The sequence below is a fragment of the Cupressus sempervirens genome, chromosome 11 (assembly GCF_028749045.1).
Source record: "Cupressus sempervirens isolate cs-2001-9-10 chromosome 11, ASM2874904v1, whole genome shotgun sequence".
NCBI classification, from domain to species: domain Eukaryota; kingdom Viridiplantae; phylum Streptophyta; class Pinopsida; order Cupressales; family Cupressaceae; genus Cupressus; species Cupressus sempervirens.
In genome coordinates, this window is record NC_143128.1 from 54,890,962 (window position 1) to 55,035,140 (window position 144,179).

Consider the following 144,179-nt stretch of genomic DNA (forward strand, 5'->3'; position numbering starts at 1 on the left):
AGTCATGATGGAGGCATTGTCAGAGTTGGAAACAATGCAACATGCCAAGTTAAAGGTATTGGATCTATAACTCTTGATGGTAACACTAACACTGAGGATGTATATTTTGTTGATAGTTTGAAGCACAATCTTTTGAATGTTGGATAACTAGTGGATAAAGGTTATCGATTGTAGTTCACAGAGGAGACATGCATGATTAGAGACAAAGATGAAAAGGTAGTTGGAATAGGAACTAGATCTAGAGGTAATATATTTTAGTTCAATCCTACTAAAATGACATGTTTGGTTGCAAAGGTAGATGACAATTGGTTATGGTATAAGAAATTTGGTCATATAAACTTTGATAGCATTATGAAGACTAGTAGTATGTTTACAGTTAGAGATTTGCCTAAGATTGTAAAGTCAACTAACACAATTTGCAAGGAATGTGTGTTGGAAAAGCATAACAAAATTTCTTTTCCTAGCAAGAAGTTTACTACTACAAAAAAATTGGAGATTATAAATATAGATCTTAGTGGTCCTACGAAGACTAAAGGATTCTATAGTGAAAGATATTTCATGATTTTAGTTGATGACTTTTCTAGAATGATGTGGGTTGCATTTCTTAAAGAAAAATATGAGGCATTTGATAAGTTCAAGATATTCAAGAATAGAGTTGAGGAGGAATCAGTTATGAAGATTAAATGTTTAAGATCAGATAGAGGAGTAGAATTTACTTCAAATGAGTTTAACATCATTTGTGAAGCTAATGGAATCAAAAGGCAGTTATCAGCTTTGAGAACCCCTAATCAAAATGGCATTGCAAAGAGAAGAAACAAATTAGTAACAGAAGCATCAAGAGCTATGTTAGCTAAGAATGATGTATCCAAGATGTTTTGGAGAGAAGTTGTGAATACAACAATCTACACTATGAACAGAGTGCAAGTTAGGAAAGACACAAACAAGACCCCTTATGAACTATGGTTTGGTCACTCACCTATATTCAAGTATTTTAGAATTTTTGGTATTAAGTGCTATATCAAAAGAGATGATTATATTGGTAAGTTTGATGCTAGAAGTGATGAACGTATGTTTCTTGGTTATTCATTGAAAATCAAGGCTTATAGATGTTATAATCTAAGAACTAAGACTATTATGGAAAGTATAAATGTAAGAGTTGATGAGAAACTTAGGATACACAAAATAATAGTTGACTACAATTTAGAATACCATTAATTTTATTTTTGAAATGTTGGATAATTGACGAATAAAGATAGTCAAGTTGATTTAGTGCAATACCCAATTCGCGAAAGTGAGAAAAAGATTCCAATGCTGGGTGAATAGGGTGAAAAGTGATATAAATGCACCTAAGGAGGGTTAAATAGGTCAAAAGGTCTTTTACCCTTGTCATTTTCACTCTCTTTTGACATTTGGTATTTTGGAGCTTTGAGCTAGCGAGGATGGTTGTCCCTTTATGACAACACAGATTTGAGAGGGGTCATTGGTACAAGCGTCTAGTGGACTATGGTGCCCTGGTAAGTCATCAAGATCCTCCATTTTATGATTTTTTGCATTTGTACTTGGATTTTTGGGGATTTTCGTGTGAATTTTGGTAGGAAATTGGCTTTTTATATGTTTTAGCACATTTAGCATTTCTTTTAGTGCTTCTAATTTATTTTAGCACATTTGATAAATCTATTAATGCATACATGGGGTGGAATAATGCCTTTAAAAACCTAGTTTTTAGGAAAATTTGTGCATATAGGGAAATTATAGTACATTTAGTGGTTTTAGTAGTGTATTGGCATGATTTAGTGCTTCACGTGTAATATTTAAACATATTTGTTTCTAATGGTGCTTTTGCCCTATGGAATAATGCATATAGGCATTATAATAGTGCTTAGCCATGGTTAAGCACATCAATGGATGAAAAAGTGCTTTTGAATGGTTAAGTAGTGCATCTTCCTGTTTTAATGCATTTGAGTGATTTGGTAGTGCGTATGTCCTAGAAAATAGTGCAAATGGTTACTGAAGAGCAAAAATTGAGTGTAGGGCCTCAGTTGAGTGTAAGATAATGCAAAAGGCTAGATTCTAGGTTTGTCAGCCAAGGACCGTCATGACAAGTGAACCATAGGGATCAGGTATTCGTGAAGTGATGTTGTAGGATTAGTCTTGATGATAGATAGGTAAAGAGTGATGCCTCAGCTCAGAATATAGAGTAGGAAAATAAATTGGTCTAACTTAGGATAAAGAGGGATGAGTAACAGGTCCAAGATAGAATCAATGGCTGAGTAGTTAGATATAGATAGTAGACTGATGTATGCTGATCACTTGAGATGAAAAATGGCATTATTGTTTGTTTGATAAAAAATAGCTATGTGGGTGAAATCTCATGGTACGAGGGTTATATCCATGGCCCCTAGAGGTAGTAGGTACATTATCAGTAGAGGAGCAATAGGTGATTGATAGATGCAGATTTACTTATTTTCTATAGATGCCCCGGTTCCAAGTGAATAGGGGGCTATTGATAGCTATGGTTGAGCGGTGGCACTCAGACCACAACACTTTTCATGTGCCAATGGGGGAGATGACAGTGACTCTAGAGCATGTCTATTGGATATTTTAGATCCTGATAGTAGGGGATTTGGTATACTGTGATCAGACTACCAACAACACCCCTTTCTAAGATTTTTTCAGAGATGACTTTATTGAGGATGACAGCGCATCATGGTTTCAGATGCTACAGCATGAGGCATTGCCGGTAGTTTTGGCTAGATTGATAGGATGATTTTTGTTGCTAAATCACCGAGGGTGAGGGTGTCCAGTTGGATGGGACTAGTTAATACAGGATGATTGATCAACCAAAAAGATTTGCATGGGGTAGTTGCATTTTGGCCCACTTATATTATGACTTACATCAGGTTGTGTATTTTGGAGCCTCGTCGCTATCAGCAGGGGTGATTTTGGTATAGCTATGGACATGGGAGCATTTGCCCATTACTTTTTCAGTGTGTGTGTGGCAGTGATTGTAGGGTATGCCTTACATGTATACTTATTCTGGTGTGATCATGCAACCCCATTTGGGAAAGACAGAGTATTGGTGGCACATATTGGACAACATTGATGAGGTTGTGTGGAGACCTTACAAGTTTATAGAGCCATAGGCCAAGGACAGTGATGAGATGGTATATTTCTTTGGTCTGATGTATTTTCTTGGTCGGGTACTTGTAGTGATAGAGAGGTTTTGTTTCAAGTGGGTGGTGAGACAGTTTGGTTGGCAGTAGGGCATGCCACAAGGATTATCACATTATGCCCGGGTGCAGTCAAAGAGAGCAATGTGGGGGCTGACTTTGGAGTACGAGGCTTGCCTAGATGCTTTTTTGTAGATGATAGACACACCAAAGCCATGGGCATTATGGGATGGAGTGGCAGATGTAGGGATGGAGGTGGATTATGCATGATGGTTTCAAGAGCATCCCTTTGTGAGATATATAGATCTAGTAGAGCCTATTCCTAGGATTGATGAGCCATCGAGTGGGGGAGAGGATGAGGATGATGAGGGTAGTCTAGGAAGAGGTAGAGGGAGACAATAGGCAAGATTTAGGGTGAGAGGTGTGGTTAGAGCATGGGGGGGGAGAGGCCGAGTAGTCATGGTGCAACCACAGAGGGGTGTGGCATGAGGTCCAGTGTAGGGACTAGTAGGTGCAGGGAGGGATAGAGGGATCCGAGGCCATGGTGGTGTGAGGGTAAGGGGAGGGATGGTTGGTGGGGTGGGAGTTGGGCAAAGGGACAAAGGTGTTGAGCAAGGTAGGGCAGAGAAGGTGAGGACTAGGTAACTTGAGAATGTATAGTTTATCTAGCAATAGAGGCTGTGGGTAGAGGGTCCTACCAGAGATCCACAAGACGTACAGCCATAGGTACAACAATAGGTGCCACCAGATGCATAACCACCACTAGAGAGGCTAGGGAGATCCATTGATTTGGAGGCTTGGATGAGTGTTGTGGAGGTTCAAGTGGGTGATTTGATGAGTACCCTACATGCATTTATAGCTGAGATGATATAAGGGCCACCACCACCACTGAGGATAGATGGGGTGTCGACTGGTCAGATGGCCATAGTTGGACAGGTTGCATGGACAACAAATGAGATGGAGCAGGCACCACAGGTGGATATGAGTGCCCCCAGTGACCGGGGACCTTCAGGTCAGCCACCTATGTAAGGATGAGTATACATTATGTGTTATGGCATTACTTCTCATTATGTATGATTATTCTTTTGATGTTCATTTTGATATTCAATTTGATGTACTTGGTTGATCTTTGGATGTTCACGTGGATAGACATTGTGATCTATTGATGTTCGCGTTATTTGATCATATGGATATTCTTGTTGATGCAGTCTATCTTATATCTATATTGGTTTTGTCCTCTTGATGTATTGTTCAATCTTTTGCTTTATGAGATATCCAAGCTGGTTGATTTTTAGACGCGTGTATTTGTTATATCATGGACTCATGGATGCATGTGATGATTTGATTTGATGGATATGATAGGAGTGTGTGTGCACGCCCGCATGTGTGCATGATTAGTGTAGCATGACATAGGGATAATTAATGAAAATAAATGAAATAGAAATAATAATATAATGGATGAAAATGTGATGTGATGGTGTGAATGTAATGAAATGTGGTAAAAATTAAATTGGATGTAATGCAATGTGATAAATGAAAAATAATGAAATAACAATGGGTATAATGTAATGATATGAGATGTGATGTGATGTAGTAAATGTAATGTGATGTAAGGAAACAAACTGTGAAAAATGGATTGTGAAAAATGAAACGTAATGGAACAAATTCTATGATAATGCAATGTAATGGAATGAAAATAGATAAAATGAAATGAAATGCAAGGTATGACGAAATAGGATTAAACGTAATAGAATAAAATTTAATGTAATGCAACGTAATGTAATGCAATGATGTGTGATATGTAGTGAAATGGATTTGTTGTGATGCGAAATGAAAAAGATGTATGAATGAAAAAGAAAAATGTAAATGAATGGATGCATCACAAAGTGTCATGGAAGGAAATATGATAAAATGAGAATAAAAGAAAAGAAAATGTGAAGATGGAATGTGATGACATGAAATGATAAATGATAATGTGACAAAATGTAATGTGATGACATATAAGGGGAACATAATACAATAAAATGTGATAAAATGTAATGTGACAAATGGAATGTGAAAGAAAGTGAAAAATGGAAGGAAATGAAATGGTTTGAGATAAGAAATCTATGGGATGGGATGTCAACTTTTGAGATTCAAAAGCCATGAAATGCATGAATTAAAGGTAATGTGATGAAGAACACAAATGCAAGTCACAAATGTAGAAAAAATAGGGAAAGTGAAATATGATAAAATGTAACGAACTACGAGATGTAAGGAAATGAAAAGGGGAGGAATGATGTGTGATATAGTGAATTATGATAACTGAAATGGGATGTGACGAAATGAAATTGTTTGAGATTCAAAAGCCACGTAATGCAGTAGGTGATGCAATGAAATGTGATAGTGACTAGAATTGTTTGAGATTCAAAAGCTATGTAATGCAATAGATGATGTGGTGAAATGTGATAGCATGGTGGTGATATTGTGAGGAGACAAAGTTGATGATAGTTGAGTGCTAAAATATCACCTTGATATTGATGTTTTTGTCTGTTATTGGATAACCAATCGTGAACTTGTTGAATGATGTCGTGAAGGCCTCCTTGTGTAATCCTGATTTATGTGCCAACTGTTTGTTTTTTAAAGAACACAAGATGAAAATGCAAACTAAATCAATGCAACTAACTGTCACTTTGTAAAGAGATGCAAAATTAATTTTCATCATAGAGTGTTTAATAAAAAAGTGATTAAGTAAAATCACCACTAGCTTAGCTATGGTGATATGAATAATATGTCACATTGAGGAGTACCAATAAACATGAACAATGTACATGAAAAATATGACAATTATTAGAAAACAAAGTTATATCTGTAGAAGAATAAAAATAGGCACACAAATAGTCACATGTCAGATGAAAAACCAATAAAATATCATGACTTCTTCCTAGTACCTCTAGTCAAACACATCATCGAGGCACTAGAAGTACATAATAGTGCAAAAAACCATTATTTGCAAACAAAGTGTGCTACCAATTATGGGTAATAATGTCAAGTTTGTTCAGTTCTGCCTAGGAGCAACTGTTGTACTAGTTAGATAACAAAGTGCGAGATGTGTCAGTGGTAATTTAGCAGCGGATTCTATCTGGCGATGTGCGTAACCAGGAATTAGGGTGTCTGAGTGTCAGAGCTAAGGGTCAAGTGTACCTAGCACCAATGTGGCAGGATGTAGAGAGTGCATACATGGTAAGACCAATGAAAAACAAGTCTCAGGTGAGTGGTAGCTATAAGTAAGCAAATATCATGGGAATGGAACAAGGTGAGGTGGAGAGTAGAACGTGACTAGTGGATATATTAAGAAGTTGTAGGAAGTGTGCAAGTGGAAGTATGTCAGGCTCGCCAAATCAGTCATAGTAGGAGGGTGATGCTAGCTAGGGAAGGTGGATGAGGCAAGGGCAAAAAGCGAAGCGCATTTGGTGAACCTCTAAGGAATTGGTGTATCAGTCAGAACTACAAGTGTTAATTCTAGAGCTAGGTGAAGCAAGTCATGCGAGACAAGGGTTAGCACAACCCAAAGAGGTGGGGAGCAGGGCAGAAGAAATGCCCTTGTTAGCGTTAATGATGTTTTTAGGGACTATAGCACAATAGGCATTGCAAGTGGTATTGGATGATAAGCCAATGACACAGGTGGAAAATAGTCTACCTGTGATGACAAAGAGTATGTCAAGAGTGGAGGAGGAGATGGGGGAGATAAAATCTCCTAAAAAGTCCATGGGAGAAGCTCTGAAGGATGTGGGAGGCATTAGTGGAGTGAGGAGTGGATCATGTGGGTTGCTTAGCCTTGGAATTCTGGGACAAGGGTCAACAAAAGGGGAAGTGAGTGGTGTTAATGTGGAGGAGCTTGGGCTAGAAGTGGGGGGTGGAGATCAAGCATCAAGTGATGTGGACAAATTATGGAGAATGTTGGCCACAGAAAGAGTCTGAGCTAAGAATGTGGAATAGGAAGTTGCATTTTTTTTGGGATTGATGGAGAAGGTGCAGGAAGATGGAGCACAAACAGAGGCAAGACAATTGCAAATGGTGGTGGATGTAGAGCAGATGCAGGTGTAATCACTAGAAGTGGAGCTACGTGTGGAGCAATCACGCATGGAGGGAAATGACATAGGAATGTGGGTAGAGTGGTTGCGGGCTTAGAGGTTGCAAGAATCTCTAAAGATGGTGCAAGTGAGTTTAGAGAGTGCTCATAACAAGCTAGTGTTATTGCAGTCATAGCCTAAGTCATTTAGGGAGGCGATTGTAAAAGAAAACACCTTATCATTGAAGCTACAAGAGCAGTTAGCATTAAGTGATGGGAAGGTTAGGCAGTTGCAGTAGTGTTTGGGCGAGGAAAAAGCAGACATAGAGCGCTAGTGAATGGTGATTGATCAAATGCAGCAGGAGCGGGATGTGGCCCAACGAGTGATCACTACACTGGAAGTAAACAAGTTGGTGGAGAATGTGTTCATTGAAATGCACCAGGTGGAAAAGGTACACTAAGAAGCCACTTATTATATGGGATGTTATCATTAGGCATTCTCGAATGAGGACCGGTGAGAGACGTAGTTCGTGGATAGGGAATTAACAACTGTTAAATGCGATATTACGTCGTGGGAGGTTTCCAATTCCCATGGATGCAGTGTGGGTACGTTGAGGACTGACGCCAAGAGCTTCCTCTTCTAGAGCTAGGTTGAAAGAAACACCATTGGTTGGACACCTTGTCTTGCCACCTTCTCCAGGGAGGCCAGAATAAATAATCTGTCGGATGTTTATTGAATGTAAACTTGTCGATGTTGTTGTAGTAGAATAAAAGTTTGTGCTTGTTGTTGTGGCAAGCAAAGGGACAACTGATGTTGATTGTAATATATTGTCATGTTTGTTTTTGGTATTTTTGGAATATATTTTGATGTTTTTAGTGTTTTGAGGAATATGTGAATGTTTTTGGGATTTTTGATAGATATTTGAATGTTTTTTGTGATTTTTGAAAAAAATGTTGGAAAGGTTTTAATCTCCATAAAAGTGGGAACAATACGATCTGTAGAGGAAGGAAAACCTTTACTTATATATGGGGAACTAAATGTATGTGTGGGCTCGTAATGAAGGATGAGTAGAGATTTGCATAACATTTCAAGAGTCGTAATATGTAAAGCATAATTCTGTGTATATTAATAGCTTTTATAGATGATTACAAGCCCAACATTGGGATGTTTCTCTAGGTGTGTGCTGAGACGGATACTCTCAAGGCCTATGAAAAGGTGTTTGGGGACCCAAAAGGACATTTGGGCCCCAAGAAAGGCAAAATAGGGCCTTGAAAAAGGTGCTTTGACCCAAAAAGGTGTTCTAGGGGCCTGAGAAAGGTGCTTGGGCCTTAAAAGGGCCTGAAAAAGGTGTTTGGGTCTAAAAAGGCACTTGAGGGGCCTAGAAAAGGCATTTGGGCCTAAGAAGGCACTAGAGCGGACTGAGAAAGGCATTTGGGCCACAAAAGGCACTTGAGGGGCCTAAAAAAGGCATTTGGGGCCTAAAAAGGTGCTAGAGGGGCTTGAAAAAGGTATTTGGGCTGGAAAAGACGTTGTAGGGGGCCCAAGCTCTCATGCTTACACTTACTTTTTCTATGCCCTTGACTAAGTGAGGATGAAAGAGTCTGACAGATATCTGGGCTTTTGGGATAGCATTGATATATTTGTCGAAGGGAGCTAGACTAATCGTCGCCACTGCAACATAATAAGACCAATGATCTGGTGGGAATTGTTGTTCTTAACAAGAGGAAGGAAAAGATGACACCTCTTGTGCTATTTGTGTTGTGCTAGATTTTCCAAAGTCCAGCAAAATGTTTCAGGACATAACTACACTACTTCTTAATACCAACGAGGTACATTGTATTCAAGTATTTTATGTCCTGTTGTATAGCCTATTTGAGCTAAAGTGAGCTACGTTTGACAAGAATTTTGAGGTGTTGTTAATTTTTCGAGCTTTCACAGCTATGTTTGGCAATTATTACCCCCCTTTTAAATGTTTTTGGCAATTGTTGACAATTTTTTGATTATTTTTGACAATTTTTGGATTTTTTTGGTAATTTTTGAACTTTTTTGATAATTTTGGACAAATTTTTATTTTTTTGATAAGTTTTGATGATTTTTGAATTTTTTTAATAATTTTGGACAATTTTTGAATTTTTTTTTATAATTTTTGATGATTTTTGAATTTTTTGATAATTTTGGACAATTTTTGAATTTTTTTGATAATTTTTGAATTTTTTGATAATTTTGGACAATTTTTGAATTTTTTAAATAATTTTTTATTCTTTTTGAATTTTTTGATAATTTTATATTTTTTTTTGATAATTTTTTATGATTTCTAAATTTTTTTGATAATTTTGGACAATTTTAAAATTTTTTAAATAATTTTTGATGATTTTTTTTTTTGATAATTTTGGACAATTTTTTAATTTTTGGGAGCGAAAGGAGATGTGAGTGTCATTTGTTGGAATATGGGGGTAATCAAGACCGTGTGAGGCACCTAAAGAGGCAAGGATACCAAGAGTGGGCAAAAAGGTGAAAAGTGGGCGTGGATAGCTATATTTGGGATGTGGGGGGCAATGAAAGGAGTTTGGGTCATCAAAGGTGTCGACGAAGGGCTAAAAAAAAATGGGGGATCGTTCATCAAGGTGTATAACTGAGACGTGCATTTGTTTTCCTACAATTCATGTCAATGGTGTCTCAATACATAATCTAACTCCCTATTTCTCCCACTTTGTTGTTCTTCCCTTTGGTGCTATTATATTGGCTATCTCTGTTGTAGTGAACTACATCTAAGGCCAAAGAACCATTGGACTGTAACTCACAAGTGTTTCTCAATTGGGTATGTATGAAATTAACTTGATTGTGCTAGATAGCCCTTAAACAAGCAAAATTTGTCATAGAGATAGTTGGTTGAGTACTGTCTTGATTTTTTTCAACATTGAAGGACTTGTGTTTTTTAGGAAATTCCAAAGGTGCTAACTCTCGCTCCTTTTCAAACCAAAGGTGGCATTCTTGCTTCTTTTGTACCATTTTTTGGGGGGGGGAATTTTTTGAATTTTTTGGATAATTTTTTATTTTTTTGGTATTTTTGATGTGTTTCTCAAGGCTCTAGACATAAAATCTCTTGAGATGGATGCTATTGATGGGTTCTGCTAGGTCTGTGCCATCACAATCTGAAATTATGTAAGTACTACTCCCAAAGGACTCTGTGATATTGTAAGGACCAATCCAATTGGCTTCCCACTTTCCTTTCTTTTCTCTAGCCGCTTAGTTCTTAGGGTTTTCTTAGAGCACTAGGTCACCAATATGAAAAATACAGTGTTTGACCTTTTTGTTGTAATGTCTTGATAACCTATTCTGATACACTTTTTAAGATGTTCATGTGTTGCGCGTTGATGTTCTTCTAACAACTCTAGTTGCTCTAGACGAGCCACTCTATAATCCTCATCTGATAGGATGTCCCGAAGAGTAACTCTCAAGGATGGGATCTCAACTTCTAATGGAAGAATGACTTCACAACCATAAACCAAGGAGAAGGGTGTCGCACCTGTAGGTGTCCTTATACTCGTCCTGTAGGCCCAAAGAGCAGGGTTTAACTGTAAATGCCAATCTCTACCAATATCATTAACAATTCTTTTGAGGATGTTGATAATGGTTTTGTTGGTGGCCTCTGCTTGGCCATTTCCTTGGGGATAATAAATTGATGAGGAGTTGTGTATAATGTGAAAATTTTCACATAGTTCATCAATTATTTGATTTCTAAAGTACAAGGCATGAGAATGGTATGGGGTATGCCAAACCAACAAATGATATGTTTTAGAATAAAGGAAGATATTTGTTTTCTCATAGAGTTAGTAAGTGTCACTGCTTCAACCCACTTTGTAAAGTATTATGTGGCAGCGATAATTCATTTATGTCCACCGGAGGAAGGTGGATGGATGGCTCCAATCAAATCAAAGCCCCATTGATAAAAAGGCCATGGTGTGGCCAAAGGGTTGAGCTCTTGTGCTAGTGCATGAACAAGGATACCATGGATTTGGAATTTTTTGCAAGTTTTGACATAGTCAATATAATCCTTTTCAATGGTTGGCCAAAAATAGCCCATCCTAAGAATCTTCTTTATTAGTGTAAACCCACTAGAGTGTGACACACAAATCCCTACATGGGTAATGGGAAAATGCTCCCATGTCCATAGTTGTACCAAAATCACCCCTACTAATAGTGACGAGGCTCTAGAATACACAACCTGATGTAAGTCATGATATAAGTGGGCCAAAATGCAGTTGTCCCATGCAAATTTTTGTGGTTGATCAATCATATCATATATCAACTAGCCTCATCCAACTGGACACCCTCACCCTTGGTGATTTGGCAACAAAAATCCTCCTATCAATCCAGCCAAAACTGTTAGCAATGCCTCATACTGTAGCATCTGAAACCTTGATACGTTGTCATCCCCAATACTGTCATCCCTAAATAAATCTCAAAAAGCAATGTCATCGGCAGTCTGATCATAGTATACCAAATCCCCTTTTATCAAGATCCAAAATATCTGATATACATCCTTAGGCATCATTGTTATTTACCCCATTGGTAAATGAAAGGTGTTGTGATTTGAGTGCCACTGCTTGGCCATAATTGTCAATAGCCCCTTGTTCACTTGGAACTGGGGCATCTATAGCAAATAAGTAAATCCACATTTATCAATCACCTACTGCTCCTTTGTCGATAATCTACTTATTTCCTCTAGGGGCCATGGACATAACCCTCGTACCATGAGCTTTCGCCCACGTACTTGTTCTTCATCAAACAAACAATAACACCAGTTTTTATCCCAAGTGATCATCATACATCAGTCTACTATCTATATCTAGCTACTCAGCTATTGGTTCTATCTTGGACCTGTTACTTGTCCCTCTTTATCTTGAGTCAGACTAGTTTATTTTCCCTACTCTATATCTTGAGTTGGGGCATCACTCTTTACCTATCTATCATCAAGACTGATCCTACAACATCCTTTCGTGAATACCTAATCCCTATGGTTCACTCGTCATGATAGTCCCTAGCTGACAGACCTAGAATCTAGCCTTTTGCATTATCTTATGCTCAACTAAGGCTCTACACTCAGTTTTTACTCTTTAGTAACCATTTGTGCTATTTCCTAGTACATACGCGCTACCAAATCACTCAAATGCGTTAAAATAGAAAGATGCACTACTTAACCATTCAAAAGCGCTATTTCATCCATCAATGTGCTTAATCGTGGTTAAGCGCTATTATAATGCCTATATGCGCTATTCCACCAGGCAAAAATGCCATTAGAAACAAATGCATTTAAATATTACACATATGCACTCTAGGACTAATTGGAAGCGCTAAATCATGCAAATATGCTACTAAAACCTCTAAATGGGCTATAATTTCCCTATATGCACTAATTTGCCTAAAAACTAGGTTTTTAAAAGCACTCTTCTACCCCACATATGTGCTAACAAATTCATCAAATGCGCTAAAATAAATTAGAAGCACTAAAAGAAATGCTAAATGCGCTAAAACATATAAAAAGCCAATTTCCTACCAAAATTTGCATGAAATTCACCAAAAATCTAGGTGCAAATGTAAAAAAATCATAAAATGGAGGATCTCGATGACTTACCAGGGCACTGTAGTCCGCTAGATGCTTGTACTGATGACCCCTCTTGAATTTGTGCTCTTGTAAAGGGACAACCATCCTCACTAGCTCAAAGCTCCAAAATGCCAAATGTCAAAAGAGAGAGTAAAAATGACAAGGTTAAAAGGCCTTTTGACCTATTTAACCCTCCTTAGGGGCATTTATATCACTTTTCACCTTGTTCACCCAATATTGGAATCTTTTCCTCACTTTTGCGAATTGGGTATTGTACTAAATCAACTTGACTATCTTTATCTGTCAATTATCCAACATTTTAGAAATAAAATTGGAACCTCCTAAATTTTCACACTTTCATTTTTTTTTCCAATTCCATTTCTGAGGGGGCAATATATCCATATCAAACCAGGGCATCCAAGCTAGGAAATCAAAATTTTCTATAAAAATAAAATAAAAAACATTCTACCCCAGCCAAAATGTCAAACATCAAACTAACCAAAACCAGGGTATCCAAGTAAAAACATCACAACATCAATCAACAAAATCAACGACAATTAAGACATCAAACCATTGACGATTAGACATCAAGTCATCAACAGTCAGACATCATATCAACCTTGAAACATCAAAACATCATCAATTAGACATCATTCAATCATCAAAATTTGACCTAAAATTAGAAAATCAAGACAGTCTTTGAACTAATATGCTTCACATATTAGCTCAAACTGGGGCATTTGTAGACACCCAAAAATTGGACAAGACTTGAATTACACAATTTCAATCAATCAATACAAATTAAGGAGGAAATTAGAAGAACACAACAAACTTTCAAATCAAAATCACATCAGGTCATTAATTATCTATCAAATCGACAAGACCTAAATCAACTTTAAAAGAGGAGAAAAATAATTCAAATTCATAAAATGAAATTCAAAAAGGGAGGAAGTAAAGGACAAAATGTTAAAAATAAATAAGACATTTATTTATTCAATAAAGTCATTATCCTCACAAAAGAGAAAATCTCCTTTTTTCATTTAAAAGAATTAGAAATATCTCCATTTATCCTCAAAACCAAGTCTATTGGATTCTTCCTCCTAGTCTCTTATGAGATATTTTCAATTTCACTTTCGTCCACCAGTCAAAGGTGAAAATTTTAATTCTTACCCCAACCCCTTCCAAAATCCTATAAATAGGAGGGAAATCCAAGAGCCAAAGGACCAAAGTTTTAGGTATCTGCACTGTAGGCACACTCTAAGTTATCATTTTAGCATTATCATTCTAACAAATTCATAGCATTTTAGCATTGTTTTTATGTTATTTAGCATCAATATTACATGTTAGCTCATTGTATGTCCATTTTCATAGCATTCTAAGAGTTTTTATCCTCATATAATCTGCATTATAGTCATAGATCTTGCATGCATTCTTGTAGATTTGCATTCTAAGCATACTCCCATTCTAGAACTATCACTCGGATGTTGGTTTGAGAGCTTTCTTAGCGATTGTAGTTAGGGAAACATGAGACATTCTTAGAATTTACATTTTGATAATGATTTCTTGGGTTTAGTCTAGCTTGTTGTCAGTCTATCTACGTTTTACATTAAAGTTTCATGAATATGCAATTATATTGTGTACAAACTCCTACTTCGGGTAAGAGTGTAACAAAGAATCATCCACTTAAGTAGATCATTAGAAGTAGAGATAAAGATGTGATGACAAGAAGCATAATCAATGAAGAACTTTGTTTAATATCCCAAGTTGAACGAAACAATGTAGTTGAAGCATGTAAAGACGACTATTGCAAACAAGCTATGAAAGAGGAATTGGATTAGATAGTAAAGGACACGAAATAGGAATTGGTCCCTAGACTAGTAGACAAGATTGTGATAGGAACAAAATGGGTATTCAAGAACAAGATGAATGAACAAGGCAAAGTTGTAAGAAACAAAGCAAGAATGGTATGTAAAGGATACTCATAGTAAGAAGGAATAAACTATGATGAGACCTATGCTCTTGTGGCAAGAATAGAAGTAGTAAGGCTAGTCTTAGCATATGCAACATATAGGAAATTCAAAGTATATTAGATGGATGTCAAGTCAGCATTTGTGAATGAAGAACTTGAAGAAGAGGTATACATAGAATAACCTAAAGGTTGTCCTTTGACATATGACAATGACATAGTATGCAAATTGAAGAAAGCATTGTATGGCTTGAAGCAAGCACCCAAAACCTAGTATGCAAGGTTGGACGAGCATTTGAAAAAGCTTGGATATAACAAAGGTATGCAATATAATAATCTATATTGAAAAGAAATTGATGATGGATTGATGATCTTGGTAATATTTGTTGATGATATCATATTTGGAGGAAATGATGATGAAAGTGACAAGTCTGCAGAAGAAATGAAGAAGGAATTTGAAATGAGCATGATAGGAGAAATGAAATATTTTCTACGATTATAAATTGTGTAGGACAAAGAAGGAATCTTTATTTCTCAAACTAAGTATTTGGAAGATTACTGAAAAGGTTTGGTTTGGAAACATGTAAACCCATTGGAACATCTATGGTAACTAGACGCAAGTTACCTACAAAGGATGAGACACCTATTGTTGAACATAAAAAGTACAAATCTATGATCAGAGGATTGCAATATCTAACTCACACAAGGGTGAATATAGAAAATGCAATTGGAATTGTTGCAAGATTTCAAGCTGACCCCAAAGATGCACATTATGCAATAGTGAAAAGGATATTTAGATATTTGAAAGGAACACTAGAGTTCGGATTGTGGTATGATAGATCTAATAATTTCACTCTATATGCTTATATTGATGTGTAATGTCCCCTTTCTAGCATTCATAGCATGATGTTGTCGTTAGCCTATTTTCCCTCAGTCCCGTAGGCTAACTAGGACATTAAAGGGGCTTAGAGGCCATTTGGCCTAGACAGTTTCAGTTGCAGGTCTTTCTGAGGGGTTCTGAGGCAACTTTGGGCATACTTACTATTTATAGTAAGTCATCTTGGACATGGCTGGACATTCAGTCACAGTGGTATGTCGATGGTAATTGTTTAAAATCGACAGGAAGACTTATTTATCATTGATAAGATTTGTTATGCATTGATAAAGCCATTTTATAAAGTTAAATTTAAATATTTAACTTTATTAATGCATAGACTATAGTTTGTGGGAAATATTTAAATTAAAAGAGTTCCCTTTATTTTTATAACACATTGGAGACATAAGGTACATAAAGGGAGTTATGTTTTATCCCACATTGAGAAAACGTAGGATTGAGCTCTTGTGAGAACACTATAAAAGAAATGGAAGAGCTTTTTTTTTGTATGCTTGGATGAAGATTAATGTTATGTTGCTAGATATCTGATTATCGGGCTTGGAGGACAGAATCCCTCTTTGCTAGCATTCTCTTCACTGTTGGAAGACACAGTCAGGAGGATCAAGGGTGTTTTCACTTCAGGAAACACATTGGGTTTCATTTGGGGCATTTGCATAAAGAAATTTACAAGGGTTTGAGGTGCAGATCTGAAGTTAGTTATTGCTATAGTGCCGCATGAACAGTATTTTGCTACAGTTGGCATGAATAGTATTTTGCTACAGTACGACGTGAACAGTATTGGTATCAAGTTTACTTGTTTTTCTGGCTGATTAGAAGTTTGGAGGGCTGCCCCACTACATCTGCAAAATACTACGGCAACTAATTCAAGGTTTCTTCTGTCAAATTTTGATATTTTACATAATAATTGTTGAATACAAGTCTGAATAGTTGTTGCAGCCTTTAAGGCAGCTGTAAGTGCACATCTACATTTATAAATCACCCTTTATTAGTAGATTGAAAGAGTTTCCGGATTTTTCATATACTATTGAATGTGTGCCAAGTGTTTGTGAAAATGTTATGATGTGTATTATGAATTTTAATGTCACTTCATAGTTGTTCGTAAATCTACTCATTGGAAAGCAATTTATTGAGGAAATCAGCTTTATGAGTTTGCATATAAAGTGTTTGACAATATTCCTTAAGTTAAATTTCTGCAAGTCAAAGTTCAAATCAGGGGAGGATATTTCATGTGGTATCAGAGACACAGTCAGGAGGATCAATGGTGTTTTCACTTCAGGAAACACACTGGGTTTCATTTGGGGCGTTCGCATAAAGAAATTTACAAGGGTTTGAGGTGCAGATCTGAAGTTAGTTATTGCTATAGTGCCGCATGAATAGTATTTTGCTACAGTACGGCGTAAACAGTGTTGGTATCAAGTTTACTTGTTTTTCTGGCTGATTAGAAGTTTGGAAGGCTACCGACTACATCTACAAAATACTACGGCAACTAATTCCAGGTTTCTTCTGTCAAATTTTGATACTTTGCATAATAATTGTTGAATACAAGTCTGAATAGTTGTTGCAGCCTTTAAGGCAGCTGTAAGTGCACATCTACATTTAAAAATCACCCTTTATTAGCAGATTGAAAGAGTTTCCAGATTTTTCATATATTGTTGAATGTGTGCCAAGTGTTTGTGAAAATGTTATGATGTGTATTATGCATTTTAATGTCACTTCATAGTTGTTCGTAAATCTACTCATTGGAAAGCAATTTATTGAGGAAATCAGCTTTATGAGTTTGCATACAAAGTGTTTGACAATATTCCTTAAGTTAAATTTCTACAAGTCAAAGTTCAAATCAGGGGAGGATATTACAGTGGTATCAGAGCTATAAGTCTTGCCATCCTTCAAGGATCGCATAATGTTCGCATCATAACCAAACATACTAAGGTGTTTGGTGAGATACCTCCAGGCAGACCCCCGGATAGGGGAATCGAGCATGTTATTGAATTAGAGGAAGGGGCTAAGCTAGTTATCATCACACCTTACCGCCATCCGAAGAGATATAAGGATGAAAAGGCAATGAAGGAGTTGATTGACATGGGGCACATACGACCAAGCAAAAGTCCTTTCGCTTCTTCAGTAGTATTGGTGAAGAAGAAGGATGGTACAATGAGGATGTGCATTGATTATAGGGAGCTAAGCAAGAAGACAATCAAGAATTGATACCCTATCCCGCGCATCGATGAGCTTATTGATGAATTGCATGGTGCATGCTACTTCTCCAAGATTGATTTTAGATTTGGCTACCATCAGATACGGGTTAGAGAGGTGGATGTGGAGAAGACAGCTTTTAGATGCCACTATGGACATTTTGAGTTCTTAGTCATGCCCTTTGGGTTGACAAATGCCCCTGCCACTTTCCAGTCCTGTATGAATAGAGTGTTCAGAGATCAGTTGAGGAAGTTTGTGTTGATATTTTTTGATGATATACTAATATACAACCGTACTTGGGAGGAACATTTGAAGCATATTGATACAGTGCTCAGTATTCTAGAGAGGGAGTCATTATATGCCAAGATGAGTAAATGTGAGTTTGGGATGACAAAGTTGTTCTATCTAGGGCATATTATTAGTGCAGGAAGTGTTCGGGTTGACCCAGACAAGATCAGGGCCATTCTGGATTGGCCACCACCGAGGAACACTTCACAACTCAAGGGATTTCTCGAGCTTTGTGGGTTCTACCGCAGATTTGTGAAGGGATTTTCACAGATAGCAACACCACTTACAGATTTGACACGGAAAGATAGTTTCAAGTGGTCAAAGAGGGCTCAGGATTGTTTTGACAGGTTTAAGGAGCTGATGAGTACATGTCTTGTTTTAGCCATTCCAGATTTCACCAGGCCTTTTGAGCTGCAGTGTGATGCCTCGGGAGAGGGCATAGGAGCTGTTCTCATGCAAGACAAACATCCCATCACATATGAGAGTAGAAAATTATGAGGTGTGGAGAGAACCTACAACATCTATGACAAAGAGATGCTAGCAATCATGCACGCGCTAGCTAAGTTCAGGCAGTACTTAGTGGGAAGTCGATTCACAGTAAAAACAAATCATAATAGCTTGAAACATTTCCTTGGACAGAAGGACGTTAATAATAGGCAACAGAAATGGGTGAGTAAATTACAGGCCTATGATTTTGACATAGCCTATGTTAAAGGGAAGAAAAATATTGTTGCAGATGCTTTATCTAGAAGGTCTCATTTGCTTGTTGTTGGGATAGTCATGGATGATTGGAGAGAGATGATCTTGGCAGAATATGCTAAGGATAGTTGGGCATCTAGCATTATTGAGGGAGCTATTCAAGATAATCGATACACTGTCGTAAATGATCTGATCATCTACAAGGAAAGGATTTATTTAGTACTCGGGTCTGCCATGAAGCAGAAGATTTTGAGGGCGTTTCATGATTCACCAATGGAAGGACATCCCAAATTCTTTAAGACATATCAACAGGTGAGAGAGCGCTTCACTTGGAAAGGACTCAAATCAAAGGTGCTTCAGTTTGTTAGGGAATGCCCTGTGTGTCAGCAGAACAAATAGGAACATTCTTTTCCGAGTGGTTTACTACAGCCCCTACCCATACCAGAGAAGAAGTGGGATAACATTTCCATGGATTTTATCACAGGCCTCCCCAAGGCATAGGGTCGGGATTGTATCTTTGTTGTGGTAGACAGATTGACAAAATTTGCACATTTCTTTGCAATTTTGTCTACATATTCAGCAACACAAACAATAGAACTATTTTTTTGAGAGGTATTCAGACTACATGGGATACCACGGAGCATAGTCAGTGACAGAGACAACAGATTTATGAGCCACTTTTGGCAGGAGTTGTTCAGGTTATGTGGAACAGAGCTCACTCCGAGTACCAGCTACCACCCCCAAACTGATGGGCAGACAGAGATAGTGAACAAATGGGTTGAGGGGTACCTTCGAAACTACATTTCAGGAGAGCAGAAGGCTTGGGTGAAGTGGCTACATCTAGGGGAGTACTGCTATAATACCTCTTTCCATATGTCTATTCAAATGTCCCCTTTTATGGCACTGTACAGGTATGATGCTCCTAATTTTTTGGATTTGTTATTTGGGGACAGCAGGGTGCCTAAGGCCAAGGATACTTTGCAGGAGTGTCAGGACATTATGCGATCCCTAAAGGAAAATTTGCAAAAAGCACAAAATCAGCAGAAGCAATATGCTTATCAGCACAGGGTTGAGAGGTCTTTTGAGGTGGGAGATATGGTGTACCTCATGTTACAGCCGTATAGACAGCCCTCTCTCAAGAAGAGTGGAGCAAAGAAATTGAAACCACGCTACTATGGACCATTCAAAGTAATCAGGAGATTTTGTGCCTTTTGCAAATTTTCCTTCAAGGATCGCATAATGTCCTGACACTCATCCAAATAACAAATCCAAAAAATAACAAATCCAAATAGCATTCATAACAGTTCTCTCTCAAGGGTGTTTTCACTTCAGGAAACACACTGGGTTTCATTTGGGGCGTTCGGATAAAGAAATTTACAAGGGTTTGAGGTGCAGATCTGAAGTTAGTTATTGCTATAGTGCCGCATGAACAGTATTTTGCTACAGTACGACGTGAATAGTGTTGGTATCAAGTTTACTTGTTTTTTCGGCTGATTAGAAGTTTGGAAGGTTGCCGACTACATCTGCAAAATACTACGACAACTAATTCCAGGTTTCTTCTGTCAAATTTTGATACTTTGCATAATAATTGTTGAATACAAGTCTGAATAGTTGTTGCAGCCTTTAAGGCAACTGTAAGTGCACATCTACATTTAAAAATCACCCTTTATCAGCAGATTGAAAGAGTTTCCAGATTGTTCATATATTGTTGAATGTGTGCCAAGTGTTTGTGAAAATGTTATGATGTGTATTATGCATTTTAATGTCACTTCATAGTTGTTCGTAAATCTACTCATTGGAAAGCAATTTATTGAGGAAATCAGCTTTATGAGTTTGCATACAAAGTGTTTGACAATATTCCTTAAGTTAAATTTCTACAAGTCAAAGTTCAAATCAGGGGAGGATATTACATGATGTTGGTTGGGTAGGTAGTATGGATGACAAAAAGACCACTAGTGGTGGAGCCTTCTTTCTTAAAGGAAGATTGGTCTCTTGGCTAAGCAAGAAGTAGGATTGTACCTCACAAAGTATAGCAGAAGCAAAATATGTTGTAGCAATAAACAATTGCAATCAAGTTATTTGGATGAAGCAGATGTTGAAGGATATAAGGATGGAATTCAATGAACTTGTTGTCATACATTGTGACAACACAAACACAATAAACATGTCTAAGAATCTAGTGTTGCATTCTAAGACTAAGCATATTTCTATCAATTATCACATGTTGAGAGAAAAAAAGTTACAAAAAAGGAAATTAGATTGGAGTATGTAAGTACTAAAATGCAAATTGCAAATATTTTCACTAAGCCTCTTCCCAAAGAGAATTTTAAGTATTTGCAAGGTATGTTAGGGGTTATGCCCCTTCCTACATCAAAGTAGATAATACAAGAGTACATCAGTCCAGTGTAATAGAGCACTATTGTTTGTTTGTACTAAATGCTAATGCTTCCTATATGGGGGAGTATCTGTGATGAACAAAGTCATCTAGGACTCTTGTTGGATGTTATTTTAAAAGTGTCTTTGGACACTTAAGCAGGTCAGAGACAGTTTTTGCAGAGATTGTTGGTTGTTGAAACCTTTGACATTGATGTCAATGGGGGAGAAGTTTAGCATGAAAAATAGTTCAGAAATAGTAAAACAATTCAAAAATAGTTTAGTAGAAGAGAAACAATTGAGGAAAAGTACAATAGGAGAAGTACAACATGAAAGACAATTTAGCATGGAAAATAGTTCAGGAGAAGTACAAAATGGAAGAATGATTGATGAAGAGGATTTGAAAAGAAAGGTTAACAATCTTTTGCAGTTGATATTCTTAGAACTAGATGTTTTTCATTTATGTTGCCATCAATGCCAAAGGAGGAAATTTTTGGAAGCATGAATGCTAATGATATTCCTATGGGGGAGTATTATAGAAACATTATTAGATTATTATCATGATGACATGTTACAATCATGACTATGTTTGTCATTGATGTCAACATATCATTTTTCTGTGGTATTTGATAGAAGAACAACGAAAAGATCAAGTTGGTATGGATAGATAGTCGAGCATTTTCACTAAGCGAGGTTAAAGGGAGATACTACTAAGTGTCTAGAATATGCATCTAACCTCGGAAGCACAATTGGAAGAAGTTATGCAAGTTTCGGTGAAGACTATTTTGAGATAGAGTTTATAGAGGCATGTTCTAGTAAAATTGTTATTTCTATTATCAGATTTGTTATTCTAAGAAGCCAAAGTTAAAGATGTGAAGAAGAAATTTTGAAGATGATGAAGCTAAGCTCGCTTGTCATAATGATAGGTGTATGGAAATTTATTCAAGATGCAAGGCAGAAGATTAATGTTATTGCTAAGTGTAATGTGTTCTTAATATGGTCCTATAATAATTAATTGAGGTGTAATAGTCAACTCAAGAAATTATTTTATGGATTTGATACAAAGGAAGGACATTTTCCTTTATCATGGAATAAGGAAGTGAATGATTGGAAGTAGCACAAAGAGTGGAATATGAAGATAAGTAGAGTAGAGAAAAGGTGAAGGAAACTTCGTTGCTAAGGTTTTATTGTCTAATCCAAAGTTGGATACTTGGATCCAAGGTTTGTGATATGGTCTACAAGGTTAGATAGTGATTGGTCCGGTTGACATGACAGAAGAAAGAAGTTAAAGGATAGAAAATACCATTATTCTACAAGGAATAGTTGAGAGATTAGTTAGACAGTGAGTTTGGTGATCTTGCCCCAAAAGTTGTTTGGACAGTGGGTTCTTCTATCTTCTACAACTCCTAATAGGGTTGGAATCTTGTAATAAGGATTCAAAGTCTCCTAATAGGGACTCGTATGTACTAAATGTTATAATAGACTCCTAAAAAGGTCCATCCTCTGACAAGGAATATTTCTATTAGTACATCATCTCATGAGCATCATTCCCACCAAGGTTTTCCCTCTGATCAAGGGTTTCCCTAGTTGACATATATGGTGTAATTGTGTATGTGCATCTTTGTATGGTTTTTGTTTACTTTCGTTGAATGGTTAAGATCATTTATGGTGGATAAATGTTTTAATTATTAGATAACTGATTCATCCCCCACCCCTCTCTGTTATCTTGGTGGACTATTGTTTCTAACACCCCATACTCCACTTAACACAATCTTTAGAGACTTGAACTTTTGATTTTTAACTTGCTTTTGATGTAGCATTTCTAATTTTTTCATTCCATTTTGTTTGTTTAATGTATTGCTAGGTGAAAATTCACACCTAGAGTAATACCAAAAGTATAAAAGTTCCAAAAAGAGTTTAGATGATTTCTAATTCATATTTTTTCCTCCTACCTCCCTCCCTCCCTACACGTGTTTACACATACACATATTTGAAGAGCAAATAAAAGTTCTAATTTTTCTACTCCTAACTTAAGTTGTTGTTGAAGTCAATCCCAAAATATTTGTACTCCATAATTTCTTTAAGAATATTTCTTAAAAAGTATAACATATGTTGGTTCCACTTTCTTTTATTAGATAAAATAATGATATTATGATAAGTCTTCATGCAAATGTTTAACTTATTTCTAACAATTAGTCCTCAAATTTTTTATGAATTATTTATATATAACTAAGGAAAAAATTGAAAATGCAATCAAATGCAGATTGATGGATAACATAATCAATAGGGTAGGGATCTTATTGCTTTTGCCCTTAAACCCGTTAGGATCCTCAGAATGGATTCGATGCTCCTACCTAGAAATGGATTAAAAAGTATTTTGAAAGGACATTGGTTGGCCATTAATTTTTATCCTCTGCTTTGAGATTGATCCACTCTTCTTCAATGAGTGGGTTTAGGGCTGGAACCTTAGCTATGTCCAAATGAAGAATATCACAATGGCAGGATCAAAGACAATTCAAACATAGATGGATGGGTGAAAACCCTCCTCTCCACAATCATGCCAAGGTATCAAATAATAACATTTCAAGGAATGGCCCGAATTTTGTCAGTGGCTATAGGGGCTAATGTGGCCCCTCTTGGATCAGGATTTGGGAGCAGTAATCTCTTAGCCCCCAATTGGAGGAAAAAAGAAAAAAATCCTAATGAAACCAGATGGAAAATCACTCACAAGAAATCTAATCAAAACCCTCTGGAGAACCCTAGGGAGGAGTATCAAACCATCATTATCATCAATCCACACTCAGAGGAATTATGGAAAACTTGTAATCTATGGGGCATCTTTGTGAAATGGTGTGGCTCTAACCCTAACCCATCTTATTTCCTTGAAAGCATGGCTTTGATATTGAAGCATTAGGTAAGTATCACTAACCTTCTTACTAATACATTATTTCTAGATTGTAAGTCATTAGAATTTAAAGATAAATTAATAGTTGGAAAACCATTTTTCCTTCTGGGTCAATATGTTAAATTCATGGAACGGAAACCTAATTTCAATCTAGAAACTATTAACAATCAAACCATTCCTAAATGGGTATCCTTTAATTTTTCTCCTATGGAACTCCTTAATGTGAAAATCCTAAAACAAATTGGAGATTCACTAGGTGGATTTCAGGGGTGTTTGAGTGATTTTGCCTCTTCATCAAACATCAAAGTCTTAGTTGATGTAAAGATAGGCAAGACCACTTTGAAGCCCACCTGAAGTATAACTAATCAATCCATATATTACCTTAACCTGATAATCTTTCAGGGGTCTTTGCATGGAAGTTTTCTATGGCAACAATCGACAGAAATCTTGATCTTAGATATGGAAATAATTAACTTCTTTGAGCAGTGTTGGCATAAGGTAGGGCATCCATCTCCTTTGGAAACCTCCACAAACAATCCCAAGTGAAACATGTTATGGACACACAATCACATCCTCTTCTTCCAATTTTTCCAACCCCTCCTTAGATTAATGATCACAATACATCTCTTCATGTTTCCCTTAATCTAGGTCAAGGAGGCTTTACTATTCTGGATGGATTAACTTCACCTATAGGAGATATGTCAACAAATAACCCTAAGCTACTGAAGGAGGACATTGCTAAGGATACGAGTCTTTGGGAAATTAACTATAATGATAATTTGGATGTTGCTCCTGAAGGCTCTCTAATCTCCCATCCTATGAGATTAAGGTATTTTGTTATACCTCTGAGTTTTATGGAGGAGGAAGCTCCATCCCAAGGTAGCAAAGCTTCCTTTTCATCTAGATAGAGTGAGCATGAAAAGGATGATTTTTATGATAAGCTTACTGAATAACTTATTAATATGTGCATTGAAGAGGCAGTCCTTAAAGACTTAACTATGGGAAAAATATATATTAATGAACTCTTAGCTTTAAGGGTCGAAGGCTATAAACATAAAGATATCAAGAATGATCTCTTAAGGGTGGAATAAGAGGATAACCTAAGGGGACTAGAACAATCCAAAAAACCAAGGTCTTCTCCTAATCTATATAAGCTCTCAAAAAAGAGATGAAGAAAATCATTGAACAAATTGAGGTCTCATGATGATAAGGCTAATGGTCAAACTAAATTAACCACTCTTATTGATGCAGGGAAAGGGAAGGTCCTTCCCACGGACAAATAAAGGTCATTACTTGGAATGTTAGGGGCTTGAATGCCCCTAACAAGCAATGCCTAGTTAAGTGTTGCATCTCTAACTATAAACTTGACATTCTAATGATCCAAGAAACTAAAATGAATCAGGATGAGCTAAGTTCCTTTGGAATGAAATTAGGCCCTACAAATTTTTTTGGGAGCCTAACTATAGGAGCCTCAAGGGGTCTGGCTATAATTTGGAACCCTCGGCTTATTGACCTAGACCTAGTTAAAATTGAAAGGCATTAGATGTGGGTACTTATCAAATTTCATAGTATGCAATTCTCTTTATTTAACATTAATGGGCCAATCCCAACAATTGACAAAAGGACACTATGGAAGGAACTAGACATAGCTATGAGCCATTCAACTTTCTCCTACATTCTTGGGGGAGGCTTCAATGTCATCTATTCTCTAACTGAAAAAAGAGGGGGCTTTTCAAAACTCTCTCAAGCTTTAATGGATTTCAATAACTGGTTATTCCAAGTTGCTCTTCTCAAAGTAAAATCCAAGGACAACGCTTTTACTTGGAACAATAGAAGACTTGATTTTAGTTAGATAGCAAAAAAATTATATAGATTCTTACTATTGGAAGATATACTTAAAACAATCTCATATGTGATATCTAAAACTCTCCCATCCTTAGGGTTAGATCGTTGTCCAGTCCTTGTATCAATTGAGTCAGAATGCTCTCCTACCCGTAATCCTTTCAAGTTTGAACTAATGTGTTTTAAGGATGCATTACTACTTCCAACCTTAGAATATTGGTGGATTAATGCCAAAATAGAGGGGTTAAGACTCTATAAGATAGTCCAAAAACTCAAGTTCATTAAGCATAACCTCATCATATGGAATAAGCAGAAGTTTGGCAACATCTTTGACTCAAAAAGGTCAATAGAGGCAAGATTAGCCCCAATCAACTTAGAGGTGATGTCCAAAGGAATCGACATTGATCTTCATACCAAAGAAAGAGATCTTTGTCTTCAATTAGAAAATATTCTCGCCAAAGAGGAAATATGTTGGAAACAAAAATCTAGGGAAATGTGGTTCAAGGCAGGGGACAAGAACAAAAAGTTATTTTATAACAACACCAAGCATAAAAGAGCTTTTAATAAAATCTCTAGAATTACTAATAACTTCAATAAATCCTATGAACAACCAACAAAAATTGCACAAGGAGCTATAAATTACTTTGAGGACATGTTAAATAATCTAGAAGGGTCCTCTCTCCAACATCAAAAATTGCTTTTAAGTCACAAACCTAAAATCATTTTAGAGGAGCAAAACAACATTATTCTTCACAGTTTCTCTGAGGAGGAGGTTACAAAAGCCCTCTTCCAAATGACCCATAAACTTTTCAGGGTCCTTATGGTTTTCTAGCTAGCTTCTTTCAAAAATGTTGGCATTTTATGGGGGATGAAATCATTGATACCTTAGATATTTTTAGAGCCTCTAGTGGTCTCTTGAGAGAAGTCAATCATACATTCTTGACCCCTATTCCTTAAAAAGATACCCCAAAGAGCTTTAAGGATTTTAGGCCCATTTCAGTTTGCAACACCCTTTATAAGTTATTGTCTAAAACTTTGGCTCGTCACCTAACTGGTATCCTCCTCAGCTAAATTAATGAAGCTCAATTGAGGTTTATTATGGGCAAATCTATCTATGTGTTGAGATATGATTGAAAAGATCATTTTTAAGAGGGAGATTGTTAAAGAAGAATGTATGTTTCAATCATTGTTTTGTCATTGATGTCAAACTTGCTATTTTCTAGTAAGACAACTACTTATAAGATTCAATATTATCACTTAGTTGACTGATGAAGAGGATTTGATCAATAAGAGGTAACAATAGCACCTATAGGAAAGGTTGAGTTCTGATTATGTAATGAAGTACAAGGATCACTTGAGATCATGATGACATGATGTATTGATGATCTACTTAAGGTTACAAAATGCTGGCTACACTTATAAAGTTTAGAAGAACAGGTTAAACAAAGTTTGTCTGCTAAGCTTGACCAAGTGGATAGTAGGTGCCGAGCAAAGTCAGTGCAAGCCGAGTAGAAAGTCAGTTGGAGCTGAGTGGAAGCAAACTTTAGTGGATGCCAAGAAAAATAGTTGATGTCAAGTAAAGTTTAGTTGATGCCGAGCATCAGTAAACTTTATTTGATGTTGAGTGATTTCATAGTTGATGTCGAGCAACGTAGTATGTGTCAAGCATAAGAGTATTGATAATGTTGAGCTGCTGCATTATGTTAAAGATCAAAGATTCACCGAATCTGAGCTAACAAATTTGTTTTTTTGAAACTTGCGAACCAAGAGGAAGATAAGGTTGATGAGTTGGTGGCATAGAATTTGATGTAAACTATTTTTAGGTGAATTCAAATGGATTCTAGAAGAAGTTTCTAGAGAAGACAAGATATGGGGTAGATACATTGTATCCTACCTAATCCATCCAAAGACCCTAATTTGGATGATGGATAATGAGCGGAAAAATATTCTAATTTCCTATTTGGGAATGTCTAGTCATGAAGCAAAAGTTGTTGGTTTCATGTGTGAGAACCTAAGGAGGAGAAGGAATTGAAGTTTTTGCTTCATTAAGTGACCCAAGAGAAGAGTCTGCAATGACATTTTAAGTAAGAAGGCTTAAGAAGATGAATGCTTGAAGGGTGAATGAGTTGTCAGAGTTGCAAAGTATGAAGGCCAAGTAGAATTGAGGACTAAATAGAGATTTGTAATCTACAAGGGAAGTTGTAAGTTGTGTCAAATCAAATCTCTATTGTTACTCTCTAACAATTGTATCAGTATAGGGTAAATCCTTTGGATTAAGGTTGACCTATCAATCATTTGAAAATCTTTTAACCGGGTGGCATTCCAAGTGAATGGCCTAAAGTCCTCTAACAAGGCTCACTTTTAACAAGGTGATTGAAATCCCTTAACCGGGTCACATTTAACAATGTGTATTGTAACCTTTAATAGGGTTGGCCTTTCATTGGGCATCACATCAAAAGAGTGAAAAGGAGTAGCATGTTACTGGTGATTTTTCCCAAATTAGGTTTCCATGTAAATCCTTGTGTCAAGTGTGATGATGAATGTGTTGTGTTTAATGCTTTACATTTTTGCAAGTTGATTTGATAGTAACATACAAGTTTTAGTATTTACCTAATGAATGCATGCATGGGTATGAATGTTTTATGGGTTCACTAAGCTGTGAAAAGTTTTATTTATACATCTGGACCTTGGATAATTGATTCACCCCCCCGCCCTAATTATTCTAAAGTATTCCAACACTATGATGGCATAATAATAGCTCGGGAAGCTATTCATACATTTTCTAAGAGTAATATACCTGGCATGATGATTAAAATGGACATAAGCAAAGCTTGTGATAAAGTAGACTGGTGATTTTTTTGTAGATGCCTCTTTGCATTTCTCTTTTCCAAGTGATGGATAAACCTATTTTTTGAATGCATTTAAACTCCCAAATTTTTGGTTTTGGTCAATGGAACTTCGAAGGGCTTCTTATCATCATCTAGGGGCCTTAGATAAGGGGATCCAATCTCACCTTTTCTTTTCATTATCATTTATGAAGCTCTAGGCATAATGGTGAACAATTTCAAGCTTAATAATTCCCTTAAGGGAATTTGTATTTCACAAAATTCGGAGGCAATGACTCATCAACAATTTTTTGATGAACACCATGTTGTATAGGGAGACATCCTTCAAAGAAGCCAATACTCTTAAAGTAATCCTTGAATCTTACTTGAAGGCTTCAGGTCAAGATATCAATATAACAAAATTAGAGACTTTCTTCTTTAACACTTGCCCTGCCCAAGAATAGGGGATCATGACGATTTTGCGCATCGAACAGGGGGCCTTCCCCTATAAATACTTAGGAGTTATTCTAGAAATAGGAAAGAAAAGTACTCATAGTTGGGAGACCTTAGTATGTAAGATGAGATCTAGGATACATACATGGAAAGGTAAATGCTTATCACTTGTAGTGAGAATCATTATGCTTAAGTTTTCTCTCTCTAGCATTCCCAGCTACCAACTATTAATCCTGGAGCTACCAACCTTTTAGAGAGATTGTCTCAACACGATTCTGAGGGATTACCTTTGGCAAGGCTTTGAAGATAAGAAGAAATACTCCCTTTTAGCTTGGGATAAGGTTTGTAGACCTAGACAGGAAGGGGGCTTGGGTATAACAAATTTAAAGGACAATGCTATGGCCTTGGGGGCCAAATTAATATGGAAAATGTCATGGTACCCAAATTTAAGATGGGTAATAATTCTTTTGAACAAATATTTAAACCCTAATGACCCCCTTAGTGTTATTAGAACCAAAAACCCTCCAAGAGGGTCCAATTTTTGGAACTTCCTTCTCTCATGCAGGGCAATCATCTCTAAAAAAGTGACTTGGAAAATTGGACAAGGTGATCAAGTACGATTCTGGACAGACTCTTGGGAAGGCTTTCCAATTTTATGTAAATTCTTCAATTTACAAACCTCAAGATCTATTCTTGAAGCCAGTTTGGGTCCCTAACTTATTAACTATGTGAACTTAGATAAGGGATCCCCCTCAAGCTGGAAATGGAAATCTCTTTCCATCTATCAGTTGCCTAAGGATGAGGAGGTTGTACTCGTGTACATATTGGGGCTGAGAAATTTCTCTTTCTCAGGCCAAGATGATATTCTCATTTGAGATGGATCTAAAATAGGGGAATATAATACCAAGGATGGCTATTCCTACCTCTCTTCTCTTAAGTTGCATCCAAAGGTAGAGATACCCTACTCCTTGTGTTGGGATGCTTTATGTCTTCCTAAAGCAAGAGCCTTCTCTTGGCTTGCTCTTCAAAATCATATTTTGATAGTTGATAGAATTAGGAAATTTGGATTCATAGGGCCTACATGGTGCTCTCTTTGCTATTCTATACAGGAAAACATGGACCATCTCTTCCTCTTTTGCCTATATGCCTCCAACATATGGTATTGGATATTTAAGAAATTGCACTATAAGATAACCCTACCTAATTTAGTCTTGAATTTGATGTTATCTTGGCCAAAGTTGTACTCTAGCAACAATTTTTATGATCTTTGGATTATTTCTCCATCCATCATTATTTGAGAACTATGGAAGGAATGTAACAAAAGGACACTCATAAATTCTAGTATGAGTTGTGAGCAACTCACTCTTAAAATTGAATCTCTTATTATGGAAACAATTAATTGTAAAAGCTCAAGAACCAATGAAACTTCCAAACTGATTTCGATCTGTGACTAACCAATGAGATTTTCATGGCCATGTTTAAAACTTTCGTTCTTTCTGGGTCAAGGGGGTATGGTCAGTAAATTAAGTAATGGACCCCCTGTGGAAAATTACGTCAAACTAAATTTTGATGGGGCCTCTCATGGAAACCTTGGGACCATTGGGATTGGTTGCTTATATCCAATCATAAAGCTTTATAATGATCATAATGATCATTGGGATTGGTCAAATGTATGAAACCCATTGACAGGGCTACCAATAATGAAGGAGAACTCAGAGCTCTAATTGAAGGGCTATGGATTTGTCAAAAAAAAATCTTAGTCAAGTTGCAATAGAGGGGTATTCTACTATTGTGGTCAATGCTTAAATAGAAATAAGTCCACACCCAAGTGGAGGTCAAACTCTCTCTCGTCTAGGGCCCTTGACTTGGCCTCGAGCATTAAGTACTCCACCATTAACCACATCTATCAAGAAGGGAATGGGGTGGTGGATAAAATTGCCAATGAAGGGGTAGATGGTAGAAATGAAATAATTTTTTTATCTACACTGGCGTTCAACTTAAGTATATTTCTATTTTAATCATTAATCTCTTAACTAGTTTATTTTAATATTTATTTACTTAAAGCACTTTACCTTTCCCGAGGCAAAAATTATCTCATGTACCAATTGGCAGTTAACTCCACTTATTGCTATATTTTGTTGTGTCTTTCGCATGAATGCTCTCTGCCCAATACTCGTGCTTTTAATGATTGTGCTCTTTGCTAGGTTGGAAGGCATTTTTTCTACATATTTACTGAGGATGGTTTTTTCATTCTTATTATTATCAGCATAGATACCCCTATTAAGCTTTCATGCTTATCTTGATAAGCTGATAAGGATTGAGAGAATTATGTAGTATGTCAAGATTCATTATAGAGTGGTATGGAGGGATGTCCTTCACTACCTTGGACCCCAATTCATCAATTGCCCTAACAGGTATCAAACTAACTTGGATATCATTGCCATGTTTATTGCCATTTTTGGTCATTTCTATTCAGACCATGAGGTTATTGGTAGTCTTTTTTAGGAACTTTTTGTTGAGGCTCTTCTTGAGATTTGAACATTGCCCTCCTTAATATTAGGGATGTTTAACCATCCTCTTGGCAAAAAATTACAATATGCTCTATGTAAGGGGTGAGCCAGTTCAAACTTACCCAATATCTTTACAAAAGACCCAATAGGCTTTTGGGCGGAAAGGGATGTTTATAGGAGGAATTTACACTTTCTCCTTCATTTTTGCTCAATCTTTGACCCTGTGGAGGACAATTGGATGAAATGTACTTTGAGGAGGAGGATATTTTGTAGGATAGACCCCTGTAGGTAGCCATGGAAGACCTCCAAGATGCCTTTATGGTTGAATAATGTTTTAAATTAAGGACTTCCTAAATAAGACTTATTTATGTATATAAAAACTAACGTTAGATAAGATGTGCGTTGACTTGCTTTTTGCTTTGGTTAAAATCTACAGCTGACATGAGAAACCTACGATAGACCTAAAATTTTGTTTAATATTTACCAAAGTAAAGCTTCATTATCTTAATATTTTAAGTACTCTTTGTTTTAAGGTTTTATATGTTTATTAACCAATTTAATGCAACCCGTCGTCTCACTAGCAATTCAAGGTAGAGTTTTTGTTTCTCTTTGCAATTACTTAATTGGTTTGTAACCAATTAAACTTTATGCTAGAGCGTTCTTGCATTCTTCTGTTATGGAATGATGGGATTGTTTAATCTAACCATCATCTTTAGCTTCAGTTTGGTTTTTATGGGTCAATTTTTTGGAAATTTGTTTAACACTCCCCTCGGGATTCGTGAAAAGGGCTTAACCACCTCCTATGTACTATAAGTTGAGTGGTTGTATCAGACATTAACAGATTGATCTTTTGGTGTAAAGACAACCCCACTCTAACAAGTGGTATTAGAGCTTGGTAACAGGTTCAAATTATTAGACCCTCAAGTAACGCTAAAGGGGAGATTGTTGAAAATTTGTTCAATGCTCCCCTCAAGATTTGTGACAAGGGCTTAATCGCCTCCTGTGTACTATAAGTTGAGTGGTTGTATCAAACATTGACAGATCTATCTTTTGATGTAATGACAACCCCACTCTAATACAAACATAGCAAAATCATGGCTTTAGTCATGGGATTTTTGAGCTAAAATGGGTTCTTTCTCTTGAAGAACCCTCTTTGGGTCCTACTATGGTTTTGTTTCTCTTTACTACCAAGTTTTTGCAGGATGTTGCATTTCTTTTGGGTTTCTTACAATGTTGCTTGGTTTTAGATGGTTGTTTTGACTACCATTGGAGGCTATCTCTCCTCTATTTTGTAGGTTCATTTGTGGAGAGTCTTCAATTTTTGTTTTCTGCCTCTGCATTCTCCATCTTCACTGAATCTTGATATGTCATCCTTCTTATGTAATTTAGTAAATTTGAGTTATAAAGCTCTTTTTCAACAATCAATATGTAATTATGGGGGTTTATCATCCTCTCTGTAATCTAAGAGAATTTCCTCTTTGAAGCTTTTAAAGGGCATCTGTAAGTATACAAGACTTCAATCCCAGACAATACCAAGGGTTTTCTTTACCTCATTCCTTTTCCTCCAATGCTTGCACTTGAATGAGGTTTTGTACATATTCTGATATTAATAAAATATAAGCATTTACCTTTTATTGACTAAAAAATAAATAAATAAATTCATAATAAAAATAATAAAAATTAGAAACAACCTTTATGCTAGAGCGTTCTTGCATTCTTTTGTTTACTAACCAGTTTAATGCAACTCATCGTCTCACTGGCAATTCAAGGCAGAATTTTTGTTTCTCTTTGTAATTATTTACTTAACCAGTTTGTAACCAATTAAACTTTATGCTAGAGCGTTCTTGCATTCTTTTGTTATGGAATGATGGGATTGTTTAATCTAACTGTAATCTTTAGCTTCAGTTTGGTTTTTATGGGTCAATCTGTTAGAAATTTGTTCAATGCTCCCCTCAAGATTCATGATAAGGGCTTAACCGCCCCCCATGCACTATAAGTTGAGTAGTTGTATTGGATATTGACAGATCAATCTTTTGGTGTAATGACAACCCCACTCTAACAAGTGGTATTAGAGCTTGGTCACAGGTTCAAATCATTAGACTCTCGAATAACATTAAAGGGGAGATTGTCAGAAATTTGTTTAGCGCTCGCCTTAGGATTCGTGACAAGGGCTTACCACTTGCTGTGTACTATAAGTTGAGTGGTTGTATCAGACATTGACAGATTTGTCTTTTGGTGTAATGACAACCCCACTCTAACACAATCATAGCAAAATCATGGCTTTAGTCATGGGCTTTTTTGAGCTAAAATGGGTTCTTTCTCTTCAAGACCCCTCTTTGGGTCCTACTATGGTTTGGTTTCTCCTTACTACCAAGTTTTTGCAAGATGTTGCATTTCTTTTGTGTTTCTTACAATGTTGCTTGGTTTCAAATGATTGCTTTGGCTCCTGTTAGAGGTTGTCCCTCCTCTATTTTGTAGGTTCATCTCTGGAGAGTCTTCGACTTCTGTCTTTTGCCTCTACATTCTCCATCTTCACTGAATCTCATTATGTCATCCTTCTTACGTAATGTAGTAAATTTGAGTTATAAAGCTCTTTTCTGCAATCAATATGTAATTACGGGGGTTTATCCTCCTCTCTGTAATCTAAGGGAATTTCCTCTTTGAAGCTCCTAAAGGGCATCTATAAGTATACAAGACTTCGACCCTAGACAATATTGGGGGTTTTCTTTAATCCCCCGATGCCTATACTTGAACGAGGTTTTGTACATATTTTGATATTAATAAAATACAAGCATTTACCTTTTATTGATATAAAAAATAAAAAATAAAAAATAAAAAATAATTTTCGTAAATGAAATATAAAAATAATAAAAATTAGAAACAACCTTTAAAAATAGAAATAAATTAATTCTTAACCTAGGTTATACTTATGATAACATCAAAATTCAACCTCCCTTTTTGTATCCTCAATTCCTCTCTATAAACATATGAAAAATTTATAAATTATCTTTTTCCGATGGTTATGTAGGAAAACTCCCAACATATGTTGTGATTTTGATTTTAATGGTAAAACATCTGCACAAGTTACAACATCTACCGAAGCTTGACCCAATATGTAAAATATATTAATAATAAAATCCCGAAATCTTTCTCCATTTATAAAAGTATACCACTCTTTGTCCGCTAAGGAGACTCGCTTCCAGTAAAACCGAAAGACGCTCCTCTGCGATAAAAACCTGTTCTTTTTTGTTCTCAATAGACATCGAAATTTCTGGGTTTCACTGATCGTATGGCAGATAAAAATCTAATCTCCAAACATATTAAATCGCAAGATTTGTGAACAAGTTTCAGTTCAATCTGTACAGTGCAATGGGAGATTATGCGACTTCTACTCATCGAGAGCACTGGCTTTTCACTTCTGAAGATTTGGTACATTATTCTTTGGGATACTTTCCTCAGTTGTAATTAGTTTTGTGTCGGGGAAGCCTGTTTTTGGGGAACACCGGTTTGAACCCGGTTCGCTATGAAATTCTGCTATTTTGTCTCTTGAGTTTGTTCCATCTGATGCCACGGCAGATTTTTTTTCCGCAATAGTGTACCATAATTTGAATTTGTTAGCTCGTTTATAAGCTAGAATATTGTTATTACAGAAGAAGAAAATGCACGAAATAATCTGAAACTATTAGTCTAGGTTTATATGTCTCAAGTTATCATATTAAAAAACGACAAAGCAAATGTGCCAGAATCTCAACACATTTAGTATTATCGAACCTTTAAAAATATCTGTAAAAGGATTATGTTATGGGTGCTGCAAGTCGTGTCCGAAGAAGAACCATTCTCAAAGGCAAGAGAAGTGGCTCCCTGGAGAACAGTTCTCTAGTCTGTGTTATTGCTACGTACACGAATAAGAAAGGATAATATCCTCACTGATAATTATGCAAAGATCAGTACAGATTTGGATGATCTCCTGAGAGGAATGGCCTAGACTTACGAAGGCAAATTTTTTCTTTTCACTGGGATTTCTGCACTCAATGACGTGGATGTCGTGTTTTACCCAATCTGAACACTTTATCATATCTTCTGGAATTTGAACCCGGGTAACTATTGTGAAAATCCCATCACTTACAATGCTAGAGGTTATAGAGAGTTTTTTGTTTGCAATAGTGTAAGCATAATTTGAATTGTCTCCTTATTTTGAATTTTGGAGTTTGAATATTGTAATCACAGAAGCGCACCAATAGTAAACTGCAACGTATATTTATCGGAATCATTAAACATAGATTTGTATTTCGAGGTATTGATGAAAGACATGAAAATTAGATGTGCCAGAATTCCAAAAAATGAGAAAGTTCCTGCCCTTCTAAAACATTTGTTAGGGAACTGTCCATCAATTGTTGCGTAGTATCTTTGGTGTTAACAGTATCCACCCTCATGGCCAGGAGAAGAGGTTTCATGGAAAATAATGCTATAGTTGGGTTGTAGGCACAAACACAAGAAAAGATTGTGTCGTCACCAATCACCATGAAAAGGTTAATGCAGATTCTAATAATCCCTTCAGGAGAATGGGCTAAGATAATAAGATTCGACTAAGAAATCCTTATTGGAAACAGCTCACCCCTTTCCGTGTCTCTTCTATTTAACATTAGCGACCAGGAGACATCTTATACAGTTACAGGGACAGAAATGTCTTTTTAACGGTCATCTAGATGATGTCTGAAAATGGTGACCATTACTTGCTTCTGTTATATCTTGAATTGGGAGAGAGTAATTGCTGACCCTCTATATTCTATGCCACTATAAGATGTCTGAGATATACTGTGATTACTTATCAATGAAGGCAAAAAAGTGAAACAAACGTTTCAGCTCTTTGTGAGTAAAATTACACTAATTGCACATACATGCAAGGTGCTAGCGCTAAAAACTATAAATTAGACCAGTCTAATTCAAAACTTAAAATAAATTATAATTTTCTAATTCCAGTTATTATCAACTTTTTGGATTTTGTAGTTTAATAAAGCTAGCATTGTCTTGCTTCCCTAGTATATTCAGAATCTGTAACTTAACAAGAAACAACTAGTAGTAACATTGCATATTGTCAATCTGGCAAGCTTGAAATTAATGGTGTCTTCTTTGCCAACCCTTAGGTTCAAATGTCTGAAACTTGGAAGGCCTGTTTATGTGTAAAGTTGATTAATGTATAGTCACGTCCCCTTTCAAATTTCCAGTAAAAAGAGAAGTTCACAACATAAAAAACAATCTTCAGCAAGCTATATCCAAACAGCAGCAATGAGTCGTACTCAAATATGCCAATAACTAGCTAGATAACATGTAAACTTGCACAAATCAAATTAAACTCTTGTAGCAACCTATATTGATTATAATTTGATTACTACAGCTAAAGGACTGTTATGACAGTCAGTACAACAACCACACAACAATTGCTTGAGTGAGGAAGTCCTCAAGAAACTTAAGGATTTTTGACCACTGGTTATTTTCTCCAATGGGGTTTCCTTCACAGAAGAAATTATAAATACAAAGTACCCCAGAAGTGAAAATAATACTCACTTTGATCATCTCAAAATACAATGTTTTCCTAGTTTTGTATGCTGCAACCTGAATGACAAAACTGGCTTGCGTAAAACTAAATTGGCACCAAGGCCCAATTTGAAATCTACACACAACATCATGGGTTGCCTTACTGGGCATTTGCATATTACATCGTCGGTTGGCCTTACAGGCCTCACATACTTTTTTGTTGGAGGTTTGAAGTTCTTCCTTCCATCTGACTTGGCATTGGTTGGGTGGTAGCTCCCAAATTCAATCCATGATAACTCCTCAACACTAGTCACACAACAATCCCAATTTCTGACCTTTGATAACTCCTTGGCATGCATTGGGCCGCATTGCTGGTTCTCTATCACCAACAAGTCCTTGGCATGCATTGGGCAGGGGCCTCAATCCCCAATCTCCAACAAGTGCTTAACTTGCATTGGGCAGCAATTTCAATCCCCAGCCTCTGACAAGTACCTGGGATGGTCCAACAATAGCTGCAGTAAATTCAATGACTTCTTGAGCAACAGTTTTTCATCATATTTTGGAAAAGGGATATAACATGCAGCGATTCCAGTTCCTAAGTGTTCTATCTCATCTGATAATTCCGTTTGCAAGTCTGGAGTGATAGTAATTGGCAAAGAAATTAAATTCACGTGGCTTCAATTCTGTCAATAGGGTGAACTGAAAATAATTGGCTCTTAAATCAGAGTCCTATGTCCAAATGCTTGTAGAGACATCTTCATAAGTAAAACTAATTCATTCATTAGGTGTGCATTCCTTGCAAGATAAGTTCAGGGGGAAATCCTCGATGAACTTAAAGGAATAGATATCCTTCATCGTGACAATTAAAGCCAAGGTTTCCCCTCAAGTGGCATTTTAAAGTGATGTGGCAAGGTCCAAATTGTTCTTGAGATTGAAACCAAAGGGTGCAAAAATAAAACAAAATATAAGACAAACAAAAAGAAGAAATTTTGTTGGCTTTCGAATGAATGATTCATACATTGAAAATTAAAATGGAAGCTAGTTTTGCTAAGACCTAAAAAACTACTTTCTTTTTATAATGGTTGTGAGTCTGTGACTAAGACAAGGCTAGATCCCTTTCTTAAAGGACTCTATCTCTTGGTTCTGTGTATAATTCTTACTAATTTCTTATTTCCCGATTTGTATTATAGGATATATGGTTGCTATTTTCACTAGATCGTTTAGGTTTTACCAGTTAGAATTGTCTTTCCTAGTTTTGGTTTAGATACTTAACTTTTGGTCATCAAAGTTGTTTCTAGTACTCTTGATTATTGCTATACTTTGATTTCTATCAATTTATTTTGATCATTAATATGCATTAATATAAATTCTTTCTTTCTCGCTATTTCTACCGTTTCATCCACTTTGTTGAATGTGTGACCAGTGTTAATTGCACTACCCATAGATCCTTGCAGTCATGGTTTGAAATTTTATATATATTATTTAGTATGAAGATGTCAGCCTGAGTACAAGATGTCACTGATTTTGGCTTGCAATATTGCATATAAGCTATCTCTTACACCTGATTAGTTCATATTGCACTTGTACCTCAGGCTTACACTAATCTTGGATAAGTGGGCTGATTGTGGAGGTAAGGGTAGGTTAATGATATGGGAAGTGCTGCCTTATTCAGTGATGCTATGGTTGTAGTTTTGTATGGGTTGGTAGAAAACTTGAAGCTCTTTACATTAAAAGACCTTCTTGGATTTAAAAATCAAATGAGGCAGGAGAAGATTAAATGTGTGAGCTCCTGTAAAGTGATCACAAAAATGTTAAGCAATAGGGTTAATCTTTCTATTCGACTGCTCTGAACATTCATATTTTGTGTCAAAATAGTTGCAGTAAGAAGTAGATAGGCTAACAACAATGCTGAGTGATATTGGCTTGATCGTGTGCACAAACATTAGTGGGACACGTTTGTAAAATACCTTATGATATGAAACATGAGCAAAAGGTGCATGCAGTATGTTTTTTGTTGTATCAGTAGTCCAGACTTTTTGTTATTTTTGCAGTCTTTTTGGCCCTTTTCAAAGCTATATATATTGTTTAAATACCATTTTAATCTGTTTAGGTGGCTATTTTATTGAGGTTTAACTGTAAAATATTGCTTGAACTTATAGGTAATGTATTTGTTGTTCTCCCAAGCATTGGTACACTGATCAGTGGCTATCTTTTCCCAGAGCTTGGCTGGACTTTATGAAAGGCTGTGGTAATATATTTTGTTCAAGGTTTACCCCTGAAAAGTTCAATTGCATGCAACACATTCTTTGTCTTCACAAGTGTTGTTACATTGGAAGGTACACTGATGGTTGACAATCTGTGCAATTTATACACGTTTGGTGTGGTATTTGTAACACCATGTTTTCTGTTTAAGCATTTACAACAACGTGACATAGAGAACTTGAAACGTCAACTATGAAATGATGTTTCAGTATAACATACCAACTTGAAATACTTGAACATTGGAAAATTGCAACACGAATCAAAAACCATTGAAAATCCAACATGGTAACATACTACATATCCAATTGAAACATTCAAAATAAAAAAACTCAAATAGAAATTCAAGTAGCCGTCCAAGTGGCGGCATGGTTGTGTAATGGCGGAGGTGGGTGTACTTGGGTAGCAAGGACGGTACTTCAAGGTTTGGGGGGGGGTGTGAGTCCCCTGGTTTCATTGCAAACATGTGTCTGGAAGTTTCAAACATCAAAATAAATATGCTACAAACTAAGCCTCATTCTAGCTATCAATATCCAAAGGCTCAGAATCATCTGAGTCACTATCTCCCTCTAGTAGAAGTGGATCATCCAATGGTAGCCTGACCAGTTTTGGTTGCACCTCCTTCATTTGGGTCTATTGTCTGCGGACACAAATTCAAACCTTTGGGACCCCCCACCACCATTGCTGCTTTGGCAAAAAGACTTAAAAAAAGAAGTTTTTATTAGTTTTCTAATGCCAAAAATATCCAAATATGTAGGGGGACAATTGAGACTATTTTTGTGTTTGCTAGGCATTTTGGGGATGGCTAGCCATCCCCAAATGTTAGGAGCTGTTTCGTGCGGTATTGGCTAAATCGCCAACTAAACTGTCAAGTATATCAGAAGAGTTTGAAAAGAAAAACTAAGGGTCTCTCTCGGTAAGATACACTTTTTAGTTTGCTGTTTAGACATTGCCCTGCAGTTTTTTAAAATCGGGGATGGCTGGGGGACGTCCCCTTTTCATCCCACTGTCCTTGAAACATTTCAATGATGAAAACAAGTCCCTTGATGATAGGGAACACATCCCTGTGTAACATAGTTTTCCACTTGCTGGCATACAGAGATGGGTGCATTTAGGTATTTTCTCTGGTAAAAAACAAAAGGAAACTGTTTGATCAGAAAATATTATGAAAATTCATTTTAAGTTGAAAAGGTGTATATTTTTAATAATTTAGATGTGGTGTATGGTTCCATGCCTTTTAAAGACCATGCTTATAAAAATGCTTATTACCATTTTAAATCAATACAAATCAGACACCTAGCTTTGTCACATGCTAGGGTTGCAGCTAACCTTTTTGCTTCTTGCCACATGATCTCATACCCATTTGAGAGGATACTGTTATCTCTAACGCCCTTTCTTTAACATCCACTATAGCTTTCTCAACTGAACACAAATCTTGTCTCAACATCACTTCCAATGTAATATACCCTATTGGAATATTCCTAAATTTTGCCCTAAAACCACAATTTCACTTACATTTATGAAATTGTAACAAGCTAAACCGAACAACTAGATTATAATAACAAATAATGAACAAATCGTAGGAAATTAAGTCATGCTAGGGTTGCAGCTAACCTTTTTGCTTCTTGCCACATGATCTCATACCCATTTGAGAGGATACTGTTATCTCTAACGCCCTTTCTTTAACATCCACTGTAGCTTTCTCAAGTGAACACAAATCTTGTCTCAACATCACTTCCAATGTAATATACCCTATTGGAATATTCCTAAATTTTGCCCTAAAACCACAATTTCACTTACATTTATGAAATTGTAACAAGCTAAACCTAACAACTAGATTATAATAACAAATAATGAACAAATCGTAGGAAATTAAGTTTTTCTTTTAGATCATATTAACATAAAGAAACTACTTCCACATGAACATGATGATTGCAAAGTTCATGCAACTAATTGAAGTAAAAGGTATCACTATATATATTCACCTAACAAACTTCACATGAAAATAAATTAACTAGCAATTCCATTTTAACCATTAGAAAGAATTTAATAACTGAATTAACTAACAAAACTTGAATCATGGAACCTAATGTAAGTGTTTGCTCTTTTTCTCTCTCTAGAAGTTCTCATAAACATTCAGGAGGGATACTATTATCAGAGGCCTTTCCTCCCAACCATGGACTTTTTGGTCTAAACCTTATGGTCTCCCACATAAATTTCTTTCAAAGGTGGCTTGTATTAAAATAACCTTCATATTTCTTTTTAATGCTCACTATTGTATCTTATTATATCTCTGTAAATATTAGAATGTTTCTAATATTTAGGTGTAATCTAGAATAGAATGTTTCTATTCTATTTGGCTCTCCTCTTTGTATATATAGATCAGTTTGATCTCTGATTAATTCATTCAAGTATTCCGCCATTTACATTTGTAACATGGTATCAGAGCTAGGGCTTAAACCCTTTGTGCAAATCGACTGAAAATTTGTGTCTTTAGCTACTGGCATTCTTGGAAAATCGTGGATTTGTTTTCTGCAATTTTTTTCTTGGAAACCCACGCATGGCTTAGTCTGTAAATCACAAATCTGAAGGTTGTTTTTTCAAATCTGGAGGTTGTTTTTTCAAATCTGCTCACACCCAGATCTCAAAAAGTGGGATTTTTTGGTTTTTTTTCAAAAACGGGTTTGTCTAACCTTGTTGGATATTCTGCTCGCGTTTTTGCTGCTGGGTTGTGTTTTTTTTTTACCTGCAAACATCATTTTTCTGCCTTTTTGACCTCTTTGGCCACCGACTGTTATTTTGCTCAGAACCCTAGTTTTTTGAAATCTCAAATGGGTCTTCATCCGATTTTTGTGGGTGCCTCATTTTTTTTGCCTCAATTTTCGAGCCAGTGGATCCGGATTCCGACAACATTTTATTTCTCGGTTTTTCGAGCTCTTTTCTGGGTACTTCTCCAATTTTTTTGAGTCTTCATTTTCTCACCTCGAAGTTTGTGCCATTTGAAATATTCACATATTATAAGCATCTGTATCAGTAGCATCAGAAGTCAGACTCAATCAAACAACAAACCAATGCTGCCCAACACTCAGAGCAAAAAGAATCTATTTACCATGCCTTTATGGCCAGCATACCTGCAAATCATGTGAAATCTTCTACCTGGTACATCGATTCTGGTGCCTCCTGACATTTCACTCATAGGTGTGATTGGTTTGTTGAATTCACTCCCTATTCTGATTCAGTAATCTTTGGAGGCGGCGAAGAATACAATATTGTCGGCAAGGGCAATGTTCAGATTCAGTCTGGAGGAAGAAAACTCATGTTTCTCAATGTATGTTATGTTCCTGGCATGAAACATAATCTTCTGTCTGTTAGTCAGATTATGAAGCACTCTCCTCAGTTGGATGTCGTTTTTAGTGGAAATAAGTGTTCGATTATTGATCGTGCTTCTCGCACTACCCTTGCCTTTGGTCTTGAGGATCATGGTATTTATAGGCTTGTAGATTCAGGCGATTCCCTTGAGCATGCCTTCATCGCCGAATCATCCGCTCTCAGCAGTCTTTGGCATCAGCGATATGGTCATCTGAACATTCAATATCTAGCACAACTTGCTTGGGATAATTTAGTCCATGGCCTACCTAATATTCAGACCCAGAACCATCGCGTTTGCGGAGCTTGCCAAGCAGGGAAGCAACATAGGACACCATTTAAGAATGGTGAATCATGGCGGGCATCCAGAGTACTCCAACTGGTCCATGCTGATGTATGTGGTCCTATGAATACTCCTATTACTGGGAACAGGTATTTTTTACTCTTTGTGGATGATTTCAGTCGCAAAATGTGGGTATATTTTCTTAAGCAAAAATCAGATGCCTTTCTTGTATTTCAGCAGTTTAAAGCTCTAGTAGAAAAAGAGTCTGGTTCCTCCATCCGTACTCTTAGGATCGATAATGGGGGAGAATTCTGTTCTTCTTCTTTTTTTGCCTTTTGTACTACTCATGGCATTAGACGTCAGTTCACCACACCTCACACCCCTCAGCAAAATGGTGTTGTAGAGTGTCGAAATCGTACCATCACAAAAATGGCTAGGGCTATGCTAGAACATAGAAATGTTCCTAGAAAATATTGGGCAGAAGCAGTATCCACAACTCTTTACCTTCTTAACCGGTCACCCACCCTTGCAGTTAATCATAAGACTCTTGAGGAAGCCTGGTTTGGTCGCAAACCTAGGATCAACCATTTGAAAGTTTTTGACTCTCTGGCATATGTATGGATTCCTGATGTCAAACGCACTAAGTTGGATTCCAAAAGCCAGATTCTTATGTTTACAGGATATAGTCACACACATAAGGCCTACAGACTGATTGATGTAAATACTGATCATTTAATCTTCAGTCGTGATGTTGTGTTTGATGAGGAACTCGGACCATTTCCACTCTCCGACTCCCCACCACATTCTGAGATTCAGTCTTCAGCAATCTCTGACTTGGGTTCTTCTATTTTATATGAGTCATCTGATGCTACTGATACACCACCTCAATCACTTCCAGATAATACAACTCTTGCTCCCGCTTCTCATCCAGCTATTCCGACAGCATCTGATATTGGCTCCTCGACTCTTCGGCCAAAATGGTGGGCTCAAACAATTAGTGATCTTCGTCTTGATGAACTCATTGAGGGTAGAACCTCTAGAAATAAGAGCCTTCAGCACAACACAGTTAATATAGCTCTTATGGCCAACATCCACAGTATCCTTGAGCCCCAGATATATGCAGAGGCCAAAGGAATTCCAGAATGGGAACAAGCAATGGATGCTGAGCTTCAGAGTCTTCAAAAGAACCACACCTGGGTTCTTTCAGATCTCCCTCCTGGGAAGAAACCCATTAGCTGTAAATGGGTCTATAAGGTCAAGTACCATGCAGATGGTACCTTGGACAAATACAAAGCCAGACTTGTTGCTCAAGGATTCACCCAGCGCGAAGGCATTGATTATGAGGAGACATTTGCTCCGACAGCCAAGATGAGCACTATTCGCATTCTTCTTGCAATTGCAGCTCAGTATGGTAGGAAAGTTCATCAGATGGATGTGAAGAACGCCTTTCTCAATGGTGAATTACAAGAAGAAGTCTACATAACGCAGCCCCCAGGTTTTAAGGTTGCCGGTTCAGAACACAAAGTATGTAGACTCCAGAAGGCCCTCTATGGGCTTAAACAGGCCCCTAGGGCTTGGTATATAAAGATTGATCATTACTTGGTTGCTCAAGGATTTCAGCGTAGTCCGTCAGACTGTAATCTGTATATTAAATACTTTGGTAATGATATTCTTTTTCTTGTTGTCTATGTGGATGATTTGATCATTACTGGAAATTCAGAACATTTGATTTCAGAAATCAAATAGGATCTATGCAGAACTTTTGATATGACAGATCTCGGATTGCTTCATTATTGTTTAGGTATTGAGGTTTGGCAGACTGACAACAGTATTTTTTCGTCTCAGTCCAAGTATGCCAGAAGTTTGCTTGATAGGTTTCGAATGCAGGATTGCAAATTTGCCTCCACTCCTATGGAGACTGGTATGAAATTGTCTGCACAATCTGTTTCTCCTCCTGTAGATGAAACACTCTTCAGGCAGCTAGTAGGTAGTCTCATCTACCTTACTACTACTAGACCTGATCTTAGTTTTGCAGTCAGCTACATCTCACGGTTCATGACAAACCCCAAGACTGATCATTGGATTGCAGCGAAACGTGTGTTACGCTATGTACATGGTACTTCAGATTATGGTCTTCTTTACACAAGGAGTACTACTCCTCAGCTCAGTGGATTCACCGATTCCGATTGGGCTGGCTCAGTTGATGATAGGAAATTTACTTTTGGCTATGTGTTTAGTATCGGATCTACAACAGTTACTTGGACTAGTAAGAAGCAACAGGCACATGCACTCTCCTCTACAGAAGCAGAATATAGAGGAGCTGTCAAGGCAGCTTGTGAAGCAGTTTGGCTCCGACAGATGCTTGCAGATATGCATATTCCTCAAGCAGGTCCGACTTCTTTGTTTTCAGACAATCGGGGCGTACTCAAACTTGCCAAGAACCTAGTGTTTCATGAACGAACCAAGCACATAGAGCTTCATTGCCATTACATCCGACAATTAGTAGAAGATGGATCTATTCAGTTACGCTATGTCCCTACCTCAGAGCAATCAGTAGATATTTTCACAAAATCCCTTGGTCTTAACAAGTTTGTTAAATTCAGGGTATCTATTGGTGTAGTAACTAGATTGAGCATTAAGGGGGGTATTAAAATAATCTTCATATTTCTTTTTAATGCTCACTATTGTATCTTATTATATCTCTGTAAATATTAGAATGTTTCTAATATTTAGGTGTAGTCTAGAATAGAATGTTTCTATTCTATTCGACTCTCGTCTTTGTATATATAGATCATTTTGATCTTTGATTAATTCATTCAAGTATTCCGCCATTTACATTTGTAACAGCTTGACCTTGCACAAGAGGTGCCCTCTAAGACTTGGATCCAACCTGAGATTATAAATGGGATTAAATCTTTCTTGCCATCCGAGACTTGGTGTTTAGAGCCCATAACTCTACTTTGTTTCCTGTGAGAATGACCTTCCTCACTAGACATGCCCTATTGGTTCAACTGTCTGTTACTACACCATTGCATAGCACCACCTTGGCCAAGGTTTCTGTTTTGCAAGCACTATACTTTGTGTTGTTAATGTCACCACAAATGATGGTGTTTAGCATCTTTCTAGCATGATGCTTTGCCATGAGATTTTGTTTTAGTCTTTAACAGTTGAATGCCATATGGCTCATTTTATAGAACCTGCAACATTGGAATCTGAGGCTCCCATTTCAATTGTTGTGTCTATATTCTTTTGTCTACTTTAAACCTGATTTCTTCTGGAAGATCTTTTGCAGTGTCCATATCAACTTGAATATGGGAAAAGCTGGTCTGGGAGAAAACATAAATTTCTATAGCAGTGAACTTAAGTCTCTCAAGGGGGCTCAAGGTTCAATCCAAAACTGAAGAGAAAGGTTAGGAAGTGCAATCCATGGTGGCAACACCTTGAAATATTTTATCAAAGGATTGAATTGGATATCACGAATTCATGAGAAGGGTGTTCTGCCAAAGCCATAACCTGTGCTTGGCCCTTCAGGATTAAATCTTTACACTAAGTAGATTGAAATGTTAAACACTGCTAGGAAGAAATTCTATGTGCAGGGGTCAATTTTTACATTTTTCTCCACGATTGACATACAAATTACTATTCATCCCTTTATGCCTACAGGGATGCTAGGCTAAAACTAAAAGAGATTCAACTACATACGATACTATTTTATGCACAGTAAGCTTCCCTTGTAATACTTCCCCAAACACCAAAAGAGGGTTCTCTGAGCACTACAATGGTTTAATCTTCGCAAACCTCAAGCTGTTCTGTAGACTCTTAACATCGATCAGAGACAGAACTGAAGCTGAAAGCCATGAGCCCTCAACAACTGAGGTTAAAGAATACTTACAGATATTAGAAGATTTATTACCCTGGATTGATCTTTTTGTCCTAGATAAATCCTCAGCACCATCAGAAGAAATGCCCATTATCAGGATCAATTACTAGAAATTTGTTTTCTTAATAATATCCAAAGAATTTATTTTAGCCTCATTGTGTTTTTTAGTTTACTCCAGTTTTTTTCTTTGCATGAAAAAGTTTTTAGTCAGAGATTTATTTAGAGAAATCTATGCACCCAAGTGGTTACTGAAGTGGACGTGTCTTGTGGTTTTGTATCTCTGAAGTCCTGAGTGATCATGAAAATCAATGCTTTTGGATAACTAACTATGTGATTGCAGTTTCGTTACTCTTTTTGTTATCCAATGCCCTCAACAACCTACAATTGTCATGGTGTCGAGTTTTAACTAAATGTTTGATCATTTGGTTTCCTGTCAATCAATATCAACACTTATAATTAAAAAGACATTTCAGCTTTAACGTCCCTGTTTTAATATTTTCTAATATTTTGAAACAAAGTAAAAAAATGAGAATCCGGAAATTCTGAAATTGGAAAACAAGTACTTCAAAACCCTCAACAACATTCAAACAATTCACCTTGATTAGATCTGAGTTGCATCGTAACAACCAATTAATATCCTAATAAATTATGAATTTAAAAAACTTCTTGAGGGAAAAGGAATATGCTATAACAATATATATAATATAACTGTCTTTCATTTTCCTATGAACACGAAAAGCAATTCCTTTAACTAACTTGAAAGAAGTTACTAACTTCCACATGAAGCTGAACTTAACCAATTCATTTTGATACTTAGCAGCACAAGGAAAGAAATAAGAAGTGAAACTTCAACTTCCAAAGAAAAGTAACTAAATATTATATCACTATGAAATGAAATAACATAATTAACTACCAAGGTAAATTTCATAAAACTTGAACTTATTGTCCCAATTCTGCTGAACCTTCTTTAGCTTCCAACATCCATGGGCAAAAGAGTATCTTCAGGGGTTTTTGCCACCCAACTTTGGATCTTTCAATAGCGACCTAATCGCCACTTGCTCAACTTCCACACAGAAGTAGCCCAGCCCTTTCCGGGGATGTGAAGCGGGTTCAATTTTCTTGCCATATAAGAATTGGTGTAGAACCTACAACTGTTGTAGCTATCCTATAGACATCTTCACCTACTAAGGTGACCTTCCTAGCTAGACATCGCTCTATTGGTTCTAGCGACTGATGGTTACCACCCATAGCATAGTACCACCTTGGCCAAGGTTTTTAATTTAGTTCAAGCACAAATCCTTGTGCAGTCTGTGTCACCACAGACTCGTTTTGAGTCATTACAACTTTTTTATCGGATATCCACATCTTGTTGGCTTCAAGACACAAATGTGTTCATGTCTTCTCATAATCTTAGCCAAAACACAATATTTCCTTCCATAAGGTTTGTTAACTTTTAATAAAATCTCCTTTTCTAAGCGGTGTAAATCAATGCTAGTTTGCTGTTCCAAGAATATGCAGATCAAGATTTCACACAAACCGATAAGACATAAAGACTAGCATTACATGATCATACATATTTTCATGAAATAAGATGAGACTCATCTAATAGATTGATGAACGACTGAGCTCTAAGATGGTTCACATGATCAGTTTCATGGTTCATTTTGTATTCCCTCCTACATAGATGTTGCAGGAGCATCCTTGGGTCATTGGCAATCTTGCATCACCCAAAAATATTTCCTTTCAGTTTTGTTCTCGTTTTCTCATTTATGTGTTTTTGGTAGCAATTCTTGTAATTGGATCATTTGCTGTTGCAAACTTATGCATATGTTCTGGATATCATGGTTTATCTATGTTTGGGTTCACTCTTTGTTTTGAGACTTTGCATGTGAGGTATTCTGGATTTGTAAATTCTTCTATGTGTTAATAGCCATGTGAGTTTTCTGGTCTCATCAAGCATTTTCCCGTTCAGGGAAGCTTTGTGGCTCATATCTTGATGTTCTTGGGTCTTTGGCCGATGTCTCCTTCAGATCATTCTTCATGTCTTACCACATGGAGGGAAATTCTTATGATTTGGACCCCGACTTATATTTGTTGTATTATGTTTTCTTAATCTTGGGAAATATAATCGATCTGCGCTGACATATGTATTGACAAGGCTCTATATATCTAGGTATTTGATCTTTGTTTAGGAAGCAACAATAGTAGAAGTAATTATAAGAATAGCTTTTGGAGGTTAATTCCAGTGTTTAGTATGGAATTCTATTATAGTCAGGCATGTATGCTGAAAGTATATAGGCTGCATGTTGCAAGCCAATGTGATGTAAATTAGTGAATCTGTGATAATGCGAATATGGAATTTTGCATGTTTCCAATTAATTGGTGAGTTATTGAAGATCTTGAGTTGTTGACTTTGCATTGTATTTTCTCTAGCTGCATGGTCTAGACCATCTCCTTTGGGGACACTCCTGCCATTACTGCATCATATGGTATCAAAGCAAGATCGTTCTTGTGATTGCAGATCTGTGTTCCTAGCTTGCAAAGATGCAGATGTGTTAGTTGCAGGATGATAGAGTGTAGATCTGGCCTGCAATAACATAGGACTTGCGTGAGGTGGTTAGGAAGGTTTTTGTTGATGATTAGTGATTGTTGAGGTAACAGATAGCTGAGGAGAGGCAACTTTGCGAGGGTTGTTCAATAGATTGTTGAGTGAGAGAATTAATTCCTTGTAATGAGATTGTCCAAGCTGAGGTAGTTGTACCTGAGGATTGGTAAGATGCTGCCTAGAAGAATGAACCCTAGAAGGCTAGAAAAAATGATGGAAGACTTTAAAAATGAGACAAGGATTTAGATTCATATTGCATTGATTGGATTGCAAAGGAACCCTAAGACCGAGGAGGAATATGAGGAAGCTACCGAACTCCATGCAAATGAGGAAAGATTGTTGAGAGCTATGGCACAAATTGGAAGTCACAAGGTGGATGTTTCTAATTTCTTTGGTTTATTGCATCTTGAGGATTTGATAGACTGTATAGGTGAATTAGAAGATTACTTTGAGCTTGAGGGATGTCAGAGATCCATAGAGGGTTAGGATAGCACAAACTAAGTTGAAGGGTCATGCTACCTTTTGGTGAAAGAAATTGCAAAAAGATGGAAAGGAGAGTGGTGAAATGAAGATCACTAGATGGATGGTAATCATTGCTAGATTGAAAGCTAAAATCATACTTGAGGATTATGAATTGGAATTATTCAAGAGATTGCACGACTTGAAGCAAAAAGATACAAGTGTGAAGGAAACACCTAGGAGTTTTAAAAGATGACAATCATATTTAGACACCAAGAGATATCTAAGGAGAAGGTGGCTAGATACATTAATGTTTTGAGATTTAATATTTAGGATGAGCTGAGTATGTCGAGTATGTCTACAATTAAGGATGCTTACCAATATGCATTGAAGGGAAAAGATAACAAGGAAATAGAGTAATCCTAGAGGAAAGGAGAAGTTAGTGAGTAATATTGGCAAATAGAAGCATATCATTGAAGAAGTACCTCATCAGTGAAGACTAAGGAGTGGAAATGGTGGCACGGATTTCAAAGGTACCTGTTTCAAATGTGGTGGCATAAGACAGACCTTTTCAATGTTTTGAGGGATCTAGAAAAAGCTTGGGTAAACATAATCTTGTGGCACATGAGGAGCAAGCTACTAATGAACTTGTGGAAATTATGGCAGAACCTAAGATGGGAGTCTTTGATGCTAAGGAGAGTCACGTTGATCAAGAAGGGAGCTGAACCTATGCAAAGGTGGAATTTGTTTAAGACTGTTTGCAAATCAGGAGGTAAATGTTGTAAGGTTATAGTGGATAGTGGTCGTACTGATAACTTGTTACCAGAAGAGATGGTATAAAAGTTTGGCTTGAAGAGGCTTAAACATCCTTGCCCTAAGGGATAAGTTGGTTTCAAATGATTATAGAGTAGGGGTAAAAGAGCAATGTTTGGTGAACTTCAACATTGGACCTAACAGAGATAAAGTATTATGTGATGTGGTATCTATGAGTGTTTGTCACATTCTATCAAGCAGACCTTGGCAATATGATAGGGGAGCTATCCATGATTGCAAAAGAAACTTGGTCACAATAGAGAAGGATGGACATAAGTCTACTTTAGTTCCCTTCAAGGAAGAAGAGGGGAGGAGTGCAAGGAATTTTGAAAAGTTATAGTTATGGGAATCAATATGCAGAGGTTATATTGGAAGTTGGCATAAATCAGAGGAAGAATCTTGAAGACCGATATGAAAACAGGTTAGTATCAGATAACAAGGAAAGGAAAACCTTGGTTGGAGACAAAATGGGGTCTTGTAGCAGAGGTAAATCATGTGTGGAGGACAAGAGGTGGTGGTGAATGTTCCTTACTACTGAATATAGATGTGAGGCATAATGGAATAAGTGTAGAGCAATGTAAGCTAATGGATCTAACAGATGAGAGAGCAAAGTTGCAGAGAAGGAAAGTTGTAGGTAAAGAGGATAGCTGGATCAAGAACGAGCATGGGATTTATCTCCTGAATCCTATAAGATGTTCATAAGTCTCTCTTATAGAACATCTTCTCACCAGGGGTGTCTGATGCAAGCATCCTTGGGTCGTTGGCAATTTTGCATTACTTAAAAATATTTCCTTCCAGTTTTGTTCTCATTTTCTAGTTTCTGTGTTTTTGGTAGCAATTCTTCCACCTCGATCATCTGTTGTTGCAAACTTCTGGATATGTTCCAGACATCATGGTTTATCTATGTCTAAGTTTGCTCTTTGTTTGGATACTTTGCACATGAGATATTTTGGATTCTTGTTCGGTTCTATATCCTCTTCAATGTTTTAATGGTCAGACGAGTTTTCAAATCTCGTGAAGCATTTTCCCAATAGACAAAGCTTTGTGGCTCTCATTTCAATGTCCCTTGGCCAACATGTCTTTCAGACCATGTTCATGTCTTGTCATTTGGAGGGAGATTCTAGGGTTTATTGTGGAATTCTGTTATAATCAGGCATGTTGCTGAAAGTATGTAAGCTGGATTTGCAGGCCAATGTGATGTAAATTTGTGAATCTGTTATAATGCGAATATGGCATTTTGCTTGTTTCCAATTCATTGTTGAGTAATTGAAGATGTTGGGCTGTTGATTTTCTGCTGCCTTGTCTCTAGCTGCATTGTCTGGACCATCTCCTTTGAGGACACTCCTGCCGTGACTGCATCAATAGATCCTCCTATTGCTTAAGGAAGCAAGATTTATTCACTTACTCAAATTCAGTTAAACCATAAAATTAAGGTTTCAAAGATGCCACGTGCAATGGATCAGATTTCTATATTCTCATACCCTATAATGTATTAATAAATGCCATGCAACAACCCAAATGAATATTGGTTTGACTTGATGAAATTATGAACTAATCTTTTGCTTATGAAGAAATGGTCTTTCTCAGACTTACAGTTGCAGATTCATAAGATCGAAGGTGTCGACCCCTGTCACATATAATCATGAATGGATGTGACCTATTGGTTCTTTTCTTTCATTAACTGCAATATGAGTGCATACAATTGGACAGTGCTTTCTTTTTCCTAATCAGCAATGTGAAGGCATATAGTTGAATGATTCTTCCATTTCTTAAACAGAAAAAATGAAGCATGCATTCAATTGTTCCTTCCTATCATGATCCGAAAAAGTTAAATGCAGTGAAATTTTCTTTTTCTTTCTTTATCAAGCACATTGATTATGAAAGTCTGGGATCAGTAATACATTTTAAATGGACATCAAATAATGCATAGAATTTGGCAATGCAACCATAATACACAATAAAGATAATGTAGAGGGTCAAACGATCCTTTCCATATCTCAACAAAGATAAATGCATAAACTCAAGAATGACAGAAGAAGAGCTAGAATCAAACATACAAGTTAAAGTTGATGTCCACTTCAATTGAAAATCAATTAGAGAGAACTTGATGCAAATCTTTTGCAACGATGAGTACATACTCCCAATGCCACAATCAGAAAATGTGACACACCAGAAGCTCATACCAGCTAGATAAGATAATATTATTAATGTCCAACAAAAGACCACAAAAGAGTCTATGAGATTGAGAGCTTACAACAAGATAGCAGAGAGAAGCGGGAGCACCAAACGGTGTTCGAGAAAAGCAAGCAAGAAACAAGAAGAGAAGAGAAGTGCCAAGGAAAGGATTAGGAATCCTTTGTTGGCATAAAGAATTTGGTCACTGAAGGATATAATTGCGAATGAGCCTTGCACTGTATTTGAGAGCTGCTGGAGGAGTGTCGCTGTCGGGAGAAACTACTGCGGGGTCTTACAGACCTGGAGTGACTGATGGTGGTAGTAGTAAATAGCCTTTTCACACCCCGTGGGGGAGACAAGGGTGAGAAAAAGGTAATAATGAGCTGATCTGAGGTATGACAGTGAGGAAGTAGTGACTGCAAAGTACTATCGTGGAGCAAGGTGGCTTCCTGAAGGTAGAGTGCAAGACACTGTGATCAATGTAACTGAAGAGTGCTGAAGGAGAGAAACAGTCATAGAATAGGCAACAAAATCTCCCTTTAATATCATAAAAGATTGGGCAACGAAAAATAAAGTGAGTCTCTGTCTTGACCTCAGCTAAAGTACACAACTAACAGATCCAGTCATCTCTATCCATATGATGGTATGTCCGGGCCCGAAGATGGTGAGCACCAACTCTGAAGGAGCCCAGAGAGATATGTAGGGCATGACACTTTAATGTCCCCATTTTTAGTAGGTTCCTGCAGTTGGCCAGGTCAATTCACCATCGGGACCCTCGTGAGCTGACAGTGGGATTTGAGGGTCTTAGTTGTGTGGTTATAGGCTTTCCAGCAGCCTATGGTGTGTTTGGCTCTGTTAGAGGGACTTACTATTTATAGTAAGTCAATCTGTTGGTTCCGATGAGCTTGGTTGAGTTAGAGGAGTTGGAGGATGTTCTCAGTTTTTATTTCGGGCTTTCGGTTCTAGCTCCAAGAATCTTGGAGGGAGCATCTATTTATAGGAACTCACCCCATCAGGTTCATCATCATCTTTCATCATTAGGATCACTTTGGTGTTGTTAGATTTCGATTTTGATGCTTCTTTAGCTGTTTTCGCAAGACGGGTAAATTATTATTATTTTCTTCTAAATACGTTGAGGTTGTTATTTTTGTTGGTGTTGTTGGTTGATCACCTCAGTATTATAGCTCATTGGAACCGAGACAAAAAGTTTTAAATCGTGGGAACAAGAAATAGTGGCCTTGCATGTCAGAATTTTAAGTTATGGTGGAAAAGGTCATTTTCGGAGCCAAAAGCAATTAATAAATTAGATTATAATGACACTATATTATATTTTAATGTTGTGTGTGGGAAGCTTCTTAAGTGAAATTCATTTGGGAAATTTTGTGCCATTTGGAGATTATAAATATGAGCCCATTCGATGAGTAAGGCATCCAATTGAATATTATTTTTTCTCTTGTTGTCTTTGTGACACTTCTGAAATTCTGAAATTTTGTGCCCTTGTTGAAGTATAAGGGTTTGGGATCTACAACTGAAGTATTGTAGATTCAATTTTGAGTTTTCATTCCAAGGATTGCATTTGCAATTGTGCCGAAGTATACAATTGCCTTTTTCTCCTACTGTATTAACTGTTGCTAAGGAGAAGTTTAATTTTTCTTGCTGTTGGAGATTGTTTTGGAATTTGTGAAGGCATTCGTTGGAATTGTTATATCAAATTGTGTGCTGGTTGATTTGGAGTTGGTTGGGCATCGTTTATATCTGTTGTCGGGCATTATTTTCTATCTGCACTTTGGGAGCAACATATCTGCAGTTGCATTTGTTTGTTAGAGAATTCTTTTGCCTTTGCTAGTCTTCATCTCAGAGGGTTTTCAAAGCATGTCTACATGTAAGTTCATGGACTGTAACTTCTAATTTTTCTGGGTATTGTTGATTTAGATAATAGGGGATATTTTATCAACTGGGTCGTTGATATTTTTTGAAAATACTTAGTATTTAAATTGGTATTAAAATCTGAAATTTTCAGTTGTATATTCCCTATGTAATTTCCAAGTATTTGAGTTCAAATTATTATTTCAATATCTTCTATTTTGCTGCTATATTGTTGTATCAAAAATTTCAAAACATCAAAAACAAAAAAAAAATCAATTCTTCATCACAAATTGTTTGAGAGCCAACAAGGCTCATTACAATGGTATCAAAGCTTGCTTGCAAAGTGTTTGACAAAATGTCAAACAACTAAATTATAAAATAATTTGGTGTTTGTTGAAGTTAAAATTGGTTGGGGTTATTATAGACACTAACATCAAGATAGGTAGCTAGGAAGAACAATAACCCCATCACGAATCTCTAGAAAATGCTCAACATAGAAGGCCATCATCGAACGTAAACCTCTAGGATTACTACAGGTGGTAGTAATGTACTGTCTGTAGATATCAAGTTTGACATGTTCATTCAACTCCAGGTGAACATGGGTATCCGACAAGAACTTATATGGAGGGAGGCGATCAATATCAATCCCAATTGAGCTCAGTAGAGAGGTTGCCTGAACATACTAGCAATGAGCTCTAGTGCTAGTATTGGAGCTTGCAGTCGTAACAGAGGAGCGATAGGCCAAATAGGTGTTAAAGTTTGTAGCTGTGATAGAGATCTTTATTTGTCGAAAGATGGACGTTATTACCGTTATTATCATCTTCAGCTGAAAAGGACACTTAAGTTTACTTTGTAATATTAAATGTAAGTGACATGTGTCATTCACATGCATTGAGGCATGAATATTCAAAGAGTTATAATTAATTATAGGAGTTATGAGAATCTTAAGAGACCTTCAGTTATAATGTGAATTGTCTCTCCTATTGTTATACATTCCCCTCAAGTAAAGGATATTGTACACTTGAATTCTATTATCAATAAAATGATAAATTTTGTTGTGTGGCTGAGTTTTTCCCTTCATTCTAGAAGGGTTTTCCCATGATATTTCTGGTGTCATTGTTTCAGTTTTATCTTTTTCTTTTTGTTGGTTATCTTCATTGATTTCTGGGCTTTAGTTTAACATGGTATCAGAGCTAGGATAAATAACAACTTATAAGTTTTTTTTTTGTTTCAATATTGTGCTTCAGATTATATATCTGTGTCTAAGTCTTCAGATCCTTAATATTGTTTGTATTAAATTATCATTTGATTTTTTTTTCTTTTCTACGCTGTCACTTCCCAAAAGTCGTATTATGTTTTTTTTTTCTTTTGCTCAAATCCTATGGTGATGTGCACGGTAGGTGGTTCAATGGCTTCCATCTAATCTCTCATGGGCGGATGTGTCTAAATGATGCTCAGATTGATTGATTAGGAAGCTTTCTTTGATTTCTGTCTCTAATTCTTATGCCATCTCTTTTATCGATTTCGTGTGTCTTCAATATTGAGCATTTGCTTCAATGTAATGTTGTCTTATTATATGCTCTATGACAATGTAATGTTGTCTTTTTATATGTATTATAAGCTATCAATCGTTTTATTTTATTTTTCGTTTGGAATAGTATTGATGTCGGTTTCCTTTTATTTTATTATAAATTTCTTTCGTAACTGGTCGTTGCATCTCATCTTTTATTTATGTGGAGTGATACTACCGTGTGCACCCTTTATTATTTTGGATGGTCATTTGATCACCATAACAACTCTTATGTTTTTGTGTGCTGAGAAGAGTCTTTTGGGCATTACCTTTTGTTTGAATATTTTCTCATATGATTGTTTTATGGTGCGATGTGTTCTTCCTCAGGTGATCAATAATTGATCATTTTGGCATTCAAGCACCTATCAATTATTAGGGAGGATAATGCCTGCAAATTGATATACCTTCATGCAAATATATTTCATATTCGTGTCTTCAGATAATTAAAAAACCGTGATGAACAATAGCAAGGATGTGTCGAGTGTCTATAGATGTTGTCAGTTGTCTTTCTATGTGTTTTATTTTAAGTGCTAATCAGCTATAATCTTGTTAGCTCAGCTGGACATGCGTATGGAAGATTTTGGCTTTTTTTTTTTTTTTTTTTCTGATTGCCTACATCTATTCGATGCTTTTCCCAAAGTGCACCCCAATCTTGGGAATTCTATGTGCTTCGTCAGAGCTGGAATTTTCCTTAGGGCCATGAGTTCACCTCCTACTAAGTTGATGTTTGAGTTGCTGAAAATGCAGAAACCCCATTTTTTAGAATTCTAGGCTCGCAGCGCTCGGTCTAGGACTAGCCAACTGATTGGATCTGTTGACATTTAAAAAAAAAAAATTAATTACCATTTTTTTTGCTGCAGATGAATGTTTTCACTGTACAAGGTTTTTAGAAAAAAATGGTGGCGGCATTGAAGTGCAGCTCAGCAATGGGTGCTGATGGCAAAAGAGAAAGCGAGGGCCATGGGAGGAAGCTTCAGAATTAGAGAACGAACCTCGACGAGCATGATTCTATAGTGTCAAACACATCAAGTCAACAAGATCTTACAGTGAATTACACTTGATTGTTTCTGCCACAACCAAAGTTACACCAATTTAAGCTTGTTGAAGGTATAGGTGGGCCGTGGAACAAATTGTGGGATCGCAAGGGATCCAAATTAAATTCTCATGACAATGAATTCATTCGGAAAGTTTGAAACTTTTTAGAATTGGGAACGTGTTTGGTTGGAATTGGGATTGTGCCTTGTTGCAACATACAAACTTGTAGAAGATGTAGCTTGAGTATTCATCAGGGATTTGAACGACATCTTCATCCAAAGTTGTTGTCAAGGAAATAAAGTGTTTGTTTTACCACTTGTAGTGATAAGAGGAATGGTTCTTGCAATAGAGACATACACCAATCTCTTGTTGGGCTTAGATCATAGCTTGAGATAAGTATTATTGTTCTATGTTCTGTTTTCTTTCCATGTGGTATTAATATCATATTTTTATATGAAAATTTATATTGATGCTATGAGCTTTACATAAGTTGTAGAGGCACCATTATGAATATCTTTGTGTATGTGTAACTATTGATTGGAGACTTTAGTTTTGACATTTGATTCTACAGAAATATCAATTAATGTCATTCTATGTTATGTCTCAACGATGTTAGAGTCAATACAATATTGTAGTGTAAGTCTAGTTGGACTCATCTGTGATTACAATCTCTTAGTTTTAGAAATAGAGGCATTGTAATTGGTACTTCTTTGACTAATATTGTCAAAAGTATTCTTGTGTGAAAGGGTTTTGTTGAGAAAGCAACATATACTTCAGGATAAGGATTATAGCTCCAGAGGGAGATGTTGAGCTTTATAGGGAGATTTTAGCTTTAGAGAGAGGCTTCATTATTAAGAGGGAGTGGTTATGGAATCCCCTTCATCCTCAAATATGCTTGTGATGCTTGCGGTATTTATAAAATTTGAGACTTAAATGGAGTCAAGTCTTAGTTTGTTATTGCCTATTTTATTCTTGTGTGAATAAATGAGATTGTAAGATCAGCTATGATAACTCTTTCACTATGCGATAGTGAACATCATGTTGAGAGAGTCCATGATGTCATCATGCTGAGAATCTCTGTGATGGGAGTTGGATGTCATGCTGAGAGATTCTATGATAGTTCATGTTGAGAGAGTCCGTGATTAAAGGCTTAGTTGTGATTCTTACAAATCTTTTCATGTTGAGTGATTCCATGAATATGAGTAATTGTTATAGGTTTTCATGTTGAGTGATTCGAGGAATATGAGTAATTGTTATAAATTTTCATATGACTCATTGTTACAGGTGTTCATGTTCAGTAACTCCATGAATTATGTTTTGAATTCGTATGATCAGAATTTATCATTGACATTTTTTTGGTTGCAGCTTTGTGTGACTGTTCAGCTAAAGATCTCTCTCTTGCTAAGAGGGAGTGTTAAAATTTGTAGCTGCTATAGAGATCTTTATTTGTCAAAATATGGACGTTATTACCATTATTATCATCTTTAGTTGAAAAAGACATTTAAGTTTAATTTGTAATATTAAATGTAAATGACATGTGACATTCACATGCATTAAGGCATGAATATTCAAAGAGTTATAATTAATTATTGGAGTTATGAGAATCTCAAGAGACCTTCAGTTATAATGTGAAGAGTCTCTCCTATTGTTATATATTCCCCTCAAGCAAAAGATATTGTACACTTGAATTCTATTATCAATAAAATGATAAGTTTTGTTATGTGGCTGGGTTTTTCCCTTCATTCTAGAAGGGTTTTCCCAGAATAATATTGGTGTCTTTGTTTTAGTTTTATTTTCTTTTTTTTGTTGGTTATCGTCATTGATTTCTGGGCTCTAGTTTTAACAATAGGAGTATCTAGATCGACCACTAGTCGAATTTGCGAACCCACGAAGATGATGAAGGAACTGGATCAAGTCGAATATGGCTTTAAGTCTGAAGGGATCGGCACCAAACTCGGCTAGAATAATACTGTGAGGGATGAGCCTATGTCATCTAATTATATGTCTCAGAAGCAGAGTCTACATGCACTCGATCGAGGCCTAATCTGAGACCAGAAGAGAAGGCTCCCAAACCATGGAACCATAAAGAATAGTTGGTCGCATCAGGGAATCAAGGAGGGATAGTTTGGACGAAGTATCTTGAAAATGATGTCTGAAGCATTATCACTTGAGCATAGCAAGGGATCCCATGCCCTTACTAACCATCGAGGAGCCTCTGCAAACCCTCTAGAGAAGAAGATAAAAGAACCACATCGTCCATAAAAAGGAGGATGGAGATCAAGGCCTGATGTAAGTAACACCCATCACTGGGAGCGAGGAGATCTTAAGGAAGTCCTCAAGCTCATCAATATACAAACCAAACAGAGTGGGGGAGAGAGGGCAGCCTTGCTTCACCCCAATGGTGCTTTGGATCGGATCTAAAAAGCCCTCAGGAGTCCTGAATCTACCCACCACAGTTTCAAACAACTTCATAAAAGCAGTTAATAACATCTCAGAAATCCCAATCTCACGAAGTCTTTGGAATAGGGCCACTCTAGGAATAGAATCAAAAGCCTTGTAAAAATTTACAAAACAACAGTAAACTTTCATTGATCCGTGTCTAGCCTCCTCAATAATACCCTGTAGTGTGAAAATGTGATCCATGGTCTGGTAGTCAGCCTGAAAATCGGCCTGCCCTCTAGCTCTCAAACCTCTCCCGTCAAGCTCTTTGGATAACATAGCATTTAGAGCTGTGGTGTAAAGTTCGGTAAACGTATGCCCAATCATGATGGTCCTGTAGTAACCAGGGTCTGAGATAGGCCCAGTCTTATGAATCGGATAAATTAAGTGCCTTGACCAAGGATTAGGGAAACCAGTACAAACCACTCTATTAGAGAGTATAGGAAGGTAGGAGCTAAGCACTGAGGCACCAAACTTGAAAAGCTCGGCCTGAAACCCCTCCTCATCAATCTAATGGCTTCATAAATGTTGGAGGGCGTGAACAAGTGGCAGAAAGGGGGCGAAGTGGGGTGGATAGATGGCTGGCTAGGAATGTCATAAAGAATCTTTTCCAAATAGGCGACCCACCAAGAAAAGGGACGATGGCAAGAGTAACTCCTTGCTGATGGTGGAAAGAGGAGTTACTCTTGCCACCTCACCCCAAGTTACCTCCAATTATTAAATGTAAGACAAAGTTGAAAATGATAAGCGATAACAATAAAACATGAAGCCACACAAAAAGGGCAAGGAATAAGAATAACATATTGAATATATATGTAGGTACGTAACATATTTTAAACATTACTTTCATGTGTGTTTGTTTAATTATACACGTGCATGATCACTTAGTGTCAACTTTCATCTTGCATACTCAACTCTCAATAATCGGGGATACATCCCTCTTGTCGTTTTATAGCATGACATTGTGTATGCATCCTCACATGATTGTTTGGTTAGCGTTTGCATGTTTGATAATCTTTGACACACATGCTTATACTTAATTACATTTTTACACATTTCTTATACATTTATGTGTGTATACACACATATATAGTTATACCAATATTTAAATGCATAGCTAAAATGAAAAAGACAGAAGAGATATGGCATGGTTGTTCCTTGATAATGACAAGAAGGGTCCAAAGTGTTAAGTTGGTTATAAGACCAAAATTTCTTTATTAACATTAGAAGAGAGAAACAACCATCTAGACATCTAAGGCAACTCCCCTCCCGGACTTGATGTCTGATTAAACAGTTGTGGTCCCAGTTCTGATGACATTCTTGACATTCTTTGTGCATTCACATACCCCTACACTAATGATACTCTTCCCGTGTTCATGGGATGGATCTATTGTCATTATATGAAAAAAAATCAAAATATAAATAAATCATCCTGAAATCCATTATGTCTCTTTCCAATTATTCCACATATGAAATTTAAATGATATAATAATTCTTTATCAGAACAATGTAATAATAAACTTGAATCATTTGTAATCATAATTATGAACCGAATAACTGAAAGTCATATAACTGTTTATCATCACACTTAACATGAAATAGTCATTACAGTCAATTCAAATAAAAGAGTCACAAGGAAGGGATGTAACACGCTTTACATCGAAAAAAAAGCTGATTAGTGATTAACAAACGCTTTTTGTTCAAACATACAAATCTCATTAAAAAGAATCAAACTAATAGAATTTATACTGGTATAAGTGCTGACCATTTTTGGAGGAGTGCTGAGATGAGTGGATCTTACCCGCTTAAATGATGAGTGCATTATGGTAATGATTAGATCCAACTACTGACAAGAGGCAGCTCCCTGATATGGAAGTTTACCCTCAATTTTGGATGCAGGCAGGTCTGCAATCTGCCTCATCTAGTCATGAGTTGACCGACTTACACTTGTTGTAACCAGATCTGGATATCACAGCAAGGCATGGACTTGTTAAATGCCTAAATTAGATTTCAAGTGTCCCTACACTCTTTCCCCATCAAGCTGGTGGCAATGATTCTGATTTTGTTGATTATATGATACTGGTAATCCCAATAGGCAGATAATCTAACCTTTGGCCTGCTTCCGGGAGATTGTGCAAGGCAGCTGCCAGTATATAAAGCCACCCCATTTTGTGCAGCACTGGCAACAATTGACATCTCCTTGACCCTTCTTAACAGATGCACATATTCCTAATGTCATTCTCCCTTGCTTGCAGTGCTGTGAGCTACAAACAACCCCAAACTATCCCTATAACAGCTGTGACCTCCTTGATGAGATTTTAAAAATGTAGATGATCGATGGCACTCCAAGTAGGAATAAATGCTGAAACTAGCTATGGCATTCTTGGTGAAAATCAACTTGCCTAGCTGGAAACCTTATGCAAACTCTTGAAAATTAGCTCCAATGCAATGACCATGTGAAGATGCCCTAGAAGGAAATTAGAGTTTTCATTCTTGATTCCAACAGTGTTGTCGAAGAGGTTTTCATCCTCCAAGACCCTAAACAGCGAAAGGCTTTTGTCGTAGGTAATGAATTTGAGCACAAATGCTCCAAAGCCAAAATGTCAATTGAAGCCAAGCATTATATTTTCAAACCTTTTCCCTTTGGTTTAAAATTTCTCTTTATGATTCAGTGTTAAACCATTTTAAAGTTAATTATAATTATTTTATTAAGTTGCCCTTTAAATATAAAACTGCTGAGCTTAATTCATATTATCAATTCTGTAGCTCTGGAAAGGGGACATGACGCAAGCTGTTTTCTACAATATTTTGTCAATGACACAATCAAACTGTAATGTAAGTATGGGAGTAAAAGTCGCCTTTCTGTTGAAGGCTTGAGGAATGGTCAAATATTTATGCATGTTTGAAAAACAGGTAGATGTAAAATTATAAGGACTGATACCTGGAATGTTGGATGCTTCTCTGTGTCTATGCCAGGTGCACTGTAAGATGGATCTGTGCTATTATATTATCATCAATCCTTCATTTATTTCTTAATCTCACCATCAAACATTACCATTTTCAGATGGAAATGATTGTTTTTGTAGTTTTACACCAACATATGAAAGTGTGGACATGGATTTGTAAATCTTATGATCTCACACCAAATTTTCCATTAATGATCTTGTATATACAATGTCTACCAACCTTAATGACACACCAATGTTACCTTCAAGGATCATTTATATACAATGTTTACCAACCTTAATGGCCTGACACCTTTTGAATTAATGGTGCGGAAGCAGAAATATATCAATATGTTTATGCTATTAGAAGAAAGATGATGTGCTAAATTTGCATTGATAGCATTTTATCTGTGATTGACAATGCAGATATATATAGTGTACCGGACTAGTAATATGTAAAAGTTGAATCTAGAAAATTCTTTATGAAAACTCAAACTTGGTTTGCTATCTTTTCAGGCTGAAAAATATCGAGCTGCAAATGAACGAGCTGCAGCAACACTAAGACAGGTAGAACTAAGCTGCTGATTATCCTAAACACTTTATTATCCTCTTTGAACCTATTTTTCTTTTTGGTGGAAGGTATTAGTTTTCTTTATAAGTGTTTGTACATGGAGGCAAAGGAGTTTTGTAGCGCTATATTACTTTTCAGGAATGTCTTTTATCTCTCAACGTTTTTAACATATTCAAATACTAAAATTTCAAATTGTTTCTATTTTTTGTGTGACCATTTTACCTTCGATTGGTATTATACAATTTAACCGAGTTCCCAAATAGAAATACGGTTCTAGTTGTGAACGAGCCTCCCATATATGATAAAGATAATGTCGAGTATCCAGTAAGCAATATACGTATCCTGTTCTATTTGATACTGCTTTTCATATAAACTACAATTGACCCATCACAAGAAGAATGAAAAGATACAGTCCTCACGGTAACCTATATTGGCAATGGAAAACCCACAATACACCTGCTTAGAATGCCATAACACTTTGTGTCCACGAAGGAATTGTTTTATGTATGCCTACTGATGATTTTTAAAGATACTATTACTGAACGTTAGCAAAAACTTTATCATGATGTCCGCTTATCATTTTAGGCTAGCCTATCAAATCACTTTAGTATCTGGTCTATGTGTTGTTGGGCACGAGGGATAAGATACTTTCTCTTATATTAAACTCTGTATTATTGGGTCCTTAAGTGGAACCCCGGGGTCATCCTCGAATTCGAATTGGGTATGGGCCCAGATTTGGTTTTCTACGGGTCTGGGCAGAGTGCCTTCCATACTTTGTGGGTACAGTCTTGCTGAAATTGGGTGAACCTAGACAGATTTTTGACTGTAGATACTTCAAAGGCCAATCAAGGGTTGCATTTGGCAACTTGTTATTTTTTAAGAAGTTTTTTTGGTCCAAAAAGGTCAAATTGATCAACCAATCCTAATTTGACTACTAAAAGCATCAACAAGGTAAAACATATTTTATTTATGTTCAATAGATTGAAAAACAAAATCATTTGATCCTTTGCTGACCTTTTTTATGTTTGTTATTGCTCAAAGTGAGTTGAAGAAGATTCATTGTCACATGTTTGACTCTATTTCTCGTGCTATTCCTATTCTGTAGGTTTTTTTTCCCCTAATTGTTCCTTGCAATTTTTTACAAATTGAAATGAAATCTCTAGTTTTGTTGTGTTTTTTAATCTTGGCCTGTGGCTTTGTGCCTATCGATGTTGATTCTAGAATTATTTGTGGTAGGTATTAAAATGGCAAGTGCTTCTAGCTCTAGGAGCCAACACTTTATAAAAGACCCACATTCTCCCCTTTGGAAATACATGGAAATGGTATGACAACTTTTTGGTGGTTAGTGCTTTATTTGTCATCAATTCATCAAATTTCATCCAAGATGTCAAAAGGTAAAGGCCTTCTAGTAGATGAAAAAGTAATGACATATTGAAGAGCAAGCAAAGTTAGATGGAGCAACAAGGGAATTAGCTATAGGTAAGAAATGATTGTAAGCCTTATCATCATCTAATCTTGAACCTGCAGAAGGCCATTCTTTCTTGTTTGTACCTGAAGAACAAGCAATGAGGCATAATAGAGAAAAGGGACCATTGGAAACAGCATTTCACAATATGAGGGTAGAAAGATTGCCGAGCAAGACATAGCTAGATGTATCTATGTTAATGGATTGACATTTAATGTTGGTTTTGTTAAATATGAACCAGATTAGACAAAAATGCCTATAAACAAACAGAGAACCGATTATCCTAGGAGAACCCCTCCTCACCGTGGAAAAAAATCCAGCCTCACAAAAATGATGCCTTTATTTGAAAGATATTTTCAATGTCTTGCACAATTGTAATCAGCTTCAAAAACTTTTGAAAGTTACAAGCTCTCATTAAAAAAAAATTAAATAGAACCTTTTTCATAAATAACTATGGATGCAAATTGAACACCTTCAGAAATCTGTATATAATAAATATATAGAATTATCTGTAGATGATCACCACAGAATCGGTTTAATCAAACCGGAAGAATAAAGCCGACCAAAAGCATGAACACCGCTATAGAGAATGAAAACTTCTGAGAATATAAACGCCGTAGCATACAATCAAGAGGGAGCTGATGAACTCATGTACCCTTCAATATATGAAAATATCCGATATGCAATACCGACTTCTCAATTGCAATCTTTTGATTAGAAGACCATTTCACACCCTTGGCAAAGAACCTGAGGATATATATTAAACCTTCATTGACAAATGACTGTATGGAAGAGAAAAGATCATAATGGCAGCTGAGAAGCAAAGGAAAAGACAAAGGGCGTTACAAAGAGAAATATCTATCATCAGTGACCTGGACAGAATAAATAAACGCTGACAGGAATAAGAAGTCCACCCGGCAATTCAAGTAGCGCCTGATAGGATAGCATATAGAAACTGAGATTGACCAATTCTCAACCTTTAACATCAGAAAATAAGACGTTTGATTTCATCATATAAAATAGCATGAATCAAAGCACACCAAAACTGCTTAGAATTATAGCATTCCAAAAATTGCTTAGAACATGTAGCACACCAAAAATTGCATAGAACTGTAGCACACCCAAAAATGTTTGCAGTAGACATAAACAGAGAGAAGATCTCTCTTGCAGCTACATCAGTTTTTAAACACTCCCTCTTAGTGAGAGAGAGATCTTCGATTCTTCCTTAACCAGTCAAAAAAAGTTGCTGCAATACAGTCAAATGGTTCATTCAATATTTGTCATAAAATTTATACTATTGTCAACACATTATATTTTATAACAATAGATTAGATGTTATCTCAATATAACAAAAAAAACATAACAATTGCATTAAAAGAAATACTATTGTTATCTTCTCATAACGTAGCACAATATAGCAATTGTTATCAAAGCATATTTCATCATAGCTACTTCTATAAGATGAAAACAGTGCATCCTATTTCCATCATGCCTATGCAGAGGATGGGATACACCATGCCTACTTGGAGATGGTGTTTGAACAAGGAATTTCACCTCAATCTTTTCCCTGAGAAGATCATATTTATACCATGCCTACACGCAAATGGTAAATTCAACATGCCTACTTGCAGTGGGTGAAGTATTTTTATCATGCCTACTTGCAGAGGATGAACACAAGGAGTATTATTATATGACTTCCCTCTCAGAGAAGTACTCACCATAAAATAATTAATGAAGCTGAGACTCTCTCTCAACAAAAATATCATTCTCCATTAGGCCAAGCTTCTTTCGGAAGTAATTAAACTTCATCCTAGGCAGAGGCTTGGTGAGAATATTAGCAACTTGCTCTTCCGTAAGAACATATTTGAGTTCAAAAACTTTCTTTTGAACCAGGTCTCTGAGATAATGATATTTAATCTTTACACGTTTAGATTTATCATAAAAAAGAAGATTAACTGAAAGTTTTACACAACTTTGATTATCACACATAATCATGGTAGGTCAGGATTATGACAAAAAAGATCAGAGAGTAATTTGCGAAGCCACACAGCTTCTTTAGCAGCCATACATGCTGCTACATACTCTGCTTCAGCAGTGCTTTGAGCTACACAAGATTGCTTTCTGCTGCACCAAGAAGTGTTACCGAACCTAGGCTTAAACAATATCCTGAAGTACTCTTTCTATCAGAAATACATCCTACCCCATCTGAATCAGAAAAGCCTGTTACTGTTTGTGGTTCTTCTCATTTACCTCAACATATGAAACATTGTGATATTTTTGATGACCCATATGATATGGCTGATTGTTGATACTTGAAATTATTATTTTTGAACTAGAAAACTAATATGGTGGTATATTTTGGTATTTTTCTATGTAATTGAATAATTTTTTTAATATTTCACTATTAATATGGTGGCTTAGTTTGCTATGATATTTGACTATGAGCATTACGGTGTATTGTGAACATTATTATTGCTGCATACATGTATATATTTTTATTTTCATATGTTTTTGTATGGACGAAACCCCCAGAAGTTTTTTGATCAAATGTGTGGACCGAACCCTTGAACCAGAATTGGCAACTTAGAAATTAAAACCTATTTGTGGTTCTGATTGTTTGTGATTTTATCTGGAATCAGGCTTCCTTTTCTTTCCAAATATAGATTGTAAATTTCGTATCAAGATTGCATATATTTTGACCTATGTTACCAGGTTCTCTTGGAACCCTGCCAATGTTATTCTGGTTTCGGGTGTGTGTCCAGTTTGCCACTAGTTCACAGGCAGATCCCAAATAACTTGGGGATACCCAAGGGGTGCCCAAAGAAAAACAATTTGTGTTTAGAAAGATTTAGTATTAACAAAAAAGTGCTAAATACCTAATTTTTTCTTTCAACCTCTTTGGGCTTTCCACTCCTAGATCCCCCACTAGTTATTGGGATCTCTTGCAACATAAGAAACTTGATTACAATGAGGGAGTGGCAAAGAATTGGGATATAGCTCAAGTGTGCCAACTTTAATGTTACCCATACTAGAACAAGCAATTGTGTGTGTGTGTGTGTGTGTGTGTGTATAATACGGCCATACCCATCTGTACTATTCCAAAAACTTTTTTGTTTTAGCAAAATACTCAACCCATTCTAGAACCGACAACCCAAGTATTTTTCTAATTGAGTCCATGCACGATTCTCACAAATATATGCTTATAAATGTATTATTGACAATTATTGGGGAATGATGATAGATTTTTGTTGAATATCAAATTATATACCGAACATATTTATATTGCACATTTAAATAGTTGCTTTGATCATGGAATTTATTATTTGTGTTTAGGAATTTAATTTTTACTATTGAAAATTTATTGGCATTTCTACACAAAGACTTATGCTGAGTTAATGACAATTTATTCATTGATATTGCCATAATATATGCTACAATTGTATCAATTCTCTAGCTCATTTTAATAATCCTTAACAATTACATTTCAAACTCAGCAGAGATCATCTAATGAGGTCCAATCTTGTCCACACAGGCTTTGAATGCCCAATTTCTTTTAGATTCAGAATTTTTTGAGCCACAGGTTGTGGTAGAAGACTAGAGCTTTTCCTTGTTCATGGAGGAGCATCTGATGTAGGTGGACTCTAATGCTACACAACCTCTATCAAAATGTTCACTAATATCCATCTTGCAGATGTTTTCTTGAAATTGTGTCAGAAGACTAGAGCCTTTTCTTGTTGATGGAGGAGCATCTGACATAGGTTGACTCTAATTGTACATGACCTCTTTATCAAAATGTTTACTACTATCTATTTCACAGATATTTTCTTGCTTTCTAAAGCTGAAGAAAATTTGCTTGTACATTGTCTAGTCACTGATGAAAAGTTAACTATCACAAAGAGCTAAAATCTTGGAATGGTGATTTTAGTAAACTGTAAAAATATTGAGAATATTTTGTTTGTTTGTGTACAGTATGGATCGACAAAATTAGAAGTTGAACTTGATGGGTCAGTGGAATACCCTGGAAAATCAATTGCTGCAGGAGAAAATGGTATAACATGGATTTCGTGTCATTGAAACTTTAAACTTCTATTAATGGGCCATTTCAAGGTTTTTAAATGGTTTTATATAGAGTTTTGTTGCATTCACCTCTCCAGACTGCCATATTTTTGGTAATTATCATCTTGCAGGAATAAGTCTAAGGGATTCTGCTCTTTGGTTTTATTTTTCTGTTGTATTGCCAAAGTATTAGAGGTTAAAACTTTACTAACACAAATGAAAATTTTATATTTTTGAAGGGAGCCATTGCCCTATGTCTTCTTTGACATGTACACTGAAGTAAATTGTAATAGAGCGGATTGCTTGGGAAATATCCTTTTTCTATCAGAATGCTGACATTAATTTGTTTCTCTTCTTCTGCAGGTTTTGTTAGGCAGGTGCATCTTCCAGAGCCTCTCACTGTTGATGAAGAGTTACTCATGCGGATATTTTATGAACAAAAAATACAAGAAGTCTGTGGAGCTTTCAAATTTCCACATAAAATTCAGGTTTGTTGATGTTTAAGTTTTGGTAATGGGCTTCTGGTTTGGAAACTTAAGTTCTGAAGCAATAATTCCCATTGGTTGTTTGCAGGCAACGGCAATAATATACTTCAAGCGTTTTTATTTACGGTGGTCGGTAATGGAGCACGATCCTAAGCATATTATGTAAGCTGCAACCACTGCATTTGTACTATCTTAACTTCTGAATAGTTTGAAGGCACTAAGCATTGTGTATATTTGTGTAACTGTTGAAGCATGGTTTTCATTAAAGTTGTTCAATGGAAAATCTCCTTTTTTCTTCTTTTCTGTTTTTGATGTTTTAATGGGAAGATCATGCACAACAAGCAATATTACCATTCATGATTGTTGATGTGAAATATCCACATTAATGAGAGTAATAATAAGGCACATCATGAGGTTAACCAAGAAGGTATTTAGTTAGATAATGGTTCAAACTTCGAATAATTTCAAAAGATGACATATGATCACACTATTGATTATACATTGGTAGATTGAAGAGTACTAGCACTTTTCTACAGATAATATTGTATTAAAAGTTTAAAACCTATGGAGGAAGCTGAAAGAGAGAGTATTGAACCAAGGCCATCCTTCGTACTCTACAAATTTCAATCATGTGAAATTGAGATGGATGAAGCACCAGTGCTGATGACAAGTATTGGATTTGGCTATTGTTGGCATGTGTTTTATGACATAGATAACACATAATAAAATACTAGGTGGACTCTCCTCACTTGAATAAAATCCTCTAATGTGCTAAATGGATGAACTATGTGATCACAAAGACAACTCCAAGGTTCCAAATGCATGTGATTTGGCTGTTCAAGATAAATTCTGGTGGTAGGACGATTTACATGCTAGGGGGACTTGCGTTGTTCTTCAAGATTTATTATTCAACTTTTGAGTTTCCTTATTCTATTTTTTTTGGATTTTTGGGTTTAATACTTATGAAAATTTCTAAAACAAAATGCAAAAGAGGAGGGTTTAGGAAGATTATTCTAACCCCAAACTATTCTATACTAATCCTATGAACTCAAGACACAAGATTGCAAAAGTGGAATCGAAAGCCTATTTCTACTTTGCCAAATTCAACAACTCTACAAGGATGGTGCTATCTTCTTAGGTATTTCAAGACTTTTACAATAGAAGTTAATTATATTTCAAGTATTCAAACTAACCTTTCAGAATAATTGAAAATCATCCAACTATAAAAGGTATGAACATATTAATTCCAGGTAAAGTTTTCCTGTAAAATCCTTATTTAATCTAACCAGAAAATAAAATCCACTCTAAGAGAAACAAGGAACCATGGAACTTGCAAAAGATATTAAGTTCACTAACAATTGAACAATGAATTTACTTAAGCAATTTTTATGCACAATCTTTGGATCTCTCTCTTAGAAATGAGAGGAGTGGGCCTATATAAGAGTTTAGAAACAAATGAAGGGCCTAGGTCAATTTAAGGTTGATGACCAAGATTTAGACAACTATACCCTAATTAGGATTTGAAATGAACAAACCAATGAAAAATAAACATGAGATGGAGCTTTCTTCTAGAAGAAAGCACCCTTTATCTTGATGGAAGAAAATATCAGGTTCATTTAACTTGGACGCCTTATCATGAGATTATGTGATTGGTGGAGACAGGTGGTTGCCACTTCAACATGCCTATCTCTTTGGCCTTGAACATTTTTTCTTCTTTTTTGGGGAAAAAATTCCCAAATTATAACATCTTTAAACCTACTTGAACTTTGGAGTTTACTCCTTTTTTGAATGCTTCAACCTAGGATTTTGGACTTCATAGTGTGAAGTTTGAATTTGGAAGATGTCTTTGATATCCTTTCTTCTTGTTGTCTTGAAATTCTTTGTAGGTGATGAAGCCCTTAATTGTGTTTGTTTTCCTCATTTGTGAATGTTACTTTTCTTAAACCATTTGAATTTCTTCCCTTGATCTCAATCTTTGGAAGCCCCTTCTTTAGAATGATTTGCAACAAGAGGGTAGAGCCCGCCACTGACTCTTCCACCGATCCTCCTAGAATTTGCAAAACCATTGAACAAAAATCATCACAAAAATGCCCAACTTGATGTTGGATAGTTGAATTGTCATTTCCTAGAAACAAAGATAAACATTGAGAATAATTGTCGCACTTTTTAGGAAAAATTGACAAATCCTCCAACCTTTGTTTGAGTTAGATGCCCCAAAACATACTGCAAGATACTATGATTTGAAGTTTGCAAAGCATTGTTTTCCAAAAAAAATGGTAAAACCTTAAAATAGGACAAATCCCATGCGAACTTCGCATATTATAGAAACTAGAAATGACTTTTGAGGAGAAAACTTGACCAAACCCAACACAAATTTTGAGGAAAAAAATGATCAAAACCCAACACAAATTTTAAGGTGAAAAATTGATCAAAATCCAATGCAATGCTTGAGGTGAAAAATTTAACAAAAATTAGCACCTTTTTTTTGAGCTGAAAAATTGATTAAAAAAAACACGATTTATAAGGTGAAAAATGGATCAAAACCAAACACAAAATTTGAGACACAAATCAAAGAATACACAATAGAACCCAACACAATTTTTAAGGTAAAAAATTGATCAAAACTCGACACAATTTTTGAGCTGAAAAATTGATCGAAATCCAATACAATGTTTGAGGTGAAAAATTTATGAAAACCTAGCACAATTTTTTGAGATGAAAATTTATTAAAAACAAACATGATATATGAGGTGAAAAATCGATCAAAACCAAACACAAAATTTGAGACATGGATCAAAGAATATCCAAAAAATAATTTTTTAGGAAAAAATTATTAAAACTCAACAAAAAATTTAAGGAAAAAAAATTGAAAACCCTCTCGTAAGATGACTTGATCAGAATGTAATAGAGGCAAAGTCCTCATTTGAATGCGAAGCAATTGGGGCCGTTTTGCTGAGACGCTTCCTATGAAGATTTTGTGGTTGGCAATCATTTCTTGTAGTCCTTTACATGACCAAACTTATCGTAATAATTGCACTACACTCTTCTTTTTTGATGATGCCAGAGGTTCACCTGATCCATGCTGCTAGGAGAATTGAGGTGTACTTGTTTCACAGTTTGAGGCTTGTGTTGGGAAGGCCACTTGTTTAGATGAGGAACTTGCATGAATTCCAAACTATTGCTTCCATCTATCCAGCTACAAAAGCTTAGTGTAGAGATTAGAGAATGTTAGAGCAATACTAGTAGAAGTGATATTGAGCATCTCTATGAAATGCTTGTAGGATTCGGGCATGCTTTTTAGCGTGATCTACCATATCCTCTTCCTCCATCTAGTGACCAATAGCCTCAATCAGGCTAGGGATGTCCTTGATTTTTATAAAATGTGCTTGGAGACAAAACTTCTGATCCATCATGGTAGAAAACAACATATTTTCCAGAGAGAAAGCTTAGCTATTGTTGGATATTTAGTGAAGATCCTTCATGATGTCCTAGGATTCTTTAGTTGTTTTGCCATAAGGCACTTGAGGGCGCTGATCTTTTGTAATTGAGACTTTGATCAACACGATAACTTCCCAATTATGCTCATCCCTTTCATTCTGTACAACTTGAACTATTGTAGGACATGGTTTTGTACCAAAACAATCTACCCAAAACAATCTTAGCAAGATGTTGCCAGACTTTCAGTCTATCCCATTTAAGCTTCTAGTTTGAGAAGTTTTCAATGCAATTATGTTCAAGTTCTTGTCTAGATAGCCCGTAGGTGGCTCTCTTCTCATCAAACATCCTAAGGTCTCCCTTTTGCATTCTTCTCGGGTTTTCCCTACTCCACTTCCCCCTTATGCTTCCATGTGGGATTCTTGTTGTTCCACTGCATTAAAGTCTTAGGTGATCTAGGATTGGGAGGGTTGGTTGAGCGATTTCCAAATGAGAAGAAAGTCCTACTTTGTTTCTGCAGTCCGTTCCTACCACAAGCAAGTGTTTTCTTTAGATTCTGTCCATTCTTGCTTGTTTTTCGTCTTTGGCGAACTTTATCAAGTGAGGCCCTAAAGAACGAGCAGCAATGACATTCGTAGATGTATAAAGGACTAAGAGAAGCAAAATATGATGCTAAGAAACTCTCAGATCGAAGATCCGAAGTCAAAGTTTAGTTCTGTGACAGAAACGAAACTTCATGTTTTTAGTTACTCAACCTCTGGCAGCGAACATCTTCTATTGTGTTTCCAAAGATTAAGATCATATCCTGATTGTTGATGCTTATCTCAGATCAAAGGTTGTAATTTAATGAATAAGCTATGGATATAAAGCAAGACAATCCATGCTCCATTAAGAAGATTCCATGTGTTCAACGGGACCAAGGTGCATTGTTATAAAGAAGTTAATCTGAGACCTTGATATGCATTACTAAATGATGAATCCATGGCCAACAATTCATCTCGAGGATATATATATATATATATATATATATATATATATATATATATATATATATATATATATATATATATATATATATATATATATATATATATATATATATATATATATATATATATATATATATATCCTTGTGGCCATGGCAAAGGAAAATGTTTCTAAGTGCTTCTCTCTTTGGAAAGTGAAGGTCTCAATGGCGCTTTTTCATCTAATGGAAACATTCAAGGTAAAGAACAGGTCCTTCCAAATTTGCATGGAGAAGACATGAGTTGAGAAAAGACTCATGTCACAATCAAAGTTAAACCAAGGCCTTTTTCCACCCCCAATATTCATTGGCCAAATCGACTGATAGGGACAACTATGGTGCAAGAGCCAAAGACTTCATTTTCTTTTGCTTGTAGGAATTCGCTCAGAGTGGAGGACAAAGAGATTAAGTGCCCAGGTCAAATAAAAAAAAATGGCAAAGTGCAAAGGCATTTAAGACATTGACTTAGTTGTTTTTTTGTTTGTTTTAAAAATCCATGTTCCTACAACATCAATGGTGCCTAGAACAAGTAGGGTGGATTTATATCATAAAGCAAAGTTGGTAAAAAAGATATTTGTTAGTTTAATAAGTTAAATATTTTTGTTTAGATTGATTATATTTATTTTATATTTATTTATCCAATTGTTAATTTATTTATATTATTCAATAAGAATATTTAGGGGAATCTTTAAAGATTCTGTGTTACCAAAGGGGGAATTAATTCTTTCCCTCATACAAAAGACAGAGAGTATTTGGCTCAAGGTTGTATATTTTTTTTTTTGCAAGTTCCTATTTATGCTAAGTGTGAAATTTCAATCAACTTATTTTTTTTTAACAAGAGGGATATATTATTATTATTATTTTTAAAAAAAATCTAATAGGACTAGTTACAACCTAGTTAAACCAAGAATTTGAATGATCCATTTTAACAACAATGCAAGATTGGTTTTAGTTTTCAATAATCACGAAAATGAATCTACGATCATAACATAATTTTTGTCTCAACATATATGAAAATTGAATTTTGCGTAATTGAACATCATCATTTCATCTTATTTTTGATATACATTTATATAACTAAAAAATACGAAAACCTCATGAGAAGCGATTATACTCAAACACTATTTTATTGACAACCTGATTCAAAGGCTCCGCCGGGAAAGAACTAGAAGAAAACCCAGCGTCGTTGCCATTACAACAAAGGTTTTAAATACAATTTACACAAGATTTCAATTCCGAAATTTCAATAATCAAATTTAGATTTCCTTCATGGCCCTTAACAAGGGACCCATTTCATTTCCTGTAATACATTGCTGAGGTCGTGGAGGGAACGGAAATTGACCAGGTGACAAACAAACATAACAAGGAACCAAATCAGACATTCATATCCATACTAGGTTTTCACAACAGGATTCAACATTGAATCAAAACTAGGGAAAGGTGGATTTTTCCAACAGGAGATGTCAGACACAACACCAAAATAGGTGCCCAATCGGGGCTATAACTCAAGAACTTCCGTTCTTCCATTCTTACATGCCAAAACTCATACGTGGTTTGTGTTGACAGGTAGGGGCCCACAACACCCTACCCTCTCTCCCTCTTCTTGTCCTGATAAGAGACTATACATTGTTGGAGTCCAACTGAATACCTTTCCCGAAATTGGCCACTTCTGCCCTATCCAAGGGTGAGTAATGCCAAAACACCCATACAAGAAAACTTAGAAATTCAAGCAAAACATGAAGGAAAAACATTCAAGAAAACATGTGTTTCAATACTTCCCAAGCATACCCAACATACATACAAGCATAACAATGAACGACACAATAACATAAGCATGAACCAAGCATGAAACAACATGAGCAACATGAACAACATGAACAAAGGAGATGAAGGACTCCTACCTTCACAAGAGGTTATGGTAAACTGAACAAATTGAGAAGAGCTTTTTTTTCTTTGCCTTCAATCTTCCAAAACTTCTCTCTAAAAGTAGAGATTGGGTAACAACCAAAAATTCTCAAAAATGCCTCTAAATAAGATCCAAACTCAACCACCGAAAAAGGGCAATAACTTCCCCCACTTGCCTAAAAATCTAGAGGTTTCTTACCCAACCAAACCTAAGGTTAACCTCTAAGTGGAGTTGAGGTTATTCAACCCATGGTAACAACTTTCAATTTTCGCACTAAGGCAAAAATAGGCTTTTTGAGTGACCATAAAAGTCAACAAAAGGGGCTAGGGGGGTGGAAAATGCCCCCAACCCATACCCATACCCTTTGGGTATTAAGATTTCATGATTTAAGGCCTTAGGAATTGATTTGGGACCAATCAAATGCTAGGAATTTTTAAGACTATCTAACAACTCCAAAAAGCAGATTAAGCATTAATCCGGATTAGGGGTAACTAAACTCGATTAAAAATAGATTAACGAAAAGGGAACTAACTTAGTCCAAGGTCCAAAGGTTACACAGTTAACCCTAACTAGCATTGTTGAAATGCATAAACAATTCACGAGTGTCAAGTGACACTATAAGAACATGGTTACGAAACATTAACATTTATTGATTACGGAAAGATACATTCATACATCTCACAATACAATAAAGATACGAACAATGGGGTTTCCACAAATGGCACATAGGGATCAGTTCTGTTCCTCCGTCGGGTTTCTCGGCTAAAATATCCTGCACACTCATTGCACACATCAGTAGCCCCATAAAATCACATGCACATATGTATATACGTATCAGGGAATCACATAAATTAAAACATACATCTTTCAATAAATCAGTGTTTCTCTCATCCTACTCATATTCTTAATCATTAAAATTTCATAATCAAAGTGTTAATTTTGCATTCACTTACTTCAATACACATGTTCATAAAGCGTTAAACGACGAAACAAATATTTGAGAGTAAACATCACGCAACATGAAATAACATAACATAATATGTTCAGTGTATCTGATAGTGTCTCGACGTATCGAGTCATAAGTATCAAAATAATAAGGTATCAACTATGCTACGAAGGGTCGGGGCGAGGCCTCACAATTATTATATCGAATTTATAGAATATCTGGTTGAGGGTTTGAGGAGTTCTGAGAATTCTGAAATTGGTGTTTGCAAATTATGCCGAGGCATATAATTTGCATTTCTCTCCTACTGTAATTCTTGTGTCTAAGGAGAATTCGTCATTGGTTCTAGCTTTTGAAATTGGTGAAGGGATTGATAGAGATTATTTACAATTCTGAAACTTTCTAGAGATACGATTTCATGCAATTAATAATCAGTGGGCTCTAGCATGTCATGTGGGGTTCTGAAGTTTGAAATTGGCATTAAGGAATTTGGACTTCACCTTTCCAGCACTAATGAAATTGCAGATCAAGGGGTATGAACCATTATTGCAGACCTGCATTATCATTAATAGGCCTGCATTTTCCTACTTCCAGCCGTGGCTCACACTTATTCACCATGTTTTCATATTAGTGGCTGTGGACACCTTGTTTGGGGTTGGTTCAATATTAAAAGAGGAGTAAGATTTTTTGAAAGGGTCTGCAGTTGGCAATTTGTGTGAATATGATCATCCACTGAGCCTGTGATTTGAAGAATCTTGCACCCTCTACATGGTGAATGGTGAATTAATTCAGGTTCACAATTGCTATTGTTATTGTATGCCATTAATAAATTAGATTAATCTTTGTTTAATTTGTTGTGATAGAAGTTTGCATCTGTTTCCGGCTATTTCTTTGAAAGTATTCAATTTGCAAATCATATATGCCAAAACTCAAAAAAGAAGTTCATTCCAAATACCATAAATACAGTATTGACCAGCTATGTGCCAAATGTTTGACAAAATGCTAAACATCTGATTTGTGAGGAGGAATTGGTGAAAATATAGTGAAAATTGGAATTGCTCATGTTATAACCAGACAGGGTTATTACAAGTCCGTGCATTGCACTCCTGAACCAAAGGAAATCAAAGGCAAAAGTAAGCCTATGGAAAAGCAAGGTATTGTCTCTCTCCCCGCACTTAATGGATTAAAGTGCAAGCCTTTGTTCTAGATTCCCAAGTAAAGAGGGTAGTTCTCAGTATACCCAAGTAAAAAGGACTCCGAAAGGAAATAATCTCGCTACTACAGGAGAGTGAATTTTATGGTGGTCGGATTTATGAGCTATCATATGGGTGGAATATGTTTCAAATAGCTGTTGATCTGCCTAATTTATGACAAATCTGATCGTTATGGCTGTTAATTATGAGTTACTTCATTCGTGTGGCGCCAACGATCCAATTTCCAAATCTATATGATCGGACTTTTGCTGAACAAGGTCTCTCATTCTGCAATGACTATTTAGTTGAAACAATTGCTTTCTCTCTATGAAGTTATAAGTTAATGGTAGTTAGAGTTGTTGGTTTTGATCGTTTAATTGGATTAGAGAGTGAGCTAAAGAACTTTTTTGATACTTCTTTCAAGTTTTACGATCTTGGTAATTTGTATAGAAGATTAAACACCGAGCCCCTCCCTCCAATCACACAGAAGTTGAAGGAAAGTGGTTTAGTTGAAGCTGCTGGTTTTCCCATGGCTGTGCATGCACTAGAATTGGTGAAGGAATTCATTGAAAGGTATAACCGGGAAACCAAGCAAATCTTGTCAGTCAACAGAGAATTGATGCAGTCTGCATTCAGAATTTCAGTGGAGCAGTACTGGGACATAGACTTTTATTCTTTTGCATCAATGTTCAATGAGAAGAAGACTTTGAGAAGAGAGGACATGTAGAGAACTTGGTTCCAGACTCCTCGTTCCAAAAAGAGTAAAATGCCGAGGAGTCTTGTTGGAACCAATCCGAAGAGGGAAATTGTGGATATCTTAGCCCTGTTGCTAAGATTAAATGGTAAAGAAGAAGTCCTAGATTTCATTGAGCATCACTTCTATGTAGTTTAGGTTGTTTGTGCTAATGAACTACAAGTTGATTTCTGTTTTTTCTATCCATTTAAAAAGTTGATTTCATCTTAAAATAAATTGCTCTTTGTTGTGCAAAGCTTTCTAGTCATTTTCCCCACTTACATGCTTCCAGATCTACATCTTTTTGCATTGAAATAGCAATCAATGGATCCATCTCATAAAGATGTACTCATCCTTTGGGACTTTCATATAACAGTTGCTGACATGCTTTCCATATTAGGAAAAACCATTCCATCGAAAGGCAAAGAGAAGAAAAAGATGAAGTACCGATATAGCAGTTATCATAACTCCAATCCTCCTTTGCAAGTTACCTTATACTAGGATGAAGTTCGAGATACCAAACTTGCTCATCTTAATATGGAAGATTTCTTGTGAAGGGTTGAAACTGCTACGATTGGTGACATGGCTTATATCAAACAAAGTTACATACACATGTTTCAACTTTCCTTCTTGTTGCCTTGGAATCAGAATTTGTGTTAGCATGTGCCAGTAACTTTGATTATGGTTCTAGAACAATCTGAGATGAAGATGAGAATACCACCATGAGTCTTGATCGTAATACCCTAGACAAGATTTTGAAAGGTAGGAGTGGAAATTTCTTTATGAAATCCACTTAGGATTGGTTGGTACTCCCTTGGTACAGTTTTAAAGGAAAAGAACATAGAGTTTGAGCTCGAGCGGATCACTCTAAAGAAGTTCATGACAAGGAGTTGCTTTGACTAGAGGGGCCTGAACAACAAGATGAAGAGGCCAATTAACCATCAAGCATAGAGTTGACTTCAACCTTGCAGAGATCCCTGATGGGTTTGAAGATGTTGGAGATGTTCTCAATTTAGATTATGTGAAGCATCGTGTGGAGAGCTTACCTATCTTGCCACCTTCATGGTCATTGAAGAAAAACATGTCCATCTGGGACCAATTTCAATCTATCCTTGCAAATCACATATGTAGTTGAAAAGGAGAGGCCTCAAGTGCATTAATTTCAAACCAAGTAAAGGCTTTGATTTTGTGGTGTAGTTTGGTTGAGATTCAAGATCATAGGCAAGGGTAGGGATGACACTTAATTTAGCATCATAGCGTTCAGTCCTATCAATTCCAAAACTCACCATCAAAGGGAGCAAGGCCTTTGAAATCAGGCTTCCAGACCTTGGAAGGATTCACATTGGGTCTAATGATGATGAGATGCATGAGGAGGCTATTCTTGAGGAACTTGTTCCCGAGGTGCTTCATTCTGTAGATACATTTGTCATGATAACACTCGAGAAGCCCACATTGTTGTCAGATGAGTCTCTTGACTCTCAGCTAGATAGAGACGTGGATTATTTCTCCACAGTGCATGTTTCTCTAGTAGATCCTCTTGAGATTACACCGGCTCTACCTGTATCCTTGGTTGCTCCTGCATTTACATCAGAGTACAAATATGGCAGTTTTGAGAATGTGTTTGATACATATTCTACTTTCTTTTCTATGTCTATTCCACTCTTGACTTTTCTGGATGCTACTGCCCAGTTTGAGCAATTCATGGTTCAAGTTACATGCAACAATCCGAGGCTAGTAGCAATTCAGATTTAGACTCCTCCTATTGTGACTATAGTTGCATGGGTAGAAACAATTACTGCATTAGCAATCATGTCAACAACTAGTTCATCTTCCGTCTCCTTCCACCCATGGTTAAGCTCTATAACATAGAAGAAAAAGAAGGAAGAAATTCCACCTAAGGATTTTGATAGACCTAAGGCAAAGATTGTTTCTAGGATCATGGTTGATGAAAATGAGGTCCAATATGCTGAGGTAGTTAAGCCTTTGGTCGGTAAATCCACTGAGGAGATGCAAGCAATTGACTACAACTTCACCACGGTTGAACTTGGTAAGCAAAGACGACTAGGTTGTTAGTAGGATGCACAAGATGCAATTGCTTTTCTCATGTAGAAAACTGATATGCTGTGGGAGAAGAAGAATTGGTTGAAAGAAGAAAATGCATGTCTCAATGAGACCATTGAAGAGATGAACAACTCTTCTCAAAGAGTTAATCCTATTTCTGCATCTTTTCTTGGGCACACTAAGCAGATGGAGGGGAAGGTCAAGGCAATTGATGATTGGTGCAGCCGCATAGAATCACAAGGTGTGTAAGTGATTCAAAGTACTCACAAGGTATCAAGGCATGAAAGTGAGATGATGGACAAGTTGAATCACTTGAGCTTTCCATTTAGTTTCTCGAAGACTTTGAGCCTCAAGAAAAGAAATTGTTATAGTCGCATAGTGGCTGCAAATTACTAAGAGTTAAAGTCTTTGCGCATTAATTTGAAGTATTTTATTGAAATGTTTAAAGATAATTGGTAAGAGACTTTGTGGCTTGCTAATTATTCTAGTTGAATCATAGATTCAAACTAATTGCAAGAAACCTTGGGTTTTTGTGAAAGATCTCAAAAGGATCCTTTCATTGAACTTCTATAAATTTTAATTAAAATAATAGATTTTCCTGTGCCTTCCTTTTGATCTTAGAGAATTGGATAGAAGTTGCAGAAGGATTGTTTCTTTTGTTGTATTTTCCAAATATAAGTAAAACAATAATTAACAACAGCAGCAAATAATATAATATTCAGTCAACCAGAATAGCGACAAATCGTACTAGGAAAGATATGTAATCAGTATGCCAGCAAAGGTGTTTACAAACAAGGAATGAAGACACCAGTTGCAAGAATGGACCAGCAGCGCACCAAAAGGGTAGAGATGGCTTATGTAAGCCAACCAACAAATCACATGCAAACTGAAAGGCAGCCGTATGACTGCTATAGTCATGCCAAGGCAGCAAGAAGATCCCAACGTGCCAAACAAGATCCTCAAGGTGCAATGCACAAGCACCCCCAAACGTTGAACTTAACAATCTTTGTCAACTGCTGAAACAATATTGTAGAATATTGCTGAAACCGTCTATTGGGGTTTGCGTCCCAATAGCCAGGCTCTAGGGTTTGCATCCTGCTCCTCAGAGAAAAATTGCAAATACCAAGAATGAAGATGTAAAAGATAATGAAAGAATGAGCCAACATCTCCTTTTATCTCCCTCTCAAAGCCAATTGAACCCTAAAGGGAGAATATGCCTTTACCTTTATTATAAAATGACATCTTTTCAATTAAAAGGCCTTTATGTATAGGAAAAACACCTCTTTCCTCAAATCATAACTCTAAGTACTCGAAGGTCTTCAAATGATGAAAATAAGTTATAATAATTCAAGACCTTTCCAATGAGCTATAACACACAGGCCTGCTTGACCAGATGAAGCCAAAATTCCCTTATTACTCCAATTAGCTATATACATAGCTTTATTTTAATTTATTTAAATGCAAACTTAGGAAATAAATATTTCCTTTTATTCAACTGGAAAGCCAAACCAACCAAATAATCAATGAACGGGTCCTGTCACTTGCCTGTGACTAATAGGAAATATTAAAAATATTTTCTTTTATTCAACTGGAAAGCCAAACCAATTAAATAATCAGTGAACGGGTCCTGTCACCTGCCTGTGACTGATGCTAGGCAATGTGAGCCAACTGGTAGTCCCATCCCAAAAAACTAGGGATGCTTGTAGAAACTAGGGAATATTACCTGTCACCCTGAAAATAAAACCATATACTAGTCCCGAGGAGCCTCATCTAATCACTGCCAGAACCTCCTAAATTTAAGGAAAATCCCTAAAATTAAGGAACTGCCTTGAGTGGCTCTCAAACTCGATTGTAGAACCAACTCTGGTCACTGAGTATCCAGTATGAGTCTCTATCCACCACTGCTAGCCTACGAGACGCCAATAATAGGCCAACTCTCATGACTCTGCTAGTTAGACTAGAGAGGGGACATGACATTTTGTTGTCATTTCACCAACATATTAAACTGTTGTCTTAGGGGTTTCTTATGCCAACTACCGAGCTACCAGTATAATCATAATCATGGCATCACTCCTTTTGTAATTTCAATTAAAATCCTATTAAAGCCACCTACAATAAGAAGGCAGCCTCCCCAATTGCTGAGAGGAGAGAGAAATCTCACGTCATATTGCCTAAAATCACATTTTTGTAAGTTGTAGTTCTGGTGACTTATAAAACTTTTAGCCAGTAGTACTTAAATAAAAAAAATAGACTAATAAACCTGCAAAAATTAAAAATCATTTTTTAAATGATCAAAAAACCCTAATCAAGTTTAGGGCTTAAAACCAGATTCCAAAAATAACAACAAACCTATAAACAAAAACCTGATATTTTTTGAATTAAAGTCTGAACAAAAAAATTTGAAAGTCAGAAAAAAACCCTGAAAAATAGCAGTAGAAAAAATCATGGGCCTAGTTTGTCTTGCAGAAAATATCGATGCAGAAATCGTGGACTTGGAAAATAGTTTTCTTGTAGGAAATGTTGATGTGGAAATCACGGACTTAGAAAACAGCAATTTGTCTTAGAGACTGGTGATGCGGAAATTGTGGACTTTGAAAAATCAAATACTGGCAGGCAGGAGTGGTCATGTGGCAGAAGAAAACAAAAAAGTTTGGCTTATCTAAAAATCATGTTGGCTGGTCTAAAAATCATGTTGGCTGAAGCAAATGCGGGCCTCATGTTTGACCAGGGGAGGCTGTTGATAACCGCCAAAAAATGCTGAGGGAAGGGTTAAAAAAAACGTGCGGGCCTTTTTTGTGTGCAATTCTAGAAAAATGCAGGATTGTTCTAGAAAAGTCCAGGAAAGGTCTGGAAAAAAATCGGATGTGGGCCAGAAAATTAGGATTTCCAAAGCTACGGAAATGAAATATGTTGTCCGAAAAATACCTTGGAATTTTAATTTCTACCAACCCACAAAAATTTGGAATCTTAAATGGTTTGATGTGTAGCGGCAAAATAGACCTTCTCATTTGCTGTTAAAAGACCCTAATTGAGTTTTTAGGACAAACTGCAAAATAAATGATGAAAAATAAATTGAAAATTTTACCCCACAAAAAATTATTTAAAACACCTCCACACATAATACGTTTTATTAACAATACACACTCTTAAATCTTAAATAGAGTTTATAGATGCTAATAATAGTGTAGTCTAAAAATAACTAAATTAAGAAAGAGTAAAAAGAAAGCCTAAATGACCATTAACTATGACTCTATTAGAACGAGCTAAATTTAGCAAGAACCTAGTATATCAGTCTAGAATATCCCATGTGAATATACTCTAATCTAGAATCACAGGGGACAATTTCCATTAAGTGGGATCTCTTAACTTGTCTTTTTTAAATTTGTAAGGCTATATAAAATCCTGAGTTGCTCAGTGAAGGTTTAATCTTGGTCACAGTAAACTTACAGGAATCCTTCCATGTCTACGTATTCTGTTAATTGGTACAGGCATGGGGAGATGCCATGGCATCCCCAATTTTATCAAAAAGGAAAGGATGTACTTGTTTTGTTTATAAAAGGGAGATGGAAGGGAGCAGGGGGCCCATAAAAGACAGGTGAGGCCACTGGAACACTTCCCAAGGAACACAGATGTAACATCTTCCCTACTTGAAAGCACCAATCTGAAATATTTGTTGAATATTACTTTTGGGTTGATATGATTGTTTTTAAACGTGATCATTTAAGATACAAGGATGATTGTATGCAACACAGTGTTGGATTCATTGTATGCTCAGTTGAATAGTGAATATTGCAAACTTGCATCTACAGGAGTCTTGCCTATTAATAAGTTTACAAAGCACATAGCGGGCTTAGTAGCTAATGTTGTATTTGGTACTAAAGTACTGTATTGTGTAATCATGTTTTATAACTTCTATCGATGATATGTTGTACGTATTATTTGGGTGTCTTGAGAGTTTTATTGTTGTGATCTATAAGAATAAAGAAAACACGTTCTTTAAATATGTGGCCCTTATCTGTAGAGAAATGTGTCCTCTCTTGTTCATTGGTGCATTCCCACTATTTGTATGGACTAAAAGAATTAAGGACCGTGTTTCCAATTTCCCAAACATCAAAAAAGAGACTTTTGTAGTACTTCAATTTTGTCTATGCATTCCTCACCTTTTCTGCTTCTAAATGATAGGTTTTTCTTTTTGCTAATAATCTAGTATGCTTATCCCAAAGATCTGTTACATGTTCCTGAGAGGTTAAAAGCTGAGTATGAGTGCTACAACTTTTGATCTTATAATCAGATGCCATGTTTTAATGATGTTATGATTCTATTCTTTGCCAAGCAATATAGTTTATCATTTTCTAAATCACATAGTCAAATGGTATTTTGTGAGCCAAAATTTATTTTTTGATTGATATTGCAGTGCCATAATAAAATTATACAAACAAATGGCAGGATGAAATGTATCAGGTTTTTCCGTGCATCATTAACTGATGGATTATTAAATTGGAGATTTTACGAACTATTTAAGAAGTACTGAAAAGATTGTCTCAACAGGTTAACTTGTATATACACTTCTTGCAAAGTGGAGGAGTTCCACGTTTCAGCAGAGGAGCTTGGCAAGGGCATTCAACAAGATCATCAAGTCATCTTGAGAAATGAGATGCTTGTTCTTCAGGCATGCATGTTCTTATTTGGTGTTCATTCTTCTGTTTTTTGCAGGAGCTTGTAATTCAGGTTGGTTCATATGATGATGAATTGGCATTTGTAACTTTTATGCCTTCAAATTTTTGCAGAGCCTGGGATTTGATCTCATTGTCTATTCACCATATCGCTCTATTGATGGATTTGGTGATGACATGGAGGTAATATGTTCCCTCATATTTGCTTGATTTCTTATTTTTCTTGTGAGGCCATGACTTGGAGAGCAGTTATCTACATGTTATTTTCAATTCAAACTGCCATTTAATGGTAAGGTCAGATGCATGCATAATTGCCTCTCATAGTACACGGTTATTCATCTGAATTTGGTTCCAAGCGAGTGTAAATGAGATGTCTCTGCACTAAGCCTGAGTAGCACTTCGTGTAGAGCTCACAGTGGTCCTAAGTTCCTGACAAAATCTCTGTAAAATCATTTTTGGAGTGAAGCACGTTTAGTATTGAATCTGTACCGAATAGAAGTCTGAGTTCATACATAACCTGCAGAGCTCAGCAAGACTTCCTTGATTGAGAGTGTCATTTGAATTTATTTTATTCATTGCTTTAGTGTAATCATTCTGTATTGTCAATGTATGATGAAGTTTATGTCTTATTATCTTATATCATACTCTACAACAGGAATTACAAAATGTGATATTGTTTTAATTAGACAGAGTATGGAACAACAAATAAGTGCAATGATCAATAATTTATCTCTTCTTGATCATTGGTTTTGATTTGGTGTTTGCATTGCAGAATTTTTTCCAACCTAAACAAGATTCTTTACAGAAACTGAAGGTAAGGAATCAATTCTGAGATTCAGTAACTCTATTCCGCGTATGGATTATTCTAATCATCTAATACCGAACAGATTTCATAAGTTAGATGGCTGTAGTATTAGTTTAAAATTTCATACTGCATGTTAAGTGTTGTTGAGTTTACCAAGTCCTGATTATATACATTTTTTTAACCATGCAATCAACCAACTCTATGATGACTCTTAGAATAAATAAAGGGTTACTACATGAAATGATGAACTGCCTCCACACATCTGTCTGACTTCTTGAATTCAGAAGGTGAGAAATTATGAATGTGCAGTTCAACTTGAAAGGCAATTAGTATCATGTATGGCAAGCAGTTACCCCAGTATATGTTTAGGTATAATAGGTTTGAACTGTTCAATGGCTGCAGGTATTCTTGAGGCTTGAAACAAAAGCAGCCTACATTTATTGCTAAAATATTAAAATTAAATCATGATTTTTATGATCATCTTGATCTGTATCTAAATTGTTTTCTTCATCTACTGGTTCATTCTGGTTTGGTTGTACTTAATATGTTTTTTTCACATGCTTTCTGTACTCTTTAAGATTCCCTCTAATTATGTATGTATTCAATTGAACCCCCTTTGTGGAATCTGAGATTTCTGATGACAATCTCCAACTGTACTTTGCACTTGTTGAGGTCTAAAATTTTTATTTGCATATTTGCTAAGAAGAACTGCAATGTGAGCAAGGGAACAAAATGGAAATTCTTGGTTGTTGTTTTTTAAATTTTGTCCATAGTAGATATGCTTTCGTGCCTATCTAGCTTTGTTAACTGATAGTGCAATCCTTTATGTATCAATCAATCTTAGTAAATATTGGGGTTAAGTTCATGCCAACAAATTCTGTTCTATCAGCCAGTCTAATGCCCCCATTTTTTGTTAGCATTAGAGTTCAAAGGATTAGCCTATTTCTTGACCCCCATAGGCTGATCAATTGGATAGGGGGTATCAAATGTTCGAGGCAGAGGTCCCATTCCAGTGATCAGAGATGTCTGTTATTGCTTTTTGTTTGGGTCAGATTGGCATGCTTACTGTTTATTGTCTTTTTTGGGAAATTCAGGGTTTCTATTTTTAGTAGGGTGCCTGAACAGCTTGGTGACAATGTTGAGATTTAGTATAGTTGGCTGGAGCAGTTATTTAAAGACTTACTATTTATTTGAAGTCATTGTTTTGGAGCTGCTATATCTGGCAGGGGCACCCAGGGTCATGGTATGCATAGTGATTGACTCATTCATCTGTTGGCTCAATTTGGGTGGCTTACTATTTATAGTAAGTCAGTTATGCTCAATTGCTATTTTAACACTACATTTTGACTTGGTATTGACAGATTTCATCAGTTGACAAACTGGAATGAGTTATTGGCTCATGCCCAAGGTATTAATTATTAATAAACAATCCTTTATTAATAGTCAATGGTTAAAGCTATAAAATAAAGTTTTTATTTAAGTGTGGGGCCAATTGACTTATTAAAGTGCAAATTGGTTACTTCATCTCATGCAATCAGTGGTGGTAGACAACTTGATGTGTCACCAAGTCAGAGTGATCAGCTGATGGTTGTAGGAGAATAGGCTGATTCTGCCTCATATTGTATCTACTACATAGATTCGTTTATTGAGTACTTGCTTGAGAGTCCAAAGTTATAGGAGGGACAATTTGGAGTCATTGAGGGTACTCTCATCCAAGGTTTTTGTTGGATTCAACAATTGGTGCGAGCAATTGCAGATACTCTGACTACACATAGAGATTTTGCGGTTGGATTGCAGAGAGGGTTTCTAGATGTTAATGTGTAGCTTCAGAAGAAGTGAAGTTCTCCGATATGTTAAGTATATGATATGTGATTTCATCACACACACACACACACATATTATCCCTAACATATGTTTACTAATCCCCATATGCTTAATCATATTCGATGTCTGATTACTGCTAGTTTGTTATTGGAACAATTAGTTTATTAGAAGTGCATGACCCCATAGGGCCACGACTCTACGTAGCCAATGGCCATGTATAGTCATGTCCCTGCGAGACATGCACCTCTTCTTCTCATATATTATCACCGATCGCTGGGTGAATCAGATCGTCAATAACAACAGAAATGATCTGCTATTCACCAGCGATAACACTCAAGTAAAAGTCATATCATTGCCTCACTCAAATCTGTTAAATACATATATCATTCGGACTGTGATCAGGAACATTATCAATCTACTTACTCTGTCGAGAGCACATTGATATTATTAATCAGAACCCGATTCAGTTGCATATACAGTTCTGATAATATCTACATTAGTATATATTGATATTGCATCAAAAGAGATTTAGTTTATCTTTATCAGAGATCCTACAAACCTTTACACTAGAGGCCCTGCCCAATCAATTGTTCGGACTCAAAAGTTGGAGCCATCGTCTGATTCTTATGTTGTAAGTGATGACTCATTGGCAGTGATTGAAGCTTTTTGCTATAACTACACAATGAGGAGTGCTCATAATTTTTATTTTGATCCACATGAGGAGGACTTGATAATGCATTGGTTTGTATTGGCTCTAGGACTCTACCATCCTTTGTGGGATGGTTATTTAAAATATTCGGTAGATGGAATCAATAGCTGCAAGTTGGTGGGAGACTACTTGTAGAGTCCGTACATCTATTGCAGTTTAGCAGAGGATTGATATCATGACTGTGATATAGACACCCTTGGGAATTCTTATCCTTGTAGCACATTTGGATTTCGCACCCATGGGGGATTGGTAGAGTGTAGAGGGAAATTTGGTGTAGCAGATGATTTCGGATATTCTTACCTCTTTATGATGGATGTATGTGAGCTTCATTTATACTGGATCTAGGTGTTGATAGGGTTGGTGCTGCTGGTTGGATGGGTCCTATTGAACAGGTTCATCATAGTTTGAGGGTGTTAAAATCGTAAGGATCAGATTTAATTATAATTTTGATGAATATACAATTATTTAATCGTATCACTAATATCTCAGTTTAACTTGAGAGTTTATTGCTTATATAAATCAAACAATGAAGATCAGGAAATCAAACATATATATTGCTTATAACGGTTGAGAGTTTGATTGGTTGAAAGCAGCTGTTGATTAGTAAATCAAACAACGAACAAGACTATGGTAAATGCAATGTGTTATTTGAATACCCATCAACAACAATACTTATATGAGGCAGTTTCAAGGGTGGGAGAGGGAGGCATGTCCATTCCGTGATGTGTCTCCCCTTTCAATGAAGTGATCACTGATGAACGCAAACCTTAAACACATGATTAAATGCAGTAAACCACTTGTGACTTATCGTTCTAAGACTTGGTAATTTGAATTAATTACTTTTGAAGATTTGACATTTAATAAATGTTATATATATATATATATATATAAAATTCCTATAGAAGTCAACTCATATAATTTTTTTATATATATAATATAACAATATTATATTTCACATATATTTACACTTTCTTGTTTATTGGACTAAACTATAACATTAACACTTTCTCTTAGTTAAGAAGGATAAACATATGAATAGATATTACACCAATGGTAATATTAGAAATGACAATTTTAAGAATATCTTTCATCAAAAGATATTCACCATATTGATAGAATCTATTGTGATATGTCTTAGACATCATAAGATGTCTATCACAATAGAAGGTCGTGGTTTACTTAAGCAACTTTATCCACCATGCAAATTATTATCTATCGTGATCTGCTTAGACATCATGAGATGTCCATCACAGTAGAAGGCCATGGTCTGTTTAAGGAACTTAATCCACCATGCAAATTATCATCTGTTGTGATCTGTTTGGACATCATAATATGTCCATCACAATAGAAGGCCATGGTCTATTTAAGGAACTTACACCATGCAAGTTCTCATCTATCACAATAGAAGATTAAGTTATTGAAAGATTGTCACCATTCAATAACTTTGACAAATACAAGTGATAATCATTTGGAAGGCGTCACTTCCTCATGCTGTATACAGGGTCCAAATAGTCATGAAATAACATAAATATTTTCATAAGTACAATAAACAAATGAGCTGAGACCCTTTCTCAATAATTACAATTTTATATCAAGTTTACCTTAGAAGTGATTTACCTTTATTTGCAAGAGGTTTGTTAAGGATGATAAAGAATAGTGAACTCCCTTTGAATCCAATATTTCACAAATTTTATGGATATTTTGAAGTTATTCAGAATGCAAATTTCTCGGAATCCAAGTTTTGATTAATGACTTCAATGACAGAAGCTTGATGTTTAAGTCTGTCAGGACTTTTTTTTGCAGTGTGCCCATATTTGTCGCATCTATAACATTGATCTTTGGAGTAGTCTCTTTGTTTCTTGAATGTCTGTTTACTATTTGAGCACTTGCCTTTTTTCTTTTTCAAATTTGTGGTGAGAATCTGAATGTCTCCTTATGTGGATTCCATGTCCATTCCTCTAAATATTAGATTACACCCTTCTTGAATGCAGTCAGCCTTTAGTTGATTGAATTTGGGTAGCTTAGAATGAGCACATATTTCCTTGTCCAAAGTGTTCCCTTGAAATAGGGAGTCCATATAATGTTACTATGGTTAACTCTTTACTATCATAGATGTGACCAATTTTAAAGAGTTGGTTCCTTAATTCTGTTATCCTCATAAAGTATGAGGTGATGGTCTCTTCTTTATTCATCTTTATATTAGCGAGTTGATTCTTTAGAGTAAGAAGACTACTGGTATTGTTGATCTCAAACATGTCTTCTAGGGCTTTCAACATATCATATGCAGAGTCTTAACTTTGTAATAATAGTAAGTAAATGATTTTTCACTCTGTTCACTAGTAACTCCATTGCTCTGGAAATCAGAAATAAGGGCTCTCTAGCAAATAACTCAAACTCAGGATTTATTATCAATTCCAACTTACATATCAGTGACATACATATTGCAAATATAATTCAGATTGAACCTGTTACAGGATGCATGATTGGCTGCAAACCCAGTCGCTCCCTTTAGCTTTCAACAACTCTGTTACAGACACTAGGTGGAGTGTTGCCGCCAATGACCAAGTCTCATGCAGATAAGAAGTCACGAGCTGCAACCAAGGCTATCCTGGCGTCAATCCCAAACAATACAAGGGGCCCAATATGTAGCAGATGAATGCCCAATTCAAGGCCAATGATAGTAATTTTTTTCCACCCTGAATGTTTTGAGATAGACGCCAAAATCCCTGCCACGATGGCACAAAAAACAGAACAACCCGCCTATGCAAATGCAGAGAACAGGTCTGACTATGCACAAGTATCTCTAATGCTGGACAGTCTACTCCAATCGCCGAGCTTATATGACTGATCGAACACCAAACTTTCACCCCTCTAAAATGCCATGATTTGGAACCTGTTGCTAGGAGCAACAGGCAGTTCAATTACCTGTAATTGCATATCAAATTGCCTCCATACCACCATGTCCAATGTCTAGTTATTTAGATGCACAGATTTGCAGGCAAACTGTAATCTTTTGTAAGGAAAATAACCAGGCTATTGCTCGACTTTCATACGCCGATTTCTGATACACAAATCCAGTGACTGCAATTCCACAATTGCAAATGAAAAATGTCTTTTTCTTCAGCAGAGTAATGTCCTCCAAGATACAACTCCAGAAATGGAAGATCACAATTTCAGAATTGTACCAATCTCAGAATTTAATTTCACAATACTTCAGCTGTGGAATAAATGCCCAACTCAGAATCAAACCCTTATAACTCAGCAAGGGAATTGATAATCAGAAAAACTCAGAAATCCACACACAACAAAAGCAAGTTAGACAATTGGATTCTTTTTCCTTCACAATGGGATCATATTTATAATCCACAAATTGCACTTAATTCTCCAAACATAATTCCACTTAAGAAGCTTCATCAACACAACATCATTTTATAATATATAATAATAAAGTACCATTATAATAATGAAACCTTAATAATTAATTTATAAAAATGAACCCATGTGATAAATAGCGCCATCCAATGTAGGTGATGTCCAACTGCTAGGGCCACCGACTGCACTGCCAAATATGGTAACTGCCCAAATTAGACTTACTAAAATTATTAAGTCCACAACTGAGACCCCCAAATCTCACCCTCAGCTCACGAGGGTCGCTATGATGAACTGACTCAATCAACTGTAGAGACTTGCCAAAAATGGGGACATTACAATGGTGGCTATTATAGGAGCCTTACTTCCACTCCCTTGTCTTTGGCATGCATAGGGTTGGGAAGAAGAGATTCAAAAGAAATATTGTTTTCTTGTTCTACAAAAAAAATGATTGTTTTGAGAAGTTTAAGAGATTAGAAAAGTTTGGATAGCTGCTGGCAGATACAGAAGAAGAATCTGGAAGAGAGGAGGCAAAGATCGCACAAGAATCTGAAGAAGGAAGAAATAAGCAGAAATCATACCATGTTCCATCCAAAAACTTTATATTTTTTCTAATTCAAATAAGAATGTAACTCAATTCTTTTGCAGTAGGCTACCAAAAGTAGTTTTTAGCAAAGAATTATAATCTCTGTCTTCAGCTCGGTATCTTGACTTTGCATGTACATTTTTCACTCTGAAATTCAGAGTCTTTTCAAGATAGTTGAATTTGTATAAATTGAGAACTTGGTTTTCCTTAATGTATGAATTCTTTCAAGGTCTGACAGGTGGTTTGGATTCTTTGGAACAAAATGACCAAGCATGTTTTTTTTGTGTTGAAAACTCTGAAGTAATTTGGAAAGTGTTGGATCTTTTGTTAATGTGCAACCTTAATGGCAACCCTATGGAAATTTAGAGAAATTGAAACCCAACTGTGCAAATGGCAGATACAACTTTTGTTTATTTGTTTTCCTTTAATATCATGTTCTTTGTAATGGTAAAGGATGCCAAATTAAACTTATACTTCTTTTACATTATGTCTTAATATTGTTGAAGATTTGTATTTAAGTAGTTGCTCCCCTCTTTATTAAATGAACTTCTAAAAATCTGTTCAAATGGGTTAAATTGAATTGGACTGATGTCCCTCTTTTGTTTAGAAATGTATCTTGTCTTGCTACCTACTGCGGATTTCAACTATAAGGGGTCTTTTTGATGAATTTCTTTATCTTATTTTAATGCAACTTTTCTGCCCTGAGGGAAATGAATCTTAGGTGACAGTATTGTGTCAATGAAGATTGCTTGTTTTCTTTTGTGTGCTGCAAAATTTATCAATCCTGAAGCTCTTTTATTATGCAATTTTCAGCTAAGATTGGTTCCCCAAGTAGCTCTCTCTCAAAATAAGTATTGATCTTTGTCACCTTTTTTTCTGGAAAGATCGTTTTGGGAGGTTAAGCGAAGGTTGATTTTATCAACAGCAAACCATTCAATTGAATCAAATCTTTGATTCTTTGTGCTAGCATGGAATTGTATTGCTAATCAGTTGGATCGGGGGTTTTAGTTGTTCAAGCTAGAGGCTCTTTTCTCACTCCAGTGATTAGGGATGTTCAGGATTGCTTTTCATTTGAGTCAGATTGGTACACTTACTGTTTATAGTGTCTTTTTTGGGAAAGTAAGGGTTTTATCTTTACTAGGGCACCTGAGCAGCTTGGTGACAGTGTTGAGATTCTGTATCATTGACTGGAGCAGTTAGTCAGAGACTTACTATTTATAGTAAGTCATTGTTGATGAGTGCTCTATTTGGCAGGGGCATCTGAGGTCATGTTATACATAGTGATTGACATGCTCGTCAGTTGGCTCAGTTTTGGAGACTTGCTATCATAGTAAGTCAATTATGCTCAAGTTGCTATTTTTAGTAGTACACTTGGACTTGGTATTGACAAAGTTCATCAGTTGACAAATTGGAATGGGTTATTGGCTCAAGCCCAAGGTATTAATTATTAATAAAGATTCCTTTATTAATAATTAATGGTTAAAGTTCTAATTTATATTTTTTATTTAAGTGGGGGCCAATTGGTACATTTAAGTGTGCATCATTAAATGTTTTTTGACTTTATTATTAAAAGATTTTTAAAAATGATTATTAAGTCAGACTATAAAGTGCATATGAGGGAGATATAAGTGAATGTTAAAATATACTTTATGTTATTTTGTTGTGCACCAAATCAAGGGAAATATAATTATATATTATATCTCAAATACATTAAAAGCAAGTGCAACAAAAACAAAATATTTTATAACTCATGAAAGGATTATTCAAGAAGCTACTAAGTGATTGAGTTTGAAAGTTATAAATGCATTCATTGCAAGGTGAAAATTATTCTAATGTGCATTGGATCTTGTGAAATTGTGAAAGGATTTGAGACAAGGGTTTCTGGGGAAAGAGTTTAAGAAATTGTGAATTTCTACAGCTGTTGTGCACTTTGAACTGGTGAAAGTATCTAGTGAAATTGTGCAAGCGTTGGTCTTAATTGAGAGACCAAGATTGGATGATAGTTGGAATAATTTGCAGATTAATTGTTTTCAATCATTAGAATGAAGAAATGAAGGCGGTGTTTAGTTGAAGGCAGACTGCAGCTAGTATACAAGTATGCAAGTGAAAGTAAAGGGCAAGCGCTGAGTTATTTGAGGGCCACGTGAGGGCAGAGAAAGTGGTGTTTGGGATTTATAAGGCATGTTTTGGTGATTTTGCACCTTTCTCTTACAATCCAGCCTTGGCGTCAATCCCATGATAACCGCGATACATTTTAGGGTATCCAACATTTCTAGTGTTTTAAGGTCGGCTGTAATTAATTTCTAGAATTCTGAATAATGCTATTCCGTGCATTGTGCTTGACTTAATGAATAGTCTCATGTCAGATTAGTGAACGAGAGATGTTAGAGATTAATGGCAAAGCAGTTAGTTTATGTCATGTATTATTAAATGCTAAGTAATTGCAAAATCATTCAATTACAAACCAAACAAACACATTTGCATTCAGAAATTAGAACCTAAGGTTTGCATGCAAAGGGTTTGTCAAAATGTCAAACATTTACTACTGAAGCAAATCCAGTGTTTGTTGAAAGTTAGAACTGGTAGGGGTTCTTACAGGCAGCACTTCTTGGTCTCCAATGTTGCATTTTTTTGGGGAAATGACTGCATCCTGGGATTATCTAGCTCACCCTCCTTATCCCCAGACTCTCCTAGACTAACATTCTTAGATTTGACATTGCTTCTCCAGTAGTGTTTGATGGTAACATCATTGGCTTTTCCAATATGTGTCAGAGCACAAACACCTGATGAGTTCAGCCTCTTGTGTTTGTTGTCAGCTTAGATCTTCCTCTGTGCCCACAGCTTTTCAGGGTCCTGCACAACTATTTGTACCTTTACTCATTTTGGGGTTACCTTTTTTATGTTTATCACTGTTTATCACCATTTGTCTATTCTTTAATTTTCTTGTATTCTTGTGTTGCTTACTCTTTTTCCCCAGTATTTTGCTATTGCAACCAGTTGTACCTTCTAGTCACTTTGACCTAATCTTGGTCATCATTTGTGGACATTAAATATTGTTTTCTTTCTGTTTTCCTGAGTTCTAGATTTTATGGTCATGGTATGGACCTTTTTTTGTCTTTAAATATAGTTATGATTCTTTGCCTCTTTCTCTTTTTAGACTGCAGATGTTATAGATATATATTTTTCTAGCAGACAGCCTCTCATACCTAAGCTTTGTTATTGTAAAATTCTTTGCATTATCAAGACTAATGTACTTTGTTCTTTTTCTGAAATGTTTATTTACTAATAGAACTTTATACATGTTAGATTGGATGTTTCTTGTTTACTTCAATCAGTAGCTGGTCTGTTTCCTGGTGTGCTCTGTAACGTTTCTTTTTAGTTAGCCAGGAACAAAATACTTCATTCCCAACTAATTTGTCAGCAGAAAGCATATTTTATTTTTTCTCAAGGAATAGTATACATATGTTTTCAGGAACTTAGAGAAGCTGCTAAATTCGATGTTGACAAGAACATGTTGACTGATGCACCTCTCATTTTCCCTCCAGGACAGGTAACTATATTCTTTACCTCTGGAATCACTCTGAAATTGAGGTCGTTTACATTGGGCTCTGAAACCAAATATATTCCTGTGGGACTTTGTGCTTCATAATCAGCTTCATTATATTACTTATGTTCACTTTCTTATGTTTTATGGTCATCCATTTATGCTCGAAAAAACTATTACATTTTGAAATGAAGCATATCATATGCATTATTATTGATCTTTACGTAATGGAGCTGATTATCGTTAAAGCTCTTTCTGTTAGATTTATTTGTATTCTTTCTTAGAAGAAAGCTTGACAAGATATGCACAGATTGAATTCAGATGTGCAGATAACTCTTGCAAGAATGAAGGAAAAGATATGAACTCAGTTATAAAATCAACCATTGTCAGTTATGAGTAGCTAAAGTAAAAGTTTTATAGTAAGCATTGCTGGTGGGGCGGTTTGAGAAGATGGACATATTTTAATTTTATAGTAGATATTAGCATACAAAGGACATAAACAGGTTATTTTTTGCAAAAGCAAATAGAAGTATGCTTACTCGTGTAGACAATCATCCGAGCTTGTATGGTGATTGAAATTCTGTGCATCGAGTGTAATGGATATATCCACCTTATATCAGTTATCTGTGGATTTCCAAGAAGAGCTTACTGAAACCTTGCTGTTAAGAAATTGACGGAGATAATTCAACATGCACATTGGCTAACTTAATTCCAGCACTTACAACCTATAAGCTGGGAACCATTATAGCTGTTCTAAATAACAAACATATAGGAAGATTGAATTCCTGTGTTGGATATATCTGCCTTACATTAAACCAGAATTAACGTTAAATTGATTCTCTTAGGGAAAGAGAACCAGCACAATTGCAGTCATCTAAAGTGGCTATGGGGACAACTCGAGGTAGGGGTCAATCTTCCCATTGCATAAGAAAATGGGGCGCATGCTCTAATATTACAGACCAAAATCCACTACTATGTAATAACATGTCCAAAGCTTGGAAAGTGGCCTATGAGTTTCACACAATCAACCAAGGTTCACTTCCCATCATCCTGGACTCCTATAAGTGGCGTTGAGGACACTGAGAGGGGCTGAACATGGTAATGCAAACCACACAGGACAGGCACACTAAAATTATAGATGTCAGCCCATCCCTGTTTACATTACAAGCTCTTCCCTAATTACCTTACATATTTGACTTTAGTTCACTGGGTGAAGGGTAAAGATGGAAAACCACCTTGATGGAGATTTTGGCTTGCATCTCACATTCATAATCACTGGATGTGCTCTTGTAAATCCATTAGAAGAAAGCATGAGTAGTAACTCACTGTTGTGTCTCATGGTTGAGGTATCCTACAACTCCCATTTACCATTAAAACTAAATGATCCTATTTGTTTTGGGAATGACTTTGAATATTTAATTTGCAGTTTTGCTGAATACATTGGTTATATGTTCCATGAGATATAAGTATTAAGAACAGATGTGCTACACTAGATTTCCACCCTTGTGTTATTGATTAACAATATACTGGACCTAAACTTTGGATCATAAGCATTTTCAGCCTATGCTAATGCCTTTTAGTAACAGGAAGAAAGCCTACAGTTTTAATTGTACTGTTTGAATCATTTATTCTTTTTGGGAAGTCATGATATAGATTACCACGCGTGATACCTAGCCTGAATTGTGCAGTGTGTTGCCTATGTTGTAACAAAGCTGTCATTTATTTTTTTCGGTATAAGCCTTTTTCCCTTCTAAAAGGCAATATTTATCTTCATCCTTCAGCTATTGTCTGTATTGTCAAGGATATGCCTGCAGGAATATGGAAATAGATCATGGTAGGTGCTTATTAACTGATCTAGATTTTTTGTGCTAGTTAATTTGTAACTACAAACTAGTACACTATTTACACAGCTTACCCTTTGAATTATGCTCAAGTATTCTGGAAATATTTTGTATTTACCAAACATGTATAGCCTAGGTATGTTTTCATCATTTGTTTTTCATGTAAGCTCATTGTTAGGTTTGATTTTAGGATTGATGCTCAGAGTTGGTTGTCCTTGAATTGAGAAGGTTAGAGGGATAGTTGTCAATTTTGTTTGAATATTTGTACAATGTATGCAATAGGGTGAAAATGTAAATTGTAGCAGCGAGGTTTCATTTATTCCTGTGTAGTTATTTTAATTTTAGGCCTTTTACTGATTGGGTAATTTGTGTTTTACAGCTAGCATTGGCTGCTTTACGGAGAGTTAATAAAGAATATGCAGCATTTGATTTTGACAGGTTTTCAATTGATTTTTGATTATACTATAAATTCTGATGGAAAATTGTAAATGTTTTGGATGTTTTCCAATTTCTATGCTTTTGACTACTGTTACCATTTTGTTTGTTTACAGGTATCTGAAGCGCATATGTAGCCAGCAGAAAAACACTTATACTGAACATGAGTTTATCAGTATTCTTAATGACATTGATGTTGTGGTATATTCTAGTGCTAGAGTAGCATCAAGTCTTTTGAGCTTCATGTGCCAAATCAGAAATTTATTTTATAACCTTAGGATTGGGAATTTGAGTCAGTTGTATTGTGCAGTTAAAAATCATAAGTTTTCCATCACAGGTAGGAAGGACTCCCATAGCAAAAGATATGAAACATGTTGACAGAAAGCTTAAGCATTGTCGGAATTCAGGGCTTCAGGATGAGTATGTTATTAACCTTCTTCTAATGGATTGAGATAGAAGAGAATTTTGGACATTAATTATGGTATAAATTGACAGGAATGCAGTGGTTGCATGTCTATTTTGACTAAGATCTTATGGGACATTTTTCACTGCTGCAGGAATAAGAAACGTGAGAAGAAAAAACACAAGTCAAAACGAGCTTCAAGTGATATGCAAGCAACAACTGTGTTGTATGTTCTTCCATCATATGCATTTGTTAATTTGAGAAATAGGTCCCTGATTTATTATAGCAGTTATTGAGAATCGAATCATACTGACCTCTTGTTATTCTTTTTACGCTTGTTATTACAGTAAGGATTGTCATGGTATTTTGTTTTGTCAATCAAAAACTGCCCTTTCTTTGTTAGAGTAGTTAGAAACATAAAATTTAAAATGTAATTGTATGGCCATTTTTTGAGTAGATTAACTAAAAACAAAGCCATGAGAGGAATGGACAATAAGTATGCAAGCTGCATGCCCATGCTATATCTTGTCGATTAAGAAGTTTATGCCAGGAAAGGCAACGAAGCTCTATCTTAAGTAGTCATCAGTTTTGTTTGGATATCCTTTGCTAATTCTCTGTCCAATCTAGTTTTGATCCTCTATCCTCTTCCCATGGTCGTGGGTTTCAAATTTCTATTGTCATACTGAAAAGGTTGGATTGAAGCAGCCTAAGCATATCAATTATTAAAAAATATTTTCTGAGCCTGTACATCTACATCTTGTTCGAAACAGTTTAAACTGGCTTTTAAGTGTATAGCTAGAGATCCTTTTTAAAAGTATTCAATTATCCTAATAGGTGTGTAGAATTACTTTAGGGAAAACATGCTTTCCAACTTATTTTTCAAGGGAAAACAAGGGTAGATGGGCTGAGTGTAAGCCATCAAGTTGTTTATTAAGCAGATCAACAAAGTGAAATTTTATGCATAAAAGCATCTATGACAAGAATTCTTAATAATTAATGCCAACCAATATTACCTCTTTAAAATGCTATGCACAACACGTGTGAATCATGAAGTCCACAAGTAAGATCCAATTATCCACCCTTAGTTATAGACTCTTCCTAGAGAAAGCTCCCAAAGGAATTTATATGTCAGCAATGTAGCTTTCTGAAGTATAGTATTGTTGGTCAAGTGAGGCCCATTTTTTGCATACGTTAATAGTAATTATTGTTGAACTCTTGGTAGAGAGTTTCAGAATGCATTTTAATATGATCCATATTGTAACATGTTTGTCAATACATCATAAGAGGACAAACTTAAACTGAAATTATTTAGTGTTGTATTCGATGATCAGAATTCATTCTTGGCTTTCCTTTAAATAGGCATAATACAGCCATCTGGAATAGTTAAATTGTTCAACAATTCTTACTGGTATTTTATTATGTAAACTAAAACTATAGGGATTATTTAATACACCAACATTACCCCCCTTGTTACATCAATCCGAACAAGAGTGGAAGTCGGAAGGGTTTTAAACCCAACCCTCCAGAGACTTTGATGAAGCGTCTTAACCAATCCTCCTTCCTTGCTCAAGAAACACCAAATTGATTGCACCTGTGGATCTCTTGACCACACTCGCTCAAGAAACACCAAACTGCCCGCATCGGTGAATCTCTAGACCACAGGACCTGCATAACATGAGTGTTCCCACCTCCCATGCACAATGAGACACATTCTCTCCGAAATTCCACGGTTCCTCTAAGTGTGTCTAATGCCTCCTCTAGTGCTATATATGAGACACCTTTCCTCCGAAAGTTCACATCTCCTCCGAATGTGTCTAATGCCTCCTTAAGTGCTATGAAAACAATCACCATCGATATACCTACACATGCGACTGTAGTATCCTCATTTTTAGCAGATTCCTGTAGTTGGCTTGGCCAGTTCATCATCACGACCCTTGTGAGCTGACACTGGGATTTGAGGGTCTCAGTTGTGGAGTTATTAGGCTTTCCTACAGCCTATGGTGAGTTTTGGTTAAGTTTTTAGGAACCTACTGTTTATAGTAAGTCAATAGTTGGTTCCAATGAGCTGAGAGTTGAGTTAGAGGAGTTGACTGATGCTCTCAGTTTGTATTTCGAGCTTTTGGTTTGGTCTTCAAAAATCTTGGAGGGATTGTCTATTTATAGTAAGTCACCCCCGTCAGGTTCATTCATCGTTTTTCTTCATCAAGATCACTCTGGTGTTGTCAGATTTTGATTTTGATGCTTCTTTAGTCATTTTCACAAAATGAGTGAATTATTATTATTATTCATCTAAATATGCCAAAGTTGTTATTTTTGCTGCTATTGTACTTTGGCTACCTCAGTGTTATAGATTGTTGGAACCGGGTTGGAAAGTTTTAAATCTTGGCCACAAGAAATGGTGGCCTTGTGTGTGATAATGTTATGATATGGTTGAAAAGGTTGTTTTTGGGAGACGAGAAATTGATAAATTATATCATATGGCACGTTATAAAATGATGTGTTGAGGAAGCTTCTTAAGTGAACTTGTATTTGGGAAACTCTATGCTAATGGTGGTTATAAATATGAGCTCATTTTGATGGAAAAGCATCCGATGAATTATTTTCTTTGTTGTCTTTGTGATTTGAGTTTGTTTCAATTTTCTTACTAAGGTAAAAGGGTTTGTAATGTACAACTGAAGTATTCTAGATTCAATTGTGGCGATTATTTGAAGGTTGCATTGCAAATTGTTGCTGAAGTATAACGATTTGCCATCACTCTAACTGTTTCCTACTGTGCCTAAGGAATGATTTAATTTTAGAAGATTGAGTGGTTAGTGGAGATCATTGGCGGTTGTGTGATTGTGAGCACCTGTGATTTGTTGAAGGGAAATTAGTACGCAGGGATTTGCAGACCGTGTTCTTAACCTGTGGCAGCGTTTGGACTTAATACTTAGCTTTGTTCATTATTAAGTGTCTGCGATTCATCTAATGGGGGCTGCGGTTGACTTATAACAGGCAACGTTGGGAATTACGGAGCCCATTGTTGTGTTTTGAGGCCTGCGTTCACTTTTTCCAGGCCTGCAATTTAATGATCAGGACCTGTGTTGACCATAGAAGCCCATGGATGTAAGAAGAGGACCTGCATTTTCTTAATGCAGGCCTGTGTTTGGATTTTCAGAGGGTCTGTGATCAGATTTGGGTGGCAGTATATGTTCTTGACTACCTACGTGACATTAGAGGAATTGTTCTGCACAATAATCAGGTTCCTCTTGTAAATGTTAATTGAATCTTTGTAATTCAGTGGTCATTTGGCTGTGTAAGAATTTTCCTAAGGCAATAATGCAATGCCAAGATTTAGAAGAACAAGTGATAGCACAAGAGAGATAAGAGATGATCAAATGATAATCTCAATAATGACCAAATGATAATGGATTTTAGATCAGATGAATACATCATAGAAGTGCCTTGTATATAAAGGCAATCAAGATGACTAGGAGTCATGCAATTGATAAGCATCACAACTGAGCACATGTCCACCAAGGGTGGATTATCCTCCATTGTGCATGAAAGTGCGTGAAAAAAAGAAAGGATAAGAATACAAAGGTATGTTCCATAAATAGATGTAGTAGACAACATGTGCTCAATTGGAGTGCAAATTATTGTGTTGTCTGTATGACAACTCATATAAATATGCAAACTCCTAGGTGCCTACATGACAATTAATATGAATATGCATTAACCTAAGTAATAAGTAAACTTAGTAAAGTTTAAATAGTAAATACTTATTTACATTGAATTCCCTCCCTTAAGTGCAACTTAGGGGAATGCACTTAAGCTCACAAAAGATAGATAATAATGCAAGAGGGGTTCCTACTATTAGACGATGTTAGGTACCCATGTACAAACTACAAGTGCAAAATAGATGCAATACATTCTCTCTTAAAGCGGAGAAAGAGGGAAAACCACATGAGAAATCCCCTCCAAAAGGAGAGATAAGCACTATAAGAGAAAATGAGAGAGAAGAAGACCTCATGTGAGGAAAAGATCCCCCATAGGAGAGAAGAAGAGGAACAGAGACCAAGTACCCCCCCACCTCAATGTAGAATGTACACCTATGGTAGATGTTCTAGGCACAATACAGAAACTACACCATGTGTGTAGAACAACATTCCTTCCCTTAGGAAGAAACAAAACCAAAGGTATTCCAATAAAGCCTTCCGTATTTGTAGGAAGAAACCTTAAAATGTATGGAATCTCTGAAACTTGCTTAAGTGTCCCCATGTCAATACTAAAAAGTGCCTCCAAATAATGTGCACTATGCTACTTTGCTGAAAAAGACAAATCAGGATCAACTGAGGATGAATGTAGAACATGTATCAAAGACTCAAGTGTCTCCTCCGAAGAGAAAGTGACCTCCTCCAATTGTTGTATTAAAGTATCCACCATCATATCAACCTGGAAAGAATGATCAAGTGGAGAATGAAGATGAGGGTCAGAGTGTTTCCTTGCAACAACTGAAGAAGGATCATCTTCACCAAAGAGAAGATGAATGTCATCAAAAGTGTCTCCCAATTCTACAATATAGGACCCCACAAACAAACCTACAATGTCTGTCAAGTAGTCATCCCATAGAATTGAGTTTGGAAGACACTGAATATCCTCCTGCATTGAATCACTTGAATCCATGGCTATGTAAATACAAGCATCGTCAAGAGCAGCAATAGATCCAATAGGAGGATAAATGAAAGGCTCAAGAACTTGATCACATGTGAGCATACCCAAGTTCAAGTAACCAAAGTTCCCAAAAACTGAATCATCATTGCAAGTGTGATCAAAATCTGTTGAAGAATCAATGTCATCATCATGAGCAATATCTGAGAAGTTAAATAGCCGAGATGCATGATCAACCACCCTTGTAGCAATGATCTCTCTAGTCTCCAAGTTTCCAATAATGTAATGTCCCCACTTTAGTAGTCAACCAAGTGTGTGTGCATTAGCCTAGTTCTACATGGTCCCGAGGGCTAACAAAGTGTTTAAAGGGATCTTAGAGTGTTTTGGCCTAGTCATCTCCAGTTTGGGCCAAAATGGAGTTGATTTACTTTGTTTTAGGCATACTTGCTATTTTTAGTAAGTTAGCAGGACACAGGGGATGCTAGTTTTGGTGATTGAATTTGATACTCTACGGCGAGAGCTTTCCGACAAGCTATCACTCGTACCATTCAGAGTCTGATAGCTAATATATTTTTATGCCTGAAGTATTATTAAAGTAACAATTAATTTAGTCGTAAAATATTGAAGTATTACTTTAATATTAAATTTTATGGGAATGTGTGCAAATCAAAAGGGGCGCCTAAGGGAGACATAAGTGATTATTGTAATATGTTTTATATTGCACATCTTTTATCCCACATTGCTCATGTGAGTGGAATGGACCCTTGGAGAAAGAATAAAAGGGAGTATTAGTGGCTTCATTTGGCAGGTTGAGTATGAGAAGAAAATTGATGTGGGAGTTGCAGATCCGTTCTTGGCATTAGAGGTCATCTATCCTCTCTTGTGACATTCTAGACGTCATTTTCATTAATAGGCAGATTGGGCGCATTTTCAGCTACAGGCAGATTGGGTGTTTCCTCATATCATTCTCACTTCTTGTCCCATGCTTATGCCATTGTGAAGGGATGATTTTATGAGGGTCTTGGACTGATTGAAGGCAGATTTTACTGTAGCAGCACTGTAGCGCGGCACTATTCATATTACTGTAGTAGCAAGATGGGAAGTCATTATTGGAAAATTATGTTATAATGCTGGAGTAATTAGTGAGTTGAAAAAGTCTGCTATGTATTTGATTTTATTAGTTGAAAATTAATATTATTTCAGTAGTAGTTCAATCTTCAGTTTGCATATTATTATAAATTCCTTCTTGTTCATGTTATGTGGTTTCAAATCTATGCAAAGACAAAAACAAACAAACATTTTATTTCTGAAGCCATAAAGGGGTTTAAACATTTAACGGAGAAATTAAGTGTTGGATGCAAATTATTTGACCAAATTCCTATCAGCAGTTGGTTCAATTTTTGGGCAATTCTAGGGTGTCCATTACAGTGGTATTTATTTGACTAAATTCCTATTAGTAGTTGGTTCAGTTTTTGGGCAATTCTAGGGTGTCCATTACAAATAAACATTGAATTAGGTGTGAATTCCACAGTCCTTGTATTCCCATGAGTGAGGTGACATATGGAAAGAAGATTATGACTTAGGTGAGGTACACAAAACAAATGTTTGAAGTATCCCTCCTTTTTATCAATAGTGCCTTTCCTAATAACATTGATGTAAGTATGATTGCCCATCAAGATAGGTGGAGTATGACAAGGATCAAATGATGAAACATAGATTGTGAAGTTGCCATATGATGAGAAACCCCTGAATCTAGAAGCCATCTCCTTGAATCATGACTTGAAGTAGCAACTAACACTTAATCTTTGCCCATGTGATCCCTTCCTTTATCAAAATCTACATGTGAAGAAGAGGACGAAGTAGTCATTCTTCCAGGTAGACTTATTTTATTCTTCTTGAGAAGATTCTCTAGTTCATCAATTTCTTTTAGCAATATTGTTCTTCATGTCCATTCTTCTTGCACAAGTTTTATTTCCTTCTTGTTGAAGTTTTGCCCCTTATTATTGTTGGAAGAAGCTTTGCCTTGTGGTGAGGAAGATGGTTGTGTGGAAGGTAGATTGTTGTGTCTCATCTTGTGGCTTAGCCTTCCATTGCTTTTGCTTCTTGTTGGAATTCTTACTCCTTTGCTCTCCTTGATTTCCTTGATTGCCTTTATTAGCCACCAAAGCCTTGGACTTAGAAGATTGGAGAAATCCCACACACCAACTTTTCTTGTTCTAAGACCAACATTCTTGTAAATGACTTAAATGAAGGCTTAGTGAAGGCAACACCCATTGTCAACTAGTGTGTATTATAACTTGAAACAAAGGCAACATCCTCAGGAGGAAGATGTGTCATGATGTATGTGATCAACTTTGCATCCTTAATGGGTTCACCACAATCCTTAAGCTGTGCCCTATAGACTTCTACTTGAGCAAGATACTCTTGTATGGTGTCAAAGTTTCTAGGCTCTAAATTGGAGAAGGCTATTCTCAATATGTAGGTCCTTTCTTCATCTACTTTCCCATACAAGGATTCTAATTTATGCCAAGCTTCTTTTGCATTCTTAATGTTTGTGATGTGATATTTGACAAGATCTAAGACATGTTGGAACAAGGTTCCCAAAGCCCTATCTTGCTTTTGAAGCCAATCATTTTGAGTTTGAATTTCAACACCATCAACAGGTTTTATTGCAGTTCCATTTACATGGATAAGAAACCCAATCCCATCAATTTTTTTTCCATATTTACTTTCCGAGTAGTATAGTGTAAGATGTCAAATTTGCAAAACCCATAATGCAAATGAAAGAGCACAATATCAAAAGAGACAGAAGAACAGAAGACACTCCCCCCCAACTCAATCAAGGAATCGCCCCCGCCAAAAAGATGATTTGGCACTTTATATGTAGTGCGTGTACAATAACCACTTACCAATTTTGGGCAAAGGTGAACTTTTGATTTTGATGTTTACAACTACCTTTTTGCGGCCAAAGTAGACACTAATCAAAATAACTCATAATCAAACCAAATTTGATGCTTTACAATGATCATACAAGACCAAAAAAGACCAATTTCTGAAATTGATATTTCGCCCAAACAAGGCTACGATATTATTGTAGATCTGGAAAGTAGACAAATATATTCACTTTAAAAAAAAGGGAACTTGAAAATGTTTCTGGATGAGCTCAAACAAAGCGTTTGAAGTTCCAAATTGTAGGATTACTTAGCTATAGTCATCAAAAAATGGAATTTTTGCAAAATCTATAAGCAAAAACCAAAAAATAACAGCACCACTAAAAATTCAAGAAATTTTAGTGCAAATCAAAAAAATATTGCACCCGATTTGGAGCCCGAATGAGTGAGATATGACCTCTCAAAGGCCGAAATCAGAATTGCATATGGAGAGGGGTTTGGAATTTTCACACCTGTTGATGCCAGCACAAATAGGTTGATAAATTTGATAGTTTGGGTCCCATCAAGGCAAAAACTAAAAATCCCTCATTTGACTGTGAGATAGGTGTAAAATTTCACACCACAGATTTACATAAAAAATTACCAAATGACCGATTGTTTGGTTTTTCATTGACGTGGCTAGGCGATGAGATGTGCATGCTGAAGGAAACACTGATGTCAATGTATAATTAAAGATTGCCAATAGGAGTTAATCTTGGAAGGAGTAGCCCGCTCGTAAAGATGGGTGCTTGGAGTGTGCCAAATGATGCCAAACTAGACCACGTGATCTCCTTGGTGTTGCCGTAGATCGAAGTGGTGGATCTCGAGGCAATGGCCTATGCAAAATTTGCGAGTTGAATAAGGAGTCATTGAGCTTGGGCTCAGGCTCAAATTCTATGAGTTGTGGGGGGGATATCTCCAATGTTGTTGTCGCAGATCATGAGTCGTCGAGCTTGGGCTCAGGTACGACTCCCATTTGTGGATCAGACTTGGGTTGGAGTCTTCGTGCATGGTGAGTAGTCACAGTGAGTGTGGAAGTTATGATTTGGCTCGAGAGGGAATGCCTCACAGAGACCAAATTTGCTGAGGGCTGTGTGAACTTAGTCCCACATCCACTAGCCTACGATACCGCCAATTTGTAGATTTGTTGTCTGCGTTGGATGGGTTACCGAGTTTGATTTGCAAAAAATAATTTGCCTTAAATTTGACTTTTTCTCAACATAGGCAAATTTATAGACAAAATTTGTTCCAACAACTACCCGGATGCAATGGCGAGGTCCTTCTTTTCTCAAGATGCTCCCACAAGAATGCTGATCCCAGATCTGAATCACGGCCCTCCAAGATGTGAGACAATGAAGCTCTCCAATGACTAGCAAATGTACGCTCCTATGGCTTTGATAACATGTGAGAATTTGCCTAAGGAAATAATGCAATGTCAAGATCTAGAAGCACGTGATAACACAAGAGAGACAAGAGACGATCAAATGAGAATCTCAATAATGACCAAATGATAATAGATTTTAGATCAGATGAATACATCATAGAAGTGCCTTGTATATAAAGACAATCAAGATGGCTAGGAGTCATGCAAGTGATAAGCATCGCAACTAAGCACATGTCCACCAAAGATGGATTATCCTACATTGTGCATGAAAATGCGTGAAGCAATGGAAGGATAAGAATACAAAGGTGTATCTCATAAAGAGAAGTAGTAGACAACGTGCTCAATTGGAGTGCAAATTACTGTGTTGTCTACATGACAACTCATATGAATATGCAGACTCCTAGGTGTCTACATGACAACTAATATGAATATACATTAATCTAAGTAAACTTAAGTAAAGTTCAAATAGTAAATACTTATTTACACCAACAGGCTGAAACTAACAATACCAATTTCCAGCATTAATAATTTTGTAAGCAGTTAGAATTGCCAGCAAGAAATACATTGTATTAGTCTCCAAAATTAGTGTGTGATTAGAATTCTGAATTTATTTGGCATTTTTCTAGCAAAGCCAACAACGTGCAAATCTTCCGTTGCAATCGAAATTGGTTTGGCCATAGCTATTTAGTAAATTGCTTTATCTTTTAAATTATTTTTGAGTTTGGAAACTTGGAGTTAAGGTAATTTGGAATCAACAACATTTGAAGAACATTTTCACTGATGTTAGTACAGCTTGCCAAGTGTTTGACAAAATATCAAACAACTACATCGCATAGAATTTGGTGTGTCTAAGCTAATAATTGAACAAGGTTTATTACAAAGACTACATTTCCTTTGGAAGTCCACATCTCCTCTGAGTGTGTCTAATGCCTCCTTAAGTGCTTGACAAATATAATTCAAATCTTGTCCCTCCTCACTCCTTGAGGGACAATCATTATGCCAAGTCCCTTCTTCTCTTCAGGGACACAAATATATCAAGTTTCCTCTTTTCTTTAGGGACAAATCTGCCAAGTTCCTGGTTTTCAGGGACAAATAAATTGCTTCAATTGCAGTGCATCATCCCTAAGTGAGAAGCTAGCTTGGGATGACAAAACACGTCTTGCCTCCTGCCTCCTATAAGACCTATTACTATCTATTCATTTAATGGCTCACATGAGTCTCTGAAAATTTCAAAATACTACCATGTATAATAAAGATGGTGTACAAGCAAGATTCGACATGTGTGTATCCATTTCTGGAGGATGAGAATGTCAACATCAATCAATGATAGAACCACATCACAATAAATCTTAATACTTCCAAAACGCACATTTCTCATCACTTGAATGCATGAAATAGAATTATAAACCTCAACCAAAATGCATGCCTTATAAACTCCACCTCTTTGAATCACTAACCAATTTTAACACTGCAATCTTTTCCAAAAGAAACTATCTCAAATATAGGCCAACGTGCTTAATAGTAAATGGAGAAACTGTTACCTTCATGTAGATTCTATGATGCATATTCATGCCTAAATCAATTGAGGCCTTCCAGAAAAAACAAAGGAAACTCCCAACTTATTATAATGGAACACCGAAGTATTGTGCCCGAAGAAAGCTATTGCCTTTCAGAGCACAAGATATTGTGCCTAGGGAATTGCTCATCTAAAACCTTATCTAGTTTTGAGCCTGCGGCCCCCATTTTGCTACTGCTATCAATGCCACTATTTTATTTGGTGGGTAGGCTTCAACAACACTTTCAATTAAGTATCTATACTTTAAATTAAGTATCTATATCAACTAACTGATTTAACTCTCAAACGTACAGCTTGACGGGCCATTTTATCAGATCAGGATACTGTTTCTACCCAATTGCAGCCTCAAAATTTTGCCTTGGCATTTTCAGGCTTGTATCGATTCTACAGCTTCCATCACTGGTTCCTTGTACGTTATGTAACCCTCAATTGTGTCTCTTCCTGCTAAAAAGACCCAAACCAATCCACAGACACTTTTCGGTTCCCACTCTACATTGCACAATGCTTGCACTCTGATACCAAAATAAAAGAAAAAACTTGAACTGAAATTATTTAATGTTGTATTCGATGATGAAAATTCATTCTTGGCTTGCCTTTAGATAGGCATAATACAATTGTTTAGAACTGTTAGACGGTTCCACAACTGTTACTGTTATTTTATTATGTAAACTAAAAATATAAGGATTATGTAATTCACCAACATGTCAATAGCTTTCATTTGATCATATGCTCTTTGAGCTTCTATTATTTTCTTCCATTCCTAAATGTCCAACCTTGTTCAAACTATTCCTCTTTCCATCATTGTAATTCTTGTTGCTGGCTGTTTCTTGGTCTCAGTCCCTTGGACCATTTTAGTGGTCTCTAGTTGGACATTAATAAATTATTTTATTTTTCACATGTTTAATTTGTTTATATAGTGCTTTTTCCACGAGTGATCTCCGTCTTCATTATAAAAGACAGGAAGCAGTGTAAGACATTGGCCTAGAATTTAGAACTCAACATCCTTCAGTTTTCTACTATTTGACATGGAATGCCAACATCAGTTTTATAATAAATAATATGATTTTTTTTCAGGTCATTAATATGTATAATTTCATCTAAGATTCTTTATTTGTATTTTCTTATCAATAAGTTTTTTCCTTGTGCCATTTACTTCCTTTTCAACAACTATTTTTTATTATTCTGAGGTACCTATTTATTTTAGGGTTTTATATTCTAAAGACATTGGTTTAGCATTTAGAACATGTATTTTGATTTTAATTGTTTGCTAAGTTTTTAAGTAATTTTTTTGTTTTTTTTCCAGGTGATAAACAATTTTTGAGGATCCTTGGAGTATAATTTTGTTGGGTGCATGTGAGGAACTTATCTCTTAATTGCTTCAATTCAATTGGGCATCTGTGATGGTTTATCGCTTTGATAGCCTTGAATGAGTGTAATGACTTGAACTCGAGGAATATAACTGTTTTCTACAGCTCAACACTCCAGGCAAGGGGCATTGCATCATTTGAAATGGTGGTTATTTTTTAGCGAATGCAACTGCTATACATGTAAGTTTCTTGTTTAATATGAGAGGAGTTCTTTGCCTACAAAATATTAGTGGATGTACATACATTTGAGAAGTGTACAATTACATTATAGAATTCAATTAGTTTTTATCTTGGGGTCACCATGAAAGATAGAAACCTTACCCTTGTGAAGTTTTATATTACTCTCACCTCTTAGTGGGGACACCTTATTTAAGGATTAGAATTCCCTTGCATAGTTATTAATTTTCTGCAAGAGGGGAAGTGTAAATGGGTCAAGATAAAACAGGAGGTTACAAACTTAGGTAGGTAAAATGCCTCTTGCTTTAAGTGGTTATAGAAGTTTGTCTCAATTGATTCCTTTTCATTGGTAACTTGTCACTTGATTTCTCATATATTGGTTGTTCATGGCATGACAAAAATGAACTTATCACGGATTGAGTTGTCACCACCTTACACACAAAAGTATACATATCTATGAATATATGCTAATGTATGTAGTCTCTGTATGCATATGATATGGATTTGGAAGACCAAGGTGACCAAATTTATGTATCACTGTGTATGAGCTGTCTTGTTTTGATCAAAGTTTGGCAGGCCAAATTGAGGGACTTATATCTTTGTCCCCAAAGGAATTTGAGCACAACACTTCAAATGCTCAAACATGGTAGCCTGCCTCTACACTACACTTGTTTGTGCACATTAAATTAGAGCCATAGAACGATCAAGAGCATACTCTTGGAAAAACTGTCATTTCTGGTCGATAATCTAATTTTTATTCAGAATTTTGTGCAAAGAAATATGTTGTGATAAATTTAAGGGGAAATTTATATCTAGAACCTTCAAATGTTCTTAAGTTATAGACATGCAAGAGTTATGCAATAGCCTTGACCCAAACTCTGTTTGGAATTTGTATGTAGCCTCTGTATGCATATGATATGGATTTGGAAGACCAAGGTGACCAAATTTATGTATCACTTGTATATGAGCTATCTTATTTCGATCAAAGTTTGGGAGGCCAAATTGAGGGACTTATATCTTTGTCCCCAAAGGAATTTGAGCACAACACTTCAAATGCTCAAACATGGTAACCTGCCTCTACACTACACTTGTTTGTGCACATTAAATTAGAGCCATAGAATGATCAAGAGCATACTCTTGGAAAAATTGTCATTTCTGGTTGATAATCTAATTTTTATTCAGAATGTTGTGCAAAGAAATATGTTGTGATAAACTTAAGGGGAAATTTATATCTAGAACCTTCAAATGTTCTTAAGTTATAGACACACGAGTTATGCAATAGCCTTGACCCAAACTCTGTTTGGAATTTGTATTAGTGTTCATATAGGTTTCAATAATAATGTGTAAATGAAGGTGGTAAACTGAGTCATGTACTTATAAGAGTGTTAGGAATATTACATTATTTATTAGGTTTGTTAGCATGTTTATGGTTTGCACAAGATTTTAATTATGTGAGTTGTTAAAACAGCTCAAATATTTAGGAGTTGTTAAAGAGGTTTGTAATAATATAGAATATATAATTCATATAGATATGTAGTCCCTTGCTGAATGAAATATAAAAATATATTATTCTGTAAACTCCCTTTTAATCTCTCATGTAATTGCTGGTATAGTATTGGAGTACTCATGATTCACAAAGAAGCTGTTAGTGAAGAAAAGTGGTTTTGTGGTTTGTTTTTAATGATGTTTTACATATATCAATCTAAGTCTTAGTAAGAGTAGGATATTTCCTGTCTGTTAATTACAACATTGCACGGGGATGAGGGTTTTGGGGTACTTGGGTACGGGTACGGGTATGGGTACATGTACGGCTATTTTTCATAATAGGGGATGGAGGTACTTGGGTATGTCAAACTTTATTAAAAAATTATACTCTTATATTTATAGGAAATCTGAAATTACAAGTCATGACAATGGTTTTTCAAAACAAGAACAATGATAAAGTTTGCAAATGTAATGTATTGTTTTCAGTTTCAGATTTTCTATATTTTTGAAATAATAATATATGATAAATGCTTAGATGCATAACAAAGAAGGCATACTTTAAACATGAACAAGAAGATCCTAAATCATATGACAATGACATATTGTAAATGATAAACTTCTGACTTGAATACTGATAAAGTTTTTAATTAATGAGTATCAAAGTTTCAAACTAATTAGGTATTTAATTAAGCTTGACAAACAACAAGCTAATATGAAAACAAAAAATTGAATTTTTTTTTTCAAAAACTTTAATCAAGGTCCTTAGCTATGATGCTCTCCACTGAGTACTCGGTACTTGGGATACATGTACCTGGTACTTGCACTAGTACATTTTGACTCATGATCAAATTTTTGACAAATTGTTTTGTTGCTTTTTTTGTCGTTGAAACTTCGACCTTTTTTTGCTTTGGTCGAAATTTTGACAAAATTGCCGATGATTGCTACATGCTATAGTGATAAGCCTCCTCTATTGCTCAATGAAAACACTTATCACCATGACTTCTAGCGATATCTTGTCCTTTTCAATAGAAGAGTTTGCTATATTTTATAGCGATATCTCCTCCTTTTCGATCATCGAAAACACTCATCGCCATGACTTATAATGATATCTCCTCCATTTTGATAGAAGAGTTCACTATATTCTATAGCGATATCTCCTCCTTTTTGATCATCAAAAACACTCATCGCCATAACTTATAGCGATATCTCCTTTTTCAATAGAAGAGTTCGCTATATTCTATAGCGATATCTCCTTTTGGATCCCCAAAAAATTCATCGCCATGACTTAAAGCGATACAACAGCTCTACCACTCATCACTGTAATGATTATATTTGTTTTCCATTTGTCGATGATCGCTATATGTTATAGCGATAAGCCTCTTTTATCTCTCATCGCTATATTGTTTTTGCAGTTTCTTCGCATAGCGATAAAAGGGATTGCTATATGTCATAGCAATATACTTTCCTCACCACTCATCACTATGTCAAGATTAGGCCTTCTCCATCTAGCAATAGAAGAGTTTGCTATATTTTATAGTGAGATAGTACCCAAAATCTCTTTTATCGCTCATCGCTAAATTGTTTCTGTAGTTTCTTCGTATAGCGAAAAAAGGGATCGCTATATGTCATAGCAATATACTTTCCTCACTGCTCATCGCTATGTCAAGATCACGCCTTCTCCGTATAGCGATAGAAGAGTTCGCTATATTCTATAGTGATATAGTACCCAAAATCTCTTTTGACCATACTGCGTTCGCTATAGTGTATCCCGACTCATGAAGTCTAATTGTTGTAACTATAGCGATATATGAAACATCGAACGGAGAAACAACATTCTATCGATTGAGGTTTTCGATGCGCCTGTGCGAAATAAATCTCATTAACGGTTAAACGAAATGTCAAATGACGGATTCCAATGCTTATTTGATGGTTTGAGTGAGGCGAGGCGTGGAAGAAATATACAGAGAAGTCAAGGCAGGGTTTCACAACATCCACTGAATGTTTGGTGGAATTAGTGTGGCCAGTGCTTACACAATTTTTAACCACAACGTCTAGGTGAGTTACACTATCCACCCCTAAAGATATAACAATAAAGCTAAACCCAACGTTTTGTATGAACCCAACAACATTTTGTCGAATGAGGGTTACAATGTTCGTGCCTTCAACACTTTAGTTAATGTGACCTGTACAACAGAACAAAACGTGACCTGTACAAGGCAGCGACGATGCGAAACACAGCTACTCATGCTTTCACCAGTTCACTTAATGTTATCAAGCAAGAGTCTATCGAAACATATTGAGGAAGAAATCATAAAATCGAGAGTGCAGACTTGGGCGTGGATAATATCATCTATTACCTTCCTCTATCAACATATAACATGTTCATTAATAAATTCTAGTGTAAAGGATTTCAAATTTGAAAAAAACCAAGGGTGAACTAGCAAATTTCTATAACCAGTTATATAATTTTATATAACCTTTAGAAATTATTGGTTGCTCGCAACCTTGGATCCTTTTAGATCTTTTGGATTGAGGACATAATTTAAGTTATTCTACAAGGGACATTACATCAGATTCATGCTACCAATTTCTTTATGCATGTGAGGATGATCAGACTTAAATCATAGGAACAAAACTATGAGAAGTATCCTGCCATACCCAAGTTATTCAATGCGTTCTTCACTATAATGCAGACTAGACCCTAATACTCTATGATGCCTCTTCACTTGTTGCTGTCAGTAGTTTCTCTATCGCTATCTTTTTCTGACATGATTCCTAAATAACATGATTGGTGTATACATTGACTTGTCTAGCTTTTATACAAAGTTGTTGATCTAAAAGCAATTAATATCATATTGTTGCAGGAAAAGGAAACTAAAGAAAAAAAGGAATGTCTTAGTATAGATCCACATTTATAATTTATATTAATAATATAAGGGATACAGTGCATATAGAGAGCCATGCATATAGTTTTAGCTTTTAACTAGACACTGAATTCCCAATAGACTGAATGCTTGTAGTATTCTTGAGAATAATAAGATAGCTACAATTTATATTAAGTAGTTATCTCAAGAGTTCAAGTATATTTGTATTGCATCAATAATCATTAATAAAAAAAGATATGCTTACAAGCATTGGACTCCATGGGTATCTTCATATACCCAACAAAGATATTATAAAAGTTTAATAGAACTCTAGGTAAAGTGTTTACGGTTATCGCATGTACATGCACTTCGTAGAATAGGGCACTCAAACTTGAAGTCATAGGAGTATTATCTTTGCATTCAACATCCTTGCAAGCATCCCAATCTAGAATAACGAAAGGGGAAGGTTTATGGATTTAGATCGTATTGTACTTTATAGGGAGTATGTTTTAACATGAGACTTAAGAGATACACCAGCTATTAAGTAATTAGATAATAGTAAAGTGCAAGTGTTTACCATCTCTCTTTGAGAAGTCACCTCCTTGTACTCGAACAGAAAAAAGATGGTTGGTTAGTTATAAAAAATCCTTAAAAACTATATGACATTACTTCCCAATTAACAAACTACTCAAAGAAAACAACTTATCATCTCAAATTTACATTTTAAACTGTTGACATTTTATTTATTGAAAGTAGCAAAATATTTTAGCATGGATACAAAAAAGAAGGGAAGCTATTTATATTTTAAAATGAAAAATAATGTCAAGCATATCAAGAAATGCCTACAAGAGACCTACACAAGTAATACATAAAACAATATTGCACGTCTACTGTTGAGAAAGGAACTGCAGAAATGTTCACGAGGGGAAAAATGACAATCTATTGTAATTTCCACACACAAGATACTTATCAAGTACCTAGAACCTCTCCAACTTAAATTTGAATTATAAAGATTGTCGTTTTCTAATTGTTCTTATTCGAAGAATTCAGTGGACCACAAATATATATTTAGAAACAATACAAAACTATAGACATATTGTTAACGGAAGAAGACTTTCTCACTAGAAGGGATGAAAGATAAATCATTTTGTGATGGAAGAATATTTCTAAAAAGATTCATACAATTTAAATAAGTGAGATATGCAGATAGGAAAAACAACTTTCACTGAATTAAGCCAGTGTAGTGTATATGAAAAAAATCAAAGCACAAGATTTCATGATAACACTCCAAGGAATGCCTCTCTTTCCCTTTTTAACCAATCCTTTCTAATGCAGGAGCATCTAGTGGTGTAAGGGCAATCCTATATCACCCAAAAATATGCTTAGTGTTAGTTTCTTTTAATGTGTTTTCATTTTTGGATACCCATTTGGGTCAAATAAAGATTCCAACTCTCATAGTTCCACTATTGGTTTTTTGGGTTAGAGTTTTTGGGCACTTTGGGATACGTGCCAATATAGAAAATAGGTTATTTTATAATTGAACCATAATTATAATGAGTTAGAGGGTGGAAGTTGGAGGGATGATTATACTTATAATTTAAAATACTCTAGAAAAAGTATTAGGTCAAAAGGCTTTATGGTTTGAAAGTTATTATGGATTTAAGTTGCCTAGAGACCTCTTGAGAGCACTAGATTTGTGGCACTAAATGGCCTTGTATGGGCTCGAAAAATGGGAGACGAGCAAAGCTAGTCCATTAGGCTATAGAGCGCTTGGAGAGCTTTCTGAAAATGTAAATAGTTCGTCAATCGGAGTCCCAGATCAAAAATTATGCCTCTCGAAAGTTGACTACCATTTTGGGATTCTTCTAATTTTACACCGACTTTTGATGTGTTTTCTAGAACCTTTTGTTTTGGCAGTGGATGCCAAATGACATATTCTAAAATGTATTTCTAACCCTAAACCTAATTTGGGTTACTTAAGGACATTTCTAGCATTGTAAAAATAGTTTTTGGTGGAGTTTGGGAGAAGGTACTGTGAAAAGGGTTTTCTCTAAAATTTGATAGCATTATAAGCCCATAGGGCATGTCGTGGAGTCTATTTTTGTTGTACTGAATGTAATAGCATATCATTTTTTATAATAATATTCACCCTTTCTTGTTGTGTTCATTTTTGTCTTAGATTGTGCCCTCATCACTTTCACAAACGGACATAGATTTATGACTACCCAAACACTGCACAAATACTCTACAAACAACCTCTCTTTGATCTCACCAAAACTACCCACAATTGAAATAGTGTTCCAAGCAAGACTTGCTAAGTTTAATAATAATATTGTAGTTGGTATGATGAACAATGCAGAGGAATCAAATGTAAACTCGCCCTCATCACCATTCTCTTCTTCCTCTAACCCCTTTGGAGTCACAACAAATACTGTCTCTGACAATCCCAACAACTTCATTGCAACATCAAGCAGTGCAACGAACCATGCATATGTGCACACAATAAGCCACATGAATTGGTTATACCACCACTCTCTTATAGAACACCCAAGAAGAATTTACTGCATAAGCTGATATCCATAGACTAAAAGGAGGAGTGCTAGTGCAATTGGAAAAGAAATCCTTGTAATCTGCATTAGTAGTATAGCTAGTTTAAAAAAAATGAAAAATATGGTATACAAATCTGTAAATAAAAATGAGTTCATCTTATTGATATAGTTTAAAGAATAGATTCTAAGATTTGACTTGTTCGAGTGGTTCATCACCCATCTTTATGATATAATTTAAGCAATGCGTTCTACGATTTGACTTGTTTGGTGGTTCATTTGAAATCACATAGACTTGCTTACTAATATGATTAAAAATGCACCAACTCAACGAATCAAATGGGCAGCTTAAACATCACACACTTAGGTCTAATTGTTAAATAGTCAAAATTGACTTCCTTTTTCAAAACTTATCTTGTCCTAAAGATGATTTGAATCAAAACAAAAAATATATTGTTCACACCACAACCATATGACGAGACTAGTGGCTAATAGGTTAATAGTGTGTTTCAATTCAGACAGATAAGATGATATTAATATAAAATGAAATTTAACTAACCTTGGGCAGGAATGGTTTATGATATAGCAGTCTCATGCCAGGAAGTAAGGCATGTTAGATAACTGGTACTGACCAACTAGCCCATAGGCAGAAATAAGCACAAAGCATCCTTTGCCTCAGGTTAATGCCTCTTATGAGTCCAATGAAAGGACAAAGTTTTCTTATAAATATTTCAAGCAATCCTATTGCCCATCTCTTCTGCCAAACAAGGGTATTTGGTCCAATGGTTGCTGCACATCCCATTAAAACTAGTTCATCTGGTTGGACACTAATAGAATGCCAACTTAGATTATGAATCTTCATTCCTGTCATAACATCCTTATCTGTAGATCCATACATCCATCCCACTTGCAACCAACCAAAAGTGAGTTAGCATCTATGCTATGGAAGAATTTTGCGGGTTGCATCAAATATCTAATATATAAGGTGATATGTAAATTTTTGTATTTGGATTTGATTGTGTATGTTTTTTTAGCATCAATGTTTCAGACCACGCTTCATAATCCATCATCAGGATGACAAAATGCATTGAAAAGTGAAATATATAGACCAAGCCCAACCAAAGGGAAATAAAACAAAAAAGAGGATTGGTCTAATACTTCACTTTCCCATTCTTGCTTCCTCTTATCCTGATGATGGATTGCGGAGTGTGATCCAAAAAATTGATGCTAGAAAAACATACACAATCAAATCCAAAAATAAAAATTTACATTTCAAATGGATAGTGGACATCTGATAAGATTAATATAAGATGATGGTCAATCTTTTAGTAGGAATTATTTTAAGAAAAAAAAAAAGGTTATGCATCTTCTACCACTTTGCCCCAAGCAGTTTTGGTTTCACAGTTGCAACTAGCAACCTTCAAAGCTTCCTTTGTAACTAGGAAGGAAGGGTATGGCTATTGCATGGAATGTCACTTAGTATAGCCAGAGCTGCTTCAACTAGGGCATGGGATTCTCCAAATGCTTTCCTCAATGCATAGAATGAACATGATGATGCGAAGTTTGGAATCTCTGCTTAGGTAACATCATACATGTTATTGATTGAATATTTAAAGGGTTTATAAAACAAATTTTATAAGCCTTCTATGAATCACTATTCCAACCACATGTCAACATGATTGTTCCTCACGTTTCATTTTATATAAATAGATTTTATTTAATAAAAGATAATAATGCATTATAAGATGAAGCTTCTTAAAAAATAATAAATTTAAAATGGATCGAGTGCAACAAAATCTTAGTAAATAAAAGAAAGTAAAAAAGACGAGTCCTTATCATAATTGCCTCAAACATCTACTAGAGACTATATTTGTCATGCACCTAAAAACAAAGTGATGTACAACTATAAAAGTAAATTCTAGAAAGCTTGCTTTAAATAGGATTGAAATTATAATTTATTGTTTTTTAATTAGGGCCTTGGAGTGCATTTGATCCCTTCCCAATAGTTTGCATACACCGAACATCTCCATTGTTACATCTATAATCATGTAATAACTTGGCCAAAAATGCTATAAAGCTCTTGAATAACCAGTTCAAAAAAGATAGTAAATTATTTCTTACTTCAATGCGGGCTCCTTGAACAGATCTGTTGTAGTGATGATAACATCCATAATAGGAAGCTTGGAAACAAATTCTCGACTATATCTACAAGAAAAAAACATAACACAACACCCAAGTTTTAGTAGTGTTTCAAAGAGGAATAAACATATAAGACCTTCACTCATAGAGAAATAAACATATAAGACCTCCAGTTTTTTATGATAATAAAACAAATGTGTAAATGAACAACATTTATTTCTACCTCTTTGCAAGCCTCTTTGGGTATGTATTATACCCAACAAACTTCCATGCCATGTTGTGATAGAGCATCCACATGAAAGAAAACCAAAGCTCACATGCAAAAGCTATCATCCAAAAATTCTAAGAAAATGTAGAAAACATTTTGGCTCTCAAAGTTGTGAGGAAAGGGAAGGAGAAAATCAATGATCTCATAATTTACATAGAACAATGAGGAAGATGATAAACATTTGAAGAATGTAATTGAAGTGTAGAGACGAATCAAGATAATTCCTTGAGGGATGGCAAGATGAATCAATCCTCCCTCATGCTCAAATTGCGCCCCATGAAGAAGAGGACCATGGAAGAAAAGGAGATGCTTTGAGAGATCAAAAGATAAAAACATGTCTTCAGTTCACTGTAAAAACAAGTCGATCTTATTGTAGGAGGAATAAAATGATTAAATAAAATGTTTTTATTGGCTTAAATGGGTCAAGTTGGCCTTCACAGGGACGCACATTATCAAGGTATTCATTGCCTATATTAAGGACACATGAATTCATTGTAACATAAAAAAAAAAGATGTTTTAACTCTATTAATTAACGACAAATTCTCTTGTTAGCAATGATTTCTCTTCATCTAAGGTGACGTTCTCCTCCCAAAATTGTAGCGAACTCATCCTAAAAGAGTGATAATCTATCATAAGGTGAAGTGAAATATCTAAAGGGCGGTGGAGGAGAGGGGAGACTTTTTAGGATGATCCAATTTAGACCACAAGAAGTAGGTCCATTCAAAAATCAGAGATTAGGAGGGAAAGAAAACAAAATTCTAGGTACGTTATATTATAGAATTCATTGGTTTTCTGGATTTAGCAAAGTTTCATTTCAAAATTTGCAAGAGGTAAATATGGGATCGCTACAATAGGTTTCATTTTGAGTTCTAGTTTTCTTTTGGAAACTAGTTAGACTATCTTAAAGAAGGAAAGCTAGGAAGTTATAGATAGAATTCTAATCTAGTTAAGCATTTGGAAAGAGAGTAGTAGACCTCTAATTGCCCATGTAGTCTTCTCTGAACTCCAATCTGCATCCAAAGAGTCTCATTAATCTGCAAACCACTCCAATACAATTGAATTTTATTAGATATGGCATCCAAATATTATTAAATATTTTAGAAAAAGGTCTACATGAACTATTATAATTGCCAATATGTCAGGAATATTGCAAGACAATGTAATTAGAAAAAGGTCTACATGAACTGTTATTATTAAATTGCTTTTGCATGAAAAGGTTAATTAGAAAGAATATTTCAAGTAGATCCATAGTTTCTAATTGATGATGACTCCATATGCAGCATTGGGAATTCCAGTTTGGCTTAAAGACTGCCTTTCGAAGGAGTGGTATATTGGAATAAGATATCTTTATAGAAATCAAAAATCTTTTGGGTGTTGCATGCCTGCCCTACTAAGAGTAGTGATACTTGAGCTAGATTTTCATTACATCAAACTATGACCAACAACTACATGAAAAAATTCAGTCTCCAAATATATGTCTCTCAACAATCTTCAAACTCACATATACCTTCTGTGTTATGAAATCTAAAACTAGGATATAGGAATGGCTCTTAGAAAGCTATATTAAAATTTTGAAATGGGTAAAATTTCCAAAATGCATATAAGTTTTTGCAAATTGACCTTTGACCTCTAGAGATTCATGCCTATAACATAGAGTATCATCCCATCATTCTAGACCTACAATGAATGAAATTGATTAATTAATGAAGGTATGTTAGTTTGAGTGTCACTTGGTTTCGAGAATACTTTAATATTCTTTACTTAATAGGGCCAACCACATGAAGGTAGAAGCTCATTTGGCCTCACCCCCTCCCCCTAACACCAATCTAAATTCTCCATTAACATCTAATTACATACTTCATTCATTCATTCGTTCATTTATAAACTATAACATTCAATCAATACAATCACATAACATTCATTAATATGATATAAAATTTATTAACACACAATACTAATCAAGACTTTATTAACACAAAAAAATATTCATTAACATGAGTAAAAATCAATATTAATACACAACATTCATAGATCATTACTTAAAGCAAGGTTATTTCATTATCCAACAAAGTTTATCAACAATGTTTATCAAAGAGCATTTTTTAAAAATAATTTTTTTTCTTAGCTTTCTTAAGGAAAAGGTTGATAGGAGCATCAGTATCTTCCTTATTCTCCTCCTCTTGTGGCACATGCAATTTCAAATTATGATGCTTTCTCCTGTTTTGAGGAGCACGAGGCTGCTGCACTAAAGGGGGCTCTGTTGCAATAACAAGTAAATGGGTTAAATTGGCATACTATTTTTCTTTTTTCTTTACTATTACAAGTATTTCATTAACCAGTAAAACATAACATGCATGCTTCCAAGAAGAAAAGGCAGGGAAAGGGGAGTGAGTCATATCAATATAGTGACTATGAGGACGAGCAGAGAAAGGGCTTTCAGAAGAAAGGAACTGCTAGGAAGGTCTCAGGTAATAGGGGAAAGAATGTGGATAGGGTCTCTGTTCCCTCTGATGATGAACCTTTAATCAAAAGGATGGAAAGAAAAATAAAAATGGTGTATGCTCAGGATGAGGGTGATGACAATGTTCCCAAGGAGGTGGAATTGGATAAAGATAAACAAGGGGAGCAGGAGCACTATTTTGAATATAACAGGGATGAGGATGAGAAGAGGTTCCTAAAGGGAATTATGGGTAACCCAAGGTCAATTTTGAAGGATACTAGGACCCTTAAACAACAAATGTAGGAGATTTCAAAGGATTTTGATTAGCCCAGTAGGATAGTAAGGGGGGAATGTATGTTGGGAGAACACATTGATAGGCTATTTGAAGTCATTGGCAATACAGAAGAGGTCAAAACTTAATGAAGAAGGTGCCAACAATTGAAATAAAAAACAAGATCCTTGAACAGGTAAACAAAGATATCCAAAAAAGGATGGAGAGCCTGGATGCTAGAGTAAGTAATATGGAAAAAATGATCAAGAAATTGGCTGATCAAAATTGGAATATTTTGAAGACGGTGGCTGATAACTTCAATACTTTGTTGAACAAGATGGATCAGACTAAAGGACATGACTCCTCTACTGTGAATGAAGACTAGGGCCCGAGCAAGCACACAAGGGTCAATTCCAAGAAGAATGGTGGAGGGGAAGCAAAAAAGCTGGATGAAATGAAAACTTTTGCGAATAATATGAACATTCTGGCAGATCAAGCTGCGGACCTATTGAAAACTCTGTAGCTGTCCGGGTGTTGTCCTTTTGCTATTTTTTACTGGTTCGCTGTACTTGGCCTCTTGTTTCTGTGTTTGTTTAATTGTTCTTTGAGGCCTTTTTTTCTGAACTCTGTTGCTTCTATTTCTTTAACTTTGTTAAAGGTTTTGGGTCCTTTAAAACCTATTTTTACATAATCAAAACATGCATTTTTCTTACTTGAAAATGCCACATCATGTGCAATAAATTTTTGATTTGTTGCCACCTCAACATGCTGAACACTTCGAACATGCCTCACTCATTCACCACGATGTTCAACATGCTCTAAAATATTCAAAAAAATGTTACTCGTCAAATTGCAATTGAACATGTTAAATTCAATTTATAATTGTGCAATTAATTTCCAATAGCAAATTAATACCTCCACCGCTATGATGTACATCTTGGCCTTCATCACATGCAAGTTCTATGATAGGATTTGAAGGCTACAGTGAAATGTTATATGCATTGTTATCATTGCTTGACATATAAAACATAAATAGTCAATTTATGTTGGAAACTAACATCAAAAAAGAAATTTCTCAAATATTCAATTTGATTTACTTTTCATTTGACTAATTTACCTATGTCTCATTTGGTGCACTAGATTGTTGGATTTGGCTTTCAAATTCTTGGTGTAGGTGTGCAACTACGACTTTATAGCCTTCCTTCAATGCAATTTTTTTAATCTTCATCCATGGGCTCTACATTGAATTCTATGCCATGTATTTTTTTCTTAATAATGTCAGTCTTGCATGTATGATTTGATTAAACAATTTTTTTTGCAACATTACATAAATTTTTTTAACATTAAATTTCATTATTGCTACTTACAAGTTGAGAGTGAAGTTTCATATAGCCACCAAAGCCAAGTTTGTGTTGGCCAACCTTTTGCAGTCTCGCTTGTGTAGCTTTTGATGTGTCTTGCAGTCTATGAAAAGTTTTAAACATGTTAGACTATATATTTATAAAGATCACTAATTAGTGCATGATTACATTCTGCTTAATACTATCATGAAATACCTTCTCTTGTCCTCTTCTAGTTCAATTCCTTTATCTTGTAGTATTTTTTGTTTTGCATCTTCTATTATTTCATTCCGCTTCATCGATGGAATCATAGGAGGACACTCTTACTTTGGGTTAACCTTTAGAGCCCTTCTATATTGGTCCTGCATAGTCTTTACATGTTTGGATAATCTTTTAAGAAGTAGGGCATTGTCAAAACTATTTTTTCCAAAGAGGTTCTCAAAAGATGTAATGAGCTGATTTTTTAATTCAAGCCTCTATTGATTCCACCTTTTTTGAAAAAATAAAATTGTTAGATAAAAAACTATAATATAGATCAATAAATGGAAAGAAAAGAAAAATATTGTAGCAATGATATGAAACTATATACCTTTTACGTATGGTGGGTCATAGAAAACATCATTTCCTACAAAAACATCATGGGATTATCAGTCCAAAACAAGTTATGTATAAGTAAACTACAATTACATTGTAAATAATAACAATTATAAAGCAACTGGAAGCTTTGGTAATTTTAATGGAAACATAGTTTTCTTGTTCAACAACAATGTCCCCTCAAATAAACTAGTACTACTCACATACTTCAAGAAATGGTTGAGCTTCACTAGTAGTGGTCTCTATTGTTCTATCAACTGTAGGTGTATCTATTAGTGCACAAAATAGGTCCATGAGTATAAAATCCACCCAACAAAAAAAAACAATGCATGATTAACATGATGCAGGAGCATCCAGATGTATAAGGGCAATCCTGTGTCATCCAAAAAAATGTACTTAGACTTAGTTTCTGTTTCATATGTTTTCATTTCTGGATACTCATTTGGGTCAAATAAAGGTTCCGACTCTCACAGTTCCACTATTAGTGTTTTGGGTTAGAGTTTTTAATCACCTTGGGATACGTGTAAATGTCAAAAAAATAGGAGTATGTAATTGAGCCATCATTTTGGTGAACTAGAAGGTGTAAATTGGTCGGATGATTGTCATTATAATTTAGAGCATTCCAGAAAAAGAATCAAGTTAAAGGGCCCCACAGTTTGAAAGTTATCGCAGTTTTTCAGTTTCTAGAGACATCTTAAGAATGCTTCAAAGTTAGGTTAGGGGCATTAAATGACCTTGAACAAGGCCAAAAAATGGGGGACGAGCAAAGCTAGTCCATAGGGCTATAGAGCGCTTTGAGAGCTTTTCAAAAATGTAAACGGTTCGTCAATCAGAGCTATGGTTCAAAAGTTATGCCTCTCGAAAGTTCGGTTACTGTTTTTGGATTCTTCTAATTTTGTGCCGACTTCTAATGCGACTTCTAGAGCCTTCTATTTGGTTGGTGGATGCCAACTAGCACTTTCTAGAATGCATTCCTAATCCTTAACCCTCCGAGGTCTATTTAAGAACATTTCTGGCATTGTAAAAGGCAATTAGGAGTCGAGTTTGAGAGAAGGTACTGGGAGAAGAATTTATCTCCAGATTTATGCTATTGTAAGCCCATAGGGCATGTTTTGGAGTCTGTTTCTCTGCACTAAGTGTACTAGCATATTTTCACAGTTAACAAAATTTTCCCTTTCCCGTTGTGTCCATTCTGTGCTTGGGTTGTGTCCCCATCATAACACATAACAAAACACATCAAAAAAAGGTTTTAACAGTTGTACTTGGTATAGTCGAAGATGTATGCAAGCTCCTTGTTGCTGATAATGTAGTTAGCAATATCATAGCGGTGACCGAAGGAGGCATCTACACTTCATCATGAGCTGAAGAATACATTGTTAGCAAATAAATTTGCAATCGATAAAGATTAAATGAGATACTAGCTAGAAGCATCTGAAAGGTTAAATGAATGGTTAAAGGTTTAAGGATTATTTACATGAAGGATGTGCGCTACAACCCTTACCATATTGACCACCTGGTCTCACAGGTGTCACAAAATCCTATAAGAAGAACACATAATATTTTAGATCATAATCCATAAGATACAATAAAATATAAATATCTATTGAACTTTTATTATTGCTTAAGATTAATTACTACTTAGGTACAAAGAATTGACTCTAAGTATCAATTCATCTTTCAGTGCCTTTGTCTCCTCAGTTTTGTTTCGGTCGAGGACAAAGTTAAGAATTTCATCACTATATTTTTTTAAAGCTTTTGGGCCATGAAAATGGGGTCAACGCTTCAGGTGATGTCATCTAAAAATGATGCCTGAATTTTATATTGCATTTGATTTGCCGTCATTTACACTTTTCCCTATTAATAAGTATCAAGTTGTGACATCAATATCAATAAAATTCCATCAAAAACTCCAAATCCATAAAAAAAGAACATAATAATATGACGTTTGTTTCTATATAATTTGTACAATTACACTAATTAAGGTTTACTTTTGTTGAAGGTGTGTGAGGTACATCCCCTCCTGTGTTTTGTGGTGTATCCATGTCACCCTGTGAAAAAGATTAGTAATTCTTAGCAATCAACACCAAAATGAAAGTAATAGAAAATCAACATTTTATAGAACAATCCATTTTTTTAACTGATCATCAAGTTGTATGGAACAGTCAACATTTTATGAAGGGAAAAAATTGAGACCAAATTCTGATTCAACTGGAAATGAGAAGGTACATCACTGATACTTATTTGGATTTGTGATGCCCTCATTGTTAACTTAAGAACAATATAGCAATGAAATACATATGTGGTCAAGGGGTGGAAAACCTTGAGCACCTCAAGACATTAAATAAAAATTGGCAAATTGTACATAGTAGTTAGAAGTTCAAGAAGGTAATTTGTATGCTCTTTCAATAAATTCAATAGCATCAAGGTCTTATCAAGGAAAATTGTGAAGTCTTATATATATGACAATTCTCCTATCTAGCTTCAACTAAGTCCACAAGATAATTGAGATCAAGTGATGTGAGCTAGGGTTGAAGATATCAAGTACCTACGTCAACAGAGAACCGAGGTATGATCCAAACATTGAGCTCACATGTTATCAAGTATAACAATCGTTTGGATGCCCGACACCCACCTTATCAATACGTGAATCATGACTTTAGTAATAAATGATAATTCCATAATCCGCCATGTCATTAAGATGACATCCTTTATCGATCATCATCCAGAAAACATGAAGTCTAATTCCTAATGAAGATATGGTTGTCACGTCATAGCATCCATCCATTGATCATATATGAATACAAATCCTTATCATTAATCATATAAAGATGAGATACTAAATTTAGCAAGCAACATGATAAGAAAAGAAGCATGATCATCCAACAATTATTATCAATGATGAGATAACTAAACAAAGCATCAATTACCAAACCAATCTGCAATAAATCATAATGTTAACCATGAAATATCAGTCAGCAAGCATGTCAAGATTATCACCTTATGTATTGCTCAAATGATCATCATAATCACCCATCAATTATAACCATTACAAGAGGTATTGATTAGGAAGATTGAAAATCAAAGGACAAATTTTGTCACACCATTCAAGTGTTCCCATGTTCACATCAAACAAGATAAATGCAGCCATAGTGGTGTGTGTGTGTGTGTGTGGTTTCCTGTCAACAAATAGATAGTCACATGATCAACAATCAACATGATATTATCTTTATCACCACCTATGGAAGATTAATCAAATAATGATAGTACACACACCTATTGACACTACACACACCTATTGACAAGATGGACACCTATTTTCTGCAAATTATCCAAGGTGAGGATATTTTTGTGACAAATCATCCATAAGAAAAAATAAATTTTAGGAAAATATTCAGTATTCTAGAGATTCTTGTCCAATAAAATTTCTAAGGCCATTTGGGGTTAAGAAGATCAAAACTAGTCTTAACAATATAATCACCCAAATTTGAGTTCTCCTATATTAAATTATCTAGTTGGTCTACTCTATAGAACTTAAAGGAAGAGAGAGATTGGATGATCTGAGACACAATCCCTTTTAAACTATTCCCAAAATAATTAACATTTGAGTAATCACTCACCCTATGTCCCAAGGTTGCAATCAACACATTCATCAACATAGGAAATATTGAATGATAAGCTAGCAATGGCTAGTTAGTCTAGTTATCCACAAAAATATCCACATCATTAGCATTCTAAATTTTCTACAAACTTCTTTGAGATAGTAATGGGATGGTCCTTTTCATAGGATTCCATATCTTGGAAACAAGTGGGGGAGATAATTTTACTTGTATGGAGCCTTTATAGTTATGAAAACACTTTCTCTCATGATTTTAAACCAATCCATGTTCACATTTATAACATTCCATCCAAACTTGGAAAACAAATAAACATTGAGAAGGTGAGAGTCTCTAACATTAAGACCTCCCCGATCCTTTGGGGAACAAATAGTTTCCCAATTAATAAGTGAAAGACACATTTTTCTTCTCAACACATGCCCAAGAAAATTGTCTCTTAATAACATCAAGCTTTTTGGCCAAAGCAATTGACATATGGAATAGAGACATAATATATTCACAGGAAGAAAGAGTGAAAGTTTTACTATCTTTTTGGAAGCAAGTCATTTGCATCTTAATGAAGGCCTACCATAAATGAAGCTGAAATCACTCATTAAACTAGATGAGCATGATAGAATTGGAATGCATAGTGAGTTGTGGGATACAAGAAGAGCTCTTGTAGCAGATGAATCAATAGAACCAGTGAAACATAGCAGATTGTGGAAGCCAGAAGAGGTTGAACTATTTTTAATGAAAGAAAACACAAAGTTTTGAGTTCTCTTTACTTCATTCTTACTCCCAATACTTTTCTAGTCCTTATACTAAATCTGTGAAGTGATAGTTAGTTTCCTTATGAATTGTACCTAACATTATTATAGACATAATATTTGAGATGTGATTCTAGTTTATATATTTATTCGATATTTCCACTGTATTTCATTGGTATTTTGCATAGGACAGTAGTCATTTCTATTTCCCAAAGAATAGTTCAAATTCAGTACTAGCACTTGCCAATGAAACGTATCGATTGCAACCTAATCAGGGAACATAAAGGGTGAGATGTCTTATCTACCTTCAGCAAGATGTAAGACTTCAAACTCATAGTTTTCAAGGAATGTGTCAATTGTAATTACTTTGGCTTAATGCAACTCATGTAGAGGGATATTATAGGAAAATGCCTACAAATTTGAAGTGGCTAAGATGGCAAAACTGCCCTCTAGAATGTTTTCCATGTGAATGAAATATGAAATATCTAGTAGTACTTGATCTAAGCTTCAACAAAGGCATTGAGGCATTGTGGTAAGAGGCAACCAATATAGAGGTGATTTCTAGAATTCCATCATTCCAGGAAGTAAAAGAGATTGAAGACACAATTGTTTCCCCACTTTTCATCATCTAACCAATTAGTAAAAGTGAAAACTTGTGCTTTAATGATGTTCTAGTTGTGTTTGAGTCTAGGTCAAAACCTTCTTAGATGTAATGAATCTCCATCAGATTTCTCCATTTCTCCTTCTCCGCATTTCATAGCCAGGTGGTTCTCCATTTTGTCAAAGGGATCGTATGGGTAGGTTAGTGCTTGATCCGACAAAAATTCATATTGCTCATATAATGGTCATATACAAGAAAATATCCACTTTCAACCTATCACTTTCTCAATGGAGATAGAAGCTTGTGGAAATCCAAAATTTGTCTTCTCCTCCGTGGGTTTCTAACCCATGCAAATGATTTTCTGTGAAGGTCACCAAATGATATGTATGGATCAAAAGCTAGAAAATAGCAAGGTATCCTATGGCAAATCCATGTTCCCTTTACAATTATCTATCATAGAAAATGTTTAGGATTCGTCAAAATTCTCATAATCATTCCAGGCAGAAAAATCAGAACCAACCTCTCCTTGACGAACTTTCAACCCATGAGGTTGATTTTCTGCAAATGACAGTTTAAAGGGAAAATAAATGATGAGTGGGCCCTATAGAATTTTTGCACTTCCCTTGGACATTTCCAAACCCAAAAAGGAAAATGGTCTAAAGGTCAACTAAAAGAGAAGCATTGATGGATAAACACAAATTGTCTTCTCCTCGGTGGGTTTTCAACCCATGAAGATAATTTCCCGAATTTTAAAGAAAATCAAGCTAGTAAGTAGATTGGACCCATAATTTGTGCATAAAACATCTCAAGATGATAATAAAAATAATCTAACCATTGCGGGAAAGAGTTAATGAGCAGAATTCAACTCAGCAGATATTTTCCCATGGAGTACTCTATTGGCAACTTCCTGAAACTTAAAGGAAAATGGGAAAGTAAGTATGGGAAGATAGAAAGTTACCGTTGGGGCAATGGAATAGTGAAAAGACCTTGAGATATCCATTAAAACCACATATTTACTATTTCAATGGATCTCTCCTTCAATTCATTTATGTGGCACAAATTCTGAAGATCAATGGATGAATTGAGACTTCCATATATATGGAAACATGAACAGTTGAACAAACTACCGCTCTTTCTTGAATTGTTATTTTTTAATGTGCATAACTTTTTCAAAAAGCTAGTATTTGTACATTAGCTATTCCCCTCATTCTCTTGATTCAAAATTCATTTTCAAAAAAGAATGGCAACTAGATTATCAGGTTTTGACGGGTTGAATGGAATTAAGTCTTCATTGCAGAATTTCACGGATTCCTCTCTCCATTTTTATGACATGCAAAATTTTCAAAAGAAAGTGAGGTCTAAGTGGAATCATCCCATCACGAAGAAGCTTTGAGGATGTGGATTGGTCAAGGTAGTTGGTTTTTCGATTTCAGTTCATGCTCCGAAGTTGATTTATGAATGTATAAATCATTACAACCCAAGCACAAGGAAAATTGTGCTACCAAATGACACGGTGCTAATTTCAATTGATAGACAAACTATGATGAATTGCTTGCAAGTTCTAGAACTGGAGGAATTCTCAAATTTGACATTCAGAGGGGCCATTTCTGAGTTCTCTACAAAGAGGATGATCTAGAGGAAGGAAATCGTGTAGACATGGTTCCAGAAACCACAGAGTTCCAAGAGTAAGGTTCCTAAGACTCTATTTGGGACTAATCTTAAACTTGAGATTATCGACATCTTGGTCCTTTTACACAAATGGAAAGGTCAGGTAGAAGCTTTGAATTTTGTTGAGCAATATTTCTTTTTAGTGCAAGTCATCTGCTCTGACACCCAATATATTGATTTGGCTAATGAGGTAAGCAAGATTCTATACAATGCTCTCTATGCTACAAAGTTCTACAATACATTCTATATGTCCTCTTTCCTCATTTATATGTTGGCTTCTTTACAATTATGGTCAGGCCTTCCAAGAGTGGAATTTTTTTTTGATGATGTGAAGTCTTATGAGTTTTACCCATGCTTACAATTGGAAAATAGTTATGCAAAGTATGTAAAAGTTCATGATGCATTCACCATGATAATTTGCAAGGAGCTTTAGGGATGTCCAAAAAGGAGATTCAATCTTGAAGCCATGATAGTCATCAGCCAATTTGGGAGTTATTTCATCCAATTCTCATCCTTTTCGTATTTGCATCTTGTAGCTTTTGATGGCTTCCCCTTGAAGTTGCTAAGATATCCCTGTGATATGATCGTGTTGATCGAGATCATGCGGTAAGCTAGTCAAGTGAATGTGCTGAGTGGGAGTCTAAAGAAGAAAGGGTACAAATTCCCTATAAAGGTGGGAGCCTTTAGTTGTGAAACTCGTTCTAATGCTAAAAACATGCTAAAGGTGTTTAAAATGAAGTATAAGTTGGAGATGTATGAAGTCTTGAGGTCCATGTTTGATCCAAATGGGTATGCAAGGGAGGTGTTGCAAATCAGAAGTGTAATCAAACACCTCACCATGATTGAAAACTACTGGGCCGATTGCAAGGACGAGTTCGAGTGTCATGATTGTGCTTTTGCTAGGCTGATAGTTGATCAAGTAAAAATGTATAAAATCAATATTGATGTAGAAGGAATAGAAGATGATGCTTAGAATATGTACACTAATACATACCTGACCAAGTTAAGAGGCACTCTGATAAGCTTGGAACCTTATGAGGTTTTAGGAGAAGAGCTAGATATAATGATGGCTCAGATTATCAAAAGGACTAGACAATGCATCAAATAGACCACAACCAAAAGGAATCAAAGTAAAAGTACATCCGCTCAAGCTTCTCGAGCAGTTGCAGTGACTTCCTCCTCTCAAGGTGGCACATCGGGTGCAACCTTGGCCATTACTCAAGGACTAGCATAGCCATCAGGTGGAGGTGATCAACCTCCTGACAAAAGTGTTCCTTTGGCTAAGACTTGCCAGGACAGCTCCCTCTTGGTGATCAGAACCCAACTACAAGTTGAGAAGAAGAAGGTAGAGGAACCAAAAGATGGTGCAGTTACTCTTGCCCTCTCGCCTCATACATCCTAGTCCTATCTGTAAGCACTGCACTTCTACTACTGAGTAGCCGCCAAGTGCAAGTAGTAGATCTTAGAGATGGCAGGAGCAGTGAGAGTGAGTCGACTAAATCTGACGAGGCAACAAAGAAGACCTCAGAGGAAAAGAAAGGCCAAGATTCTTCAAATCTTTTTTCATAGGCCTTGAAGAACCCTTTCTCATTCGCCACAAAAGAAATCACTTTGGTCAAGAGAAAGATGTTTAGCATAGACTCTCTCGGGACTACCTCCAACGTGATAGGCACGTAATCATGGCTGGAAGACACCCTAGATAGAAAGAGATAGATGACAGATGAAGGAGCTCCCAACAAGGATACTTTATCTATTGCTATTTTCTTTGGATCAGCACTGAGCAAGGTCAAAAAGTAGAAGACTTTGTCCATTCTCGGACAAGACCTTGAAATAGGGCATCTAACAATGGAGATTGCAAAGCCTACCAAAGAAGGAAGAATCAAAGATATGTCTACAGACGATTTTTCCTTGCATTCTATGGATCTCAGGTAGGCCAAACATGACACTAAGGTTGGCTTGTGGAAGTCAACAAATGAAGTAATAGAGGGATAACTTGAAAGTCTTAAATTGTCAAAGGTCAGAATGAAGGCAGAGATCCAAGAGCTAAACGACTTCATCAAGAAATTGGTCACCATGTTGTCAAGCATCTCTGGAATGCCTATCACTAGTGATCCTATTGTTGTTGATGTACAAGCACTCATCTTGTAACTCCAAGAAGATAAAAACTTTGGGCAAATTGATAAAGAGTGGAGCAAAAAACTCAAGCTAGAGGAACTCACAATTATAGAATAGATTGGCAATGCCATACTAAGGCTGGAGAATAAAAATGACAACATTTCAGCTAATAGAGCTACCTTGGTAGCTAAAAAGGGTAAAAGTGAGGATTGTGTCTCTTTACTGAAGATGATTATCCAAATGAAGGCTAAGGAGATTGTCGAAGTGAAGATCTTGCCTAAAGGAGATGAGCCTTTATTTGAGTGGCTTCAGAGCATGCAATTCAAGTCTGAGATAATCATGGTGGTAGAGAAGGGCTTAAGGAAACATAAGCTAAAGTAAAGAAGGATCAGAATAGAGACTATGAACTGCTAAGAGGCCTACATACAGATTTGCAAAATATTGCGCAAGGGAAAAGAATCATTGAAACAATTGTCATGCAAACAAACTTCTCCAACTTCGTAGATAGTTTGACGGGAATATCTTTCGGTCATTGGAACAGAGTCTCCAAGCTCCAAAAACTTGGTGGGTGTGTACACGTGGACATGGAGGAAATACAAGACCAGTTAAATGTTGTCAAAGATTTGGCCAAAGAGAATTCTAAATGGCTCTTAAGATATACAAATGTACATGTTCATAGGCATGAAGAATTGATTCCAATCATTGTCACCGCTAAGGCCTATAGGAAAAAATTAGAAAAGGGAAAGAAGGCGAAGTGATTCATATTCTGGCCCTTTCATATTTTGATGTAATCATTGTAATGGACAAATTGGATCCTTTCCGTTTGTCATTTTTGAAGAGATGAACCGATTTAAATTCCTTTGTAACGGTCATCTCGAAATTCTATATGTATTGGAATGAAAGATTAATAAAAGGTCAGCTAATTTTTGGTGTGAAATACTTGATGTTGCAAAGCCAATTTAATGGTATTTTGTGTCAATTATTTTCTATTCCATTCTATTTTATGATTATTGTATGTTTTCTCTTTCATCTAGATTAAAAAATGAACAAACAGAGCTTCATTCCCCTATTTTGAGGCAGTGAACTGAATATGATAGTATTGTCATCTTAGGTTCAAGAGAAATTCCTTTTGTGTTTTCCTTCAAGTTAGTATTTCTTCCTCTATAGTTAGTTTCCTATTGAATCAGTTTAGTTAGTTAGTATGCACTTTTGAATTGTTAAGCTTTGAGGATTCATAAGATGTGTAAATTCATAAACTTAATCAATCTTCAAATACTATCTCTTGCCTAAGTTAGTTCCTATTTAGGCCTAGCTCAATTTACCTCTCCTATTTTTGGATTAAGAACATACCCCGTTTTAGATTTAGAAATAAACACAATTCATTGCAAATCATATTGCAATAGGAAGTTGTACCTAAGAATTCAGAGGAAGGTTAGCATTTTTCAGAAGCAACTTTCCAACTATTGTAACCAGATATTGTTCATTAATTTGGGCATCTAAGAGTTAAATCAAAAGAACAATCTGTTCACCAACAAAAATCAAAAAATCTTTAGTGTTATTTAAAAAAAAAAGATACAAACACCTTCTTGATAAGTTCCTAATGATATGCCTTCCTATTTGTAGGGTCCAAAAAACCTCAAAGTACTTAAGTTGAATTATTGCATAAATCTTCAGGTCCTTCCAGATTTAGCATAAAATAGTAGATTCACAATTTCAAAGTATCTCATAAAAGTGAAATTTGAAGATTCTTTGGACTTCAAGGAGGTAGAAAGCTTTGAAGAAAATAACAGATTTACAAATTGAAAGTATCTTGGATGAAAGAGGCAAAGGCAAAAAGAGATGAGAAATCCTATCCCTAAACTCAGAAGAAGAAACTTAACTTCACCAAATAGCAGGTGGTGTTGTTTTTTTGGCCCATTTCCACCACATAGCATGCTTAGGTCAAGGAGTTATATGAACAAATTTAAAGAATCTTTTTGGATCAAGCTGAATTGGAGAGGAACTTTTCAGCAAAGTAAAACACTTCAAAATTATGAAAATTACACAATGGAATAAGAATAGGAATCTCATAGATGAAATTATCAATGAAATATACTAGGGAATAAACTTGCTTTATTTAGAAACAAACTTTAATCCTCAAACACCGATGATCCGAACCTGCAAAGATAAGTTTACAGAAAAGAAAGAGAATCAACTAGAGCTACTACAACTACACATAGAAAATGACTTACACATCCAAAATGGATGGACAGACTCAGTCAAATATATAGTATCTATAAATTATAATAATTTTTATGTACTATTTTAAATACTAATACAAAAAATATAGGGTTGTGATCAAATCTTACAACATATAGTTTTTCCAATATTAACCCAATTCTCTAAGACTAATTGTAGCTGTACAACAATTTTATACTACAAGATAGTTTGGAAGAACTCTTCTTACCTAAAATCCAACCTCATATATTTCCTACTCATTAGTTAGCATGCAACTACATCCAAAATCAAACCAAAATTGTTGCATCATTAAACACTAGTTCTATCTATCTATAAACCCAAAACATTCTAGCCATGCCTGAGGTACAGTTAAAGGAGTGTTATATGGTGGCATCCTCACTTACAAAGAATTCTACATTGAAATTCATGATAGTGCAATTATAGGTACTATAGCATACCAACATTATAGATTCTATTGGCAACAAAACTTTGATCTTATTCTATAAACCCAAAACATTCTAGCCATGCCTGAGGTATAGTTAAAGGAGTGTTATATGGTGGCATCCTCACTTACAAAGAATACTACATTGAAATTCATGATAGTGCAATTATAGGTACTATAGCATATCGACATTATAGATTCTATTGGAAACAAAACTTTGATCTTACCAGATCATATTACAATGCCCTAGAGACCCTTGTGAAATTTGCACTAGATAGAACAATATGGTTTGAGGTAAAGTTTGAGTAGAAATGACACCAAAGACACTACCATTCACTTGAGGGTTTGGCTCTGGTTCAAAATTCTGCAACTTATAACCTCCTTTTGCATTCACTTGCATTTGAAATGGCATGGGATTGATGACTTACCAAAGAAATGAGCTTGATCTCTCCTCCTGCACCTGCGAGTGATTAGCTCGTAGTGAAAATCAAACCTCTCAAGCACTTTCATGTTGGTCAAATTTTTGACCAACTTGGGATCTCAACAAAAAAAATGGAAAATGGCATTAGGTCAAAAATTAATGCCAAATCTACTAGTGTTGGGTACATGAGTAAGAGTACCAGGGATGTAGGTACGAGTACCCATGCAACCTTGGTTAATTAGACTTCAAAATTTAAAATATGTCTGCAAGAAGAGGAATAGCAGAGTAAAACCCCAAAATTGTCTATAGAAATTAGTAGTATTTCATGAGTTGTTTGAAGAATTTTGATGTGGTATTAGCCAACACTTTGAAAAAAAATTCAGGCATTAAGATTGAATGTGCTTGTTGAAGATTTTGATGATCAACATAAAAAATCGCTTGTAGAAAATTGTGAAAAAATGTATTTTCTAGTTAAGTGTAAGATTTGGGGCTGCTAATAATTAACTTGCAAAATATGCAATTTTATACACTTAGAAAACCCATGTGAGGATGCATGATTATTTTCAAACCTCAGTTTAAGTCAAAACTTTTTTATTTTTTTAAGACATGGAGGGAGCAGGGCTTGAGCTTAATTTCCTAGCTCTCAATGATTAATGTTAGAATAATGATGATTCTTCTTATTTGGCACAATTTATTCAATGATGAGTAAAATGAGAAATTAGGGGGTCTCATCATCAACTTGCACAAAAACCATTTGAGTTATTATAGTTGGTTTAGTCAGAAGGTTGTCCCATAGGCTATTCTTAGCCTCATGAATGTTAAAAATCTATCTATCTATCTATCAAGTGTTTTATGGTAATGGAAGTATATTTTTTGTTTAGAGTTACAAGGTTTGAAAAAGGGGAGTACGAGTTTATTTTGGTTGTATTTAGAATCTTGAAGATTGAAAAGGTTCTAATTTTTTAAAAGAAATAATTTTAGAGAGGTTTGTAAGGAGTTATTGATGGGAAAAGTGTGCATCTAAGAGGAGATTTACTATATATACATCTATAATAAATTAGTAGTCATAAAAGTCAATGCAATTTTTTAATATATAAAATAAATATAATATCTATATCATGTTTCATTCTATATATATTTAAAATATTTCTCATATCCTAAAATTATAAGATCATTATACCTCCCGTAATGGGGCTAGATTTTACCTCCTACAACCTTGATGATTTGCTTGCATTTGGAAGAACTCACAATACACCTTCCACCAAACATCTAAGCTCAAGAACTTGCACACATACTTGTTAATGCAACACAATATCTTCTTTCACAATGGAATGATTCACAATAATTATTAACACAACAATTGGGACAAATAAGTAGCTTTATTGATTTCAACAAATTGCCCCTGGCCTTTAAATCTACATCATTTTCAACTATGTTGTTGATCACTATTTGAGTACTACTCGGGCACTCTATACATGTTCCCACTCCACTCTTAGAACACCAACACACAACTTATGTCCCCCACACCCTTGTTGTAGCTCTGCATATAGATTCTACAACCCCAACACCCTTTGTTGTTGGAACTTGTCAATGCAACATTAACTCTTTGGTGACCTTGAGCTAACTTAATCAAAACAAGACCCAAATCCTCTCCCTAATTAGGGACATCAAGTAACATTACTTCACACCTCAACTAACACCACCTCATCACTTCAACTCATAGTGAAATTTGCTCTACATTGCTTTGAATAACTTGCACATTGAATGTTGTTTTATGCCTCCTTTGATTTCTCCACCATGATACTTCGCCTGAGTGAATAAAGTAAAACACTATAGAACATTCATCTTGAATGGTTGGGCTACTCTTATTTGCCCATAATAGTTTATAGTACAATTTTGAGACTACAGTAGAAAGCAACATTTGCTCGCCTCGCTCTGTAAATGAGAAAATTCAACATTTTGGGCTCAGATACTAAATTTGGATTTAGGTTCCCCCTTTATGGATCAAAAATCCCTTACGTCCATCCCCACTCTAAAAAAAAATCTTTGACATTGATAATAATGATCATACAATACTTTAGAGGTACCCAATGCCTCACTAGATGTTTAAAGAGGTAGAGTGGAATCTCTTTCCAAGAAGTCCAAAGCCTTGTCCTCATACTTCCACATGTTCTTAGCTCGCTCCCAAGATGCTTCTGCCTTGGTCTAGCCTTGCCAATGAACTAAGAATTTGTACCACTTTTTGTTACCATATCCTCACTCTCTTACAAAAATCACCTCCTATACCTCCAAATGTGGTCTTTCCTTGACAAATGTAGGTCTGCAAGCTGGAACAATCCTATTGGTGTCCTTATCTTCATGATATAGATAGAGTTGATTGGCATGGAACACATTGTGAACTCTTGTGGGCTAGCAACTTTGGAAAATATGCAACTTTCCTAATCTTTCTTATCACTAATAATGGCCCATCGAACAAACAACCCAACACAATACTCATCCCCTTGGGCGGTTTAAACCAAATTGAATCCATCTTCAAGAAGACCCTATCACCAACTTTGATCACTTCTCCTTGAGTGTCCATAGTGATTCATTTGTTTCATAGCAAGATCAACCTACTCATGTTTCTCTTGCAACATTTTTTGTGTGTATTTAGACAATGTCTCATGTATGCACTCAAAACACTAAATTAGTGGTTGTTAGCTTGTTGCCAACTCAAATGGTGAGAGTTGACTCGATGCACTCTTCAAGATGTTGTAGCTAAACTGAGTTGAGTCCAACAACCTTGGCCAATTGGATTGGTCTAACAAAAAAAAGTGTTTTAGATAATCCTCCAGAATCCCATTGATCCTTTTGTTCTATTCGTCTATAGATGATGACTTATAGACATGAGTAACTTTGTCCCAATCAATTTGAACAACACCTAGAAATTAGTGGTAAAGTGACCATCTCAATCATTTATGATATTTAGTGGAACACCTTGATACTTCACCACATACTTGAAAAAGTGGTCGACAACATCCTCTGCAGTACACAAAACAAACATAGCATACTGGGAGAACCTATGGACCACAACCATGATACTACTATACTCATCCACCTTTGAAAACCTACCAAGTGATAAAATCCATACTTACACTTGGCCACAGTCTTACTAGCATAGGTAGGGGTTACAACAAACCTCATGGAGGCTTTGTTAACACCTTTCCCTATTGATAAATGAGGCAACTCTTGATATACTCATCCAAATCTTTCCTCATATTTTTCTAGTAGGAGCCTAATTCAATCAATGCAAATGTGACCTACTTATCCACATCTTTCTTTTGTCTTAGGTGACCTGCCCACAAGTTGTCATGACATTCATGGAGAACTTCCCTCCTCACATTCTTCCACTTGGGAAAGTAGACTTTCTCTTGGGTAAAGACCAACAACCCATCCTTGATATTGAAGTTATGTGTTTTACCTCCATATGCTTGTTTATATAGCTCTATCGACTAATGAACCATCTCACATGCCTCCTTGATGGGTTGCAGGACTTTGTGCGATAGTGTTACTTGACTTGCTCCTTGCTACGCTTCATGATCCCCTTCCATTGTGGCTCACTATCCCTTCCAACTTAGAGCATTCACCACCACATTTTTCTTTCCAGGATTATAAAGGATCTCAAAGTCAAATTTTATGAGGAACTCCCACCACCTAGCTTGCTTAAGTGTTAATTTGGCTTGAACCTTGAAATAGGTTGGGGAGACAATGTCTTTCTATGCAATGAAGTGTGTCCCCAAGAGATAATGCCTCCAAGTCCTAAGACAATGTATAATCCCTATCATTTCCTTCTCATGGGCAGAGTAGTTCTTTTCCCTATCCTGCAACTTTCTTGATTCGTATGCAATTGGATGTATATCTTGCATCGACACCCCTCGAACTACATAATCTGAAGCATTACTTTGGACTTTGAATGGCCATATGCAATTAGGCAAGGGAACGCAAATGACGATGTGAGTTTCTCATTGAGTACCTCAAATGTTATCTGTAACTTGTTCACTAGTAAATTTAGACCTAATTTTTGACAAGGATTCATCACAATTTCGGTACCACCATGTGGACAAAATGACAAAAATTGCTGTCGATCTTTTTTTGTCAATTTTATGACACCCTAAATGTTTTTCAAAATTGCGACATTACTATGGTAGATATATCGATGGAACTATTGTTAAGATATCCATCTCAACTTGCAAGAATTGTGTACTACACTTTCCACCCATGTGACCAATGGTTGTTAAAATTGTGATGGAAACCCCATTGAAATGCTCTGCATCTGTGTGTTGAAATTGTAATGAACATTGGTCAAACCTCACGTCACATGTATAGCATCCTCGTCAAAATGCTATGCTCTGTTGCATCTAAATTGTGACAAATACTGGTCAAAACTCACATCGCATGTATAGCATCCTCGTCGAAATGCTATGCTCCTTTTCATCAAAATTGCAACATCCAATTTTGTTTTTTTTAAAAAAATAAATAAATATTATTGATTAAAATATGTATAATTGTGCTCGTGAGTTCTTAGCTTAGATACATTGAATCTAGAATCTAGACTTGCATGGGTGATTGCAAGTTAATTTCTTAATGATATTACCCATAGACTCTCTATCATGTATATTTCTTGAGTGTTGCCATTCATGGATTTTTGTGTTGAACAATTCTATCAAGCAAGGTATTATATGAGTCTAGAGAATCTTGATGAACATTGGCCCTACTCCAAAGCTCATTGATGACACATCTTTCCCCCAATGGCATTTCCCCTTTTTGAATGGTATCCGATGTGTATTTAACAAATTTTCTTTAGTGAGGGGACATCTGTTGTTTTGACATACCAAGAATGCTACTAGGCAAAGAGAGAAAGTTCAGAGTGGTATGCCCCCTTGTAGCACAAAAAGTTATTGATTTGAGGAATTTTCAAAAGACAATTTTCAAAGAACTTTCTTGACTACAACATGACACCTAGGTTGAACATGATAGCAACACAACAATCTCTATTAGATGTTGAAATATATCTACCAAATATTTCTCCTCTTAATTTCTGTGTTGCTATGATCAATAATAAATAATTCAAACATGAATTGATAAAAAATCTATAAAGAAAACATATACTATACATGCAGTATTGTTGCAAATTTGAGAAACGCTCCATTGATAACTCTTACATTATCATGGTTTGCCTGATGTGGATAGTAATCTTAATACATATTATCCTATAAACATCAATCTCATCCAACCCTTGTGCTTTGCTCAACTTGGCTTTGTGACCATGTACATATTCATTCTAAGATACAATTCACTGAACAATAATGTCATCTCTACATGGCTACAAGATGTGAAATACATAGACATATTTTCACCTTGATAATAGCAACAATTCTGGTGTCTTCAAATCATGTATCCATTCATTACACACAATTATCTCTCAAGATAAATTGTTACATTGTAATGTCAACTCTAAATTTGGTTCTCACAGTATCTCTATGGTCCAAAAACTACTGCATATGTCTGTGACAATGAAGTGATAGAATCATGAGACCTAAAGAAGAGATTCCATATTCAAGTAAATCAACAAAATATCAATATTTTAAATATACTAGCATGCCATGTTTTTGTCAGAATCCCAATTTAAGTTTAGCCCAGTATTACAAAAAGAAATTAATAAGATTCAAATTATAAACAAGTTCATTTGAACACCGAGTTTATTCCCATGGAATGATCATCTTAACATTGACTAGATTGATTTTATACTTTCCTTTTTGGCTTGAATGACGTGTGTCATTCGGGATTTGGAAGTTCTATTTTCCATTCAAACAAGAGCAAGAAATTGATAAAGGTATCTCCACCTTGATTGTTTACACAACTCTTCTAGTGTTGTAAAATAATATATAAGAAAATATTTGTAAATTATTTTTCTCTTTACAGAGTCTATATTGTCCTCCTAATCTGTAACCTTTATGTGCAATAGTTAATGTCATACTACCACATCATTGAAGAGAATGAGTAGAAGCTTTCTAATTCCCCTCATGGATAACAATATTGTTCTTAGGCACTAACTATTTTAGTCTCAAGATAAGCTTCATATTGGAAACTCCCTACATGATATAATTATAACCATTATAACAAAGTCAATCAAATGAGTTATAATGCTCAAATATGCTAAGAATAAACTTAGTTAAAAAAATCTTCATTCAATTAGAAATATTTGCTGATTTTTATAAAGTAGCAGACACTCTAAGCTTGAATACTTTCAAATAGAACTACCCACTTCAATATCCTATTGCTATATCCTCCCCATTTCAACATGTTACATATAAGATCCAATCTTCATCTAGTGCTCCTTTTATACTCACAACATTCTCAATGAAAGAATTGATAACATTAAAATTCTCTTATAATATGATATGTTAATATTAATATGGAAAACTCCAAAAAGATTGTCTAATATAACTTATCCAAATGGCACAATATGAAAAACAAGCTGAATATAATAGCAACTCACAATTTCCATTATCTGATCAAGCATTTTTAACAACTATTTCCCTCAATACTTTCTTAGGTGCTGCAATCAGTTCAAACGCCATATTAAAACCAATATAGAAACATATTTAGTAGCAAATGTACCCCATACAATTGCTTGTGTTGTGAAATTGAGAAACCTTACTTGGATAGCCAATAAAGAGTTCAAATTGTCCCATGGCCTGCCTTATGAACATTTCCAATCCACTTACAATAGTGATTCCTATCTTCTCTACTTCTCGCAAAAATCATGTAACTTTTGGTGTGTAAACAACATAAAAAACAAGATCATATGACTATAAAGCTTCCTAAAGAAAACCTACTAAATCAAAGCTCTTATTTAAGGGGAGCAAAAACTAGATCATATGATCTCAAAGCTTCTTGAATAAAAATCGAAGGTTTAAAAACTATCATGACCACAAATAATCAAACTGGAAATCGTTCTTTCTAAAGTAAAAAAAAAAAAGCTAGTTAATACTGAACTAAAAAATTCTTTTAGTACCACAAAATTTGACCATGGATTACAAACAAGTACCTCTTAGACATTTACAGGACAAAAGGATCTTCAGGTGCACACTGAGGATCTCCATAAACTACATGTAATACAACATGATTGCATCTTATTGCAATACTTGTTCATTTCAAATAAAAGTTCAAGATATCTTCTTAGTGTCAAGTACAAAAACTCATAAACTTAAGGC

The 144,179-nt window shown here is 35.7% G+C and overlaps 1 protein-coding gene across 3 annotated transcripts; it reads left to right on the forward strand.

Annotated features, from left to right (window-relative positions):
• The first annotated feature begins 34,933 nt into the window (after positions 1-34,933).
• Positions 34,934-111,497, forward strand: CYCH;1 (cyclin H;1). 3 transcript variants are annotated; one of them, XM_089809423.1, is made up of 15 exons: positions 34,934-35,205; positions 63,523-63,573; positions 69,012-69,090; positions 69,462-69,586; positions 69,672-69,745; positions 85,427-85,547; positions 85,666-85,734; positions 86,324-86,365; positions 96,317-96,394; positions 98,609-98,667; positions 98,781-98,865; positions 99,002-99,084; positions 99,222-99,293; positions 110,911-110,960; positions 111,080-111,497. In XM_089809423.1, the coding sequence occupies exons 1-14, from the start codon at positions 35,146-35,148 to the stop codon at positions 110,912-110,914; spliced, it is 1,002 nt and encodes a 333-aa protein (XP_089665549.1). In that variant the 5' UTR covers positions 34,934-35,145; the 3' UTR covers positions 110,915-110,960; positions 111,080-111,497. The 3 variants fall into 3 exon arrangements, with proteins under 3 accessions (XP_089665549.1, XP_089665548.1, XP_089665550.1); XM_089809422.1 differs by having other exon boundaries at positions 110,911-111,497; XM_089809424.1 differs by lacking the exon at positions 86,324-86,365 and having other exon boundaries at positions 34,968-35,205; positions 110,911-111,497.
• The last annotated feature ends 32,682 nt before the right edge of the window (positions 111,498-144,179 follow it).